Source organism: Leopardus geoffroyi, chromosome C3, assembly GCF_018350155.1.
Source record: "Leopardus geoffroyi isolate Oge1 chromosome C3, O.geoffroyi_Oge1_pat1.0, whole genome shotgun sequence".
NCBI lineage: Eukaryota > Metazoa > Chordata > Mammalia > Carnivora > Felidae > Leopardus > Leopardus geoffroyi.
The window spans coordinates 144,472,963-144,617,141 of record NC_059338.1 but is presented as its reverse complement, the minus strand read 5'-3'; positions in this window follow the sequence as shown (position 1 = coordinate 144,617,141).

Below are 144,179 nucleotides of genomic sequence, written 5' to 3'. Positions count from 1 at the left end.
CTACCACTTGAGCCTTTTGGATTCGTTATTTTGTAAAAGTTTTTGAAGTAGCTATTTCTCTAGACCCTTTGGAGTGTCTCTGGTTTTTGAGGGAGACTGAGAAGAGGATGTAGTGGGTGTGAGCTGTGGTTCCTGGTCCCCACTCTTGGACATTTCTGGTTGCATGGTCATCTGACACCCGGTGATGAAAAGCTCCATTGCTACCAGGGTCCGGGAGTGTGTCCACAGTTGCAATTTGAGAATTGTTCCATTCTTCAAGGCAGATGGCATGGCCTTGCTCCAGAACTCTAGGAAGTGACATTGTAATTCTTCTTTTGTGGCTCACCGTGAACCCCACAGGCATCTTTTTCTATCACATATACCTCTAACACCTGATGTCTGCTATGTCACATGGTCCAAGAAGCAGGACATCTGGCAGTGAAAACTAGGCATGTTACAGAGAGCTTTCCTGCACTGGAAAACTGATGGCCTTTCATAGAATTCAGTGCATGGTTCAGAGAAATGTCCCGGGTGTGGTGTACAAACCAAAGGAGCCTATTAGGAGGTGTCTGGCCCTGAGCCATATACCTAACATTTCTTTATTAAAGGGAAACTTTAAGCACAGCAGTCAGAATGGTGTTGACTCTCAGATAGACAGGAGAAGGTGTGGCAGGGGAGCATCTCACATGTGGTTTCAGACATACCGTGTTCTGTTCCTTCAGCCTATGACTGAAGGAGAATATGGCCGTTTGTTACATTCCTCTTTAAACCTTTCAGGAACTACGGAATATTTTTAAGAAACTTTTAAAGTATTAAAAATTAAGTTCAATTTTAAGAGGAAGGTAAGAAGTGAGAGAGAAAGGGGTAGCCAAAGGGAGATGTCTGGGTCGAGGGCAGGAAAATTCTTTATGATGGAAAGAACTTGACCGTGTTCTAGGGTACGTGGGAAAAAAAATCAAGGAAAGGCACAAAACCAGAAGTGCCGGAAGACAATGGATCAAAAGTTACCAGCAGTAGGAGGGTCACGTCTGGATCAGAGGAAGTAGAACACATGCAAATACGACTGGTTTTAGCCTTGCGGAGGATAAGAGGTTGAGAGATGAAGGTTCATGGCGGATGATTTCAAGTTTACCTGCAAGGTGGGTATAAGGTCATCATCTAAATAAGAGGGGTGAGGCAGGGGAATTGCAGAGGGCGTGGTGGTTGAGGGGAATGACTTATGGGGACCTAGGCCAGCTCATGCAAGGAATGCCAAGCTCAGCCAAAAGCCCACTTGACATCGTGAACGCACCTCCAGCGGCATTCAGGAGCTCACAGGTTAACTGTGGAGAGAGGCAATGGTTGGATAGATCCAAGATTGGCAGATTTCAGGGAAGACGTAGTGAAAAGAAGGGAGTAAAGACATTGAGAGTGCAAACACCTGGTTTTTGGAATAGAGGTTGGATAGAAGAGGAAGTGAAATCACACAGCTGGAATGTATTGAAATAATAAAAACAAAAAGAAGAAAAACAGGTAAAAAAAAAAAAAAAAGTGGCCAGGATGGAAGGGAAGGCATGAACAGTAATAAGAAGGCACAAAAAAATCAGCCATCGGGTGGCACTATTAGCCCGGTGTGGCCGGGAAGCGTCTTTCTGGTTGGCAGGTGCTGTGAAGGCAGGGTCCCGGCTGCTGTGTCCCCAAAGTCTAGCCTGGCATCCGCCTCGCCTAGTATCTGCCCCTATGCACAAAGAAAGCCAGTGGCTTCGAAGAGTATGGACTAATCTATTAGGTGCTTGGTGTATCGCGTTGTAAAATTACTGAGGTGAAGCAATGTGGAGGAATACGACGTCGGGAGTGACGATGCCACAGGATGAGTGAAGTGTAGGGCGAGAAAGCCAAGCTGGTGGGGGTGTAGCCATGAAGTGACTTTGGATAGGTCTTCTGGACAATGAACTGTTTCTCTGGGGAACATGGTGAAGCATCTCACTAGGAAGGGGACCACACAGAGCAGACAGGACTCCTCCAGACAGCCTTGGTATAGTCTAACTACCCAGAGTCAGTTGCTCGAAGTTTCCATAGGGGCAACTGCATTTTTATGCTATTCCAGAGTTTTGTCGAGAGTTTGTTACAGGTGAGTTTGCCTATACTTTTTTATTTATGAAGGTTCATCGTGATCTTTATGATATCATTTGTGGTGTTTCATTGTGTATAGAATCTCAGACTCGTCTTATTTACCATGTTGCTACCGTGCCCCATGTAGCCTTGTGATGGATATAAACAAGCCTGAGCAGTTAACAGGGCTTTTAATTAAAAAGAAATCAAAACCATGGCCAATATAATTTAGCTAACTATGCGTCTTACGGCCCTTTCTCCTGCTTCAGGTATCCTAAACGTCTTGGCAGTTGTTGTCTTTGCTGATCAGCTGATTTATCAAAAGTGACATATTACAGATTCTTCTTTTCGCCTCCACCCTTCCAAACAAACATCATGGAACACCTTCTAGATGCAAGGCCCTCTGCTGGCGGCCAAAGGGAGAAAATGAGCATCAACTGCAGGTGTCTGCCTTGAAGGGTTGAAAAAGTTTTTATCTTGAAGCTTAAGGCTTTCAAAGAAAAATGCCCCATGTACATAGATAGCTATATAAAAAGTCGGAGTGTAAGAGGGCTCTAAGAATACTATTAACCTAAATTCCTCCTCCAAACTTAAATGATGCTCTGCGGAGTTAATATAGTGCATCGATGGCATTAAAAACAGTGCGTACTTTCCAGAAGAGTTCACTGCGCACTATCAAGGGCAGTTAGAAGTGTTTTACTGTCCCATGCTGTTCTGTGGGTCAAGCCTGAAGGGGCCCAAGTCTTGCTGGGATGGGTCCTGGGAGGAACCAGGCAGGACGCAGAGCCAGAGGCCAGAGGGAAATTCCCCTCCAGGAGAGAGGTCAAAGTCCTCAACACCATGGAAAGAGGTCTGAGAAAGCAGGTGCAGTGAGATGTTAAGGGGGGCGGGGATCGAGGTGGCGGAGATACTGGCACTCACTGCATTATCTTTCGTGTTTGCTCTCTGGTTTTGCGAGTTTCAAAGATGTAGGGAGAAAAGTCATCCGAATAAGATTTGCCTCACGCCAATAATGGACTGGAGAATGGAGAAGATTCCCTGAGAGAGGCAGAGGGTCAGAGGGATGGAGGGTGACCCCGGCGGTCAGCAGGCCAGCTGACAGCCCAGCCTCCGTGGGCTTCTACAGGGTTCTGCGCTCGTGTGACGTGCTCGGGACACAATGGGAGAAACTTCCTATTTTTATAATTTTCTGCTCAGTCCTAAGGAACAAATAAAGATATTATATAAGAAGTCTTATTTTAAAGTTTCCGTCCCATTATTTGAACAAATGACAACCAGGTGGTGTTAAGACAGAAAAGCAAGGCACGGCATTGTATGTGTGCTATGTTTATAAGCACATAAAAGAGACATTTCTAAGAATGACCGAAAGGGCAGATACCGCAGTAACTGTGTTTTGATGATGGCCTTATGGGTGATGTTTCTATTCTTTAGAAATCTATTTATTTTCTAACTGCTCTGTGATATTATTGTCGCTAGTGCATTTCACAATGAACATCAAGAAATGGAGAAGGCATTTTCCCTGGAAGATACAAACAAAATTTTTTTTTGAAGCACAAGACAATGGATTATTTAATTAAAAAAAAAATTTTTTTTAACATTTCTTTTCAAGAGACAGAGTGCTAGCCGGGGAGGGGCATAAAGAGAGGGAGACACAGAATCTGAAGCAGGCTCCAGGCTCTGAGCCGTCAGCCCAGAGCCCGACACGGAGCTCGAACCCACAAACCGTGAGATCATGACCTGAGCTGAAGTCCGGACGCTCAACCCATGGAGCCCCCCAGGCGCCCCTGGATTATTTTCATTTAAGCTGGATAGGGGTGATGGGAAAATCCAAATAAACCGTGGGACTTTTCTAGCTATCCAAACGTGTCCAGAGATTGAATAAGCTCCTTTTGGGGTAGGTCTGCTTCTCCCTCATGAGTGTCCTGGCCTGATGAGCCTATCCCCCCACCGGTGGGAAGAACAATCTCTGGGCAGAAAGTGAGGCCAGCGACCAGCCTTGGGAGTTGGGAAAACTCCATGACAGGGGACATTTGTCTGCATCTTGAGGGAAGAGCAGAATGTCAGCGGTCATCAGAAATCCAAGGAGAAAAGCAGATTCTGTCCAGAGAACAGGTAACAACTTCCAAAAGGGCCGATGCAGAAAGGGGTCTGGTGTCCTTGGAGATCTACAACGAGGAGTAGACCGGGAAGGCTGGGAGGCAGGTGGGGCCAGATCAAAGAAAGTAGACCCATGAAGGGGAAGGGAGCCAGAGTGACTGGCGTTTGTCAATCACAATAAAAAGGGGAACCCTCGTAGTCCCAGGTGATGTCACTTGTCGAATTTTCTAAAAGTGCCACCCTCCCACCCCCAGCCCCTTTCAGGGGCTCCTATTCTGGTGACTGGACCTCCAGCTCCAGCCAGAGAAAAGACAGCCTTCTTGGTAGCTCACCTCCTTCGACATGACCTTTCATATCCCCCATTTCCGAGTGACTTTCAGAATTCCTGGAGTCAAGGACAAGAGCCACAGAATATTTACCTCCAGTGGGTATTTATACACAAGTGTTTTAGTCTCTTTAAAAAGCAGAGCAGATAAAAAATGAAGTATGAAAGAGATGTTAAAGGGAACAGCAGAGAGAAGTAAGGGATTTATTAACTCAAGACAGAACTGTATGTTTTAGGAATGAACAAATAAAGCAAGATGTTTTAAAATGTAAAATTATTCATGATCTCTTTGAAAAAAAAAAAATCATCTCGATTTAAAAAAAGAAATCCTTCAGAGCGTCCGGGTGGCTCGTTCGGTTACGCGTCTGGCTTTCGATTTCAGCTCACTCAGATCATAATTTCAGGGGTCCCTGAGGTCGAGCCCCGAGTTGGGCTCCGCACTGACATCACAGAACCTGCTTGGGATTCGTTGTCTCCCTGTCTCTCTTCTCCGCCCCTGCTCACGCTTGCCCACACGCACTCTCCCTCTCTCTCAAAATAAATCAATAAATAAACTTAAAAACCTATGGAAACTTAAAAAAAAAAACTTAAAAAGTGTGAATATGGTCAGATTAAGCTCATGTGATTAAGCACATTAAAAGGTTGCAGCTTAAAAAAAAAAAGTAGCGGGGGGGGAATGAAGTAAAAAAGGTACCTATTTACAGATGTGATTTTCTTTTTTTTTTTTTTTTTTTTTTTTTTTTTTTTTTTTTTTAATTTTTTTTTTTCAACGTTTATTTATTTCTGGGACAGAGAGAGACAGAGCATGAACGGGGGAGGGGCAGAGAGAGAGGGAGACACAGAATCGGAAACAGGCTCCAGGCTCTGAGCCATCAGCCCAGAGCCTGACGCGGGGCTCGAACTCACGGAACGCGAGATCGTGACCTGGCTGAAGTCGGACGCCTGACCGACTGCGCCACCCAGGCGCCCCATACAGATGTGATTTTCAAAAAGGAATAAGAGATTTAGGAATGGCCACACTTTTTAAAACATTTTTGTGAATTAAGCTATTTATTATTTATGTATTTATTTTTAAAGTTTTATTTTGAGCAAGAGAGAGAGAGAGTGGGGAAGGGGCAGAGGGAGAACCCCAAGCAGGTTCCGTGAAGTCAGTGTGAACCCGACGGAGGTGTGGGGGGAGCGGTGGGGCTTGATCTCGGGAACCCCTGAGACCATGATCTGAGCTGAAATCAAGAGTCCAACGCTCAGCCGACTGAGTCACCCAGGCATCCCTTATTTATTTTTAAAATGCCACCTGCAGATTTTCAAAGTCCTGTACATGATAGAATGTTGCTGTATTTTTAACATAATGGTAGCTGAATTAGAAAAGTGTCCTGACTTCAGAAGGTAATTTTATAGTTATCTTTGGAGGTCCTAGCTACTTAAAAAAAAAATTTTTTTTTTTACATTTATTCATTTTTGAGAGACAGAGAGAGACAGAGCACAAGTGGGGGAGGGGCAGAGAGAGAGGGAGACGCAGAATCCGAAGCAGGCTCCAGGCTCCGAGCTGTCAGCACAGAGCCCGACGCGGGGCTCAAACTCACAAACCGCGAGATCATGACCTGAGCCCAAGTCGGACGCTTCAGCGACTGAGCCACCCAGGCGCCCCAGGTCCTAGCTACTTTTAATGACAAATCTGCAACATCTATTGATTTTGGAACTTCTGCTTGTATCAACTTTCTCTTCCAGAACCAAATTCTTCCAGACAGGTGATCTTGTTTTCACCTTGTTGATGGGCCATAAGTCCCTCATCAACATTGCTAGGTTTCTGAAAGTGTTACATTTATTTCCATTTCCACGTCCTTTGTCTTGTTCACAATGAAGACCTTATATAATGGCAGCCAAGAGCCTTGGCCTTGGAAGCCAGTCATCACTGACTTGAGGTCCTCTTTTTACATTTTTCTCCCTCCTTTCTTTCCTGGCTTCTATCCTGGCCCTCAGCTCCATCGTCATCACCTTTATTGAACATGAATGTGTCAAGTACTTGGTCCCTACCCTTCGCGACCTGACCACCCCCCTTGGCAGAGATGAACTGATAAACACAATACTACAATCAAATGTCACTAAGTGCTACAATAACAAGGTGTTAACAATGAGTTATGTGAGCAACTAAATTCTGTAAGGAGTGAGGTGACTGTTCTGGAAAAAGCTTCAGAGAGATAACGCCTCAACTCAACGAAGACTGAGTAGGAACTGAACAGGTACATGGAGCTGGGAAATGTATCCTGGAACCCCCTTCTGGTTTCTTTGCAAACAACCCTAGTCCATTCCATCCACATGTCTTATGTGTTTGAGGTTATGCTTTTCTGGACCAAACATCTCTCACATTCTTTCCTCAATGTGTTTCATCTCTACTTTGGCAAAGAATAAAATTCAAGCTTAAAACTGCCCTTCGAGAATATCATTGGCAATTAACCACCAAGTTTGCCTAATAAATTTTCCCATAGTTATATTGACTGTGATATGCTAAACACACACACACACACACACACACACACACACACACACACATCAACAACAACAACCCTAGAAAGCAATTATTCTTTACAGTTGAAATGATGCCATTTTTATATTTTCCTCCAACCAAAATCCCTGGAGAAATTCCAGGTATGCCAAGATGTCTGGAGAAGTGCACCAAATGTGAGCCAATTTTAAACTATTGTCTTCAGAAAATTATGGACAATTTCTACCACTTAATGACCTAGCAAAATCCCAAAATACACTTGCCCATTTTGAAACTATCATTTTAGAACTATGTAATCTCCTCCAATGCTAACATGCCCAATAAGACTGTTTTCAGTAAAAGGGTAAAAGTTAGCTATAATAAAGGAACTTCTTGGAAACCACAGGAAAATTTTGCTTATAAGTTTTACAAACTCCTACCTTTGCTGATAATCTCTTCAAGCTATTTCCTGGCGGATTTCACCTTTCGAAACTACAAATGCTTTGGTGACTTAGGCCTTTGGCTCACCAAAGAGGAGAACTGATGAAATTACAAACTCACCTGCGCTTTGACATTAGCTGTTGTTATAACAAAATGAGTTGGTGCCTTAAGGAGTTTTGCAATGTTATAACTTTACTGCAGCTCATTGTTTGGCCGGGCTCAGTGCAAAGCAGTTTGTATGTTTTCTTTCACTTAATCCAAACAGCAATTTATGAGATGCCTAACATTATCTTACAGATAAGGAAACAGATTTAGAGAAATAACTTGCTCAGGGTCAAAATTAAGAATTGATGAAGTCCGAGACTCAAATTCGGATGGGTGTGTGACTTCAAAGCTTGCGAAAGAAATAACTAACGAACAAAGACAGAATTGGATCGTTAAGATGTAGCTCAGAGACACAGAAGACCCGGTCACTCTCGCTCCTGGGACGCATCCTCCTTCTGAACGCGCCGTCTTTCGTGTTTGTCGCGATTAACCTTGAATCGCGGCCTGCCCCGCTGTTTCCGAAAATAAACCGCTACCCAAGCTGAGAATGTTTGTGTCGGAATTATACATTCACATCCTCAAACACAGGCTGGAAAATGAAACTACACTTCATAACTCAAACTGTCATTCATGAGCATAGCAGCCCGTCGATCATATTTGGGGCGCGTGATGTCCGAAGTGTGGCATCGGCCACACAGTAACTTACTGAGTCACACTGACCATAGCCATGATATTAACAAGATTATTGTGACTATGAACACAGTGTTGTTGCTTCGCCTTAAATGTGGATCTTCTTTGGCTGTTATATGGAAACTCATTCTAAGAGGAATGAAGTGGGATGAAGGAAAGAAAGAAGGGAATGATCTGTTTCTGTTTTCTGGAGAGACTAAATTGCTCATGTGTTGATTTTATTTTATTTTATTTTATTTTATTTTATTTTATTTTATCTTATTTATGTTTAATGTTTATTTTTGAGACAGAGCAAGCAGGGGAAGAGCAGAGACTCCCAAGCAGGCCCCGCAGCGTCAGCGCAGAACCCAATGCCCAGCTCGAAGCTCACAACCCGTGAGATCATGACCTGAGCCAAAGTCAAGAGTTGGACGCTTAGCCAGGAGAACGAGCCCAGGCGCCCTGCTCACGTGTTTAAAAGACGAGCAGCTTTCAGTGAGATTTTAACCGAAGGTGAATTCAATCTCTTCTGGGACATGTTGTGGATCTCTCCGATTAAAGGCTACGGAGAACGTTTTCTTTCAACTACTGCGTTTAAGGCGGAGCCAAAGAAAGCAATTCACACAGTATTCAAAAACATTTCAAGCAAGAGTAAGACCTGAGAAACAAGAAAGGCATGGGTTAAATGGAAATGCCAACTTGCTAGCCCAGAGCAAACCGAGACAAATTGAAAATGTGCTGTCCACAAGCGTCAGCATCAACATGGACTGATTGCACAAGACCTGGTATTAAATTAACCGCTCCATTTCACTTCAAGCATGTGACTGAGCCCCTGTTGTAAGACCTTCCCTGATTCTTGGCCTCAGTTTCCTCTTTGTAAAATGGAGGAATCAGATGAGACGAGAATTAGTCCTTAGGGTCCATCTAGACCTAATATTTAATTCTTAATCCAGAATAGCTTCCCCTGAGTACCCAGAATGGCCTATTAGAAAGCTAATGTATATTTATTATGTATTCAGATACAAATCATTTTTCATATTAACCCAAGCCAAGCACACTACCTTAGGAAAGCAAATATAATAATTGCTAAATTATTTTTAATGCATATGAACAGGTTTTGGGTAATGGACATTACAACTTCCCTTTTCTTGTGTGGATAATAAAAATTTAGCTCTGGCACAGTACTCCAGACTACACTTACGCTTAATATAATGTTATTTCCTATTCAGGAAAAAAGGTTTTTCTCTCTTGACCACCAGGACTGCTTGTAAATGGAAAGGGATAAAATATGAAGATTCCAACACCTCTTGCTTTACTGAGGACTTGGAAAGACTTGAGTAATCATCGACAAAGTAGATACATAGAAACATGTTCTTTAGTGCAATTTCTTTCACTTCCTACATGCAGGGCAAAAATTATTTGGTAGGCACAATTAGGTAGCAGTGTATCCAAAGTCCTGAATTCTCCCCCACCCCCCAGTTGTAAGATATGTTTGTCACCAGACTAGCTGTGCATTAGAATTACTCAAGGAGCTTGTTAAAACTCAGGCTCAAGGATCCCTCCTAAAGCCTATTATATTCAAATTCTTAAGAATCTGCGTTTTCAAGAACAACCTAAGGGATTTTTACAAAATCAGCCACTTGAATGAAGAAATCTCTGAAAAGAACACCAAGAGTTTTCAAACAAGCTGCCCAACTCAAACCCAAAAGTTAATGACTATTGCAACTTATTTATTTACTAAACCAATATTCACCGAGTGCCCGTTACAGACCAAATACTCTTCTAAATGCGGATGTTATTTGAATTAACAAGGCAAATATCATCTCGGCCTCTTTGCGAGGGAAATAGACATAAGACATAAATAAGAATTAAAATAACTGTGCGTTATTATGAAAGACGTATGATGAAGGAAACGAAATGCTTTGGGTAAGGTTATCAGGAAAGACTTAGCTTGAGGGGGACTATTCAACTAAACGTCATGAAAAGAGTCAACATCCCGGTGTTTGGGCAGTGCAAACAGCATGTGCAAAATTCCTGCGGGTGGACCAAGGTTTGAGTGTTTGCAGAAATGAGTGTTTGAAGAAATGACACACACACACACACACACGCACAGACAACCTGACGTGTACTGGTAACAATTGCTATGTTTTAATAAAAAGATGTTTTTTCTTAAATTACGTATAAAATATTGTCTCTTAATATTTTTTAACCGTATATTTTTAGAAATCATTTCTTTTTGATCGGAGTAAACTGAGTGAGGTGCTTATTTCAAAGTGATTTGAAAAAACCAAATACATCAGGACAAAGTGAAAGAGAGACACTAAACGCTGGGCCATTCAGGGGCGCCTGTATGGCTCAGCCGGTTCCATGTCTGACTCTTTATTTCAGTCAGGTCAGCAGGACACCCAGCTGGTGTCCCCGAGAATTGTTTGGCGGGGGGGGGGGGAGGACCTCCACACATTTGGTGGCTGGAGCGAAGTGTTCTGTGTGAGTGTGGCTGCAGTGTGAGAGGAGAGAAGATGTGGGACATATGTCGGGGAGGGACTACCCAGGAGGGAAAAAAATACCTTTCTTTAATGTATCACCAGCTTTCCCATTTTCTTCCTGGTAGATTCAGCCTCTTTTCCTCCCAGGCTCTGGTGTTCAAAGTCCTTTGCTTCGGCACTTCTTTGTTTGAGAGACAAGGCAAGTTCGGATCCCCCTACTTCTCCGCCATGTTGGCCCCTCCTCTTTAATGTCTCACCAAACAACACTTTGTCTATTTATTTAAAACAAAATTTTTTTTTAACGTTTATTTATTATTGCGAGACAGAGCACGAGCATGGGAGGGGCAGAGAGAGGAGGAGACACAGAATCCAAAGCAGGCTCCAGGCTCTGAGCTGTCAGCACAGAGCCCGACGCGGGGCGCGAACTCACAAGCTGAGAGATCATGACCTGAGTCGAAGTCGGATGCTTAACTGACTGAGTCACCCAGGCGCCCCTCACCAAACAACACTTTAAGTAACTGGGACTTTACATTTTAACGTTAAGTCCCCACATGATGGCCTGATGGCTTCCATATAAAATGTCATACATTTTTTTGAGAAATCATGAAATTTTCGTAAAAAGAATTTCAAGAACAGAGTGATGTGTGTATTTTCTGTAACTTTTCAAGGCAGTAACTGAGCACATTGCTTTTTTTATTTTTTAATTGAATATAGTTAAAAAACCATAAAAGAGGATGTAAATATCACCATATTCCCATAGTCCAGAGATCACCACTGATAACATAGGGCTGTATATTATTGTCAAGACATTTTTCTAAACATATTTGTGTTTTTAATCCTATGGACAACTGAGTGAGTGGAACTCTGGGAGAAAAGCCCAGGGTGGCACTCAGCATGCTCCCAGGGGTGGGGGTGGAGGGCAGGATGGGCTTAGTATGGAAATGGAGAAGAATCCAGGAGATGTGGCCCTAGATCCAGGGTGGGAGGAGAAGCCGGAGGGGGCGGATAGGAGAGGAACGGAAAGGTCAGCAAAGGACCGCAAAAAAGGAAAGGGCAGAGAATGACGGCCAAGGAACCAAACACAGGCATGCCCTCTTCTTGGTGCCGTGTGCATGGTTCCCTGGCAGAAGCCTGATGTCTGGCTCTCCACATCAGAGTGCGGTTCCCCGTCCCAGCATGTACTCCCCAGGCCAGCAAATGGTCCCCACTTCAGCTTCGAATGTGGCCTTGTGCACTGGCATTTTCTTTAAAAAAAAAAAAAAATTAATGTGTATTTATTTTTGACAGAGAGAGAGAGAGAGAGAGAGAGAGAGAGAGACAGTGCATGAGTGGGGGAAAGACAGAGAAAGAGGGAGATACAGAATCCGAAGCAGGCTCCAGGCTCTGGGCTGTCAACACAGAGCCCGACGCAGGGCTCGAACTCACGAACTGTGAGAACTTGACTTGAGCTGAAGTCGGACGCTCAGCCGACTGAGCCACCCAAGCGCCCTGCACTGGCGTTTTTCTGACCTAAGCGTGCATGGCAATATATTCCACAGTCCCCTTCCAAGGGGATTTGCAGCCTCCCGCAGTGGGAGCTACTAACGTGACAAAGAGGTAGACAGGAAGCTAAGGGACAATTGTGATTTGATAGCCCTCACAGAGTCCCAAGATGGAAGAGGAAAGAGAGGTAGCAGTGCTCCTGAGGGTGTTGTTGGAAAATGCCAAGAACCTGAGAGAAGGTAATTGGAAGTGGCTGAGATAAGAACTTCCTGAGTCAGCAAGAAAGGGCTCACAAGGCGCTGTTTGCACGTCAGCTCTTTCCCTGTATCAGCAACAGTGAAAAGCTGAGCTCAGCTCTCTTCTTCACTACAGGGGCTGGGATTCACTCCGGGGTTGCTCTATTGCCCAGCAGGGCACTTCTGTCTCTGAAGTTCTCCAGTCCTCACTCACCAGGATAGCACGGTTTTGTGAGAAATGGCCCTAGATTAGGAAACCAAGGTTTTACCAGAAAATGACCTCCTCAGGGAAGGCTCTAGGCTGCCTGGCTTCCCATTTATTTCTCTATAAAATGAGAAGGAGAGAGTTTAGTTCCAAGGGACTGGCCTTCCAAGATATCCACAAAGTCAACTGAGCTGTGCAGCCATGGGGGATTCGGAAATGTAACACCTTGTGATTGGTATGGATTGGAATGGGTCTTTGAGCATTACTCTTGCTCTTGCAATACAGTCTTTCTTCACACAGATTTGTTCTATTCCTTCTTGGATTAAGAACCGGCACCAATAACTGATGGTTCAAGAGTTCCGTGTATTCTAATTTAAAGAGGTGTGGCAGTTATCACAGCTAGCCACAGAGTATCCCCCCCTGCTTTGTCATCTGATGGCTCACTTTGTCAATTGGATACAAGAGAAGAGCATACAATGTATGTCCCCTCAATATGTCGCTCGGTATTTCTCTCTTCTAGAGCCAACTTTTTGGACAAATGACTACATTTCCATCAGTAGGAACCAAATGGTTTCCTCGGGGCTATCATCAGAAATGTGAGGTTTGGCTTCTAAGGGCAAAGGGAAACAGCGACGTGGATCCACTCACCAGCGCCATCTCTGAGGTGTATGTCCAACCACCACCTCTCTGAACCGGAAATGCAAACCTTCTTTCCCCTTTGGTGATGTCAAGAAGTGTGTCAACCAAGGGCATTCTGCCGCACCTCAAGCATAGGTTTGCTATTTTGTAAATGGTGAGCCCTGAAAGGGCAAGACTGGAAGATTCTGCTCTGGGCTACATACGCAGCATGGATCCAGTGGGAGACATGCTTACAGAAATGAAGTTTCTACTGTTCGAGCCAAGTCTTTAGTGGAGGATATTAAGGTAGAGAACCGCTTAAGCTCTGCAGGGGGAGAGCCATGGGTTCCTCTCCTCTCAATTGCGGCCTGCCTTGGAAGGGAGCTGTGACATGGGCAACGGCTCAGGTTAGAAATATGAAAAAAAATTTAAAGTGAACCGATGATAATTGTGTACCTTGACATGTAATTTGACATATTAAGAGTGTTTGCAAGCTAAAAATAGTAAATGGGTTCATTACCTTTTTTTTTCTTGAAAGTTTATTTATTTTGAGAGAAAGACACAGAGAGTGAGCAGGGGAGGGACAGAGAGAGAGGAAGAGAGAGAATCCCAAGCAGGCTCCATGCTTTTGGCACAGAGCTGGACGCAGGGCTCGAACCCACAAACCGTGAGATCATGACATGAGCTGATGCCAAGAGTCAGACGCTTAACTGACTGAGCCACCCGGGTGCCCCAAGTGTTCTTAATGTTCCTGTTTTCTGACTGCTTCTGCCATATTTGTATGGACCTCTCAAAAGATGGGGTTAATAAATGGGCTACTTGTCCATTTATGTGCCTAATAGGTTTAAGAAGCCACAGAAGGAAGATTCCAATGTCACCATGCAACTCACTACAGAGCTATTTTTGAAATAGTCCTATCAGATCATTCTTTTAAAAGCATGCTGTGTGTCTCCACCATATTTAAAAGTTGATTTAAGTTGGTTTAGTAACCCAAGATGAAGGAAGTATTAGCCTTCCAAGCCCCTTAAGACATGAGCACAAATTTAATAACAGGGGCGTTTGATATTCCAAAATGAATAACTGTTAAAATTAATTTCCTTGGAGAGCATAAAAATCACTCCATTCAAGCAAGCCAGATCTGATTCAATTCAACCAACTGTTGAGTATCTACTGTGAGCTCTGCCTGGATTTGGGAGCTGGCAGTGCATGTAGAGAACAGCAGTCTCCTATATTGAGCTTCTTAAAAAACAAACAAACAAACAAACAAACAAAAACTCCATGGAACCCTTTCAAAATTATTATCTATGTTTTATATATGGGAGGTTTGGCATTTAGAAAAGTCAAGGCACCAACCCGATTTCACACAGCTAGTAGAGAGAAGAACTAGGACTAGATCTAGAAGTTTCCTTCATTCAACTCATTTATCTATTTACCTAATTTTGTTGAGCACCCCCTACGGCAAAGTACCATGCCACATGCTGGGTCCATGATTCTATTCAAAGAAGAGAAGGGACAAAAGTCTCACCCTCATGGCCCTTGTGGTTTTGAAAGGCAGACATTCATGAGACAAAGAAACCTGAGCAAATTTACAATAATAAATTATTCTATGGAAGTCCATTCTGAGGAAGCGATATTTTGAAGTTGAGACTTGAAGGAGTCAATTAGGTGAAGAAAGTGGTATGTGTGTGGGGAGGCAGGTGGGGACAGATGGTCAACCAGCATTTCTTGACGCCCCCTGAGGTAACTGGCGCTGAGGCTCTGTGAAAGCGGATGGAGAAGGCCAGTGGGGATGGATAAGGCCAGTGGGTGAACATAGTGCTGCTAAAGAGCACGGCTTCCTGGTCACCCAGCCACTCAGGACAGAGTATCGTGTCTACCACAAATTACCGAGGCTGAAGTTTCTTGAGGTGTGATCCTAGACCAGAGTCAGCCTTCCTTGGGAACTTGTTAACAATGCAAATTCTTTAGTCCTATCCCAGATCTACTAAATTAAAACTCAGAGTAGGGCCCTGCGATCTAAATTCTAGCAAGCCCTTCAAGAGTATCTCATGCACGGTAAAGTTTGAGAACTTGATCTACGTTACTTTGAGCAACTTTATTTCCCTGAGTCTCCATTTCTTCAGCTGTACAATAGGGCTACTCCTCAGAGGGTCAAATGAGATACATTGGCTAAATCCCTGTCTTCAATGAATGATATTGCTATAATTAGATACCGAATCAGTAACCCCTCTTGAGGTCTCAAAGTGTGGTTGAAACAAAAGACTGGGAACAATTGCAACGTTCTGAGATACGTGTTATGGGGCACACAGCCAAAGCTATGGGTGCTTAAGTCAAGGGAGTGTGTTTTGATCCATTTACACCGTGCTCTGACATTTGTGAGGTTTAATCAGTGCATCGACCTTCATCCATCCCAACGAACGAAGAAAATGCAGCGCTCCATTTATTCTGCCTGGAGGCAAGTGAAGGTCTGCCCACTGGCCCTGTTTTAACCTCAACCACAAGTGTCTTAATTGTACAACCCCAAAGGTGACTATATCCAGAGAATTCTGGACACTCTCTATTTAGGAGGGAACTTTGAAATTCCATCCCCAGTTGCTATAAAATTAGAACTCTGCTATTTGGAGCTGACAGATAGCCACAGCCAACTGTTAATTCATAGAATGTGATTTATTAAAAATACCAGTTCTGTCTTCCTGCATTTATGGATGCCTCCTATGCCACTGCCAAGTTCCTTTTCTTAATGTGAAAAAGGTGTGTGAGTTTCTGAGCTTGCCTTGCCTTACGAGCGTCACAAAAGGCGACCCCAAATGTGTACCTGTCTTTCGTTCTATTACCACCCTTAAACTGCTGCAGCTAAATATGGGGACTTAAAAGGGGAAGCCTGACATTTCATGGGCTGAGCTAGTGTAAGCAGCCCCAGAGGACAGTTTCGTGCCAACTCTGCTTTATAGGAACCAAGGGGTTAGGTTTTCTTCCGTTAGAGCGGACACTGGAGGTAAGCAAGACAGATTGAACGGGATGGGTGTTGGTCTTCTCTCTTTAGCCACAAACCACATGCTGATGGTATAAGCAACTCTGTTGCATGCGTTTTCACGGAAATTGTGTGATTTACCGAGAAACACAAAGATATCACCTATTTCTATTACTCCACTTTTCTTAGAGGTAAGCACTAAAGTTATGCCTGCATTTTATTTTTTAAAGTTTATTTATTTATTTTGAGAGAGAGAGAGAGAGAGAGAGAGAGGGGAAGGGGCAGAGAGAGGAGACAGAGAATCCCAAGCAAGATCCATGCTGTCAGCACAGAGCCTGATGCAGGGGTCAAACTCATGAACCATGAGATCATGACCTGAGCTGAAATCAAGAGACGGATGCTTAACCGACTGAGCCACCCAGGCACCCTATACCAGCATTAAAAAAAAAAAAAAAAAAGGAATTGTGGGGTACCTGAGTGTCTTAATTGTGAAATCCAGGAGGGGCTAATGAGGGAGTCCCACATGCTGGCAGTGCTATGAAAACCTGATTGGATCTCATTAAATTATCTCCACCCATATTGTCATTTCTCCCACCATATTATTTCTGGACAGTGAGTGTGATGTTGGATAAAACACTGCAGTTCTTATGACTGTCCTACATTGGCCATGATATGCTTTCCCTTCCTCACCATTCATAAACTACAGGCCTGTTAGACTCCCTGAATTTTGGGACAACTTTCTCTCTGCTGGAATCCGGCATGTATTTTGTGTTATTTGCTTGGACTGGTTGTGGCTCCATCTTGATGGCTGAAGTGCAGAAATGACAGAAGACAAAGCCACCTTTTTCTAGGGGAGGGGTGGGCTGATTTTGGCTCTGCCATTACCAGAGACCAAGTTGGCCATTCGCACATCCGTCCCATACGCCCTTGTTTATTGGTTGACAGCCGCTTTGACTGTGGCTTGCGGTTAGGTGAACTGCTAGTTCAAGTTGTCGTTTATGAATTCACACGGAAAGTGACCATTCAATTTAGGGGTTCTATGAACATCTTACAAAGCATGTCTGTTTGTCAGAGTTCATTTACTCTGGACGATTGAAATGAAATCTCCTTTCTCGTAAGCCAAGGGCGAAATGGCTGGTGTTAGCTCTTTAATATGTGAATTAATAGCTTTCTTGACAGGCCAGAAAGCCTCTCATTTCCTCCTATGGCTCCTCCTCAGAAGAAAATTCTTAAAATTATAATAATGAGCAAACATACAGATTTACACGACAAACTCAAAAGAATAAACCAATGCAGATTTTTATTGGAATAAAGTTTTTACTAGCATAACTTCTGCAACACTAAAATAGCACAGAAACTTACAGACATGCCACGTATTTTCCCCTTAGTAATAAATTAACATACATAAAAAACACGAACAATTGCCTCCGAGGATTCGAAACGCTTTTTGACTTTTCCCATTATTTCTGATTTATGTAATACAACTTTTAAAATTTTTTAGTAAACTTTATATTTTAGAAAGATTTTAAGTTTACAGTAAACTTGCGTGGAAAGTTTAGAGACTTCCCATAAACTCCCGCCAACACGCACACAACGTCCCCTATTATTCCCAGAAAACCAAAGTCTTTTCCAGGAACTCAGTCTTTATCAACACCGGGAATCACCGATCTTTCTCTCTCCTCCCTTTGCTTTTTCAATTTGACTATGGATCATTCTACGTCCCACCTATACTGTTTTCACTGGTGCACTAAATACCTAAGCTTATCGTTTCTTTACAACCCGCATCTTAGTTGATAACTCACAGCATTTGCCCTGCTGAGCAACTTTCCCCGTGAGACTTCCTTCTCTCCTGGTTTTATCTGTCTTCCAGGGATCTTTCTCAGCTTCTGTTGAATTCACTCCACTTCCTCTGCCTGCTTTCCTCAATAGTGATGATCTCCGAAATCCATCACCAGCTACCTCCTCATTCTCCCAGGCTCAAGTAGATGCTGAAGCTGAAAGGATTCAACCCAGCATGATAAACTGGCATCCAGGCAACTGGACAAGAGCCAGGATCGTAAAGAAAAATAAGGCACCGTTAAGATCTCTTGGAGTTTTTGGACAAGTAGTAGATAAGAGAACTAGCCTCCTTCCACTTTTAAGCAATCGTTTCTCCAATCCTGCTAGGGTGATCATGGCTACTCCAAGCTCTGCTAAGCTTCTGATGTCCTCTTGACTGGGATGTCATGCACTATGATGGCTTTTCTCTGGGGTTTTCTAAGGTGTGAAAATCTTCACCTTTTCCCCATTTTTCTCTGGATGTCTGCATTTCTCTGATCTGCTATATTTCAATGACAAAATACTAACATCCTTATCTCTAGATTCATTCCCCCATCACTTCACTATATGGAACCCCCATTGCCATTACAGTCCCCTTCAAAATAGCCTCCAGGTTGTGACTCGTGGAATCTTAATTGGTGTTTAATTTCCTATTCTAGAAGAAATCCACAAAATCACAAACAAACAGATTTCCCAAAGGAATGATTAGTTCTGCCTACAATCAAGACCATGTTGAGTTTGAACACAGCATTTTGTTCCGACTTTGCATTTTGAAAACTTTATGAAAACCCTATTTGGGAATTACAGGCCATATCCCTTTCCCACTTGCCAGTAACACACGTGCAAACTGAGACTCATGCATTTGTTACTTTTTGAAATCGTACACGTTAAAGCAAAGACGCAGCCTGTTTAGCAATCATGAGCATAGGGATAGGTAATGTCACGTTGAGGCGGGGGGCAGCATGGCTCCAATAAGCAGCCTCTCATCTTGCTTTCTTCCTTATCCTTCCACTGGCTCGACACCCCTCACCCCGAGAAAACCACTTTCCCATTCTGCTTCCCAGGTCAAGCACTGAGGGTACAGGTCTTGACAGTTAGCTGACTGACACCCCTTGTCTCAGCTTCAGGAGCACCATTCAGAATTGTCACAGTGACATTCTGCGGCATCCCGCTGGCTATCAACCCCTGCATCCTCGTCTGTGTCCCCTTACCCTATCAAATACGCTTCTCTTAATCCTTCCATCTGAGTATGAGGTGGACGCACACAGACGAACTAACAAAAATAAATGGCACCCAGGGAGGACTGTATAAGAGTATATCACTTATTTGTGCAAAGTACCTGTACCATGCTGATGGCCTTGTCCTTTGTGGCTTATGTACAATTCTCTTATATTCTCCTATTGTAGGGTCACCAGGCCTGCAGAAGTCGGCTGCAAGTTTCCCCCATATTTATCGCCCGCCCTGCAATCCCTTAGCCTGAAATCATTCTGCCCTGTTTTGACTGACGACATTTCTTCACAACCATTTCCAAGTTAGGTACGAGGTCGTGTACGAGACCCAAGTTTCTTACAGAGGTTTGGCTCTGGCACAAGGATTTTAGTTTTTTGTTGTTTGCCAAGTGTTTTCGGTACAAATCTTTTCTTTCTTGTCTCTACCTGTCTGTTCCCTGAGTTCAAGCCGCTGAAAATGTATTGAAAGCTGCCCAGCTTAAAGAGATACACTATAGAGAAGTGAAAACGTATCTGCATAATTTCAGCCACGAAAGCATCAACTCTAAGGGAAGTTAGCAGCTGAATACTTGCTGGGTATTTGAGTCTCAGCTTAGGCTGGGGGACAGTGCAAGAGCTATTTATAGAAAATGGTACGGGGGCGCCTGGGTGGCGCAGTCGGTTAAGCGTCCGACTTCAGCCAGGTCACGATCTCGCGGTCCGGGAGTTCGAGCCCCGCGTCAGGCTCTGGGCTGATGGCTCAGAGCCTGGACCCTGTTTCCGATTCTGTGTCTCCCTCTCTCTCTGCCCCTCCCCCGTTCATGCTCTGTCTCTCTCTGTCCCAAAAATAAATAAACGTTGAAAAAAAAAATTAAAAAAAAAAAAAAAGAAAATGGTACATGTAAGGACATGTGTCAAAAACAAGAAAAAAAAACCCACTTTTAAATTTAAGATAGCTGTCATTTTATTAGATTAAAAAACTGAATCTGGGGGTGCCTGGTTGGCTCAGTCGGTTAAGCGTCCGACTTCGGCTCAGATCATGATCTCACAGTTGGTGAGTTCGAACCCCGCGTTGGGCTCCATGTTGACAGCTCAGAGCCTGGAGTCTGTTTCAGATTCTGTGTCTCCCTCTCTCTGCCCCTCCCCTGCTCACACTCTGTCTCTGTCTCTTCTCTCTCTCTCAAAAATAAATAAACATTAAAAAAAAATTTTTAAAAACCTCAGTCTGGACAAAAAAGGTATTTAGCATTGAGCTGTCTGCATTGAAAGTTACCATGAGCAGACAAACGATGCCTTTGAAATGCTGGTTGTCAAGAAACGTCATTATCTCACCAAATCTGTGTGTGCATATTGGAGCATTACTGTATTAGCATTCATTTAATTGCGAGCAATCTCATCATTATTCATTGATACATACTCTTAAATGAGGGCAATTATTTTCCCAGCAAGGGGTCATTATGGGGGATGTATAAATTATATTATCTTTCCTTTAGGTACAGGCGGCTCGCCTAGGGTGGAAACTGAGGTGACGTGCTTCTCCGCGAACGGTGCAGCATTAGAGGGACCAGGAATCTTAAAAGTGAGTCGTTCTCTGGCTGGTTTCCAGAGAAGACGAACCATGCCACGCGTTTGAAGAATTATCGAACGCTTGCTCTACTGGAACCTGATGGCATTTGCCATTATCTGGGTGGGTTGGTTGTTTGTTTTTGCTATTCGTTTTATTGAGGTATATTTGATACACAATAGTATATTAGTTTCAGGGGTACATCATAGTGGTAATCGCCACCATCTGTCACCATACGAAGTTACAGAAACTTTCTGCTTGTTGTAAGAACTTCTTAAGATTTACTCTTTACGTAACTTTCAAATATGTAATACAGTGTTGTTCACAGCAGCCGCCGTGCTGTGCCTACATTCCTAGGACTTATTTATTGTATAACTCGCAGTGTGTACCTCTTGACCACTATGACCCATTTTACCCATTCCCCCAAATTCCTCTCTCCTGGCAACTACCGATCTGTCCTCCGCATCTACGAGTTTTGTTTTGTTCATTCATTTGTTTTGCTTTTTAGAGCCCACAAAGAAGTGAAAGTGTATGGTATTTGTCTTTCTCTGTGTCACTTACTTCACTTAGCATGCTACCCTCTAGGTCCATCTGTGTGGCGGCTAATGGCGAGATTTTATCATTTGTCATGGCTGAGTCGTACGCGTTGTATCTTTATACATTCATCTTCCTATTCGTTCATCCACCGATGGACACTTAGGTGGTTTCCATGTCTTGCCTATCGTAAATAATGCTGCGGTAAACGTGGGGGTGCGGATAGCTTTTTGAATGAGCGTTTTTGTTTTCTGAAGATAGATACCTGGAAGTGGAATTGCTGACTTGGGTGGTAGTTCCGTTTTCAATTTTTCTTGAGGAAACTCTATACTGTTTTCCACAGTGTAATCCCGCCAATAATAGCTCCCTTTTCTCCATATCCTAACAAAACCATGTTCCTTCTTGCCTTTTTAAGCCATTCTCACAGATATAAAGTGGCATCTCAGTGATTTTAATTTACATTTCCCTGATGGTTAGTGATGTTGAGCATCTTTTCGTGTGCCTCATGGCCATCAGCATGTGGTCTTCGAATCGATGTCTATTGAAATCCTCTGCCCATTTTTAAATTGGATTGTTTGGTTTTTGTGGTGGTGGTTGTTCTTGAAGTTGGATGAGTTCTTCATGGACCTTATATATCAAACCCATATCAGATATATGATTTGCAAACATTCAGCAGGTTGGCTTTTCACTTTGTTGATGGTTCCCTTTGCTGTGCAGAAGCTTTTTAGTTTGATACAGTCCCACTGGTTTATTTTTTCCTTTTGTTGCCCTCATGATCTGGTTTGCGTAAGCTTTGTAGAGTAACATTAAGGCTTTGATACTTTTTAGGCCTAAATATTAGAATTCTTTGTATATGCGTTCCACCGCCTTGGAGTGGCTTCTGGAAAGAGAATAAATACAATTTCTGTCAAGGACTCTGAAGCACCACTCGAAACTCATTTAGTTCTTACTGGCTTGGTACACAGCTCTCAATGAAGCTATTTAAAAGAAAGAAAACACTTCAGGAGCAAAAACTTTCTTTTTTTTTTTTGATTTGAGAGAAAATTAAGAATGTTTGGAAATTACATTTGCCAGAGGAAATATCTTCTGAACCCTGACTTTACATCCCGCTGAAAAACTATGGATAGAGCTTAATAAGCCCAGGCTGTCAGTCACCATCTGTACCCCAGTGGAGAGAGAGCTCCCACTAAATGAAATAAAAAACTAATTTATTTAAATTTCCTGTTGTGTTCTGAAATTGCTTTCTATTGCTTCTGCAGAGTTTCATAGTCCACTAAGAAAGGATATAAATTTTTGGTTAAGAATTCAGTTTAGCAATATGCACAGGAATGTTCCAGCATTTCTTCCCATTCTTTCTTAAAACATCCTCTTCATATATTGCGTAAGTAATGACCTTGAAAAACCATTTTTGTCCTATGAAAAGAGGATATATGAACATCTCCAGGCCGTCACGAAGTAAAAATAAATCAAAAGCGCACGTTTTTTTTTTTTTTTTCACAGTATACCATGGTAATTGAAAATAAACACCACTATACACGTTTCCTTCTCCATTTCCTTAAATATACCGGCCTTGACCTCTAGTAGCTTAGAATTGGAAATAATATAAAGATTAGAGAATTTTCTCTAAAAAACAATGCATGAGAGAAGAATGTATCATACTTTCAGAGAAGCTCTCCAATCTTAACTGTAATCCTTTCCACACTCTGCTTTCTCTATGACATGTTTTGGTTACTGATGTTTTCTCTCTACCATTGAAGTCTCCATTTACTAACAAACACACTGATAAGAGAGACAAAAAGTCATGTTTATGAGTATCTGACATGGCCTGTGAGTAGCCTAGCTAGTTTTTCTGAACTCCCTTAGAAGAGTTCTGAGAACTTTTTCTGCTAATTGAAACAATATTTATCACTGACTTTTGAGTAATTTTGGAGGAACCCAGCTCACAGCAATAATTCCTTAATCTCACTGAAAGAAATCTTCCTCCCTCCAGTATTTTTTTCTTGGAAGCCTGAGAACCCATTGGGAGAGACCAATGTTATTGCAATTTTAAAGTGGAAAAATTTTCAAAATATCCATTACTATACAGACGAACAGCAAGCAGTTAAAACAATAGGAAAAAAAAGCGGTCAAACAAAATAGGCTGCAATCCTATCCTAGAGATGACCAGGCTTTGTTCAAAGCACAAACCTTTCTAAATGTCCCCGGCAGGGAGACAGGGAGACTGTCAGCCAGGATGTGCAGTGGCCTTCTTGCCTTTTGCTGAACTTGGACCTCTGCCCTGTCTGGGTCTGCATCAGGAAACTGCCCAGGACTTGTGGTAGGGATGGGAGAGACTAAAGCCAGAATGAGAAGTAAAGATGCGAAAACAAACAAACAAACAAAAAAGCCCAATAAATAAATAAACAATGAAGTGGTGGGCGAAAATGTACTTGCACAGTTAAGGAAACCAGGGTTTGAAGGGGAGTGGTGACTTATCCATGGTATGACACAACAAGTTGCTTGGATATTTAGCGAGCAGAATTTCTGACAACTATTACTGAGCGTAGCAGCTTTAATTTCTTTGCGGAATCTGAGACAAGATTTTAACCACTGGGTAATTTCTCTTTACCTGTCATAAAACCTTTTATCCATTGATTCGGTCAAGATTTATGAACGTTTATTATGTGTCAGCCTCTGATGTAGGCTCTAGAAATGAAGTCCGGGACAGACAATAAAGACTGCATTCTTTTTGGTCTTATTTTCTATTATGGAGAGACGGAAATAAGGAAATAAATGGCACAATGTGAAAGCATCACCATGGAGGGTTGTCCCAGATGAATACTGCAGAGATGTGAATTGCAAAGAAAAGGACATCCATGATTCTTTGGATTAGGGAACCGCGTTTCCTTGGGGAGGTGACATTTGAGCTGAGACGGCATGATTAAAAGGAACCGTCCACGCAAAGATGTAGTTATGGAACATGCCACGTAGAGGGAATCTAGGAGAGTCATAGGCAGGAGAAACCTTGACATCGTTAAGCAGCAGCAGGATGCTGGCACTCACGGGTAACACTGGCCCCAGCTGGAGTCTTCATCTCCTTGCACACGTCCATATAGTTGCTACCAACTACCTTTTGATAAATAAATAATGAACCGAACTTTGCAACAGAAAATGAGATTGTATTTATTCATGGTAAGCCCTTAGACTTCTTTCCCATGGCTGTGGCCCTGGTCCCTGTCTCCTGGTCTCCACCCAAGCTCACTGCGATGGTTTCCTCTTCCTCAGTATAGTCATCTTGGAGTTCCAGATTAAATTCTCAGCCTTTTAACTACTCAAAAGCGCAGCATACTTTACAGTGATCTAATCCAAAAACTTGATTCTACCATTGGAGTTCTTTCTCAAATAGACTTCCAGTATCAATCTCATTCTTTTTTTTTTCCGAAGTGTATTTATTTATTCTGAGAGAGAGAGAAAGAGAGAGAGAGAGAGAGAGAGAGCAGGGGTGGGCCAGAGAGAGAGAATCCCAAGCAGGCTCCACACGGTCAGGGCAGAGCCTGATGTGGGGTCAAACCCACGAACTGTGAGATCATGAGCTGAGCTGAAACCAAGAGCTGGACGCTTAACCATCTGAGCCACCCAGGCTCCCCTGCAACATCAACCCCCTTCCTGACTGGAACCCCTTTGGCATCTACCAGGAGGTGATTTGCTCCCGCTGTACCCACCTCCTTATCCATTTCTGTCACCGTGATCATGCCATTCCTTCCTACTCGGAATACCCTTGTCTCTCATTTCTATAACAAAACACTTCCCAGTGTTTAGACTTTAACTCACATTCCACCTCCTTCATAAATGGCCCTCCAGGGGCACCTGGGTGGTTCAGTCAGTTAAGCGGCTGACTCTGGCTCAGGTCATGATCTCACGGTTCATGAGTTTGAGCCCCGTATCGGGCTCTGGGCTGATCGCTCAGAGCCTGGAGCCTGCTTTGGATTTTCTGTCTCCCTCTCTCTCTTCCCCTCCCCTGCTCTCTCTCTCTTTCAAAAATAAACATTAAAAATTTTTTTTTAATTAAAGAAAATATCAACAACTCTCCAATCACTTCAGTGACTTGGAAATCTGGCTATGCCATTGAAGAATGTCTTCTCCTTATTTTTTTTTATTTTTAAAATTCCGCTACAATTGAACCTTGGAATCTGTTTTTAAAAATCTTTACAATTCTGCCAAAATGGAACCCTGGAATCTGTTTAAAAAAATCTTCGAGTATGTGCCAATGCCTGTTGATATGAAGTGAATAGTCTTTCTGTCAGTTTATTTATTATGAGCTTATGGCCCTGAAATAAACATCTTTTTTTGTGACTGCCATGGTGCTTCTCTACGGATTTTATATTCGACAGTACATCGGACTAGACAGGCTTATGTTGCTGATTTAAACCTGCTGTATCTGCTGGTGATGGAGGCCATTCAAAAGCTACTGGCTGCTGAAAGAACAGAGATTATCATCATCTCCTTTCAGGGCTAAATGTTTTCCCAAAATAATTGAAGGTTATTTTCTTAAAGTCAGTTATGAGATTGGAAACTGGTATGAATTATATTGTTCTCAAATCACCGTGGGTTAGATTTCTTGCACAAAGATGGGAAAGAGGAAGCATTATTGCATATGGAGAAAACAACTAACTTTTGACATTTAATTTCTTTCTTCCTGAAAAATGGTAACTTCTTCTGTTTCTAAATTACACTAGACAAAATGATAAGCAACTGCCTGGAACAAATACATCCTGAATTTCCCGTCATCACAGTCCACAAAAACCTAATAAAAATAAAAAAGAGCACAGAAGCAAACTATAAAGAGGTGTATGTGTGGCCCAACATCTCGGTTTCTTGTTATGTTCATCCTGAGTACTTTGTGGTTTAGTGCCAGTTGTCATAGAGGCTCTGATGTGGTCAGTTAGCCCAGCCAGCCCAGTACTTGATGAATCAAGACCAAGAAAGGGATTCTGAGTCTCTGAGAGTTAGGATTCTGAGTCTCTGTGAGTTAGTGGACATTGCCCCATTCTATAGTCACCAGCATCATAGCAGGACCAGGATTCTGAGTCTCTGTGAGTTAGTGGACATTGCCCCATTCTATAGTCACCAGCATCATAGCAGGACCGGGACCTCATTTTTAGTGTTTTACTTTGGCCTTGGCATCATTCCAAGCTCTAAGGTGTTTTCTTTTGTTTTTTTTTTTAATGTCCCCTCCTTCACTCAAAACGTGCCATTTATTCATTTAAGTGGAGCAAAGACTTCAGGATGCTAACCCAAAGAGTTATGATGTTACCAATGCTAACCCAAAGAACCAACTAGAGGTGAGGTGAAGAGCTTATGTTGCTTTTCAGACCACTCTGAACAGAGAAGGTGAAGATCTAAAGAGTAGAATAGGAATTTTAGGGCCAGGGACTACGAGTTACATTTTACAAAGATTTTAGAATTTTGTTGTTGTTCTTGTTAGATCGGACCTCCTTGAAATTATACCACGTAGGCAGGTATCTGTTCTGCTAAACCATAAAGTCCATTATGAATGGCACAATTCCATCATTTTAGGCAAAATGTATTCGATATGATTTTTGACACGTTGCAGGGTTAAGCTCGATTCAATGGTCTGAATCTGACCAGGTTAGTTGTAAGATCTGAAAATAGTTTGAAAAGACAAATTGCACAAAACAGAAAGACTAGAACAAGGTTAGCAATGACTAGGAAGAGGATGGGGTGTGAGAGCTTTATTTGACCAAAAGAAGTTTAAGAAAGTTTCACTGTACACATGGAATTTTTACCTTAGTTATCCTAAGCTAGATATGTTAATAAATATTACACAGAACTTTTTTCCGTTGTTCCAAATTGAAGTTATCTTACCTTTGGAATTATGAACTACTGGGGGTCATGAATAAACATGAAGATATAAAAACATGGAGAGACTTACTCAAAAGCGTCTTGAACTTATAAAAGGCAAGATTCTCTTGAATCACTTGCCCTTGGGGGAAGCCGGCTGCTATGGCACAAGGACATTCAAACTGTCATTGGAGAGGACCAGGAGGGGAGCAACAGAGACCTCCCCCACACAGCCACCACCAACCTGCCAGACATGTGGATGCGCCATCTTGGAATTGAATCTTCTGACTCCAGTCAAGCCATCGGAGGACTGCAGTGGTGTGACAGCTCAACAGCAAACTTAGGAGTGAGCCTGAGCTAGAACTACCCAACCAAGCTACTCCTGAATTCCCGGTCCAGGGACATGGTAAGAAAAGTCATGCTCCTTGTTGTTTTAGACAAGTAAGCTTTGAGGTAATTTGTATGGAAGAGAAGAAAGTTTCAGAAGCACGGCTGTGGAAAGGAAAGAAGAGATGGGGAGGAGGCTGGCTAAAGGAAGGTTTACTTTTCAGGAAAGGTATTTGTACCGAGCTGTCAGACATATGACCGCCGATACGTGGTTACCAGGATATCGCTCGGGACTTCTCACCATTTCAGGTAAATTGTGAGGACAAAACCCAAACTGCACGGCTGGAGAAATAAATAGATGATGACAAAGAGGAAGCAGATGTCTTTCTTTTATTTTTTTTAAATACTAGTTACCTGTTTTTAAAGTGCTACTTACCTTACTACATTTATCATCAGCGGGATCCCATGGAGGAAAGGGTAGCAATTGGAGACACCTTACTGTGGGGGGAAATTACAGGTTACCGATCCTTCCAAGATGCCACAAGGAACACACTTCCTCGTGGGGCAGGGTGCATTCCACTCCCGGAATAATCTGAATGGAGATTGTCTATCTCTCAGGGATTTTAGGAGGGATCTTGTCTTTGGTGGCAGATTATTATCCCCAAAGTCCTTCTGATTTCTAAAACATGTGTCACAGATAAAAAAAAAAAAAAAAAGTCTCAGGATAAGCACACAGTAGATAGTTGTCAAATGAATCAAGCTATCAAAATACCCTGCCCTTGAAATAGATAGTGTTTTTTGCATTCTATCCAAAGCTTTTGTGCTTGGTTTTAATGCAATGTCACACTAGTGAGCAGAATTATTTTTTGATGTATAGCTTTCGGCAAGTATTTTTAGTGTTAATTTAGTGAAGTAAGCAGTTTGGCATCCGTTGGTATAAATGTGTCAATTGGAAAAAATGAATTTTTAAAGCCTTCTGTATCATATGGAAGACAGAAAAGGCTAGTATGCCAGGCAAATGTGACTTTAGTCTTATAAATCTCTGCAAGGCATATTTTAGATTCCAAGCTCATATGATGGACAAGAGAAGTTAGAGGACTGAAGACGGTTTAACAGCTCAACTTTTTGTTGGTTTGTCTGTCTCTCATCACCTTGTGCTGACTAGGATTTCCAGGGCACCTCCAGCTGCATTGTCAAAGAGAAATCGGATAAATGAATTTGCACACAGGGTCTACAATCAGCTTCAAAAGTTCTTAAATACTACTCATGGCCTCCTCTGATAAATTGCGTTTGGAAATTTATTCACCTTATACCCTAGGGCAACAATCCTCAAACTGAGGTACCTTTATCCTTGGGGGTACACAAATACTTTTCAAGGTTTTGTGGGCAAAGAAGGAACTTCTGCACCCTTATCTTTCATAGATATTCTTCCTAAAATGCATTCGCCTAAAATGTCAAGTTAGGAAGCCATTCCTTCTTCCACTATCTCTTGTCCGGTTCTCTCTTGCTCATTTCCAAAAGAAAGATAGACTGTCAATCTGGATTCAAGATGGCTCATTGTCCCCGGAGTGCAAAATCCTCTGGGGTACAAAGGATAGCCCTAAACACACCGTTAACCTTTAATTAAGCACCATAATTCTAATGATATCTTTTCCTTAACGTACATATTTCTGGTGAAAGGGGAGCTTGACTTTAAAAGCGAGCTATTTGAATCCTTCTTGGAATGTTCCATTTTCAGCTAGTGTACGTGACAGAATGAGGGGTGAGAGTGGTACCAATGTTGTTTAACATCATCTTTTCCCTAGAGACTGCGTTGCTACCAGGGAGAGGCCATGAGGACCAACCAAAGAGAATGTCAGGAAGCAGTGCTGAAGGCAGTATTGAAATGTAGTCCTGAGGGTCAGTCCTGAGCAGTAGTACTGAGGGGCAGTACTGAGGACCAAGGCTTCAGCTACCTTTCTGTCCACTTATCATCTGTTTAACTTAGAACGCAAATTTGGAAGTGATTTGGCTGTCGTAAGAATGCATTTTAACACATCCATTCAAATCGAAATGAGTCAGGCTTTCAGAAACAAAGTACGTAAGTATGATTCCTCGGACTTGTCTGACAAATCAGATTTTTGGTTGGATTGGGTGGGGGGGGGTTCTTTCTAACTGAACAAATTTGGAGCCCCAAGGTTTCCGTGAAAATGTCTTCAAAGCAAATAAACATATTTTGCATATTAAAAACTGTGAATCAGGATTAGTATATTTTCTAACTATTTCTGAAAATAAAAAAAAAAGCCAGTTTAAACTGGTGCCTTGAAGTCAAAGAGAGGTAGGTATGATTAAAGGCCATTTGACAGTATTTGGTAGAGCCTTTTTGGTATAGGTCCTGGAGGCTGAGGAAGTGAATTTCCGGTGACTGGCAACGCATCGTCTTGGCGTGAAGTATTTTTCATACGCTTGTTTTCAATAAATAAGAGGTAAAACTAGCTGAGTCACTAGGGCTTAATTGCCTCACCAACTGATAGAGGTGTTAAAATAGTTGTTGATCACCATAGGGCTTTTGGGGCGATATAATCCAGAAGGAGTTGAAAAATTGGGTAAGATTCCTAAAATAAGATTCCATGTATTTCTCCAATTATTTATATACATGACCCAGATATTTTGGTATCAATGAATAATTCTTTTTGAGGTACTAGGATTGATGCCGAAGCCTGCCTGGCTGTACCAAGAAATAATTTTCACCCGCAAACGTGTGAACTAATTTTTAAAAAAAATTTTTTTTTAACGTTTTATTTTTATTTTTGAGACAGAGAGAGACAGAGCATGAACGGGGGAGGGGCAGAGAGAGGGGGAGACACAGAATGGAAGCAGGCTCCAGGCTCTGAGCCATCAGCCCAGAGCCCGACACGGGGCTCGAACTCACTGACAGTGAGATCGCGACCTGAGCCGAAGTCAGACGCTCAACCGACTGAGCCACCCAGGCGCCCCACGTGTGAACTAATTTTTAAAAGCAACAACTACCACCGGTATTTGCTATTGCTGCCATGGCCACTAATACTAACAACAATAATAGTAGTAATAACAACAGGGGCACCTAGGTGCCTCAGTTGGTCAAGCCTCCAACTCTTGAGCTCAGCGCAGGTCTTGATCTCAGGGTGGTGGGTTCAAGCCCCACGTTGAGCTGCATGGTGGGCATGAAGCCTACTTTGAACAAATGATAATAATTATAAAATAATGGTAATAATAAGTCAATATAGAATAAATCTAATTTGTCATGGCTATGGTCACAGAAAATAAGAAAATTAATTTATGTAAGTGTATTTTTATTTTTTATGAGTATAATTTTTAATGCTTTTATTATTTATTTAATTATTATTTTTTTAATATGAAATTTATTGTCAAATTGGTTTCCATACAACACCCAGTGCTCATCCCAACAGGTGCCCTCCTCAATACCCATCACGCACCCCCCATAAACCCTCAGTTTGTTCTCAGTTTTTAGGAGTCTCTTATGTTTTGGCTCCCTCCCTCTCTAACCATTTTTTTTCCTTCCCCTCCCCCATGGTCTTCTATTTATTATTTATTTTTGAGAGAGACAGAGAGAGTGCAAGCAGGGGAGGGACAGAATCTAAGCAGGCTCCAGGCTCTGAGCTGTCAGCACAGAGCCCGATGCAGGGCTTGAACCCACAAACCGTGAGATCATGACCTGAGCTGAAGTTGGACGCTTAACCAACTGAGCCACCCAGGCGCCCCTATGTAAATATATTTTTAACAGAGAAGAATGACATGGGCACCAATAGAAGGATTTCCTGAAGAGAAATATATTACATGAGGATACATGAAATATGGAGAATGAGAATATAACTTCAAAGAGAAAAAGTAACAATGTAAAATTTTCATCTGTTGAAAAACTTTTTCAGTAATGTTTTAAATGGGTGATGGTTGGAATCAAATTAGTATGGTAATTAAATTCAATGAATGCATTTAAGTGGTGATGTGAAAATTTCATTTAAAGTCATCAATATTTATAATATTGAAGAAATTGTCCCTCATAATTACTTAATTTATGATGAATTTTAAATGTTCCCTAAAAATATGCAATGGTGTATCATTTTCCACATTTCTTTTAGAAAGCTCATAATAAACCATTCTGAAGATCACTGACTTAGAATATAGGCCATGATTCCTTTTCTTGGGGTCAAATGCTTCAAAGAAAATTTGGGCAGTAGCTGGACGTATTCATGCAGCTGTTGGGAGAGTGGATGCATCCGGGCACCACAAAGAGTACTCTGACATCAGAACCCCAGATTCACGTTCTAGTTTCCAGTTTAATTTACAAACTGTGTGATGATGGACAAGTTAGCGAACCTCTTATCCTGTTTCCCACCAGTCTGATGATTCCAGCAGGGATGAGAGAAGATTGCATTAAATAACATAGGTCAAGTCCAGATTATGTCCAGATACAAGTGTTGCTCATACAGAGTGGGTAATAAAAAGATCTATTAAATGGATTGGCTCAGAGAGTCTTTATGAAAAGGGCATTATTTTTGAGTTCTAAGCATCAGTTGGTTTTAATAGTGTTCATCTTTGCTTTTCTTGGAATACAAGATAAAGTTTTTCATTCTGATTCCCATTTTGTTTTTTGTTTTTTTTTTTTTTTGGTGGGGGGGGGGGGGGAGGCGGGCAGCATCATCTCCAAAACAAAAATGCTAAGAAGGGATAATACATGGAAATTCTGTTTGTTTTTAATGTAGAGACAGTCAACAAATATAAGAGAAGGAAAGTGGGAAAGGTGATATAAGATGCTTCTTTACAGCCTGAAATATGGACGTTAAAAAAAAAAATGTCCTCACCTTGGCATTGCTAGTAACAAATATGCAGCTTATTACAATGGATACCCATCAAACTGTGAAAGAATGGTAGGAAGTAAAGCAACATAGACAACTGAGACCCTTAAGAACAAGAACAAGGAGTAAGCCCTCTGCTTTAGGCAGCCAAAGAGCAGTTCTCACTCTCAGATGACAAGTGTATCCGGGTCAGTAAAGTTAAGGTGGAAGACGCTTACGCCCACAAGAAGGAGAACTCACCCTAGGGCCATCTTCTCCAGGGACTATGAATCAAACCAATAATCTATTCAGGACAGGGCAGGCCTAGAACATACAGACTACAATTCTCAAATTAACGCAGAAGGCTGTGTAACTAATGTGTCTCCCAACTTCCTTGGGTTGGAGTAGAAAGAACAATGGATGGAAAAGATCCTACTAGTTTGGATGCATTCTTGAGGATGCTATTGAGATTCCCTATTCATTAACCAAGTGTGAATGTCACTTAGTTATTGCCTTGGTTCATGCCAGAGCCAAGTTCAAGCTGGATGACAAAGAGCAGAGATCCTTGGAATCAAACAGCCTTGGAATAAGTCATAGCCCTGACACATCATCACCATGTGATCTTAGGCTAATTACTTAACTTCTGCCTTGAGTTTTCTCAACTGTAAATTAGAGATAATAATAACTATCGTGAAGGAGTTTTATAAGGATTTGAGATACGGAATAGCGCGTAGCCACTTAATGAACAGGACTCCCGTATTAAATGTTTTCATTGTTTTTGTGGTCATGCTAAGATGGGCGCACTGTCTCAGGAAAACGTTCTTGGCCAGATAACTCTAGTCATGAAAGCACTTAGCAAATGTAAATCATGTTGATTTCCATGCATCGAATGAGTCTATGAGATCATCAAAAAGTTTGAGCTGCGTGCTCACTTCATTAAAAATGATTCAGAAGATGAGTTCATTCGTGTACAACCTGATAAAACTTGCTGACAAAAGAAATCAATCTGATACCTTCTAATGGCATCATTTTATGATCTATTACCAAGTGTCCATTTATGCCAGAACACCACTAGGGCTAGGTTGGGATTCATATCTCAGTGTAACAAATTTAAATTGTCTCTAAAGGCAGAGTATGATGGTTGAAGGTTGGGGAAAGAACATAACTTTTTGATTTAAAAGAAAAATAAAAAAATAGAGATAAATGGTGAAGAATGTCATAAATACTTGACCTATTCCTGGCTCAGCTTGAGAAGGTTGAGGGGAATTACCATTTTCCTAGCCAAGACACAAGTGGACAATTCTTCTGTCCAGAAAGTCAGTCTTTAAAATGCCCTAAAATTGCTCCTGATGGCACTTTATTTTAAGTGCTATATCAAATATTTGAATTTTCAAGTGAAAGGAAATGGCTCTTTATTAAGTTTGGCTCTTACCCTTGGTCAAATAAGAGTGAACAACAACAAAAATCCAAAATCTTTTACTTCATGTTTATTTCACATTTAAAGAAATGTCACTTTTATCCATGCAGTTCAAAACTCAAATTACTTCTAATTTTGTAGATAAAACAACAAATTCTATGGCTGTTGAAACTAGTTGCTGACCGGACCATTTTCTTCCCTGGTGGCTCTTCTGAAGGTGAACCACACCATTGTTTTGTCAATAAGCACACAAACAAAAGAGCAACAGATAAATAAAATCATTGCTTCATTCAAAGTTGTCACAAACAGTAAGCAGTTATTTGGCTTTTTGGGTCAACAGAAAGAGCTTAAAATCTGATGTCAAGATAGTGTTGGAAGCACAGAGAATAAAGTAAGTTGCTGACCAACCCAACTGGCTTAAAGATTAACCCTTCTATCAACACCTGGGTACTCAGAATCCTAGAAACCTCTCAGAGCTTCATTCTACTTACCACCCGATGGAAATACCTTTCTGTTGTATTTCATCACATTTTCTAACATTATGTATTTTTTTCATATTAAAAATGATTTTAGCTAAATAACAGTGGATGGTTAAAAATGAAGCATTTTTTTTTTTAAATGTTCATGCGGGGCACCTGGGTGGCTCAGTCAGTTAAGCGTCTGACCTCAGCTCAGGTCATGAGTTAGAGCCCTGTATCAGGCTCTGTGCTGATGGCTCAGAGCCTGGAGCCTGCTTCAGATTCTGTGTCTCCCTCTCTCTCTACCCCTCCCCAGCTTGCACTGTGTCTCTCTCTTCTTCAAAAATAAGTAAATATTTTTTAAAAATTAAAAAAAAATTAAAAATGATAATGCAGTTGGAGAATACATGCAAAAGATAAGGTGACTCTAATTCATAGTGGCTTGGTAAGATGATTCCCGAAGCTTATATGATAGCATTATCCAGAAATATTGAGAAGCCACCACACCCTTCCATTCATCCAGCAAGAATGTATAGAAATAGTTTTCTTTAGGGGTCAGAGAGCCACTGTTCCTGGAATGCTTCATTCCTGATTCAGAAAGAAAGCTCCTCCACGATGATTCTATAAGTGGAGGCAGTGTCAGTCCCACAGTTACATCTTACTGATCCTTTGATTCAGAAAAAAAAAAAAAATTAACAGTGCCACTAGAAGGTTTCCAGAAATATGGTGAGCTTGATTATTGAAAAATTCATCTGCTCCTTCAGGGCTTAGAAATGCTGCTGGATAAAACAGCCTTTAAAATCCTAGCTCATCACCAAGAAAAGTGAGGAGATTCCTCATAATCCAGAAGGAAAAAGAAAGTTAAAAAAACATAGTGAAAAAGGGAACCGACTCCTTGAGATTTTCCAGCCCTGGTGACTGGAAAGGGGTTTAGTTTTATTGGTGACACAAGGACTAAGTGCCAGACGTTGGCCCCAAAGAGGTGGGTGTTAGAATTGACCCTCTACCTGCTCCTCATAAGAGATACATGATCTGTGAAAGAGAAGAATAGGACCTAGATCTAGCCTGAGGTGCAGGACGAAGAAAAGAATTATTCACCGTCTCTGCCCAGGTTTAGGGTAAACACAGAGAAATCTTGGAAGAGAATTTATATCTATGGGCTTGTCTTCATTTCAACTGGGGTTCTACTTTATCTCTGTGGCCCAAGAATGCCCAAACTGTGACCACGAAGTCTTCCAGATTGGTAATATTCCAGGGATACCTAGCAGAAACAAACACAAAATGTTCTTAGAGGAACACAACGTCAACCGGTCCTATATAAGATCTCCACACAGAAAAACTAATAAAATCTACTTTCATTTATTGATGAGTAATTTGACTTCATGGATGCCCATGGTTGTCAATTTCTGTTACGTTCCCAACACACCTGTGTTAATCAGTAGGCTTCCTTCTGAAATTCTACTAAGGCAGTAAATTCCAATGAAGGTTAAGGGGGTCCACACTTTTGGGTAGATGGTGGAATGAAGAGGGTTTCAGAGTTTGAAACACACACACACACACACACACACACACACACACACACACACACTTCCAATTCTGATATGTCCCCTCCTAATGAATAGTCAATTAAATCTTTAATATGCAACAGGATGTCTTGAAAATTAAATCGGGGAAATTCTGGGCTCACTGATACCATCTTTCTATGTTCTTCCTATCTTTCTTTCTCTCCTCTCTTCTTTCCTCCTGTCTTCTCTCCTTCCTTCCTTCTTTTTCCAACATACACAAGCAGCTTTGAAACTTCGTGAATTTGTTTCTTATTTTCTTCCAATAAAAATCTATGGCAACAGCTACAGTGATGGAAAACTTCTGCTATTTCTTCACAGTTTAAACCTTTGATGGGAAGTGTGTTTATTTGGAAAGAGGATGACGTAAAAATCTAGAGTCACTGGTTGAATCCATGGAAAAAGTAGCTAGCCTTACCCTGGCTCACTGTGTTGAGAGCCATAGTTTATTTTCTCTCTCCCTCCTTCCTTTCTTCACTTTTCTGTCTTAACTCCATCAGAAACAATTCTAAGGCAGTTGAATAATAAGTTTATGAGTCAATTGTAAATATAAAAATAGAGATAGAAAAACAAAAAAGAAGCCGAGTGTGAGGCTGGTACACAGAATGTGTATATTGAAATTTAGTTGTTCTATAGGTAGATCATCATGAACCCTCCCAGTTTCACAGGGAATCAAACTAAAGACCGTGGACAAAGACAACTTCAAGGTACAACACCAGGTGTAGGTCTGAAGCACCTCTATACTCTGAAAAACATAACTCAAGTATGACTAGACCCCTAAGGACATTCTCTCCTATGCCGCCATTAAAGAACTTAGCTCTTCCTCACTCCCCACCTCACACTTCACCAAAATAAACTGACAGCTAACTACTAAATACTTCACATTTTATTGAAGATTTTGTGGGGAGACTAAGAAAAGGTAAGTTGTAACTATAAACACAACTTAAGGAAAGTTCTCTTTAGAACATATATTTACCCCTACAAAGATGTTCTTACAATATCAGGCACTGAATTTCCAAATCATTTTTGGGGTGGGCTTAAATTTTTTCTTTTTAATGTTTATTTATTTTTGAGACAGAGAGAGACAAAGCACGAGTAGGGGACGGGCAGAGAGAGAGGGAGACACAGAATCTGAAGCAGGCTCCAGGCTCTGAGCTGTCAGCCCAGAGCCCAACGCGGGGTTCGAACTCGTCAACCACGAGATCATGACCTGAGCTGAAGTCGGACGCTCAACCAACTGAGCTACCCAGGCTCTCCTCTGGGTGGGCTTAAGCTCTGAAAAGAGTAATACCTAAAAAAAAATGGTAGCAGCCACCAAGTGTGCAGGGTGGAGTAGCATGAATCTTAATCTTGAGTGCTTCCTGGGAATTAGACTTGGCATTGTATGTGCCCATGGATAGCAATGCATGGCACTGTTCTATTTGCAGTCTGTGCCCAGTCGGTCGAAATCGTCAGGCATTTCTTCCAAACCTTCAAAGACATGGCCCTGTGATAGTGCTGTGGCCGATTCCAAGAGGGGTTTGGGCCATGAAGGAACTTGCAGTGCGGTCAGGGAGATGACAGTGTACAAAAGAAACAACTGGAAAACAGCACCACAAACATGGCTAATGGAGTGCCAGGCAGAAGGGTCACACGGTGAAGGCCCCTCCCTAAGCGCAATGCCCTGCAGACATGTGAAGTCATAGGTGCTTCTAAAGCCTAGGGATGCAGGTGCCTGTCATGTGGCGATTTGTTTCCAGATACACTAGATGCTATTTTCTCCTATTCTAGTGAATTTAAATTTAAATCTCAATGGCTCTGGCATTGATTCTACAATAGAAGCATGCACTAGCCACCTTTCAAAAGATTTCTTAGGTCCTCATCAATGAACAGCTACTAAGGGCCCACAGGTAACACAGCTTTATCCCCTCAGCCTGAAGTCTTTTCTCTTTTGTTCCAATGCATTTAACTCTTTCTTTCTTTCTTTCTTTCTTTCTTTCTTTCTTTCTTTCTTTCTTTCTTTCTTTCCTTTCTTTCTTTCTTTCTTTCTTTCTTTCTTTCTTTCTTTCTTCTTTCATTTATTTTTTTAATATACATCCAAGTTAGTCAGCATACAGTGCAACAATGACTTCAGGAGTAGATTCCTTAATGCCCCTTGCCCATTTAGCCCCTCCCTCCTCCCCCAACCCCTCCAATAACTCTTTAAAGTCTGTCTCAAATGCTTCCTGAATCCCACTTGTTCTCTATATAACCACCTCTTCTCCGGAGCTTTCTAGGATCACTTTACCTCTTTTATGCCACTTAGTATAATCTGCTTTGCAGCGTAATCATTGACCTCTGTCTCGACCCTCCGCAAGTTTTGGGTTACCCAAGGGCAGGAACAAGACTTAATCATTTTGGAATTAACCCGAGTCCCCAGCATGATGCACAGAACACAGTGATTAAAATCATTTCGAATTGAATTGCAACTTTTTTTTTTTGATGATCTCTTATGAGTCTGTACTTCTCAATATAAAACTCTCTTCCTCAGCAGCCAGCACCTTCAGGAATCAGCTCGACCGCTGAGCACTTCCTTACCCAGGTCACACCCATTCCAGGGCAGCTGGCCCCCAGTTGGCCAGGGGACATAAAGGTGTGGCACTCTCGACCCCTTTAGAGACAGCTCTGTTGAGTCATCTGACTTCAGAGTGTGCCTGGGGTTGCCCAGGTGACTGCATCACAGCTGGTCTCTTTCCTCTCCTTGATCCTACTTCCTTTCCTTCCATGTGTATTTATGCCAAGATCACTCCCCATAAACCTCCTACCCACTAATCTTCTTCTCTGTGAGTCCCCTGCCCAGGGAACATAGTCCGAAAAACGCAAAAGTACTTCATGGCTTTTATTTTCTCATGCACCTCTCCCCAGACTAATGAGGAGAGTGGATGGGGCAAGGGTCTGATATTCTCATAGTGATGTTCTCCTTGGTGGCCCACGACATTAAAAACAATTATTTTTTAACGTTTATTGTATTTTTGAGAGAGAGAGAGAGACAGAGCACGAGCTGGGGAGGGGCAAAGAGACGGGGAGACACAGAATCCAAAGCAGGCTCCAGGCTCCAAGCTGTCAGCACAGAGCCTGATGCGGGGGTCGAACCCATGAGCCTTGAGATCATGACTTGAGTCGAAGTTGGACGCTTAACCGACTGAGCCACTCAAGCACCCCGGCATTTTGTTTAACAGCCCGTTCCCTGCCTCTCCTTATTTTTTTTTCTGGAAATAAATACAACAGATGGTTGGTGGAAGAAGCAAAACTATACTTCTGGTTCTCCTGGGCCTTGTTTAACTGAGCTTTTCAAAACAAATGGTCGTACTACGTTTACCTGTCCAAAGAGAGATGCCTGATTTCATATCCCTTTTCCTATTTGCAGAAGTTACAAATGTCAGAAAGGTTGAGAGAGTTTTCTAGGTGCTTTGAAAAGCCTGCTATAAAGAAAATCCCCACACTGTAAATCATGTATGAAAAGACACAGATATAAAACGCTTCTGAGGAAACAAACTAAGTTAATGAAAGGAAACTCATTTTAAATCTTTTCTGAGATAAAAGGCATGACCCCATTTGGGGAGAAAGCAGTTGAAAATCTACGTGTGAAGCCATAGCATCAGAAATAATGTTCCTGACAAATATTCATTTCAACTGGTATTAGAAAGCTCATCCAGAAAATTTAGTCTTTCTGAACATTGGATTTGTGAGATGTCAAACTCATGTTAGGTATTGTGATATTTGGGGAATCCATTAAAGTTCTTTAGGGGAAAAAAATGTGGTCCACAGAAATCACATTTTAAACTTAATCGGAGCTTTGATTTTGGTCTGTTTTTAATATTAAGAGCGACATCCAGCGCTTTTATGGGACAACGTGTTATGACCAGTTTTAAACGGATTTTATTTTTAAATGTGAATTCTGAGAAAATGACTCCTTTTAGGAATTTATTAAGAGCTTTAAAATTTCATTCCTGTGGACATGTGTGATGTGCCAGACGTTTCCAGCGCGTGACTGCACTAAATTTTCACACCTATCTTTTTGAGGATTCACTGCCCCATTAAAAAAAAAAAAAAACACACACACAAAAATGAAAACTGAGCCTCACAGGGATTATGTAAATTGCCTAAGGGAGGATTTCAAGGAAGAGCTAGAAACTCCAAGATCATTGCTAGCTTAATTACAACATAAAATCAGCATCAAAATGGATCTTCTTTCCAGGTTTCAGGACTGGTTCAGTTCTTTTTATTTAGTTAGTTTTATTTTTTATTAAGTATATTTGATTGTCCAATTGGTTTCCATACAACACCCAGTGCTCATCCCAAGTGTCAGGTCTTGACTGGGCACTGTATTATTCTTGCACATGGTTGTCCCAGTTTTTGGTGTGGAGCAGGAAAGATTCTGAATTTTTTTTAAGTGTATTTATTTATTCATTTTGAGAGATAGACCAGGAGTGGAGGAGAGAGAGAGAGAGAGAGAGAGAGAGAGAGAGAGAATCCCAAGCAGGCTCCACACTCTCAGCTCAGAGCCCAACTCAGGCAAACTCAGGAACCATGAGATCATGACCTGAACCAAAATCAGGAGTCAGACGCTTGACTGATGGAGCCACTCAGGTGCCCCAGTGACTTGGTCTTTTTCTTTCTCTTTCAAGCATAATCAGCGTGTTTTAGGATACATCTCAGACCCTACTGTTTTAGATCTAGTTTCCTCTATCCACAGAGGACCCTTTTAACAGGTCTTTATTCCCAGGTTTTGTTTTGTTTTGTTTTTTTTTTTTCATTACAATTTTAAATATCAGTTTAGTTCACCGCATGGCTTTTCTTCTTCAGGGACCCTATGTGACACCCTTTTCCGTCTATACCTGCATCTTTTGTTTTGCCTTCAATATTCTTTACTTGGTTCTTTATTCCTTTTGTTTCTCATGTTTCTATTTTCACGCCTCTTCCCCAGGCTCCTTATTATGTTTGCAGTTGATTCTGTTCTCCACCGGATGTGTGTAATTGGTGTTCGTTTCTAGTATGATATTGTATTCGTCCTCAAGTTTTCCTTGAAATTAGCCAAGCCTTACTTCCCATCTTCCTTTTGTTGCTGTTGCTGTTAATTTTTGGGCTGGGTGTTGGAGTGTTGGTTCAGGGTGCTGTTTCATATCTAATATTGCTTTGGATGATCTGTAACGCATGCTGGCGCGCTGGGCTACAGCTTTCCTCCACTTTGGATGTGACTCTTGGTTCTTCGTAAACGTTTTAGGTTTTTGCCAAACCATTAATAACAGTTCTTTCCCTTCAGGGGGAGGGAATTTGAATGGCTTATGAGGGTTCTTAAGTTGAAAAGTGCCTTCCTGGGGCGCCTGGGTGGCTCAGTCGGTTGGGGGTCCGACTTCAGCTCAGGTCACGATCTCACAGTTCGTGAGTTCGAGCCCTGTGTGGGGCTCTGGGCTGATGGCTCGGAGCCTGGAGCCTACTTCGGATTCTGTGTCTCCCTCTCTCTCTGCCCCTCCCCGTTCATGCTCTGTCTTTCTCTGTCTCAGAAATAAATAACCATTAAAAAGTGCCTCCTTGCCAACCAAAAAAAAAAAAAAAAAAAAAAAACCACCCCAGACTCCTAAATACATAGGACACGCTGGTAGTGGCCAGAAGGGAGGTGGAGGAGGGATGAGTGAAACAGGGGATCAAGGGGGATCAAGAGTACCTTACGGTGATGAGCCCTGAGTAATGTACAGAATTATTGAATCTCTATACCATACCTTTGAGACTAATGTAACACTACATGTTAATTATACTTCACTTAAAAAAATAAAATGCCAATTTAAAAACGCCCTCTTCCATTGCAACACAAGCATCGAGTTTGTTTGCAGCATGGCCTTTCGGACACATAGGTGTTGTCGTTGCTGTTGCTCCTTATTTCCACGCTATGCTTTACCTCGGATTCTTCCTTTCCGTGGGTGGCTCCCTTCTTTCCCTGCCTGGATGAGCCTGCAAGGCAGTTCCCCCTTGTGAGGCTCCTTCTCAGCACGGCCCCTTGCACACTTGCACACTTGCGAGGCTCTTCCTTTCTCTGGCCCCGTGGCGAGCCCTCCCTCCGGAGTGCACTTGTATTTCAGGTGGGGCCTACCTTTTGGGTGGGCGATTTCTGTCTGGTTCCTCACCGCTTCTTCCCATGGCCCTGCCCGCTGCTCTGTACACGCTCCACACCACTCCCCTTCCTTCCAGGGCCTTCGGAGCTGGCTCTCCTGGTCTGGGAATCCTTTTCCCGCCTACGCGGACACTGGCATTCGTGACGTCTCTGTGTCCTTGTTACACAGTGGGTAACGGGGTTTATATCCCGACGTTCTTTGGCACTTTGTGGAGGCTCAGAGTTCAAAGCTGTAGAGTAGACCCGTTTATTCTAACTTTCTATCTTCTTGTGTATTTCTATAGAATATAGAAATCTGTCAAATTCTGAAAACATACACTGAAGATATTCCCTTACCGCGTGCTTTTTATCTGCTCCCCTCATATTTCCAAAGATTTTCCTCGGTGAGTACTGTTGCCCTGTTTGCTACTACAGACAAGGAAAATATTTTTCCCTGACCCTCTTGGGGCCCCTGGCTGGGCCTGAAAATTAAACTGACAGGTTAACAGGAGAAAAGCGTCCATAGTTTATTAACTATTTACATCTACAGGGGAGCCCTCACAACAGCCTCAACTCACAAACTATTTCGTAATAATATAATCTCATGTTCCCTCTTAGATAATTTATGGAGTGTGATAGGGAAGTGTCTTAGGTTAAAAGGTTTAATTGAAAAAAACTGTTTTTTAACATTTATTTATTATTGAGAGACAGAGAGACACACAGCATGAGAAGGGGAGGGGCAGAGAGAGGGGGGAGACACGGAATCCGAAGCAGGCTCCAGGCTCCGAGCTGTCAGCCCAGAGCCCTATGCGGGGCTTGAACTCACAAACTGGGAGATCATGACCTGAGCCGAAGTCGGCTGCTTAACCAACTAAGTCACCCAGGCGACCCTAAAAGATTTAATTTTAGATCAGTGTGATATTACAGATTTTATTACAAAGTTCATTTAATAAAATCTTTAATGTTTACATTATATCAAGACAAATATTGACACTTCCCATTTAACGAACTATCAACTTTAAAAAATTTATTGCCAGGTTATGAAGGAAAAAAAGCATGATTAATCATTATTATAAAAACATATTGTGCTTGGTTTGGGAACAAGATATATGTTATAGTGTGGAGTCTTAAATTCATACAAATCTTCATGCTTGGAAATCTTTATTTTGTTCTAAAAATAATCTCTGTGATTTTGTTACTGAATGACAAGCTTAAGAGACTTTCACAGGTTACCCTGCCAGCCGTTCTCTTCCAAAATGACACGGAAGGTGTGAATAATCCTCTTTCTAAATAGATGAAATACGGAGTTTGTACAGTTTTACATTCTTGACTTTTTGAAAATTTGTTAAAATACCTTGATTGCTATAGAAAAAAGTTTGAGACGATATAGACTTAAAAATCTGTTCAAATCTTGAATTCAGTTTGTAAGACCACCTTGCATCTCCCTGTCCCTCACTAACCTGTGACACATCAAAGGGATATTTGGAGCCCAAATCCTCAAATTTCTGAAGTCTCTGATTTCCTAAATTCAACAATATCTGATTGCTTCACCTTTAGATACAAAAATAATGGGAACCTTCATTAATGAGTGTGGACTATTGTATATGAAAGTGATAACATATAAAAACTGGTACCTGGGCACCTGGGTGGCTCAGTTAGTTAAGTGTCCGACTTTGGCTCAAGTCATGATCTCCTGGTTCATGGGTTTGAGCCCCGCACCAGGCTCTATGCTGACAGCTCAGATTCTGTGTCTCCCTTTCTTTCTCTGCCCCTCTCCCACTTGCACTCTCTCTCTCTCTCTCTCAAAAATAAGTAAATATTAAAAAAAAAATTAAACCCCTGGCATGTTATTAGTCCAAACACATATGTATACTGTTCTAAACAGAATAATGGCTCCCTAAGAGTGTCCTTTCCCGAGTCTCTGGAACCTGTAATACCACAAAGGGACTTTGCAGATATGACTAAGTTAAAGACCGTGGATTGAGGAGACAATCCTGGATTACTTAAGTGAACCCGATATGATCATAGGAATCCTTATAAGAGGAGGGCAGAAGGGTCAAGGTCAGAAAAGGATTGTGGTGAGGGGAGGTTGGAGTGATGTGAGGAAAAGTTTGTGAGCTGCGAGGGTGGCCTCTAGCAGCTGGAACAGGTAAGAAAACAGACCGTGCCCTGGGAACTCCAGAAGGAAGACAGCCCGACCACCAACCTGGATGCTAACTAACATTTTTGACTTCTGGAACTGTCTGGTTCTATTTGTGTTGTTGCTTTAAGCCACTAAGTTTGTGATAATTTGTTACTGAAGCTGTAGGAAATGAGTACATATACATAGTATACATTTACTTTGTAAACTGGGAATATGGTCAAGACATTTAGCTAAAATGTGGAACACCTTTCACTATGGGAGGCCTAGCCTACAGAAATGATGGGAGAAATTCACAGAGGAATGAATGGCCCTCCATCTTAGACAGATTTGTTGCCTGCATAAAATTAAAAGGATACATACCTCCAACCTGCCATCATTTCTTTACAGAAGGTTTCCATCTTGGAATTCTATGAGACACCCTCCCCCCCATGATTATTTGCCATTGAGTTCTTCCATATGCTGCGTCATCTGAGAGAAGTCTCTATGCTTCTTGTGTCAGATGAATTAAAAGAAAATCTTATGGATTCTTTCTCTTTCCTACCTCTTTCTCCCAGTGCTCACTAATCCTTGGGGGAAGTAGAGGTGTGTTTATTATGTACTGGAGGGTCAGATGGGTAGTCAAGAAAAATATCTCCTGCTAGCGCTTTGTTCTTAGTGTAAAAGTAGTTTTGCAGCAAAACTGTGTTATAAAGTCCTATCCAAAATTTTAATTAAAGGTATCGAAATTCAAACTCAGTGTATTTTTTTTTTTCAATGTAACCAGCCATCTATTATGGGCCATGATCAGGTAACTTACATTAGACTGAACATCCCACCATAAGCAGCCACAAGACTTTGCAAAATATTTGAAGCAGTTTCCTGACCTAAATACAGCATGTGGGATACAATGGTCCCACTGAGCTGGGGATACAGAAATCAGGGTCTACAACTGTTAACATAGCTTCAACCAGCACAGGAAGGCACCAAAGAATAGGGAGATATTTAGGTAGGAGGAGTTCCCAAAATCCAAGTGGAGATCCTCATGAGGCCCTGTCCAAGGGCTATGTTTGACATGTGTGTGTTAAATTTTCCCAGGATTTAATAGCTACAGACTTGAGAGTCAGGCACATCTACCATTGATCAATCAGTGTGGGGGTCATTGGAATTCCAGATTGGATAGACACGTTAACACTTTATAAACACAGGCCATCCAACTGTCAAAATAAAGTTCCTGGCTCAAGATAGAGCCACATTTACCCAAGATGCAACGTCAGAAAACCCAAACTTAGAAAACTACATGTCCCTATAAGTGTTTCTCTTGATCAAAAGCACGGTGTATCTAGTCAGCCCAGTTCCCAAATGCCAAACCAACTCTGGGGCTTCTCACCCAAAACAAAGTTGACTATGTGGCCCAGCCAATTATATATTTGCTATTTGTCTCTTCATTATTCTTTATCTTATAACAGCTTATTGCCTTCAGCCCCATTTTGCAGTTCTCAGAAAGGAGACTCTCCACTTTATTAGACACTAAATAAAATTTATATTACCTAAGTTGTCTTCTTTGATCATTTTTTAACACAGTGGAGACACCAAAAAAGGAGGTACTATAGGAGTGAAAACCATGACTAGAATAAGTTCTACTCTAGATTTACTCTAAAAAGATTTACTCTAAAAACCAAACACCAATAGGATCCACAGAATACTGTTGGAAAGTCAAGTTCTACTAAACAAAAATGGTACAGGGCTTTTCACACCAAACCCAAAATATATAAATCTAAGGCTATCGAAGTTGAAGTAGGTCAGTCAGTAATTGAATTGCCTATCAACTGTCCTCAGAAGAAAATTATAGAAACTAGAATCTCTAAAATATGTCAACACCGTGTTCGTGAAACAACAACAAAAATTGCTAGCCATGCAAAGAAACAGGAAAATTTGATCCACACCCAAGAAAAAAAAGGGATCAATAGAAAGTTAACCTAAGATTTCCTCAATGTTATATTTAGCAGAATAAAGGTTTTAAATAGTTATCATGAAAATATTTAAACAATGTAAGAGAAATATGTTTAAAAATTATAGCTATAATGAGTGAGCTAGTAAGGAATGTCAGCAAAGAAATGGAAACTCTAAGGAAGAAAACAAGCCTATGTTAGAGGACCAATAGCAGAAATAAAACAAAATTTCCCTCAATGATCATCAAAGCAGATTGGTATTAGCACAAACAAGAGGCAGTAAATTGTAGAAGGCTCAATACAATTCATCAAGTCTAAACCAAGAGAAGAACAGATTTAAAAAAGAGAATAGATCCTCATGGACATAAATAACGATATAAATGATCCAACAGATCTAGAATACCAGAAGAGTGAGAATAAGGCAGAATATATACTTGATATTTAATGACCAAACTTCTCTGAAGTTCGATGAAGACTATCAACATATAAATCCAAAACACAACCAAGAATTACACTGCTAGGCACATAATAATCAAACAGTTGAAAAAAAGAATAAAAGATATCTTGAAAACAGCTAGGACAGAGGGGAGTGGAGGCACATTACATACAGGAAAACAAAGATAAAATCATGGTTAATTTCTTATGATGAACAATGGAAACAAGAAAACAATATAACATCATCAATAAAGTGTTAAAAGGAAAAAAAGAGGTAACCCAGAATTCTGTATTCAATACAAAAAGCCTACAAAAATGTGGATGAATAATAACAATAATAATAATGAAAAGTTAAGTAAACAAAAGCTGAAAGAATTTGGCATCCATGATCTGTACTACATGAGATGTAAAAATGTTTGTCAGACTCTAAAATTTTTTTTAATGTCTCTTTTTGAGAGAGAGAGAGAGACAGAGCATGAGTGGGGGAGGGGCAGAGAGAGAGAGGGAGACACAGAATCCGAAGCAGGCTCCAGGCTCTGAGCTGTCAGTACAGAGCACAACGTGGGGCTTGAACCCACGAACCCATGAGATCATGACCTGAGCCGAAGTCAGACACTTAACAGACTGAGCCACCCAGGTGCCCCAAAATATTTGTCAGACTTAAGGGAAATTAGATTAGATGAAAACTTGGGGATACGTGAATTCACAAACAGCACTGGAATTGGAAAATAAGTGGATACATAAGGATGGCTAATTTTTCCTCTTGTAATTTGTTTCTATAAAACAAATGTCTATTTAAAACAAAAAGAATACCAAAACAAAAAGAAATATAGAAAGGGTTTATACTACAAATAAAAGTTCTTAAAATTTACAACAATAGTAAAAAGGATGGAGAAATATTTAAAAATTTTTGACCATTATGTGGTCATTTTTTTGATATGAAAGTGAAAAGTATGATGCGGAGAAATAAAAAGTATATTTATCAGGTATGGAGTATGAAGTGACACTATATTAATTTTAAATATGATGAAAGTTAAGGATGACTATTTTTATTCCTACAGAAACTATCAAAAACAAACAAACAAGATTTAACTAAGAAGCCAATGGAAGAAATAAAATGGAGTGCTAAAAATATTGGATTAACCCCCATATGCAGTAAAACAATAACATTACAATAATAAAACCAGAGGACAAATGTGAGTCAAACAGAATATGATGTATTTAAACACTACCACATCAATAATAGTTTTAAATATCAATTAAGTCCCCCAATAAAGTGGTCCAAATTGTTAAAATTGATAAAAACAGAAAGAACCAACCCTATGTTTTCTTCAAGGAACACAGTAAATATAGACTCAAACAAGTTAAAAGTTAAGGAGTATGAAAAGATAGTACACCCTGAATTTAAGAAAGCAGACATTGTTACATTGAAATAGTGGATTTTGAGAAAAGAAATATTATCAGGGATAAAGAGAGATATTTTGCAATAATGAAATGATCATCAAGAAGATATAATCATAAAAGTATGCAACTAGTAACAAAGACTCAAAATTCATAAGGCACAACTGACCGAAGTAAAGGGAGAAATAGTCAAATTTATAATCAGAGTTAAATATTTTTAAAGACTTCTCTTGGTAATTTATAGAAGATGTAGACAAAAATAAAGGTACAGAGATACCTTTATACCACACTCTCAAATAGACCTTACTGACGTTTATAAAACACAACATTTGATAACTTCATAAGACCCTTTTCACAAGACTCAAGTGTGCTAGAGTAATGAAATTATACAAGCTATTCAAAGCAATTACAGATATATGCAACAACATGGGAGAATCTCAAAATCATTATGCTGAACAAAAGAAGCCAGAAGGAGTACACACTGAATGATTCTTTCACATGAGATTTTAGAATACGAATCTATAGTGATAGAAGCCAGATCACTGATTACCTAAAGTAGAGAGTGGGGCTCACAGACTTCACGGGGGCATGAAAACAGGCTTCAAGGCGATAGAAGCATTCTATATCTTGTGAGCATGTCACATCTATTTGTCGGAATTCACTGAACCATCCATTTAAAATGGATGGATTTTATTGCATATAAGTTATCCTTCAATATTTATGAAAAATATAGCCAACAATTAATAAAAATAGCTTAAGATTATATAATAGTCAAAACCTATCCTGAGATGAGTGGCTAAAAACAAAACAAAACGAACAAACAAACAAAAAACCAGTGACCTATCAGCGCATTATGCACCTTCTATGAATCCCTGCACAAGCTCACAAGATCCTCTCAGATACTATCAAACTGCATTCTTTTTTTTTTTTTTCTAATTTTTAATGTTTATTTATTCCTGAGAGAGACAGAGTGTGAGCAGGGGAGGGGCAGAGAGAGAGGGAGACAGAATCCAAAGCAGACTCCAGGCTCTGAGCTGTCAGCACAGAGCCCGATGTGGGGCTCGAACTCAGGGACCGTGAGATCATGACCTGAGCTGAAGTTGGACGCTTAACCGACTGAGCGCCCCAGGCGCCCCATCAAACTGCGTTCATTTTAAAGGGAAAAAATAGTTTATGCGTTCATTGCTTTCTAAAAAAACAGAAGTCAGGGCGCCTGGGTGGCGCAGTCGGTTGGGCGTCCGACTTCGGCCAGGTCACGATCTCGTGGTCCGTGAGTTCGGGCCCTGCGTCGGGCTCTGGGCTGATGGCTCGGAGCCTGGAACCTGCTTCCGATTCTGTGTGTGTGTCTCTCTCTCTGCCCCTCCCCCGTTCATGCTCTGTCTCTCTCTGTCCCAAAAACAAATAAACGTTGAAAAAAAAAATTTAAAAAAACAGAAGTCATGATAGCTTATAGCCCCATGAACCTCTAGGAAATTATGAACTACCACTGGGGTATCCTGCTTTGCACATGTTCCGCTTACTACATAGATAATGCTGTATCATAATGATCTTAAAATGTACTGCTGGAAGAATATAAACATAGTAATATTAGCTCCTGTATCTCATTAATCTCATGATTTTAGGACCTAAAATGGTGTCTGACACAAAAACAAGTCCTCAAAAATATATTTGTTGAATAAATCCATCAGAAAGAACAAAATCTGTTAACTAATTCTGATCAAATTCATATCTTGGATGTTGGGGGCTTTATTTGTTTATTTTAATATTTTTGGACATGCTATATTAATTCTTAGTTTAAATAAAGAGCAAAATTTTTTTAAACAAAAACATGGGCAGAAAATTCTGAAATAGTTTTCCACAGAATGGAACAATAATAAGGTAGAGTAGTTTGAAAATGAAGTCTTCTTTGTGAGAAATGCCTGGCAGTTTTTAGCAACAACCCTCAGCATTTTGGTTGGTGGCCACCTATGGAAAGATAGTTTTAAAAGGAAATTTCTGGGTAGTTGGGTGAGGGTGGGGGTAGAGGGAGCAGGGAAGAAGAGAGAGAAACAAACCACAAGACACTTTTAATGATAGAGAACAAACTATGGGTTGATGGAGGGAGGTGGGTGGGAGATGGGCTACATGAATGATGGATATTAAGGGAGACACTTATGATGAGCACTGGGTGTTGTAGGTAAGTGATGAATCACTGAAGTCTACTCTTGAAGCCAATATTGCACTGTGTTAATTAACTAAAATTTAAATTTAAAAAAGGCAACGGCTTCCAACATTTTGTGTAATTACCGATTTTATCCTATTTTGTTTTCCTTCACAAACAGATGTTTGCAAAGCTTGAATTAGAAAAAAAAATAAGGGTTATATGGGAGACTGGGGTAAATCTTTGAAAGTTTCCAACAATTGTTATTTTTTTTTTAACCGACAAAGAGTTTTGTCTTTGACCAAACTCTGGTCAGGCTCCTATGAACTTTCTTCTCAACTAGGTCCTGAGTTTTGAGTTTCCATGTTCATCTCCGCATTGTCCCTTTTCAGCAAGAGTCCCTCTACATCAGTTTACCTAAAATCCCCTTTCCTTCCTATCTGATCACTCGTGTTACTGATTTGGGTTCTTCATCATCTATTTTCCCTTATCTTCTCATTCACATCCCCCTCCCGCCATCTGCCTGCCTTCAGGAAGAATCCTGTTAGGTTGGGTTAGCCAGAAACACTCTTCATCTCTGATGTTTTCTCTTTGAATTTTCCATCCACTGATTCCCTACACTGCTCCTTGGCTATAAATTCTCACTTTTCCTTGGGGCACCTGGGTGGCTCAGTCGGTTGAGCGTCCGACTTCAGCTCAGGTCATGATCTCACACTCTGTGAGTTCGAGCCCTGCGTTGGTCTCTGTGCTGACAGCTCAGAGCTTGGAGCCTGCTTCAGATTCTGTGTCTCCCTCTCTCTCTGCTCCTCCCCTGCTCATGCTCTGTCTCTCTCTGTCTCAAAAATAAATAAAAAACATTTGAAAAATTAAAAAAAATAAAAATAAATAAATTCTCACTTTTCCTTGTTGTTTTTCGAGTGGAACCTAATCTTTCTCCCAAACTGCAAGACCCCATTGCAGTGGTCCCCACGCTTACCACCGTGGTACTCCTTAAATAAAGTCTGCCTTACCATTATTTTACAAATGTCATGAATAATTTTTCCTTAACAAACAGTTGACTTCCTATTTTCTATGTCATATGTTGATTCCAAATATACTAATACTAATTAGTATCATCTCCCTTTTATGTTGTTTATTTTTTTTCTTGAAAAAAAAGATTGTTTTTGCTCCCTTCCACATTTATGAACATGACACATGTTAAATAAAATGATCTTTGTCAGATATGTATAAATATCATGGCCGCAGAAGCCATGGCAATTAGGCTACAAGATGGGGTATTAAAAGTACATTCTTCTCCTCCCCAAAGTTTACATAGATTGGATTTTGATGGATTTGGCCTGAGAAATCAAGTAAAATATTTGGGAATAACTACTTTCATTCTATCTAAAATTTATGTGTATGATATAATTTATTTCTCTAATGCAAAACTTTCTTTTTTAAAAATTTTAGTTAGTTTTGAGAGAAAGAGAGAGGGAGAGTAGATTGGGCGGGTACAGAGAGGGGGACAGAGGATTCGAGGCAACAGCAGTGATCCAATGTGGGACTCGAACTCAGGAATTGTGAGATCATGACCTGAGCCAAAGTCAACCACTCAATGGACTGAGCCACCCAGGTGCCCTCCCCCAACCGAAAACTTTCAGATCTACAGTTTAAAACAAGTGCATAGATTATAAATGATATTTTTTTTAGAATCTATTTCAAAGAGACTGTGAAAAACTCTCTTCCATTTACAGATGTGATCAACATGAAAATGAGACTTGCTTCTTTTTCAACACCAGTTTGAGATTCCCTGAGCCAACAGAAAGGAAGCATTGTGTGTGTGTTCACTTCCAGTTTCTTCCCAACTGCATTTCCCAAAACATAAGCCAGATCCAGGAACAAATGCCATTTGGCCAGTCATAGAGATGGCCATTTTGATTTCCAGAGGTGAGGGGTACATTTCACCTTGAAAACAACATAGTTTTACCTCACTGGCAAAGCATGAACAAACCAGACATTCCCTTGGAAGAATAACTATGGTTATTCACCAGCTAGCTCTTATCTAAATTATTTCTTTAAGTATGGCATTAGAGTTACTCATTGTTTTCCCAAACCCCCCTCCCCACCCCTGTCCTCATCTAGGCTGCATAATCATGATTTCTGTCTTTGAAATCCTTCTTATTCTTCAATGCCCAGCTCAGGGCAAATTTACTGAAAATAATCTTTAGCAAAATTTAAAAGTTCATATAGTTTTGATCAAAGAAATGCTTGCATTGCACATAGAGATATGAACATTTTATTTTTTTTTATTTTTTTTTTATTTTTTATTTTTTTTTTAACGTTTATTTATTTTTGGGACAGAGAGAGACAGAGCATGAACGGGGGAGGGGCAGAGAGAGAGGGAGACACAGAATCGGAAACAGGCTCCAGGCTCTGAGCCATCAGCCCAGAGCCCGACGCGGGGCTCGAACTCATGGACCGCGAGATCGTGACCTGGCTGAAGTCGGACTCTTAACCGACTGCACCACCCAGGCGCCCCGAGATATGAACATTTTAAAAGAGAAAATATGGAGACTATTATGTTGAAGCTGGCTTTCAATTTTCTGAAGTCCGCAGGCTATCCACATTCATATTCGTTACCTACAGAAAAGGTGCTTGCTAATTGTAGCTGGAGACTTCTCTGTTATCTAGCAACACGAAAATGATAAAAGCAAACCAGCGAAATCATTGCCAGACACACTCAGCGCGAATTAATCTCATGTTCTCCTGTGATTTAACGGTGTCTTAGCTTTCAACTAGCTTAGAGCACTTAAAAAATTCAACTGCACGAACATTGATTAAGGACCTGTTAGGTGAAAAATAACATGCTACGGATGAGGCTATACACATGAACAGGATATGAGTCAAAAGGAGCATAGAGAAAGAAAGAAAGAATACCCCAAAGGGGGTGCTGTAAGTGAAAGTAAGGGAAAGGGAGGGGGAAATCTAATAATCGTGGTCTGCGGAGTAGGAAAGCATTCTAGGCAAAAGTAAGTGTGGCCATGGAGAGCAGAGAGCTCTTTTGAGCAGTTTATAATCCCGTGTGATTATAATGTTTGTGTACCTAAAATGGCCTGGGCAGCTTATTAAAAATGTAGATTCCCAGGGCCGCTTGTCTGGAGATTCTGACCAACAGGTCTGGCTTGGGGTCCAAGGACTAGTGTTCCAGGTGATTCCGATGTCGGTGGCCCAGATACAATTGTGAAAAGTGCCGGCCTGAGTGTAGATGATAGAGGACACGAAATGGAGTCCAGACTAGAGATTTGTTCGGCAATAGACTGTGAAGGGCTTAGAATGTCTGTCTCACAAAGTAAAATTCGGTTAAGAGCTAGTGGAGATCTTAGGGAAAACTGAGGGTCGAAGTTTTGGAATCTAACTTTGGGAACAGTAGAGATGATGAACTGGCAAAGAGCTTGAGAGGAGACCAGTGCAAACACATCTGTGACCTTTGAAGTAAGCAACATCAGTAGGGATGCAGAAGTGAGACAGATTATGCCCGCAAGACTTGGGCATCTATGGACTGGAAATTAGGTGAGCCGGAGAAGCCAAGATGATTTATGATTTCTAGGCTAAGGGATACTTACAACCAAATCAAAGAACAGGGAAGGAAGAAATCATTAAGTTTAGTTTACAACTGACGCCTTCGAGGTAAACATTTCCTACGAGGTGGTGTTTACTAGGCTCTTACAGATGTGTGTCTGGAATACAAAAGACGGGTCATGGCTCCATTCATTCATTTCTTCATGCAATCCTTCCTTTAATAAATATTGACCAGCTGTGTTTTGGGTTCTAGATGTGGATGGAGTAGGTATTGATGAGCAGGAAAAAGAAAAGGCTTTTTTTTTTTTGTCTTCATCATTCTTACATTTTAGAGTTGGGAAACAAAGAAATACCCAATATCGTGTCAGGTGGTGAAAAGCCTGTAGAGAAAACCTAAACGCAGAGAAGAAAATAGAGCACTTTGGAGGGTCCTCCTTTTGCTGGGAAAGTCGGGGAGAGATTTCTCGGCGACGTTTGAAAGGAAACCTGAAGGAAGTTAAGAAACAAGCAAGCGAAACCGATACCTGAAAGGGAGATGATTCCAGATGCCAGGGTCCATCTGAGTAATTTTATATCTTCCGAATGTGACGCTGATCTATGTGCATACGTGTCCTCATCAACTGAACAGTTATTGACTGAAGGCTACTCTGTGCCAGGCAGCTGTTCTTGGCACCTGACTTCCATGTTTGGAATGCTAATGTCACGGAGTTTATATTGCATTAGAGGAAATAGATAAACAAACAAATAAAATAGATGAGCGAGGCACCAGTGACGCATCAGAGGCATCAGAGGCATAATGCAAGCTGTGGGCAAAGTACAAGCTAGCACCCCCCCCCCCAGGGTGGAATATGTGTGAGAGTCCTCAAACACTCCTAGCTACCCGGACAAAGAAAGGTGTTTAAGTGCTTGCCAGGGGGACGTGGGAATCGAAGGCAAATGAAAAATTCAATTCCCTTACGGCCTACAGCCCATTGGCAAGTCCTTGAGACGGGCAGAGGGACCTCCCTCTAGAAGCTCAGCTGCCTCGATGAGGACACTTTGTTAAGGAAAAAAGGGAATTTTGGCTTCATGTGATCCTGACCTCCCAGGATCCTGTAAGTCTACTTTAACATATAAACATTCCTTTGGAAACTTCCTTTCTGTCAACTGCCCCAAGATAGAGGCTGGCAGTCATCCTCCAAGCTTACAGCCCCCTGATATACATCTGAAGGGTCTCATGGGTGAGGTTTTTACTAAAAGGTAATACGTGGTGTTTTCCTGACCACAGCGAGCCCCTCGAAGTCCTGGAAACCCGGCTTCCAAAATATCTTAGGGACTTACTCTATCCCTAACCCCCTCCCAACCTGAAGGTATGTAATCAGTTACCGGCCACAACCCCACGTGGCTCTTTCTGCCCATGGGTCCTTTCTCCGTGTTTTAATTAAAATCCTCTGTTTCCACCAAAGATGTCTTCAAGAACTCATTCTTGGCCCCCAGCTCCAAACCCCACCATCAGCCCAAAACCCCATCAACAGGAGAAAAAGTAAAGCCGAGAACAGCCAAGTAGAATATGAAGTATCATAGGGGGCGTAGTGTAAATGTCAGATCGCATCGGTGGGCGTGGAAGGCCTCCCAGGAAGGTGACTCCTAAGTAAAGGTCTGGCGGAAATGAAGAAGCTCGCCATGGGGCTATCTGAAAAACAAAACAAAACAATACACACACACACACACACACACACACACACACCACCGCCACCACCAAAAACAACAACAACAAAACCTTTCCAGGTATAAAGGACAGCCAATATAAAGATATGGAGGCAAAGATATCCCTGGGGTACTCAGGTCAGCTGGCTGGAGAAATCAGTAGGAGATGAGGCGAGTGAGATAAGGCAGGGCCCTGAAGATCATTCCCAAGCCTTTGCCAGTTTGCTTTGAAATAGACTAGGAGCCACTCGCGGTTTTTAAATAATGGAGTCACGTGGTCGCATTTATACATCTTAATTTTTTTCATTAAAATTTGTTTTCTTTAATTTTACCAGCAGAGTTAACGTGGAATGTCCTATTAGTTTCAGGTGCACAGTATAGGGATTCAATAATTCTATTCATTACTCAGTGCTCATCGTGATAAGCGTACCCCTTAATCTTCCTCACCGATTTCCCCCAGCCCCCCATGTACCTCCCCTCTGGCAACCACCAGTTTGTTCTCTATAGTTAAAGAGGCTGTTTTTTGCTTTGTTTACCTTTCAGTGTAGAAGGGCACAGAAAGAACTTGTACAGCTACGGTGCTTTAGATTCTTATTTAATTTATTAAAAAGTTATTAATCCCATGCATATTTGTCCTTAATTCTTTAAGTTCATCATACAAATATTATGTATTTATAACCTTAGCAAAATAAGTACTGTTACCCTTTCTCTGATTGATATTTGATTCACTCAATTTCTTTAACCCTGTTTTCATGTAACTAAGATTCATTAAAATTCCAAATTCGTGTGTCGATGTAATCGATTCGATTTCCTTTACACGCATTTCGTTTAATGCAAGTTTATGGCCCTAACAACAACAAAAAAATCTTTCCAGGTCCTTAAACCAATCCTGTAAACAAAAGAATGAATCAAATACATACAGTGACTATCAAGTTCCTTTTTCAAAATGTTTATGAATAGAGTCAAATTTCTTATGCCATAGCTTTCAAATTAAACCAAATCCCCTAAAGTCCTAAATTATCAAAAACATTACAAACGTACTTATTGTATTAAACCCGATGCAAAGTATTCATACTCGGCATAACTGGCGCGGCTGCCCACATCCCCCTTAGTTCAAGCTGTGCTTTTACTTACTTGCTCACTTTTCATCTGCTTTCTTTCAACGGGTTTTGACAATCCCTATAGGAGTTCTTTCATCACCTGAAAACGTGTTCAACGAAACTATTTACTGCCTGATTTAATTCTGCATTTTTCTCTACCTGTAATTCTTATTTTTCTCTACCTGTAATTCTAAAAACACGTGATTGTCATTTCATTCAAGCTCAAGTTCTTTAACGTTTATTTATTTTTGAGACAGAGAGAGACAGAGCATGAACGGGGGAGGGGCGGAGAGAGAGGAAGACACAGAATCCGAAACAGGCTCCAGGCTCGGAGCCTTCAGCCCAGAGCCCGATGCGGGGCTCGAACTCATGGATCGCGAGATCGTGACCTGAGCCGAAGTCGGACGCTCAACCGACCGAGCCACCCAGGTGCCCCCAAGCTCAAGTTCTTTAATGGCTGCCTGCCTCTACAGCTGTACCTCCAAGTGACAATAAGCCGTTTTTAAAAATTGATATATTTTCTGCCCAACATTCCTGAGGAACAGACAGAGAACAGAGATGCTTTAACTCTCTCCTATTGATAAGACTATTGAGACACAAGAAGAAGCAACTTAACTAGCATTAGATAACGTTGGGGTAGTTTAATCACAAGAACCTGTCTCAGTTATCCCGGCATTTCATGCTCAAGTTTTCACATTTAGATCATTTGACTCCTTTAATGGAAGATTAGTGAATATTTGTGTCTGAATATCAAAAACTTAAATGACAGTGTGAATTGATTACAGAATATCAAATGTTAGAAATGAGCAAGGAGCGCCAGGAAATCTCTGGAAATTTACCAGGCCTGTGGATCAAAGTAAAAAGAAGGTACTTCACTCTCAGTTTAGCTCAGAATGAACTACCTTTCGTACCTGTAAACTGTGGAGATAGACAAGCCTGCCATTTAGAAAATAAAACAAATGGCCAACTCTCAATTCATTTTCCACCTTTTAAATGCTTCAGGAAAACGATTCAACATTATTCCGCTCTGTCACATCAGTAGCATTCGAGTAGAAGGAAATTTATATTTATAAGATGATTTCATGCTTAGTGTATTTCCAAGTACAATACCAAGTAATAAATTAAGTAGAAATTGTACTTAATTTAGACAAAAGTAATCTTGTTTCTGCTAGAAATAGCAATGAGTGAGAACATTTTCTTCCCTGAAGGATCTTGCATTTTATAGAGCTCTCGTTATCGGTTCTTAATCCGTTAAACTTATACTCGTGTAAGAAGCTGGCACTCCTAATACTTAGAAACTTTTGTCCATTCAAGGAGTTTTATGTGGACCAGGCATTTTTTTTTCAATTCACATGACACATCGGATAAATGCAACATTTATTATGCTATCCAATAAAATTATTTCTTTCTATATGTAAGTACATATTTCTCTACCTTTATAGGTTTATGACATATCTTTAATATTTGTTTCAGTGGAATGAGGCCATTATTGATGCAGAACTTATTTAACTCAGTATTGCCTAAGAATGACAATACTGGATAAACTACCAAGACGCCAACCTGCGTGTGTGTGTGTGTGTGTGTGTGTGTGTGTTTGTGTGTGTGTGTGGTGAACTTTGAAACAACAAAGCATGGTAGAGAGAATAGGCACACTCTTGAGAGTTTCATGAATAAACTAAGGGCAGTTGAATCATGGAAGGATGTTCATACATTGGCAAAATTGTATTATCATTAAGAATGCAGAATAGTTCTTGAGATGTCCTGTAGGGATTCCAAGGCCCAGAAAGAGGTTAACAATTATACCTAAGAGCCCAGGCAAGCTCCTGAACAGTAAACTGAGACTGGCACTTGGGGCTTCTGATGGGTGTGCTCCTTCCAAAGATCCTGCTGCCCACAAATGCTCTTTGACCATTTTGACTTACCTGTGGACCCAAACAAATTCTTGGCTTCCAGGAGAAATATTTTATAGTACGAAAATCTCCTGATCCGTTGCCTACAAATGGAGGCAGAGATGGGCCAAGAGTCTGGGATAAAGCAAAATACGGAAGCTTGGAAACCTTCAATGATGAGGAATTAAGCAGTTTCTCTAGGCAGAACTGCAGAATTACTCACATGATATTTTTTGGCTAAACAGATTTGCTGTAGACCCAAAGCATTGGCAGAGTGACTGCCTATCAATGACTCAGAAAAATAACCTATTCTGGGGCGCCTGGGTGGCTCAGTCAGTTGAGCACCCAACTCTTGACTTCAGTTCAGGTCATGATATCATGGTTTGTGGGTTTGAGCCCCAGGCTGGGCTCTGCACTAACAGTATGGGGTCTGCTTGAGAGTCTCTCTCTGATCCTCCCTCACTTGTGTGTCCTTGTCCTACCCCCCCCCCATCTCAAGATAAATAAACTTTAAAAAAAAGTAAAAATAGCATATTCCAATCACTTTTTCATTTTTACCCACCATAGTTTATTGAATCACCTGTAGTGGCTATTGATAAAGATGTAATTACCTTCAATTCTTTATCTTTCATAGGACTTCTTGCTTTCAGGACGCTTACAGGATTTTCCAGCTGCAGCCATGATGGAAAAGATTCTGAGTTTAGTTTTTTCTAGAGGCTTTAAGCTACAGTTGGCTTAAGTAACTTGTTCTGGATGGGAAAGTTCCAACTCGTGAAACACCCTCGAGTGGACAAAAATTGAAAAACTTTTCAACGAACACGTCTGGCCAAGGGAATTTCATTGGTGCTGTCAGAAAGAGTCAGCCTTGCCCCAAGTCTGACGCCAGGGGGGCTCTTTGCACTTACTATCTATCACCTACCCGGTGCCATTTGCATTTGGCGTTCAGTGACTGAGTGTGAATTAGCTGAGATCCTTCAGCTGTCTGATAACTTTCAAGTGTCATATCTCATTGTTTTCGTCTGGTCCGGTGTTAGAGACCAGTTCAGCTGTGTTATACGTTTGACTGTTGTCATCTCCTTTCTCATTTTTTTATGTGACATTACCGAGAATAGAGGGACTTGTATGACTATGACCTCACAGGCACAGTAAATTTTGATCACACTTTGTTCTTGTGGCTCATCTCTGGATATAGATCTGTAATTGTTAACAGTGAGTTGAAGAACACAGTGCTATGCTTTATTAATACGTGACGGAGACATAATTTTTCCAAACTGAAAAATACCATCTGACCAGTAGGTCAGAGGATGGCAATTACTGTAAAAGTACAGGTTATGACAATGATAGAAAATCATTAACGATGACATTTTGGTTTAAAACTGTGTGCTTTCTGAAATGTTTCCCTCAATTGACTAATTTCCCTCAGGCAGAAATAAAGAAGGAGACCAACTCAGTTTAATAGCTTTTAAATTTTTCCCCTCTGTGTCTGAGGTTGAGACTATTTTCTTCGGGCATGTTGGGAAATTGTTCCCAGACCTCTAAGGGTAAGGTTGAGGGAGTACAATTCCCAGATAATTAAGCAAGGTTTTGTGTCTTGGTTTATTTTTTTTAATGTCCTCATCTAATATCTTTGAAGGAAGCTGGTCATACGTAGTGCAAAGTATGTGATAGAATTTTTTTTTTTTTCTTTCTTCTAACTGAGACCAACACCACTGGTCAGACCATAAGATGCTTGTCTTAAACCGAATTTTAAGAGCAGAGAAGAATCACTCAAGAGACATTATTTGGGGCCCTAAAAACGGTCTTAAAACTAAAAGTTAGTAGGATTTCAGCTCCAGGCAACAGAAATCCCTGACTCACCATACTTTTAAATGTAACAGCTCAACACCACTTCTGGAGATCAATTATCTCTGGTGCCGGGTGATACAGGATATCAACGACCTTAGTCTTCCCATGCTGATATCATCGTGTTAAATCGTTTTACAATGGAAGCCAATTTGGCAATAAATTTCATATTAAAAAAAAATAAATCATTGTACAGATAGTATGACTGTAGGGCAACATTCTGAGGCAAAACATGAACATGTATTCTCGAAAGTTTCATTGACAACAGCAACCTTTCCTATAAGCCCCTCAGCAGATTTACGCTCACATCTTATCGGCCAAAATTGGCTCACACAGAAACCAATCAGCACAAGGGGAAGGCCCACCGTGGTTGGCTTCAGCCCATCACGATTCACAATCTGCGGCCGTCCTACTCCTCCTCTCCACTGGTTCCTTCTCCCACTTTTGAGAGACCCGCATAGCTAGCTAGTGCTATGGCTTAAATACCATGCTCGGCACCCTTGTAGGTCTGAATTTTGATGATCAGAACACTGGCTTTTTAGACCCATAAGCATTTTTCTCAAACTATGTTCTCAGTTGTGGGTTGCAAAAGTCTAATTTAAAAGTCAACAGCTCAGGGAAATTAGTACAGAGACTCTATTACTTGACTGTGAATAAGGCTGGGATATCAGGAAACACTGAAGGAGGAACCCGAGGCAAAGAGAAAAAATTATCATCCTGCAACAATAAAGAAATGGCCTCAAGTAATCAGTAGCTAGTTAAGGAAAAAGCCACTGGCTTGAATGCAAATTTTCCCTTTCAAATCCCTTGTTCCCGTCTCTCTGACATCATGCCCTAGCTATTTAGAATATTTTCAAAACCCCGAAGCATTATTAATATTTGCATCTTTCTCAGGGCCTCAAAGTGACCACTTGAGAATTGTGTTTGGGCCAGTCACCCCTGGGGGCCAAGCCCCCCAGGCACTCCACCCATCCTCAACTTCCTGGACCAAATCCACAAGGCTGCCTTGCCCGGCATTATTCTGACCCTGAACATTTTCCACTCTGTGGCTCATTCCCTCAGGACTGAGCGTGTCTCCTCAAAAGCAGTTTAATCTGAGAAATTAATCTCTGTGAATCTGTTACCTATGCCACAGAAATTCTGTGTACCTTTACCTAGGCGCTTTGGGAACAAGAGTTTAATTCAGTGGATGACGTGATTTTTCTGCTAGTTACAATCTCATGAACCAGCTAGACCAGAAGAGGGAAGAAAGAGGTAATTTGAAGGATTATAACATCACTTGCTTTGACAATGGACACTGGAGAATAATGAAAGAATACTCACATTCCCTCAAATCTGTCCCAGGGGACCGTCACCTCCTTGCTGGAGACAGTCCACTTCATACTTGGAAAAACAGAAGTTTTCCCCACAAATAGAGGGCACAGTTCAGTCTTAAATCCCAAAAGAACATCTACACAATCTATTAGTATTTACAGCTCTGACATTTGGTGAGGAATTTTGACTATGCCCAGGTGAGAAGCAGTAAAACTCCCTTGTGTGACAAATTGCTTTGGTATTGAGGGTCACTGCCTGAGTATGAGCAAAGTCAGTCAAGAGGAAAACTAACGACTTCAGAGTGTAGTCCTCATGGTTATGCTTTAGTGGGAAGTTAACTCATTACCTAAAAATTAAGCTACCATTTCTAATCTCAGTATCAAGGTTGAAGGTAGACACTCTAAATTGTAATCCCTTAATACACCTTGGCATTATTAATGTCTTGATTTAGTATGTTCTTAATGGCAAGGGCACTAAAAAAAAACTTTTCCCTTTTTCAAATATATATATATATATATATATATATAGAGAGAGAGAGAGAGAGAGAGAGAGAGGGAACAAGTGGGGGACAGGCACAGAGAGAGGGGCGTTATTTTACCTCTAAGGGCTCCAGTTTAGAGGAGATGGGTAATCAAATAGATGAAGAAAATTTTAGGGTAAGTATCCAACAATGGGTAGAGGGGTGGAGTCGTAGGTGATTTAGGAAAAGAGAGATGCTCTTTTGTCTGGAGTGATAAAGAAGGATTTCATTGAAAAGAGACATTTGAAGGATGGTGGGAATTTGAAGGATGTGTCTTGAAGAATAGTAGGATTTTGAAAGAAAAATTAAAGGGGAGAAGGTGGTCCCTGAACTTATGACCTATGAAACCCAGGAACTACTGTTTCAAAGCCCAGCTGAAGATGCCTTCCATGGTTTCTTCTAACACCGTCCAGTTTTTTCAGAGTTCTACGCATTGGATCACTAAGCCAATATGGCCCAATTGTTTCCTAGGAAGCTTAAAGGTAAAGTTCAAAGACAGCTGAAGATTTCTATGTCATACCTAAAAAGACTACAGGATTAGAAGATGCCATTCCAATCTGAACCAAAACGTACCAATTCTAGGATGTAAAAAGCATATGGAAGTTCATAAGCTGCCTCTCACCACTGAGCTGACCTACCTTGGATGTAGAGCCCAAGTCGTGAGTACTCGTGGGAGCCACAAATGATGGGCCCTGGATGATACTGCCAGGACAAAGGCAGGAATGCCTCTGCTGACTCTCCAGCATCTGCCACAACACATGGTACCCAAAGGGGACCCCAAGATATTAATTAAGAAAAGAAAACCAAAACCAAATCGGTCTAATGCAATTACTCTTCACATCCGCTTCAGCTAAATCTCAACTATTAGACCAATGGGATCAGCCAAAATTTATATTAAACAAGCACTTGGGGTTGAGATGACAGTGGAGGATAGAAGGTCATGCATAGGATCAGAAAATGGCCATTAGGAATGATGTTAATGCACTCAAGTCATTCTGTGACTCCCTTCGTGCCTTTCAGGTTGTGTGATGCATCTGTAATAGTTTATATGCTTTCTGTCCACCCCACAGGCTTAATGAGTCATCATGTAATTATCCAACTGGACTCTATTCTGATTTTCTCTCTAAATATTCGAGAATACAACTCTCCCAATGACCAGCATTACCCTGTCTTTATCATCTGCCAAAATAATTATTCAAATGAGTTATTACTTTACTCACTGTTCATTTCTGGGGTGTCATTAGTAATAATAAATATCATTTTACCTCACCAGTCTTCAATTAGGCCCAAGTCAATCGCTATTTACACTACCCTAGGAATTTATCTCGAAGAGTCACAAAAAGCCATTTTCTGTCTTTCCTTTTTACACAAACATAAAAAAAGGAAGAGACTACATTATGCTGGCTTCCAGAAGAAACCCTCAAATATTTGCATTTCGTTCGCAGAGGTAAGTAAGGCATTGAAAGCATGGTACTAATTTTCTCAAACTGTTTTCCAGGATGACATTTACTTCTGGCAGCTTCCATGCTGTCATCTAGGTCATTTAACTGGCCTGCACAGTATATGTGTGTGTCTCTGTCTTCGGTGGCACATGGGACTCCTGAGCCCATTTAGAGAAAAACAGTGGAGTGGTCAAATTTCCTCACTGCAAATTCATAATTTAACCCAAAGATTGAATATCCTTCTCATGGTCCATTGTCCGTGAGGTGACATTCTTTTGCAAAGGGAGGCCTCTATTTTTGCACGCTCTGCTTTATACCAGATCTTTATTGCCCTTCTGGTAGACAAAGTCTGGGCAGTTAGTCAGTGTGTCCCGAGGTAGAGTTCAGGTCAATAAAACAACTGCTTAAGTCTTCAGGTGTGAATATCGAAAGTAAGTTTTATCTAATCTCATAAACTTAAAATATATTCTATCCATTGGACTTATTAACAGAGGAAAAAAAATCAACACACTCAAAGAATGTAATAAAGACCGATTTTGGTAACTCTGAGTAAAGAAATTATCATTAGAAATTGGTTTTCTGGAAGAAAAATTTAATTTATTATTAAAAAAATCCATCTACGTTCCACACAGAGGTTCGAACTTTGTTCTCTATGCAATATAGGAAAAAATATCTTGAATACAAAGGTGTTCTTTCTTAATATTGTTATGAAATAGACATTATAAAACATTGGAAAATAAACATTATAAACATAAACTTTAGTCATACAAATAAGAAATTGTATAAAAGGAATTTACATATATAATGTATGTATAACATGTATGTACGTAAATGTGTGTGTGTGTGTGAATAGTATATGCAACTCATCCTGATTCCCAGGATGTGGGCTGGCTGTCAGATCCATTCATTTCCCTAAATTATGTGTTCATGAAATTTTCCTCATTTGCTGCTTGAATGTGCCATCTGTTTCCTGTCAGACCCTGAGTGACCAGCACCCATGCCCCTCCCCATAATCCGGACACCATCATCCTTACCAACACCAGTTCGATCTCACTCCCAGGACCAAGCCTAACCTACATTAACGAGTACTAAACAATTCTGCTCTTCACCTTTTAAGTCTGAGAATCTCCCTCGTAGGTGTTGGAGCCCTGAAACACGCTGATGGAGTTACCTTGTCGTGTTTATTTCATGGGACTTCCAAGGCAAGGTCCATGCTGTTACATCCCCTACAGAAGGAACCGAACTTGGGCTTTGAACCCCAGCCCAAGCCTCTATTCTGTTCCCCGCTTCTAGTAAGTCAATCCCTTCTTGATTCCCGCATTGAGTCTATCACTTCATAACCTATCTAACCCCTCAGACCCTATCAGACTAGACCAAATCTGCCCCATTCTTGCCAGTTGTGTCTGTCCCTTCTAGCCCCCTCTCCTTCTAATGGGATCTAGGGATTAAGTCCCAGATCTGTTCATGGGTTTTTCTTTGCCAACTGACTGTAGGTCTCTAATCACTGCCTCCCATGAGGCCATCCTGCTCACATGCTCCATTTTCTTTTTGGGAACCCCTTCCTTTACTCCCATACCTACGTCTAGAAATTGGATGAAAACTCCCTGACTCTGAGTCTTTACTCGAGATTACCACCTCTGGCTGTTGGCAACTCCCTCTGGATACCACGTTTTGCCAGCCTGGTTTCAGCCCCGGAAATTCATCCAGTGCCCACCTTCACGTAGCTGCCCATTCCAAATGAGCTCACCCTCTACTGTCTCACGAGTTAACATTTTTTTCGAGGCATTGGCCTTGAACGTGCTGTAGCAGAATGAAATTGAAATCCTGCCTCTCCTCTCCGTCAGGCATGCTTGAAGAACAATAAAAAGCTTTCCCTCACCAACCTATAGCTTTTCTCCTACCTCCCTCTCCCCTGGGGTAGAATATGGAAGCTGAGCCATAAGAGTAGAGAAACTATTTTAAACACTTCAAAAGAGGACATCTAGAGTGAATTTATTTTGAATAAAATGTTACACGTAAGTTAGCACTTTTTCCTCACTGCCTCTTCCATTGCCTCACAAAATCAAAACCAAAAAATCTCAGGACTTTTCCTCAAGTGTCCTTTTCTCAATAGCTCACTGAGGAAGGGAATCTATCTGTGGCATGTTTCACGCTGTGTGCCCTGAGGTGGTGTGGGGTAAAAGTGAATGCTTTCTGAGTCCCCACTCTATAGGCTACTGTTTTTTGCCACCCCAAATCAAGGAAGGGAGTAAACACCTATTTATACAACTTGTCTTTCATTCTCTGTCTAGCTCCATGGGGAAGATGATTGTCTAGACTGAGAATTACTAATTAAATTCCTTATTTCCAAAACTCGGATTTGTACCCAAAACAATAAAGCAATCAAGTAAAAAGCGAAAGCTCTGATAAATTAACTGGCTGATAAATTTTGCCAGCTGCTTTTGTTTATGTGCTTGGTGAAACAATGTTTTTCAGCTCAAGAGGACTCCACTGAATTGTCGCATGTACCTTTGTTACACCCAAGGGAGTAGATGAGCAAAGTTTGCTGCAAACCCGCTCAGAAGTCCTCATTCCTTCCTGGTTACGCTCTATCCTCTGTCGCTGGAAGTATTCTCACATATTACACGATTTTTTAGCAAGATGGTTGGAACAAGATTTAAGTGGCGATGTGATTTGGAAAGAAAACATTTGGCATTTCAAGTTTTCGTCCCCCCGCCCTTTTTTTTTTTTTTTTTTTTGAGTATATGCGAGTGTTAAAGAAATGAGAAATTCGATTTTATCGGAAACTTGGAAAATACAGGACAGCACACCTTCTAAAACTGAACTTTTTTTTTTTTAATTTTTTTTTTTCAACGTTTATTTATTTTTGGGACAGAGAGAGACAGAGCATGAACGGGGGAGGGGCAGAGAGAGAGGGAGACACAGAATCGGAAACAGGCTCCAGGCTCTGAGCCATCAGCCCAGAGCCCGACGCGGGGCTCGAACTCACGGACCGCGAGATCGTGACCTGGCTGAAGTCGGACGCTTAACCGACTGCGCCACCCAGGCGCCCCTAAAACTGAACTTTTGATTCATTTCATGAGCATCAGAGATGCAGAAAAATAAAGAAAACATCTAGCTTTTAACTTCCCAATTGATATTAGAATAAAATTCGAAGCTCTTACCAGGGCCCTACGTGATCATGCTCCTGGTTTCTCTCTGACCTCATCTCTGTCCATGATCCACTTTGATCTTGGGACTCCAGCTACAATACCGTCCTTGATACACCACAGCCATGCAAAGCACAAACCTGCCTCAGGGCCTTTGCAGTTGTTCTTCCCTTTAGGAGATATGTTTGCAGATGACTATCTCCCTCACTTCAAGTAGGTCTTAACTCAAATGGTAACTCATTGGAAGGACTTCTTTTCATTTTATCAGGACTTTCCCTTCCAGAACTTTCTCTGTCTTACCCTGCTTTGTCTTTATAACAGTGACCATTACGTGAGCTAGTATTAAATATCAATTTGTTTCTTGCTTATTTTTCCACTAACGGGCAAGAACTTTGTTTCGTTTTGTTCTGTTTTCAAACAGGTGAATTTTATTATAAATGTAACATCTTTGCAAAAGCTCAGTAGTACAGTAGTAAATATTAATGTCTATTTTAAAGTCTTTCAGAGCTTTGGGCAGACAGCATCCTAAGGAATCAAGTTTTATTCCCAGCTCCAACAACAAAAAAATTGTCTTGCACACGTACGTGCTTAATATTGAAATAATAAAAGAGCGACTGAGTCTAATCTCCATTTGTCAATAAATCTTCCATTCGAAACGAATTTGTTTTCTAGGCTCTGCTAAGAAGGTGTTGTTCCCGAGAGGATTTATATTTACCACTGTGGTCTGTACACTTTGATCTCTTTAGAAAGTAAAAATGGCCTCCCTCTAGTTTTGAAAACAGAATAGAATTCCAATACATACTGGATGGCAGATAAATTTGTATATATACCCATGTGAGCCACTTTATCCTACAAATAAAGCTAAAATTTACACACTTTGCCAAGTCCAAAAAAGTGACAAGTATACTTTTCTGCAAAGAGATTCCTCTTTTCTTCTGGATAACATAAAATGCATGATAACCTATCAATCCACATTTTTAAACCTTAATCATAATAAATATGCTTCTATTTATTTATGTATTAATAAATAAATTTTAAGTATTTAATAAAAATTTATTTATGTATTTAATAAATAAATTTTACTTATATACTTAATAAATAAATTTTATTTATTTATTGAGAGAGAGAGAGAGAGTGCACGTGAGTAGGGGAGGAGCAGAGAGAGAGGAAGACAGAGAATCCCAATCAGGCTCTGCACTGTCAGCGTGGAGCCCAATGCAGGACTTGAACCCATGAACCATGAGATCATGACCTGAGCCAAAATCAAGAGTTGGTTGCTGAACCCACTGAGCCACCCAGACACCCCGTAAATATTCTTCCTTTTAAAAGACTTTTATAAGCCATGTTGAGATATCACCTCACGGCAGTCAGAGTGGCTAAAATGAACAAATCAGGAGACTACAGACGCTGGTGAGGATGTGGAGACACGGGAACCCTCTTGCACTGTTGGTGGGAATGCAAATTGGTGCAGCCACTCTGGAAAACAGTGTGGAGTCTCCTCAAAAAATTACAAATAGATCTACCCTATGACCCAGCAAGAGCACTGCTAGGAATGTACCCAAGGGATCCAGGAGTACTGATGCATAGGGGCACTTGTACCCCGATGTTTATAGCAGCACTTTCAACAATAACCAAATTACGGAAAGAGCCTAAATGTCCATCAACTGACGAATGGATAAAGATGTGGTTTATATCCACATTGGAATACTACTTGGCAATGAGAAAGAATGAAATCCTGCCATTTGCAGCAATGTGGATGGAACTGGAGGGTATTATGCTGAGTGAAATAAGTCAGTCAGAGAAGGACAGATACCATATGTTTTCACTCATATGTGGATCTTGAGAAACTTAACAGAAGACCTTGGGGGAGGGGAAGGGAAAAATAGTTACAAACAGAGAGGGAGGGAGGCAAACCACAAGAGACTCTTAAATACAGAGAACAAACTGAGGGTGGATGGGGGTTGGGGGAGAGGGATAAATGGGTGATGGGCATTGAGGAGGGCACCTGTTGGGATGTGCACTGGGCATTGTATGTAAGACAATTTGACAATAGATTATATTCATAAAAAAATAAAAAAAATAAAAGACTTATTGAGACACAATTCACATACCATAAAACGTACCCTTTGTAAAATGCAAAACTCAGCCATTTTGGTATAATCAAATCATTGCACAATGATGACAATGACCTAGTTTTAGAACATTTTCCCTCACCCCAAAAGGAAACCCTATACCCATTAGCGGCCCCTTCTCATTCTCCTCTGGCAACCACTCATCTACTTTCTGTTTCTATGGTTTTACCCGTTCTAGACATTGTGTGGAAATACTGGCTCTTTCACTAAGTACAAATTTTCAAGCTTCATCTATTTTTCATTAATAAATAATATTCTGTTATATGGATATACCACTACCCATTCATCAGTCGATGGACATTGGGATATATGAAGGTTCCAACCTCTCCACCTTTTTGTAAACACTTGTTATTGTCTGTCTTTTGGATTCTAGCCCCTCTAGTAGGTATGAAGTGGCATCTTGTGCTTTTTATTTGCATTGTTTCATGATCAATGACACTGAACATCTTTTTATATGCTTGGAGGTCACTTTTATATATTCTTTAGAGAAGTGTCTATTCACATCTTTGGCACAATCTTCGATTGGACTATTTGTCTTTTTATTGTTGATTTAAATGTGTTCTTTATATATTCCAAATACAAGTCCCTTATGAAATATATGGGTTTCAAATACTTTCATGCATTCTGTGGGCTGTCTTTTGTGTTCCCTTTGGACGCACAAAACTATGACCTTTTGGTGAAGTTTAATATATCCAATTTTGTCACTTTTGTTTTTGAAGTCATATCTAATAAAGCATTGCTAATCCAAGACCACAAAGATTTACTTCTATATTTTTTTCTAAGAGTTGATAGTTTTGGCATTTATATTTAAGTCATTGATTCATTTTGAGATAATTTTTATATATGTGAGGAAGAGATCCAAATTCGTTTCTTTTCACGTGGATATGCCATTGTTGCAAATCTGTTGAGGAAACTATTCTTTTCCTATTGGGTGGTCTTGGCCCCTCTGCTGAAAATCAATTGACCATAGATGTGTAGGTTTACTTCTGAGCTCTCCAATCTATCCTATAGATCAGAATGTCTATCCTTATGCTGGTTCTACAGTGTTTTGACTATTGTTACTTTGTAGGAAAAAACAGCAGCGATTATCTTGAGGTAGAGATTTTGAGGGGGCTCAATATATCCCCACACTTTCAAGGGGCTGCTAGACTGCTAATTTTCATAGCCACCATGGTTGTGAGGCCATCGGCTTCAAGACCACCAGAGAGCTGGGAGAGGAAGAGGGAATAGGGAAAGTTAAAATACCACAAACTTCTTGTTCTAATCATGGTTCAGCCATTTTTCATTAAAAATTCTCCTTAGTGGGGGCATCTGGGTGGCTCAGTCAATTAAACATCCAACTCTTGATTTTGACTCAGGTCACGATCTCACGGTTCATGAGTTGGAGCCCCACATCAGGCTCTGTGCTAACAGTGCAGAGCCTGCTTGGGATTCTCTCTCCCTTTCTCTCTCTTTTCCTCCCCTGCTTGCACTCTTCTTCTCTCAAAATAAATAAGCCTTAAAAAAATTCTCCTTAGGTTTTTGTAAGCATTTCATCAATTTCCAGAGTTTTGAATATGTGTTTGTTGTGGTTGTTCATTTGTTTGTTTTTGTCAGTGTAATGGTTTTTATGAAGGAGCAGATTTTCAAAGACCCTTACTCCACCATTTTGGAAGTGCTTCTACTCCATCCATTTTTTTTTTCTTTCTTTTTCCCCCACTCCACCCATTTTTTAATATACAGTTATCCATGTAACTGGCTAGGCCTGGAACTCAAACCTCTATAATGTGGCTTGGTGCTCACTTCGGGCTACATTCATTGCCTCATTTTCTAAAACAAGTTGTAATGAAAGGCCTTGAGGCTAAGAGTCCCTGCTATCCAGGAAACGTTGCTAAGTGCTGCTCTACTGAGGAAGGTGGTCTTATACTTGCCATACCCTCTGTTAAAAACCAAGAAAGTGGTCTTTCCTTTGAGAGGAGCAGAGAGAAGGAAAGAAAGATGGTAGAAGAATTTTGAATCGCTGGCTAGAGATTAGGTAGCTAAAAAGAGAAGTAAAGCAAATGCTTCCTCAAGTTGTTGGGAAACCTTGGCCATAGAGACTAGAGGAGGAGGAATGTGAGGTGAGATAGGAACTTTCCAGTAGTAAATGAGGAGACTGCTATTCCCACAGCATTGAGAGAGAAGGGGGAAATGGAAAAGACATAGAGGGAGGGGACTTCTTGCAAAGGTGCTGTTTAATCATTGATATTTGCCCAGAACTAGCTGTTTCCACCTAGGGGACACGGTTGAGCTGGTAGTGCCTATAAAACTCTCCCACTAAATCAACTTCAAAACAAAACAAAACAAAACTTCAAAAAAAGGGGGGGGGGGTCACCTGGGTGACTCAGTTGGTTAAGCAACAGACTCTTGACGTTAGCTCGGGTCGTGATCTCGTGGTTCACGGGATCAAGCCCCCAAGTCAGGCTCTGTGCTGATAGTGCAGAGCTCACTTGGGATTCTCTCTCTCCCTCTCTTTCTGCCCCTCCCCCCTATCAAAATAAATGCATGAACTTAAAAAAAATACTCTCCCACTAGTCAGTCATCTTATTTAATTATTTCTTTTTATATTCAGTGTTTATTAACATTATTTTCAATTGTTCAGTTGCCAGCGTAAATTGAGACAAAGGAATCTCTAGAAATATGAACAACACAAAAGATACCTCCTTAAACTACTTTATTACAACTCAAATAACAGATGGACAGAACAGAGAATATTTCTCCAGTGTCAGAATTGAATTCATTAAAGCACTTGGCAAACAGATTATAATCATTTTCTTCTTTTATTACACATTTCCTAGGGACTCCTGATATTGTTGGTGGTTGTTGTTGACTTTGACCTCGTGCAATTAATTTTCAAACAAGCTAAAGCTGACTCACATGTGACACAATATATGCCTTCATTCATAAGAACTACTGACTAATGATAATTGATCAATGTTTGAATTTGATTTTTGTTTCCAAGATTGGGTCAGCGAGAGATAATCAAAGACTTCTTACTGTCCAATATTTAATTTCACAGTACCCTGGAAATGAGTAGATTTTGAGGCTCTTGGTAAACATATTGATTGTACCTGTAAAACAGAATAAAGTTAATTATGTTAAAGTGAATGTGAAAGTGCAGGAAGAAGGGAGACAGATATATTTAAATATTGAGAGTCGTTTGGATTAATCCAGACACAGTGGCTAAAACATTTGTGACCGAAAACTCCTTCAGGATTAAATCCCTTTGGAAGATTCATCGTCTAAAGACAGTGCATCAAAGATTGAATTAATGCCAAAACTCATTCATCCTGGAGTAAATTTGTGTAAGAAATTCCACAGGAAACAGGAATACTAAGATATTCCTTGAGTTGGGGAATAGAAATTTTTTTCGAAGGAATAGATTTTGAACTTCTTTAAGAAAAATTCTTTGGGGAAGGGGAACGCGGATTTTTATACAAAGACAGGTTATGCTGCTAAAGGGTGGAAAGAAGCCTCTCATTTATAGAAACTTGATAGTCTTAGAGGATTCCCTGGAAGAGAAGCACTAACCACAAAATGGTAACCAAATGCAGAACATGAAGGTAACAGATCTTTGCAGACAGACCCGAGGCTAGACCTGGATACCTGGAGGGGAAATAGGGGTAATTAACAAGTCAAGGTGTGTAAAGGAGTGTGTTAGGGTTCTCCAGAGAAATTGAACCAAATGGAGGGAGGAGTTTTATTATGAGGAATTGACTCATGTGATTACGGAGGCTGAGAAGTCCCCCAGTCTGCCATCAGCAAGGTGGAGACCAAGCCAGTGGTGTAGTTCTGGTCAGAGTGTGAAGGCCTAAGGTCCAGAAGAACTGATGGTGTTAAGTCCCAGTCTTGAGGGCAGGGGATCAACATTAGTTTATGGTCAGGTGGAACACGAAAATTCTTCCTCAGCTTGGTTAAGGAAGACTTCTGTAAAGGGTTCTTGTCATGTTCTAAAGCTACTCCTAACACGTGAAACCACTTGATGTGAATTAATCGAGTCTATAGCAAAGGGTTTATCGAAATTCAAACAAAGACACAGATAGTTTAAATCACTTTATTGATCAGCATGGTAAGAAAAAAGTCTGCTAATAGGAAATCCATACAATTTACCTGTGGAGATCAACACGGGATAGATGGCCTATTAAGGGAAGTCTAGGAATTCTAAAAAGCCATATATCCTACAATTGCATTTACTTGGAAAGAGTATAAGGAGCTGGCTAGAATAATTGAGGCTGAATGTAAATAATTATAAAGAAGTAACTGCTGATTAAAAGACGAGTGAATTGTAAAGAGGAAAGCGAACTTTACAAAATTATAGTTTAAATAGCCTACAGGGTAACCAATAATCAGTATGATATCACTTATTTTTGCTGAAATTAAAGCTATGATCACACAAGGATTCCTAGCTCATTAATGAGGCTAATGAGGTTTTTTTTTTTTTTTGCAATTTAAAATTCTGTAAATATATTTATATGCTTTTTAGGAAAGGTAATAAAATAGGTCAAAATAGGTAAAAATTGACTTAATACCTTAAAAATTCCAAGTGTCCATGAAGATAAAGAGTGATAAGTGAGTGTCCCTTTTCCCTCATCCCCCACCCTCCAGAAAGTGCCTCAGTTCTCAATTTAGTGCCATTTTATGTATTTGTAAACACCTAAGTAAAAAGGTGACAGAATCATGAATCATATGCCAACTGTTGGAATCATGGTAGCTTAGAGGAAGCAAGAAATCGAGAAGGGATGGCTTGAATTAGAATGCTTGAAATTGAGTTTTTTATTATTACTTGATTCAACACCCACTATAAGACACGTGTTATACTAAGCCCTTTATTTGGATTATTTGTTCAATTCTCCTAACATTCCTAAAAATTATCCCTATTTTGGTGCCAAGAAAACAGAGCCTCAGAAAAGTTATGTAAATTTCTTCTGTTCATGCAACTAGACATATGTGAAAGAACAGGTTTAAGCAAAATTAAAGCCACTCCAAAACACTTAATGGTTATGAAATACTTCTTAAAAAAAAAAAAAAAAAAGAACTTTCCTTAGGGTAAGTATTTCTTAGCAGGAATGTGATCGGTTTAAAACATATCTGCCGATGTAATGAAACTCTTCCCCATTAAGGGATGGAGTATGTCTGTCCCCTCTCCTTGAACCTGAATGGGCTTTGCTGATTCTATAAAATATAATTTGGGGGAAATGACATTGCATCACTTGGAAGACTGGACTAGAAAAGGCCATGAAGCTTCCGGCAGTTTCTCTTGGAAGAGCCCCAACTACCTCATCTTTCAGCCATGGTACCAGACATGAGAGTAAGGAAGTTTTTGGTTAACTACTGTCTCAACCATCATCTAACTACAACTGTGTGAGATGCCTTGAGAGTAATTAATAATAATAATAATAATAACTATTCCTGCTCAATTCACTGTTAGGGGGTTTTGTTCTGAAGCAGCACATAACTGGAACGATGGACAACTATGGCAAGTTTAACACACGGGCGTACGAAGGACTCTTGAATCAAATGGCATTTAATGGTGCTTCTCCACCCAACATGGAGTCTTCTCCACCCACGTCCTTGCTAGAGCCACAGTAACAATAATTGAATATGATTTTTTAGAAACGAATCTGTTCGGATTTCTGTTAACCTGGTACTGAAACCTTTTGCTTTCTGACTATCTGCTCTACAGGTTTCTTCTATGGGGGAAGTTAATCCCCATAGCAATGATTGATTTAGTTCTGTGGCCTCTCAGTTTGAATTATCTGGTTGCTACTCTCTTGTCTATGATTGTCGCCAGAGGCTGAGACTAACATTGCCCAAGAAGATCACTGCAGGATCAAGAGCCATTTATTTCTTGTACAAGAGCTCAAACTGGTGAAGGCCTGTGACTGCACAAAATAGGAGGTACTGTTGTGGAAAGCACAGTCTGTTTCTATATACCTAGCATCCTGTTCTGTTTTGTTAAATCATTTGTACCACCCAGATCTAGGAAAAACAATTTACCAAAATATTTAAGTTAGGCACTGAATTCTGACTCTGACCTCTTGGACATTTGCCCTTCTCTTACATGCTCCCTGCTGATTTCCTTCTTTACTTATCTAGTCTTTCTTCATCCCAAAGCTGTGAACCCCTTGCCTTTAAATCACGTCTTAACTTTTTTATACCCTCACATCTAATCACCTAATTTTTTGTGGGCTTAATAGGTCACTACTGAGGTAATGGAATAGTTTGAAGCTGGATTTTGAATAATAGTAAGAGTTAAAGGTACAGTGAAACGGACAAAGAATAGATTTTACCATCTCTATATTTGTTCCTTATATTCCTGGGAAGCTTCCAGGCCTTCCGGTCTACAAAGCATGCTTTTAATTGAGCACTGGATCCCCATGATGTTAATTGGTGTTGCACTGGTTAAGATCATTTACCAAGAAACAAAAACCAGCTTGAGTTTGTATGGACTCAAAAAAAAAAAAAGATATGAGGGCTCCCAGGAGCCCAAGCATCTGAAAGTGATTTCAGGAAGGATCTGGAGCCAGGCTCTGGGATCCTCTCCCTGTTCCTTGAACACCTTCTTTCCCTCTTCTGTCTGTGGGCCAGCTCTCTCCTTTTGCTAGACATGTCTCAAAGAACTTGACAACCCCCAGCTCTGGAGTTTCTTTGACATCTTATTAAGAGTATCCTTTGAGTCTGCATGATCCTGGTTCACTTCTGTAGTGGCAGCTATGCCCTCAGTCTTTGCCAACAGCCCCTTGACTACTGAAGAGTACTGAAAGAACCTCAAAGCCAGTGGAGGTGGAAGGGAGGCTCTGCACTTTGGGAAAGCGCATGCTCACACTATTTTTGTATAGTAGCGTCTCCTGGAGGCAGGAGATAAGTGGGAAAACTGAGAATCTAGAATCTGGGAGAGCCCAGACCCAAAAGTTAGGCTTGCCTGTGTGTCCAGCTCCATCCTGCGGACAGAGAGGTCCTGGAGGGAATAGGTCTGGGAGCAAAGAGCGGTCGTAACTCGTCTTTCCATAGTTGGCAAATAGCTACCAGGAAGTTAATTTTGGCTTCCTTTCTCCCTATCTAGCTGATCAGTAGGGGATGCTGGAAGGGCACAGGGAGTGGAGGATGGGGAAGTGGCTTGTGAGTGTGGGCTTTAAGCACATACTTCTGAACCTCAGCATTGTCTCCTTGTCTGTCCTGCCAATCCCAACACTGCATAACATGTATAACATGTATAAACATGGCTGTTGGAAGCCCACTCTTGGGCTTAAGGGCATGCTTGGTGATACCAAGAGAAGTAGGCTCAATAGATAAGCCAGGAAGACTCAATTGCAGATGCTATTAAAAATGCTTCTGATAAACATAAACAAGGAATTCCTGCTTAAGCACATTTCTTTGCTCCATCACCTTTCTGAGGTTCGAATACAATTATGCTCAACGTACAAGTCAATGAATGGCAAAGGAGGGATGTGAATACGTCGTGCTTCCCAAATCGATTGAATTAATAAACCTTTTATTTCAGGAGTCACTTACAGGTTCCACCAGACACCATTCAGGAAGTATTTTGGTGTTTTGTGCTTGCAAACTCCATGCAAGTTTACAGAGAGAATATTCAGCAAGTGCAATAACCTTAGAAGCACTCTTCATGGTTACATTACCTCAAGTGTGGTGGCTCTGGCCCGAATGTTCTGGCAGCAGGCTAATCTGGTATAGTGGATGCCACACCTCACACCACCCGTCAGCACTGAATCACTGCTTCTAGAAGCTGGCAGTCACTCAGAAGCAAGAAGACAGCTTTCCTAAACAATGCGTCCCTCTAAAAGCCATCTACTACCCAAGTCAAGACACAATGCACGTACCCATTTGATTTTGTTCTACTTAGCACCCAATCTATTACCTAGAAACCTGAGAACACTGGCTATCCCGTGCTTCCCGCAGACCCGGGGGTGAGTTTATGTTATGAAGGAGCAAGGCCAATGCCTCAGGCCCCACGTTCGGCCTGGGCTGGAGCACCCCAGGGAAAGGAGAGAGAGGCCTCATACCCCAGAGTTTTCTGCTTTGCCATTGGCCACTGGTGCAATAGAACATTCCTCATGCCATGCAGCCTTCTTGATACTCCGATGACAAGCAAATACTGGGTTCTATGAAGCTGATTCCCTGCTCAAACTCTGAGTACCTCCCACTCTTACAGAAATGATTCCATCCAGCCTCCTCATTACGAGTCTTATTTATATGTGCTCTGACAATATTGCTGATTCCTTTTTTAATGAGTTTCAATAGATATCTCGAGATGAAGTATTTGCCTTAGCGATACATATGCCTATAAGCCTCCTACACACCTTATAATTCATGCAGTTTTCCGTGTGTGGGTATCTGAAATAAAGCATTCTGCCTGTTCTTTTCTTGAAATCTCCATCACCTCAAAATGTCTATGGCTTCTGCACTCAACAAATATTCATCAAAGCACTATGATCGTAGTCTAGAATCTACAGTCACTTATGTCTGCTTGTTGAGATGTTTCTAGGGCTACCTTCCCCGACTGCCTTCTCCACGTCCACTTGTACCCATGTCAGTTTCCCTCCACACCAACCAACCCCCCTGCCCTGTGGGAACCAACACCTCTCACCTCCACACACCCTCCTCATTTGCCTGGAACCTCTTTCCTGATCCCTTCCCTGAACAATTTTGTTTAAGTAAGGCAGTTGATCAAAGTCATTTTGATTACCCTACACCACTTGGAAAACAAGCGTGCGTTCCGGGTTCGGAACCGGTCCAATCCAGCCCCGGGGATCTGTGCCGACTTTAACAACATCCCCTGCAGGGGAGGGTGAGGATGCGTGGAGCTGGCAAAAGCTTTGTGATCTTTAGGACGGATGGGTCTCACAGGGAGCTTTCACTCCCATCAGTGGTATGATTATACTGATGTCAATGCAGGCTTTAAATGATAAAAGTTCATCTAAACTCTGCCCGGATTAAAGTCGCTGAATGATATGCTCTTCAGAAATTTAGAAATGAGCCTTATTTTTCACTAATTTAGTTGTGCAGAATTCAAGCAGTTGCTCAACAAAGCACTTCTCAGACGGAAATGGCTGAGAGCCGTAGCTGGTTGACAGACTCTTGTGAATGAGTGCAAATCCAAAGGCAACAAAAACAATTGCTATGCTGATGGTTTCATCTCTCACTTGGATAAAGCCTTTACTGCTGTTTTGCTTTTTTTAATTCCTCGAGTAATGGTCAGTAGCGCACGCCTGTCACTGAAAACCATGCGTGGCACATTCCTCAAGCACGCTAGTTCTCTGCGAAGTGTGGCAACCGACCATATATTGTTGGTTACTGGTGACGGAGGCCATCACCGGTGAAAGAGCACCGAACACATTCTCTGGCTCCTCAGTGTGGTGAGAACTCGGACCCTAGCGGGGGGCAGGGGCCAAACCCATAAAGGGCACTACACATTCAGCGAACAAAATCGCGTGTCCTGTAGTCAGTCCCATTTCAGACAAGTGGGAGGCTAAGACGAATTCGAGCAAAGGTGCAATGGAGAAGGAAGTCAGTTACGTGGAAGCAAGGAACATGGCGATGGTCAGGGATTTATGAGAAGACAGAATGCATGAAGAGATCAGTAGCTACTGAACAGAAGTGGAAGTCCGTTTTTCACAGATACTGGGTGAGGTCACATGAATCTGTAAGCAAGTATGAACTGCCTGATGGGATGCATCAGGCAGGAGCATCCCCACTCTGGGCATGACCGTGTGGCATCTCAGTCAGAGGCCAATCCCTGCTGGCCCAGCTCTGCTTCATTCCACAACCACTCTTGACAAAACTCAGTTGCTTCAAATTCTAATTATGAACATATTTGGACCATCGATAGTGGTGTAACATTGATTAAATATAGAAAAATAATAATTCCTGCCTTCAGCTAATTATATCCCATCTGGGATTGCCTTTGAAAAACTTTAAGATTGGCGACCCAAATCTCATAATTTTACCCTGGAGAAGGCCGACTTCATTACGGCTCATTTAAACTGGTAGGACTTCACACATTTGCATTTCTTATTCCACTAATCTTCAGGGAAATTGGAAAGAAACTCAGCTGTGGCATCCAAGAAATGTGAATGCATGCAAATTCAGTAGTTGTTATGGATTAAAAAAAAAAAAAAGTGGTGGAGCTTTGCCCACACAAGTAATGAGATGTGTACTTAGGTCATTGAAGCCAGTAGCCAGTGGAGAATATGCTGAGGCAGCTGCATTTGATTCTTATATATGTCTAACTTCGGCACTGAAACTCCAACGATTTTGAAGTAATCAAGTTGATAAATTAAAACTGAGGCAGGATCCTGGACTTATTATCCATAGATCCAGCCCACTAGTTGTAATTTAAAAATCCTTAATTAACAAAAAAAAGAAAGGAAGAAAGAAAGAAAGAAAGAAAGAAAGAAAGAAAGAAAGAAAGAAAGAGGGGAAGGGAAGGGAAAGGAAGGCAAAGCAAGGCAAGGCAAGGCAAAAGAGAAAAGAAAAGAAAAGAAAAGAAAAGAAAAGAAAAGAAAAGAAAAGAAAAGGAGAGGAAAGGAAAGAAAAGGAAAGAGAAAAGAAAAGAAAAGAAAAGAGGAAAGAAAAGAAAAGAAAAGAAGAGAAAAGAAAAGAAAAGAAAGAAGAAAAATCTCTGGTCTTCTAATAATTATTGTCACTGGGGACAAAAAGGTGCTAGCATTTGAAATTGCCGAGTAAAATTAGATACAAATGAAAACAATGAGAACCATAGAATTCAGGAATATGCAGAGGCCCAGTTAGGTTAGGAAGCTGGTCTGACAGAGACGGAAGCTGGAGCCAGGTCCCCTATGTCCCCTGTCCTGTGCTATGTCCACTATCACCTTACAATTGCAAAGAGGAGGGTCCTCTTTTTAACATGCCATCAGAAAAGGTGAAGCCACTTGAAGCTTATTTATGTTGTGTTCAGGAGCTATCCCCTAAAAAAGAGTGATTTCCTTTGTGTCAAAGAGAAGGATACTCAAATTTTACCACTAATAGGAGCACCTGGGTAGCTCAGTCCGTTGGGTGTCCGACTTCGGCTCAGGTCATGATCTCACGGTTCATGGGTTCGAGCCCCACACTGGACACTGTGCTGACAGCTCGGAGCCTGGAGCCTGCTTTGGATTTTGTGTCTCCCTCTCTCTCTTCCCCTTCTCTGCTCAAGCTCTGTCTCTCTCTCTCTCAAAAATAAATAGACATTAATTTTTTTTTTTTTTTACTTTTACTGCTAAGTAACTTGGTGATATACTTACAATTTTTACCCTTAATTTCCTCATTCCTTCCTCCAGGACAGCTGTGAAGACTAAATCTCCTGAGCTTTATGACTCATCTACCACAGTGCCTGGCTCATAGCCCACCCTCGGTATGTGTGTTTCCTCCCTAAAATTAATTTGCTTAAGGGAAAAATACTTCCAATCAGCTATAACATTTTTAAAGATATAAAATATCCCCAATAATAGGCCAACTGATAAATATATAAACCCAGACCTTAAACCATAAGGATTTTTTTTAAGTGTATGGATAAAGATATTAGATCATCTTGGAAAACAGCCTGAACTGTGTTATACGTCCTCCTTAATTAAGATATTGCCATTGTTGGATCTTTAGTTTGCTTTACTTCCAGGAATAAGACAGTTTGGCATAAACTTTGTTTTTATAATGTGAGAGATCCTGCCTGGCACACAGACACAGGCTTTGAATTTTTTAAAACCATTCCAGCAAATGTTTCATCTATCAAAGCAAACCTTAAATTCCCTAGCCTATTATTATCTTAAGTCTAGAACACATGAATTAACGGATTTGAGTTGAATGCAAATTGGATTTCTCATACCATGTTACATGTATCCAACTGTCATTTCTCCTGTTGACTTTATTAGCCGGAATGCCACTGGTACCAAAGCCACTGTAGCTTTTAATTTGCATGCTAGGAGAGGATCTGACACAGAAACATGCAAATGAACTTCAAGCGTCTTGTAAAATACAGTCTATGACTGTAGATTGTGCCTTGATATTTCTACCGTGTCACAATAGCTACCGTTTTTGTTTTTTTTTGTTTTTGTTTTTTGTTTTTTGTTTTTTTAACAGTGCCAACACCCAGTTTGGGGATAGATCTAAGGCTGTGTCTCTATGTCAACCTGACATCATTGGAATCGGCACAGAGACAAAAAGACTTGCGTGACGGGACAGGGTTTGTAATGCCCGTCTTCGTGCTAGCGATTCCTTAGTATATTGCCCAGTCGGTGATCTTGCATCGGATTCTCTAGTCACTACTCATGGGAAATAAAATTAGGGATTCAGGGATGGCAGGAAGCACGGTGGGTCCCAGAGATTCATTCTTCAATGGACAGCTGAGGAAACTGAGGTTGAGCGAATGTTTTGGCTGAGGTCACACAGTGTTTTCAAGACAGGCTGAACTGTACCCCGACGCTCCCCCAACTACTGTGTGTACGTAAGTTACATGCTTGCGCGGTTGGGGTCTTACGGGTCTCCTGGGTGGGTTCTTCTTCCTTCATGGGCCCTCTTCAGAGTTAAGATATGAGCTCATTTAACACTCCACATTCTCTCCTTTGGTAATCTCCTCCACGACCCTGCTTCAGACATCCTCTCAATGAAAACATTCCCCTAACTACTCATTTCTAGACTGAACTTGACCAATCATCTTTCAAGCTGGATAAACCACTAAAGCTCTACACACTCCAGCTATCACCTGCTCCGCATAGTGTCCTAGACAACCCTTGCTCTGTTCCAGCGTCCACAGTTTGGTGACCTCACTCTTTTTAACAGGCTTTGATCTACTTCTTGTTTACAAAAGTCTTACATGAACCCCTGTTTAGGTGAAGTCTTGCCTTTTCCAGAAAGACTTCTCAGACATTCCTGCTTCCACCTCCTCACCCCCCAGTCTTGTGTATCACCCCCTCCCCCCGCCTTGCCCCTACTGTGATTATAGCAGCTTCCTTCTGTGTTAAATCCGTGATGCAAGGCACTTGAATGGAGATGAGTCAGACTTCTGCGCAAGCCTGGCATTAGATGCCAACTTAAGCAACTGATTGACTGAGGTACTTACTATGGATTCTATGGAATCACGGAAAAAATGATTTCTCAAAGTGATATGAAAGTTCACAAGGAAGGAAATGAGATTATTAACCAAAAGTCCATTCATGCATGAGATACTCTGTGAGGACTGCTGTTTCTGACAATTGATTATTTACTTGAAAACAAACTAAAGACATTTCATTGCTTCTAGAATGCAATCTAACTCGACCACTGATATTGACCCAATTCTCTTCTCTTTCTTAGTCAAATTGCTGCACATCCACTGGTAATATGAACCTTAGTAAGTCAGTCAACACAGAGTCTCTGTTTCTATTGATTTGTCAGAAAACTATTCTGGGCTATTGTCAGTCATTATAAGTGAAATAACTTTTAAAGAACAATTATTTCTTAATGTATGTTTAAAGTTATTTTATATGATGATAAAAGTATTTTAAGCCACTTTATGATCAAGTCAATCAAAATTACTTACTTTAGGAAGAAATGTCAGAAGTCAATACATCCAAGATCAGTGTTTGACAGTAAATAAATCTTCTCACTTCAAATTATGTGATTAAATGTCCTAATAGAGACACTTGTAACTTAGATAACTTTGAGTCATGAGAGGGTCCAGTCAATAACTGTGAAGGGTCTGAAATTGTACCCTACTTTCCAGCTTACAGGGTAGACTTCCAGTTTCGTGGGTGCCGGCAGATGACACGAGACTCCTGCCTCAGAGACAAAAGCAGTTACGCCCCGTACTAGCAGGAGACAAAATATTGGCATTTTCGTGATTTCCCTGCTATACAGAAGGCTTCCCGTCTTCATCCTGCACACGCTCTGTGGGGTCCCTCATGGGAGAATCTTTCATAATGGGCAATAAGCCTGTCTGTACTTTACTCTGGAGGGCTACAATATCTTTCTTACAGTGGATAGTAAAGACACCTGCCCTTTGCCTGGAGGGAGACACGATCTCTATATTCTACGGCTGCTCACTGCAACAGTAGAGTCAATCTCTTTTCTCGCCAGGCATGCAGAAACTCAAAAGACCCATGGAGAATGACCTCCCAACAGGTGTATATGAAGATATTTAAAATTTCAAAGTAACTGTCCTAATTAGAGCCACTCACTTCAAGTTAACAAAGATAATTGTATTGGTGCAGATAAATATTTCAGTGAAGGGAGAGACTTTCCTTTTTTTTTTTTTTTTTTTGAGAGTATTTTTTCTAAAGACAGACCTACCACTTTTATGCTTTAATCGATGAAGGGGAGAACCCAACACGAGCTCCTGTGTACCACATCTCAAAAGGAGACCACTCACAGCCCTGAATTCCAGAGCCAAAGGAACAAAATGAACCAGAACAGGTCTCCCTGTTTTGCAGCCTAGAGTATTGCTGCCCTGGAAGAATGGAATTGTTTTGGAGCATTCTAGAATGGAACATTTCACCTTGCCTTCCCCACCAACATTTTATATTCTCCATTTTGTACTCACTGGCCAAGTCTTCTTTACAAACGCGTATACCCTCATATGCATGCTACCATAAGTCCAATTGTTTTCATCATGCCCTTATCTTATGTGTGTGACATATCCAGACATATCTAATCAACAATATATCCGGATATCCTGTCAATAAATATTAGTCAACCACAGCCCTCTTTACAACTATACAGTGTTCTGTTATATAAATGCATTTAAATGTTATATAAATGCAATGAATATCCTTGAGCATAGTTTTTTTTTTTACCATATTCTTACCATAAAACTTAACACTGACATTTCAATTCAACTGTAAGCATACATTATCGTTTTTAGTAATACTTAAATATGCGCAAACAATTAGTCAAAGCAATTGAGTTTCAAAAGAGTTCAGTATTATTTTCTGGTGACACACATGAAATGATTTGTTTTGCCTCTCTAAGGTTCTGGTTAGCTTTACCCTGAGATGATTTCTTCTAAATAGAATTTTTTTCTTCCTTAAGAGGGAATATGGGAGGAAAATAACGTGGAGCCGAATTTGTTACTTCCCTCCTCTCATCTGGAAAATGATGAGTCAGATAGTAACCACAGCGAATCACTGTTTTTGCCCTGGATTAAAAATAAACACAACGAATTAGGGGTGAAAGCAGATATATACATGATAACACCTTTTTCTCTACACAAATTGTTAGCTTGGAACTTCCTTCGCCCATACTTGCTAATAATTCTTATTAGCCTCTGATAGATCTTGATGTAAAATGATGTTTCATTAACCGAACGAACCTCGAAGAAAAGGGACAATTGACCAATACCATTTGGTGCCAGTAGTTTAGGGAAAAACTGAAGAATTAATTAACACCTACGTAGAATCTTGCAACTTTTGCAGATGTGTTAAAAACAACATCAACAACAAGAAGGAAGCCTTGACGACTGGTTGACTGAGGAGTCAGGCACTCCACTCCCTTATAATGGCTGCCAAGAAGGTACAGAATTGGACTCTTCTGTATACCTATTCTGAAAAAGAGGATCCTATTACATTACTATTCATCAAGTACAGCATAAGTAGCTTATAGGTTTCCAAACTAGAAGCTTGATTCCAATTAGAATTGTCCAGGGTAAACAGATCCTGGAAAGGTCACCAGAAATGCATCCACTTTTAAACCAGAGGAAGAAGTCAGTCTTTTAGGGGTATAGGCAGGTGGCAGATAGCTGTAGGAGCCAAGCTCCGGAAAGACTTCTCATCCTGGCTACTAAAACAAGGATAAAAATTGTCGGGCTGATTTTCTTACTCTGCATGAGAGTTCTGGCCACTAAGTCAACTTCCTGATGTGCAGTGGGGTTAGAGGGGTCAAGGGTAGAGGTGACCAAGGCTGCTGCTGCCTGCGGGTCCTTCTGGGGAAGGATGTGGGGTTCAGCCCAGAGGGACGTCCTGCAGAACGTTACACAGCTGGATTTGCACCATAAAAATTCCATATATTGATTCAACTACCATATAGTGATTCAGTTGTGTTACTTGATGTGATCTTATTGGCCGTGTTAAATTCTATCTATGCAAACAGGACCGTGTGTTCTTAAACACTGTTTGTGAATCAGAGCGTCAATGAGAAGTTGAAGGTCTCTGACATAAACGAAGACTGAAAACGTGTCTAGACAAAGAGGCAATACTTGGGGAAAAAAATCCCCAGTTTCTTTGTGATGCCAATGAGTCTGTTGTTCCCATTTTGTGTTAACAGGATCATGCCCCCTGGAGGTGGTAGCCCAGCAGCCGCTACAACCTTCCCTGTGCTGGGTTTCCTTCCTCCCTCCCACGCTGGGCCCCCCTGTCCCTCCCAGCCAACAGAAGGCATGTGAGCACGCCTTGGTCATTACCAGCGTCATGGGCATGAGAAAAATCTTTCTAAAATTAGGCATTATGCATATTCTTATTCACCACCCATGTTAACAAAACTTTTAAATATGTTGTGTGTGTGTAAGTGAACGACTAAAAGACAAAGAGTTTTAAAAATAAACTGAGCCTGGAATCTCCTTCCCACCTGGAAGAATTATCTCTGGGCACTCGGAAGACGGGAATGCGTTCTCTTACCTTGCCTGGAACTTTCAGGCTCTCCCTTTTCTATTCCCCGTCCCCCACCCACCCCCTTTTTTTTAATGTTTAGTAAAATTTATTTCTGAGAGGATATTTAAACACTTTTATAATGGAATACACACCTATGATTTAAAAGTCACACTATAGGTTTGCCCTGTTTAACGCTATTGCTGCTCTTGCCAATGTATATTTTTGTTCCCTACTTTTGTGTCTTTGAGATGAGCTTTGTAGCTTCAGATAGTATACTCAGGCTTTTACTGATTGGCTCAGCAACTGTAATGACGTCTTTAAACAGCACACCGTGCAAATAGGGATAATACCTAGATCATCTTTATTTGTACCTCTTCCTTCCCTTTTCTACTTCTTTCACTAGTACATTTGCTGTTCTGTTAGCTTTGCTGAGATATAATTGACGAATAAATCGTAACATATTTAAAGTGTGCTGTGTGGTGATTTGATACACGCATACAATGTGAAGGGACTCCTGTCACTGAGTTAATTAACACTCTCATCACTTCACATGTTCACCTTTTACTTTTTGATGAGAACACTTGAGTTCTACCCTCTTAGCAAACTGTTTTGTTTTTTTTTTTTTAATGTTTATTGATTTTTGAGAGAGAAAGGGAGAGAGCGTGAGGGAGGGAGGGGCAAAGAGAGAGGGGGCAGTGGATCCAAAGAGGGCTCTGAGCTGACAGCAGGGAGCCCGAGGCGGGGATCAAACTCACGAACCGTGAGATCATGACCTGAACCGAAGCTGGAAGCTTAACCGGCTGAGTCACCCAGGCGCCCCATAAATTCTAACTATATATTATATGTTCTACATTAGATCCTCAGACCTTATTTCTCTTGTACATATAACAGCTAATTTGCTCCCTTTTACTAGCCTTTCTCCATTTTTCCCATCCAGCACTGAATAACTAATATTCTACTGTTTCTTTTTATTTTTAATGCTTATTTATTTTTGAGAGAGACAGAGACAGAATGCGAGTGGGTTAGGGGCAGAGAGAGAAGGAGACGCAGAATCAGAAGCAGGCTCCAGGCTCCGAGCTGTCAGCATAGAGCCTGATGCAGGGCTCGAACTCACAAACTGCGAGATCATGACCTGAGCCGAAGTCGGACGCTCAACCGACTCAGCCACCCAGGCGCCCCTATTCTACTGTTTCTGTGAATTCAACTCTTTTTTAGATCCCACGTATACAAATGATATGATGTAATATTTGTCTTTCTCTTTCTGGCTTATTTTACCTAGTCTAGTGCCTTCTAGTTTCATCCCTGTGGTCAGAAATGGCAGTATTAACTTCATTTGTTTTTATTTTATTTTATTTTTATATTTTATTTTATTTTGTTTTGCTTTGCTTCATTTCATTTCATTTCATTTCATTTCATTTCATTTCATTTCATTTCATTATTTTGTTTTAATTCCAGTATAGTTCACATACTGCGTTATATTAATTTCAGGTGTATAATACAGCGATTCAACAATTCCATACATCACCCAGTGCTCATCACAACAAGTGCCCTCCTTAATCCCCAACACCTGTTTCACTCATCACCCCTCACTCCACCTCCCCTCTGGTAACCATCAGTTTGTTCTTTATAGTTAAGAGTCTGTTTCTTGGTTTGTCTCTCCTCTCTCCCTCTCTCTTTTTCTTTTTTCCTTTGCTCGTTTGTTTTATTTCTTAAATTACATGCATGAGTGAAATCACATGGCATTTGTCTTTCTCTGACTTATTTCCTTAGCACTATACTCTCTATCTCTATTCGTATTATTGCACATGGCAAGATTTCATTCTTTTTTTATATATGAACAATATCCCATTGTATATATATAAATACCACATCTTCTTTATCCGATCCACTGTTGGACCCTTGGGCTGTTTCCAAGAGTTGGCAATTGTAAACATTGCCAAATATTGCCTTATAGAGTTGCTATATAGGGGTGCGTGTATCCCTTTGAATTAGCGTTTCTGCACTTTTTGGGTAGATAACTAGTAGTGCGGTAGTTCTCTTTTTAATTTTTTGACAAACTTGCATACTGTTTTCCACAGAGGCTACCCCAGTTTGCATTTCTACCAACAGTGCAAGAGTGTTCCTTTTTCTACACATCTCCAGCAACCCTTGTGATGCTCAATTTATTTCAAGTTAATTTTTGTGGGTGGTGTAAGATAGGGGTCCAGTTTCATTCTTTGGCATGTAAATATCTAGCTTTCCCAACAATATTTTTTGAAATTTATTTATTTATTTATTTATTTATTTATTTATAGAAAGCATGAGCAAGGGAAGGGCAGAGACAGAGAGAGAGGGAGACAAAGAGAGAGAGAATGGGAGAGAATCCCAGGCAGGCTCTGCACTGTCAGCTCAGAGCCCCGAACCCATCACACGGTTGGAATTCATGACCAGAACCAAAATCAAGAGTTGGATGCTGAGCTGACTGAGCCTCCCACGCACCCCCCCACCCCCCAAAAAAAAACATTTATTGAAGAGACTATCCTTTCTTCACCGTACATTCTTGGTACTATTGTTGAAAATTAATTGGCCATATGTGCATGGATTTATGACTGGACTCTCTATTCTGTTCTATTGATCTATGTGTCTATTTTTATGTTAATACCATATTGTATTAATTATCATATAGTTTGAAATCCGAAAGTATGATGCTTCCAGCTTTGTTCTTTTTCTCTCAAGATTGTGTTAGCTATTTGGAGTCTTTTGTGATTCCATATGAATTTTTGGATTTTTCTCTCTGTGAAAAATGCTATTAGAACTTTGGTAAATTGCATCAAATCTGTAGATCATTTTGGGTGGTCTGAACATGTCAACAACACTAATTCTTCTAATCCATGAAGATGGAATATCTTTTCATTTACTTATGTCGTCTTCATATTCTATATTTTTCAGAGTACAGATCTTTCATCACCTTGGTGAATCTTATTCCCAAGTATTTTATTATTTTTGATGCTATTGAAAATGAGATTTTTTTTCCTTACCTCTTTTTGACAGTTTGTCGTTAGTGTATAAAATGCAACTGTTTGTTGTATATTGATATTGTATCCCACAACTTTACTGAATTTTGTTTATTAATTCTAATAGCTTTGGGGGGAGAGTCTTTAGAGTTTTCTCTGTATAATAACATGTTACCTGCAAACAGAGACAATTTTACTTTCTCCTTCTTGATCTGGATGCCTTTGATTTCTTTTCCCCTGCCTAATTGCTCTGGTTAGAATTTCCAGTACTATGTTGAATAAAAGGGGTGAGAGTAGATATCTTTGTCTTGTTCCTAAGCTTAGAGAAATGCTTTCAGCATTTTACCATGAATATGTTAGCAATAGGCTTGTCATATACGATATTTTTATGTTAAAGCACATTTCTAATATGCTCAGTGTTTTGAGAGTTTTTATCATGAAAGGATGTTGAATAAAGTCAAACGCTTTCTCTGCATCTGTTGTAATAGTAATATGATATCTATCTTTCATTTTGTTAATGTGGTGTCTCACATTGGTTGATTTGCAGATGGTGAACCGTCCTTGCATCCCTGGAATAAACCCACTTGATCATGATATATGATTCTTTTTTGTACTTTTGAATTCGGTTAGCCAATATTTATTAGGGTTTTTGCATTATGTTTATCAAGGAGATTAGCCTGTAACTTTCTCTTCTGGAGTATTCTTTTCTAGCTTTGATATCAGGGTAATGTCGGCATTGCAAAATGAGTTTGGAAGTGTCTCTCTTCTTCAATTTTTTGGAAAAGTTTGAAAAGAATTGGTATTAATTCTTCTTCAAATGTTTGGTAGAACCCACTAGTGAAGCCATCTGGTCCTGGGATTTTGTCTGTTGGGAGGTTTTGATTATGAATTCAATCTCTTTTAAGTAATTGAACTACTCAGATTTTCTCTTCATGATTCATCTTAGTAGGTTGTATGGTTCTAGGAATTTATCCATTTCTTCTAGGTTATCTAATTGGTTGATATAGACTTTTTCATAGTAATTTCTTATCATTCTTAGTTTTCTGTGGCATCAACTATAATGTTTCTTCTTTCATTTCTAATTTTATTTATTTGAGTCTCTTTTCTTTTATTCTCAGTCTAGCTAAAGGTTTGTCTATTTTTTTTATATTCTCAAAAAAAAAAAAAAAAACAACCCAGCTGTTAGTTTTATTTATCTTTTCTGTTGTCTTTTTAATCTTTATATTATTTATTTCCACTCAGATCTTTGTTATTTCCTTCCTTCTATTGGCTTTGGGCTTCATTTGCTCTTCTGTTTTTTAGTTCTTGTAGGTGTAAAGTTTCGTTCTTTGAGAGCTTCCATTTTTCTTTCTTTTTTTTTTTAACATTTATTTATTTTTGAGACAGAGAGAGACAGAGCATGAGCAGGGGAGGGTCAGAGACAGAGGGAGACACAGAATCCAAAACAGGCTCCAGGCTCCGAGCTGTCAGCCCAGAGCCCGATGCGGGGCTTGAACTCATGGACCGCGAGATCATGACCTGAGCCGAAGTCGGACGCCCAACCGACTGAGCCATTTTTCTTAATGTAGACATTTATTGTTATGAAATTCCCTATTAGAACTGCTCTTGTTAGGCAGTTCTTTGCCTTACAGGCAAACCTGTAAGGTTTGGTATATTGTGTTTCCATTTTCATTTGTTTCATAATTTTTTAATTTCCCTTTGATTTCTTATATGACCAATTGGTGGTTTGGGAGCATGTTGTTTAATCTCCATATATTTGTAATTTTTCCTGTTTCCTTCTTGTAATTGATTTCATGTATGATACCACTGTGGCTGGAAAGGATGCTTGATATAATTTCCATCTTCTTAAATTTGTTAAGACTACTTTGTGACCTAAACGTATAATCTATCCTGGAAAATGTACCATGTGTGCTAGAGAAAAATGTCTATTCTGCCACTGTTGGATGGAATATTCTATATATCTCTGTTGGGTTTATCTGGTTCAATGCGTAGCTTAAGTCCATGGCTTCCTTATTAAATTTCTCTCTGGATGATCTATTCATTAGTGAAAGTGAGGTATTGAGGACCCTACTATTATTACATTGTTGTTTATTTCTCCTTCAGGTCTGTAATATTTGTGTTATATATTTAGTCCTCCAATGTTGGGCACTTAAATATTTACAATGGTTATATTCTCTTGATGCATTGACCCCTTTATGATTAGATATTGACCAATTTGTCTCTGTTACAGTTTTTGTCTTCAATTCCATTTTCTCCGATACAAGTATAGCTACTCATACTTTTTGTTGGTTTCCATTTCCATGGAATACCTTTTTCTATCATTTAACTTTCTATGTGTGTTCTTAAAGCTGGAGTAAGACTTTTATAGATAACATGTAGTTGAGTTCTGTTTTTTAATTCAGTTACTGTATGTCTTTTGATGGAAGAATTTAGTCTATTTGCATTTCAAGTAATTATTGACAAGTATGGACTTACTATTGCCATTTTGCTAATTGTTTACTCATGCTCTTGCACTTTCTTTTATCCTTTTTTTTCAATGTTTTATTTATTTTTGAGACAGAGAGAGACAGAGTGTGACCAGGGGAGGGGCAGAGAGAGAGAGTAAGACACAGAATCCAAAGCAGGCTCCAGGCTCTGAGCTGTCAGTACAGAGCCTGACACAGGGCTCAAACACACAAACCTTGAGATCATGACCTGAGCTGAAGTTGGACGCTTAACCGACTGAGCCACCCAGGCGCCCTGACTTTCTTTTATCCTTTATTCCTTTTTACTTTCTTTTTTGGCAATCTGATGATTTTCTGTAGTGGTATACTTTCTTCTTATCTTTTGTGACTCCACTATAGAAACGATAAGGGGGCACCTGGGTGGCTCAGTCAGTTGAGTGTCCAACTCTTTATTTTGGCTCAGGTCTTGATCTCATGGATTTGTGGGATCAAGCCCCACATCAGGCTCCACATTTACCACATAGAGCCTGCTTGGGATTCTTTCTCCCCCTCTCTCTTTCTTTGCTCTTCCCCCCCTTCTCAAAATAAATAAACTTAAAAAAAGGAAACAATAAGTTTATGTTTAGTACTTATCATGAAATTTATGTAAATATCTTATAGTTATAACGGTCTATTTTAAGCTGATAACTTAACTTGAAATCAATACAAAAGTTCTACATTATTACACTCCCTCCCACATTTCATAGTAATAGCTTTCTGTACTGTGTATCCATTGACAAATTAGTTTGGTTATAGTTATTTTTTAAACATTTATTTTTTTAACCTTTATACCAGAATTATAAAGTATTTACCTATCATCATTACAATATCAGAGTATTCTAAATTTAACTATATATTTACCTTCACCAGAGAGTTTTATACTTGCACATGTTGTCTCGTTACTAATTAGCACCCTTTGGTTTAGGCTTGAAGAACTCCCTTTGAAATTTCTTGTAAGGCCAGTCCAGTGCTAATGAACTCCTTCAGCTTCTGTTTGTCTTTTAGAAAATTCTTTTCTCTCCTTCAATTCTGAAGCACAACTTTGCTGGGTAGAAAAATCTTGATGGGAGAGTTTTCCCCCCACCACTTTGAATATGTCATGCCAGTTCCCTCTAGCCTGCAAAATTTTTACTGAAAAATCTGCTGATAATCGTAGGGAAATTCCTTTGTACATAATATGCTGCTTTTGTCTTACTGCTTTTAAGATTCTTTCTTTGTTTTTAACTTTTGGCAGTTAATATATCTCTATGTAGCTTTCTTTAGAAGTCATTTTATTTCATACTTTCTGTGCTCTTTAGCTCTGGATATTTGTTTCTTTCCCCAGGTTCAGTCATTATTTTTTTTGAATGAGCTTTCCCCCCTTTCTCTTTCTGGGACTCCTAGAATACATATATGGATCTATTTCATGATATCCATAAGTCTCTTACACTATCTTTACTGCTGTTTCTTTTTTTTCCTTTGTGGTTCCCTTGATTGGATGAATTCCACTGCCCAGATTTTTAATTTGCTGAGGCTCTCTTCACTTGATGTAGTCTGCTCTTGACTCCCTCAATTGAATTTTTCAGTTTAGTTATTGTTTTCTTTAGCTCTATGATTTTGTGTTTTTGATATCTTATTTTTGTTGAAATTTTCACTTTGTTATGCATTGTTCTCCTGATCTTGGTGAGCATTTTTAGAACTGTTATTTTGAACTCTCTCTTTCGGTAAATCCCTTATCTCCATTTCTAGAGATTTATCTTGCTCTTTCTATCGGAATGTATTCTCTTTCTTCATTTTTCTTGACTCTCTGTGTTAATTTCTGCATGTTGGGTGAAACAGCAACCTCTTCCGGTGTTTACATACTGGTGGTCTTCTGTAGAAAACGAATCTCATCGATCAGCATGGCCCAAGCTCCTGGTTGTTTCTCAAACATTTGTAGTTGTCTGTGCCACCATATTTGTTCTTAGTGACTCCCAGTAGTTGAGACTGGTCCAAGGCCAATCTATGTCCCAACGAGAAGATTGCAGTCGGCTGCTAGATGCAGACTGATTAGAAACCAGGTCTTTGGGCAGCAAATGGGAAAGTATGTAGTTAAGGCCTTTCTAAGGAGAAACTAGAAGATGTGTGTTTTTACCTATTTCCTCTGCACTGAGTCCCGCAGGATAGCAATGGGGAGGTGTTCCTGTACCCACTTAAAAACTGCTTTCTTTGTTGTTATTTTATCATGAATGAATGCAAGCCTCATTGGCTATCAGACCTGGCTGATTTGGGAAGGGGGCTGTCCTCTGAATGGCAGCTATAAAAATTGGAGTACCGAATGCGCCCATAAACTCCTTCCAAGGAGATGTTGGCAGCTGGCTTTTATTGTTGGAACAAGCCAGAGGGAGAAGGCGGGGGGAAGTGCCTACTGGCTCGTGTGGGTCTGGGGAAGGTCACAGTCAAAATTTATGTGTGTTAATTAGAAGCTGGACCCTCAGGCGGCAGCTTGTAAAGTATATAGTCAAACCCCTTCCAGGGAAAGACAGAGGTGGACATTTGTGCCTCAACACTGAGCCCTCGGGGGATAGCCATGGTGAGGGCCCAGGGTGGATGCGTCCATTTAAAATTGCCTTTTTGTTTGCTACACTTTTGTGGGACTTGTGAATGGGGGACTTGCACAGTCAGGCAACCTGGTACCCATCATTCCAGTGGAACCACAAAAGCTGGGGTGCCAGATGCATGTACATTCTCCTCTGGAGAGGCACTAGCAGCTTGGTTTTATCATTGGAGTGAGATGGAGGGAGAAGGGAAAGTGTCCACCAGCTCTCCCAAGCTCTGGAAAAGATCGTGGCCAGCCCCTAGACACATGCTAATTAGAAGCTGAACCCTGGGGCAGTAGCATATAAAGTATGCCCTCAAAGTCCTTCCAGAGAAAGACTGGGACTGGGCGCTTTGGCCTGCTCCCTCTGTGCTAAGCCCTGAGGAAGCCCTGAGGAGATGTCATGGTGAGTGGTGCCCATTAAGAACTGTTTCTTTCTTTTTTTGTGAGAGTTCAGTAGCCTCATGGGTGCAAGTTCCTGTTTACTGTCTGAGCTAAGTGTTTTGGGGGGCCATCCCTTGGGCGGAAGCCATAAAAGCTGGGGCACTGGCTGTGCAGTCCTTTACTTCTTAGGGGGAAGCTGGGAACTGGGGTTTCTTTCACATTTTGCATGACAGCGTGAAAGGGGAGGCTCAGCCCTTCTTACCCATTTCCATGTGGATACTTCCTAATTTGCTCCAGGTAGAGTCACTCAGCTAGCTTCTGGATTTCTCTCAGAGGAAATTATTCTGTCCGTAGCAGCACATTTGGCATATCCATGTGAGGAAGAATTCAGGGGTCTCCTCTGTTGCCATTTTGGTCCTTCTCCTCTTTTTTCTCCTTGCGTTCCTAACCCTACGGTAGCTTCTGAAGTCTGCCCCCCAAAAAATTCTCTTCCAAACTTTCTCCCTCCTTGTTCTGTAACAGGCTGTTTCCAAAACCCATGTCACCCCCATTATACAAACACATTTGCCTCGCTCCTGGTTCATACGGAAAAAGCTGAACTTGTGGCCGATTTCGGAGTCCAAATCATTTTTACTTTATTGCTTTGTCAAAGTGCCATTGAGGTAGTGAGCATTAAATCCACTTGTTACGATCTCTGGGGACATATGCAAGGGAACCACCTGTGTAATGTTTTCTCCCCAATTAAATTCAGTCTCTTTATCCAGCATGAAATATTTCCATTATAAGTAGTCAGAGAATTATACCCTACCAAGACACCCAGGAGGCCTATAAAATCGGAAAGAAAAAAATCGTCTACTTTGAAAGACATTGGTCTGGGAAGCTTTATGACCCTATTTTACACTTTACCAGCCAGAAGTTTTGGCAGATTTCCCATTAACTTATGGAGCCCGAGGCAAGCGTAGTCTGGAGGTGCCTTGATCTAATTACCGCAGGATTTCGATGTGTGCCCAGTTTCAACGAGCAGCGTCAAAGGGTGGCCCTTGCTTGCAGCAAAGCTGTAAGGGGAGCAGCATTTGCCAGAAGTGCACCACACTCCCCGGGGAAGGGCGTGGCTAGCCACGTGTGAATGTGACTCTGTTTCTGGGTGGAATTACACATAGTTCTTGTGTTTTTATTGTGATGATGGAGTTGCATAATGGAGGCAGTCCTTCTGGAAAGCGTAGGTTATAAAACAGAGCTTTAATTTCAATTTGCCAGGTAACTGAGGCAAAAGTAGACCCGGTCTGTCTAGTTAAGATGGAGGGGATAAGTGAAATGATCCCAGGAAAGCAAATCAGCATCCGGTTTTGAAGAGATTCCCAGGGAAGGCAATCCCTCCATTTTTCTATCTGCTGGCACGGCCTTATATAAACAACCAACCTGACTTTTGTCCGTTCACTAAATTTCTAGCCACGCGCCCAAAGGAGTGACGCATTTGTGAGGTCAAATACGGCCGGCGAAGGATATTTTACCCCCGCATTGAAGATGTTCAACACATGGTAACAAAACAAATAAAATGCTAAATGCATTACTGTTGGACAGAAGTAGCCTTCACTCAGAGATAAATGCAACCCAACTTATCTCATTCATGCTGCCTTGACCTAACCATTCTTTACATGATGATGTATAAGACTACTATATTAAAAGTTTATTATTTTCTTATGAGCCACTGGAATCCTATGTCTGTGTTCTACCTTCTGCAGTAAAAGTCACTGTACTTTTACAAAGTAAGCTTTCATTTCTGAAAGTTTGTTTCTTAAGTCACTCTTTTTCTTCTATCATAAGATACAAACCAAAGGGGGAAAAAATAAAAACAAAAATGACCCTTAAGAGAAACCGTTATTCCCTGGTTTAACATCATTTCTTTCCACTAACTCAAAATGTGGCCTCATGATACAGCTCTAACTAAAACACTATTATTTTTTGTAGTGTTGCATTTCTGGCATTGGAATTTGCATAAAATTTGATATCACATACTTCTAGATGAGTGCTAGATAACTGATCCAGAGGAAGAAATTACTGACATGAAGATTTGAGAAAACAATATTCAACAGACTTCAGATTTAATTTTGAATCTATTTCTTTCAAATGGTATTTTCATCAATATTCAGCCAAGTTTTTTATTTAGTTCATGAACATATTTTCTCATCTGTCATGTAAATATATATACTTTTTCTTCAAACTGTTCTTTGTCCCAGATGATTTTGTTGCTGATGCTATTTTAGGTTACGATTTACTAGAGGATCCTTTGTTTCCCTGGTAGTGATAAGACCAGCAAGGTATTCTACAGAAATTTAATAAATGATGTCTTCTACTGATGATTAAGTAATGATGAGGACTGTGATGGTTGATTTTATGTGTTAACTTGACTAGACCATGGCGTGCTCATCTAATAGATAAATACTTTTCTGATTGTTTCTGTGAGGGTGTTTTTGGATGAGATAGCATTTAAAGCAGTAGACGGATTAAAGCAGACTGCTCTTCCTGAGGTGGGTGGGCCTCATCCAATCAGTTGAAGGCTTGAATAGACCAAAATTTTGACCATCCTCCAAGTAGAAGAGAATTCCACCTGTCTGCCTTCAAATTAGGACACTGGTGTTCTTCTGCCTTTGGACTGAAACTGAAACGTTAGCTCTATCTGGATTTCGGACCTGTTGGTTTTCGGACAGGGACTACCTCATTAGTTCTCCCGGTTCTCAGGCCTTTGGACTCTGCAGCGTGTGTTAGCAAGCGGGAGACCCAAGAACCTTGATGGTGTAATTCTAGTCTGAGTCTAAAGACCTGGGAACCAGAAGAACCGAGACCCAGGAAGAGGTGTGGTGTTTCAGTTTCAGTCCAAAGGCAGGATCTTTGGTTCATCAGGTTCTGGTTTTCTGATGATGATGATGATGCAAAAGTAGGGGCACTGGGGTGGCTCAGTCGGTTGAGCATCCGACTTCGGCTCAGGTCATGATCTCACAGTCTGTGAGTTCGAGCCCCACGTCGGGCTCTGTGCTGACAGCTCAGATTATGCCTCATGAGAAAAAAGAAATGAAGATGTTTACTTTGAGTTTTTGAACCTTCTGTCATTCATTCAGCTGTACTCGTTACTAATCTACTCTGTAAAAGACATTTTTGCAAAATCTTTCCATATGAGAACCCTTGCCTACAGGTATTTTCCTTCAGAAAAAGCTAATAATACCTAATATAAGAAAGCAATATAACATAAGTAGCAGCTGAATACAGGATGAATAAAGAAAAAGGAGCAAGGGATCTTACACGGAGAATTAGAAAAGTTTTAATAGTGTGGACCTTGTTTGGGAAGTGATGTAGGGAAAAAAATGAGTGGATATCATGGGTTCAGTGAAGTATGAGCATGTCTGGAGGGTGTGCATAAGATATGATAGATTTCTCAGAGACTATAGCTCTTTTAAGATGAGACTATAAAACTCATATTGAAGTCTTCACAAGTTTATGGCTTCTAAAATTGGGTGTTATAAATTGAAAGGCAAGGCAGTTTGATGTTACCTTAGAACATAAGGAGATTGTTGACCCAATTGTGACACATTTCATGGTCACAGGTGTGCTTTTTTTCAGCTGTCAAAAAATTTTATCATCTGTATCAAAGATTTCAGGGAGATGCTTTGGGTGTAGCCTTAACCTCGAGCTCACATGGCCATTTGCTTGGTCAATACAATGAAAAATGCAACGTATTTTATTTAATAACTTTATCTCTTGCCAGAATTTTCAGGAGCTTTCCCAGTGACCAAATAACTTTTTTTAGGCATCGCTCCTTTGGCCGTACTTATTTTTGTTGTTGTTGTTAGTTTTTTTTTTCTTAATGTTTTTATTTATTTTTGAGACAGAGAGAGACAGAGCATGAGCAGGGAAGGGGCAGAGAGAGAAGGAGACACAGAATCCGAAGCAGGCTCCAGGTTCTGAGCCATCAGCACAGAGCCCGATACGGAGCTCAAACTCATAGACTGTGAGATCATGACCTGAGCCGAAGTCGGACGCTCAACCGACTGAGCCACCCAGGCGCCCCCCTGGCGCCCCCCTTTGGCCGTACTTATAATGCACTACCAGCTTAATTGTGTTTGAGGTAGAGTTTCTGGATTATCCAAAAGCTTTACAAGAAGCTTTCTTTTACTCTGTGTTTCTTCCACTAAAAAACAAAACAAAAAAACAAACAACAACAACAACAACAAAACACTCATAAAATGGTTTTGAGGAACTCATCTATCTTCTGAAAATTCTCTGTAATTTGGAAAATTAATCATAAACTTTGTAATACATGTACGACTGCAAGGAGTTGATAGAATCAACTTGACGTAGAGTGTACCTTTATGGTAATTCCTAACGTTTGCCCTAATTTAACCCTAGTATTTATTACATACAAACATTTTTAAATCTCTAGATTTCAAGGGATATTCTTTTTTAAAACGGCCTAGAGTGTTCAGAAAAGAAAAGGAAGTGTTTACCTTCAAAGAACAAAATGGCAGAGGTAAACCAAGAAATTGTTAAAGTATGTAATGTGACCGATACTGAAGTAGACACGAGCACAGACAGACCTGTGCTTTGAGAGACCAAAGTAAGAGCAGAGAAGATAATCACTTACTACCTGTTGGGGAGAGACAGGGAAGGTTTCTATACAAGGTTAACGCTTCAGAAAAGACGCAGGAGACAGACGAGAAATGAAACAAGTAACAACAGCGTTCTGGGAAGAGACAAGAGAGGTTAAATATATGAGCTAAGTTAGTACATCCAACATCACCGGCCTTCCTTCATTACACCCTGGTGTCATCTTGATCTTTTCATTTATCTCTTCACAAGTTCTTACGTGGCTATCATTTATTTACAAGCTGTACAAGAAGCATGTGGCAGAAGTCAAGCAATGGTGTTTCGAACCATACGAACAATACGTACACATCAAGTAAGTCGAATTTCTCCATCATTTAGGCACAGTGGACGCTATCAACTGAGAAGCCAAAACAACTGAAAAAAACAGGCGAGGCCTGCATGGCGTCATTTCCCTGTGTCAAGATGACTCCTCTTTTACAGAAAGCCTCCTTCTGATACTTTCTGAAATACTACCGTCTTGGCTTTGTTTTTGCTTGTAACTTTTATTCACTGTGCAATTAACATACTTGTGAGATGGATTCTAAATTTAAGCTGTTGTCAGTCCTTCACATCTTAGTCTAAGTGATTTTTAGATTCTTTTTTCATAGCAGCTTTTGATGGGGAAGAGGGACGATAGTATGAGGACAAGGATTGTTTAAAGAAGGGAGAGTGTGCAGCTGTGGAAGGTGAATATAAGTCTGAGACCTGGGAATACCTCATTCCTGAACACAGAAGCCTCGCAATAACACTTTTTCAATGAATGAAGAAAACCTATGAGTAAAATCTCAATGATTTATAATTTTGTATGGAGCTGTTTCTAATGATCAGAAGCTATTCATTTTAGTCTTCCCTTTGACAAAGGTTAATCCTCAATGACAGAGAAACAATAGGAAAATATTTTTGTGGAAGAAGAAACCTTCCAAATTCCATCTGAATTTCTTTTTATTACGTGGCAGTGCTTAAAAAAAAATCAAACAGAAAAAGGTACTTAAAAATAAAAAGAAAACAGGGTGGATTATAAAACTTTAATAGGGACAAGGAGAATTCTAGACAAAAGCAATTCAGGGAAGGAATTGCCTAGTGAAAAAAAACTACACTAGGCAATGATAATGTTCAATGATTTAAGGGACATAGGCCTAAGAATGCAGCGCTTAACAAGGCTATCGTAAGAAATCGAACACAAAATCCACAGGCCCAGGATAAGGCTGTGAAGAGGATATTCAGCAAAAAAAAAAAAAAAAAAAAAAAAACAAAAAAAAAACGACTCTCCCTCTTTCTTCAGATGCAGTGTCTTTCTAAAACATACCCAGAATCCTCTGTCAACACCTAACTTGCTTTACTCCTGCCACGTCCCCGGCTCCTCCTTTCCCCACAATGGCTGCTGAAGGAAGAGCTGTGTCACCGCCTCCGTGTGTTCACGTGCTAGTCAGTCCCTGAATCCCCGAATCCCTGATGTCTGATTCCTGCCCCCTGCCATGTATCTGAAGCATCCTCTTGTGGTTGCTAACCAGAATCAGTTTTCCTGGCTTTCATTTTCACCTGCAACCTTTTGTGTTAATGGCCACCATTATACTAACCCCCTCTAAACATACACCATCTGTACCATGACGGTTCCCTCTTCTGGTCACTTGACTCTTCTGCCAGGGTTCCTTGTCCAGCCCTCTTCTGTTCCAAGTATACTTGTCCCTCCCCAGGTGCTCTCACTCACTCTCAGAGTCAGTTCCGACAGCGAATCCAGCATGCCGCTAGTCACTTATTTCCAAAGCCTGGGCACGTAGTTTTAACTTTCCCCTAAATATCTCTGCCTGGATATGCCACTAAGGTTTTAAATTCAAAAATGTTTACGTTACTGAGGGCTTTCCATGTGCCACTTGGTATTCTCAGTGTCTAACCTAGTAGTTTTTCTTTCAGACCTAAAAACAACCATCAAAGGGACGTACTACCATTTCCCTCATTTTACCGATGAGAAAACTGAGGCACAGAACAAATAAGTGAGTTTCCCAAGTTCGCAAAGATAACCTGAAGGGTTGGGTTATGAACACAGGCATTTGGAAATTCGCCCCTAAATTAGTCGTTGTTCTCCTTATCTGTTATTAAAATCCTATTACCGTGGTTTAGGACTTAACACATAGGCTTAAACTTTGGTTATTCCCAATACCCTACTCTCCAGATCAGATTAATTGGAAGCAACTTTGTTCTGTTTAAATGCATTTACCATAGCTTTCTGTCACTTCTTAATAGTACCAGTGCAATAAATGTCTTTAATTTCTCTCTTTAGCACTACCACAGTTGCCTTATTACTGGTGCCCTCATGTCCAACGTCTCTCTCTAACCTTTTCTACATACCTCCATCCTATATAAAACCTCTAAAGCATAACTCAGATCCCATCTCGATGAAAAAAGCCATGTCCATCAAATAAAGCCTTGACCTCTTATCCTGGGATTCAAGGCCATCGATCAGCTAGACCACTAACTATCTGCTAGAGTCACCATCAGATTGTAACTCAATTTGCCTTATGTCATATAGTCTTCTCTATCTCCACTCACTCACTATCCCCCCGATTTATTTATTTATTTTTTTATTTGTTCATTTTTTCAAATTATGAAACATCATGTTTATTCGTTTGTTTATTCGTTCATTTTTTAAAATTATAAAACATCATGTTCATGGGGTATCATAGCGAGATTTAGAAGACATTATCAAAATTCCATCCATGAAAGTATTTATTCTTTTAGGTCTACTGCAAATTGTCACTGATTCGGTTGCCCGAGTCAAGATCTTTAGAGGAAGGAGTGAGTAGGAAGACAACTTAGGCAAATAACAAAGCAGGACAATGGAGCTTTCCTAACTCTAATTTTTTTAAAGATGAAAAGTGGATGATATTTTTGTTATGAGTAGATCAGGGAAGATGATTATGGTGTAGCAAGGTTGAGCTATCAGTGAAAGGGAGAGTCTTAGAAGATTAGAATAACTTTACAAGTGGGAACCTAGAGATAGAAATCGCAATGAGATAATGTCTTAAAAACCGATATGGGGAGTCAATCCTGGGGAGGGGGACCTTAAAAATAAAGACAGTTACACGTCAAGGTTATACAGGATCTGGACAGAATGTAAAAGACTGGCTGTAAAGATAAGCAGAGAATATTTCAGCCACTCTGCAGTGAATTTCAAGATGCGATTTTTATTCACTTACTTTTTCACAAAATATTTACTGAGCACTTACTGTGGACATGTTATAGGCACTGATTACAAAGCAGTGAATGAGGCAGATGTGTTGCCTGCTCCTAGAGTCTGAGCAAAGCTTACTCTTCAGGAAATGGAATTTGGACTTTAAGGAAAGACTCAGGACAAATGGTGCCTATGTCAGAAGGAAACATCCAGGAAGAAGAGCAGATTAAAGTCCGGTCTTGGATGAATTATTGGACTGGAAATGGAATCATATTTGGAAGCACTATGCCTCCTAGCAATTGCAAGGTGGGCAGGATTTGCTTCACAAAGAATTACTTTTGGCCCAAACTCATCTATGTCCTAAGTCTCGCTATACGGGTTCCCACCATGAAGAATCTGCTCTTGCAGCTGTATTAGGATACTAATCACTGACCCCAAAGGAAGGGGAAATGGAGAGAAAGTGGGAAAGCAGGAAGGCAGGAAGGCAGGCACGAAAGGAGGAAGGAAGATTGGTTGGTTCTGGCCTTACACATACAAGAGTAAGTTTAGAACTAACTTGGAAGTAGGTAAATTTTTACAAATTTAGCTCAGCTTCCCTGAAAGAAGCTGGAGGACAATCGGAGTCATATCCTATGTTGCAAGAAAAAAATAGTGGTGAAATGGAATTATCTTGCTACCATTTTTGTAACATAAGTTAGTCCAGGCTTGGACAATTAAAAAGCAGACTAAGGCAATGTTTCAAAAAGCATCTTGGAGAGAACAGATTGTATTTTTCTGGACCCTCTGGCAGCACAAGTTTTGGAAGCAGCAAAATAAGGTTTGGTTCAGGGAACTGCTGTGCATAATTCTTCAGGAATCAGGGCAAAACTACCTTCGAGACACGTCTATGGAACTCCAAGACAGAAAGAGTGGCTAATGGTTCGTAATATCTTATGAGTTTTCTGGGGATGAAGTAGAGAGAAGATCATGAGACACTGGGGCTGTGGAGAAGGCGGGTACTAGGTTTGCATGGAAAGTTCTCTGGCATGAATGTTCATCAGAGGCAGTAAGAGCTGTGTGTCTAGAAGGAGACCATGGTTAGTCCCCTTCATAATGCCAAAGTAAAACAACACCGTTGATCTACTGGAGATCCCCTGGGATCCCACCATGGCAAATTCCTACATTTTGCCAGATGAGAGTGTTGAAATCACCCCTGCTTGAGAAGGGAGTCAATGTGTAAGATGAATGTTTTTCTGAGAATTTAGGATGCATAGGGCATGCAAGAAAATTTTCTCACAGCGATACAGTTCCAAGTTCAGAAATGAGCTGGCCTCCTGTAAAGCTAAAATCAGGGAGACTGCCTCTTTTGTGTCTTCTGTAAGGTTTCACTGATATGACTCTTGGCTAATCACACTCCACAGCAGCGTGAATCTGCACCGAAATATCCATTTACTTCCAAAACCATACCTCTGTTTGATATGCCTGCTGGGGTAGACCTGTTGAGAATGGCGTGTTAGTTTCCAAACGTTGTGGATGTGGGGCTAGACCCCAGGTATTCAATCTGTCCCATTGACCTGTTGCTTTATGGAAAACTGAGGTCCACGAAGGGCTCACGTTAATAGTCATTCAACTCTGTAGATGCTGAAGGGGCTCCCCATCCGCCACCTCCTGGAAGAAAGTTGAGGATGTGGCTGCTGCAGGGGGACAACTAACTCACATGGAGCATCTTTGTGACATCCTTCTGATGGGGACAAGGTACGGGGAGACGTCAAAGAGAATGGGATTCTGGATGCTAGTTTCTCTTCATGTAATTTGAGAGAGTCTATTTCATTTCTCAGACTTGAATTTCTCTCTGGAAATTTAATAACTGAAGGTACCTATGGTACCATAGGTAGTGAAAACCAAATTGGGAGTGTTTTGTGAAGCCCTTTATTGCCTAATTTCCACAATTTCATGAGAAGTGGCCCAAGCTCCCCCGCCATTGGATAGGAGCAGATGGCATGTGAAGTTTTAAGGCTGAGCAATTTTGTTTTCTCTCTGCCTTGGCGCTCCGTTTTTTAGGAGGGTTGAGAAGTAACTAAGGAGATCAGTGATGTCCTGACATACGTCGTTCCACCTTTCTTTGCTATTTTTTTTTTTTGTTTGTGTTTCGTTTGTTTGAGATACTGAGGCCATACACAGTACCCACCCTTCGTCTGCTAATGGAGGAGCTGTCCTTAATCCTTTACCTGCTATACCTGAAAATGTTGGGCAAGCCATAGGCACCTTGGAGGCATTTAATCTGGAGTGGGAGACAGGGAAAGCCCTGTGGAGGAGGTCTTTAATCTGGTTGCCATGAGAACATCTCTCTTTGGGGATTATTAGGAAAAGAATTTCAACCCAGATTGCCGGTGAAAATAAGAGCCCTGAACTGAATCATGCAGCCTGGTGTTCCTTCTGGATTCTGCTACCACTCATTTCATTTTCCTAGACCTGCCACACCCCCTTCATGATGCTTTTGTACTCAAGCTTGTATCAGACTATTTTGGTTTCCTTTAATGTTTCAACCAAGAAGGATTTCCGTGAGAGCCCATCATATGCCAAGCTCTCCAGGGGACACTATGGAAATTTCTGTCACTATTGGTGATTGGATACAATATCCATCCCCTCTTGGTTAGAAGGGTCTAGTGGCAGGGTCAGCCGTTAGCAAATCGTAACAACAACAACAACAACAAAGTCCACCATAATTATAATTTTGAGAATGCCTTTGCATTGTAAAGCTGGTTTAATTTATTTTTAGCTTGTGTGTACTTTATTCTTGCGAGGAAACGCAGTTTTGAAAGTAAGCATCTGCAAATTGAGTAACACAAGCCTAAGTTGCTCCTGACCTACTCCTTGGTGCAGGAAGTTTAAGCTCTTGGAAAGAGCAAAAAGTCGAAAAGTACTGCAGACGACGTGTAGCTCTGCTCCTGCTGCCTGTGGGCTTTCCCTCGTGAAACCTCATTTTTTGGTCGGCATGGCTACAAGGATGCCCGTCAATTTCGTCTTTCAAAAATCAACCTTTGGCATCTGTATTCTTGCAGTGTTCGTGTCCTATTTAGCAAATGTACAGAAAATAGATGTGACTAATTTTCTCCAAGCCTGCAGTTCAAAGTTGTTATTTTTGTCCTAAAACCGAAGCATTTGGGGAGGAAAATGTTTCCTCTTCAGTATCCGTGGCAGCTTTATCCTCCTCACTCGTCTCAAATTCCAAAACACTGGAAAAGTTTTTTTCCTTAAGGGTTCCCTTTCATTTTTCGCTTCTTTGTAGCTGGATTTTAAGAAAATTGCTTACAGGGGTGCCTGGGTGGCTCAGTCGGTTAAGCGTCTGACTTCAACTCAGGTCACCATCTCACGGTGTATGAGTTTGGGCCCCGCGTCGGGCTCTGTGCTGACAGCTCGGAGCCTGGAGCCTGCTTGGGATTCTGTGTCTCCCTCTTTCTCCCGCTCATGCTCTGTCTCTCTCGCAACTAAATAAACATTAAAAAAATTTTTTTTAAAAGAAAATTGCTTATAGACAACGTATGAAATCTTCTTATTAAAAGTTACGTTCAGGGGCGCCTGGGTGGCGCAGTCGGTTAAGCGTCCGACTTCAGCCAGGTCATGATCTCGCAGTCCATGAGTTCGAGCCCCGCGTCGGGCTCTGGGCTGATGGCTCAGAGCCTGGAGCCTGTTTCCGATTCTGTGTCTCCCTCTCTCTCTGCCCCTCTCCCATTCATGCTCTGTCTCTAACTGTCCCAAAAATAAATAAACGTTGAAAAAAAAATTGAAAAAAAAAAAAAAGTTACGTTCAGTTAGCAAAGCTTCTTTCTTGTTTAAGATTTATAATAGGAAAAAAGCAACTAACAAAAGGATAAGATAATTGTGGATATAACGGTAATGTAGCCAAATTCTTCCAGGCACTTTTTGATACCCCTGAAACTCCTGCTGACGAAGGATACCAAGGGTGCCCAGGTAAATCCCAGCATGTTGCTGTACATTACGTTGAACGCGATGCACCAAGCACTCATGTGTTTTCTTCCAGGAGCTCAATTAGCGGAGGATATAACGTCAACAGAGGTATATGTCTAACTTACTTAAGTTTCATATACCCCAATTATTGGACTCCACAATACTGTGCTGTTGTGTCAAAAGAAGTGTAACCCTCATAGACGTAGAATGCCCAAATGACCCAGTCTTTGCAGAAAGAAGGATTTCTAAAGGCATGCAATTTAATAGTCATAGGTGATTTTAAAAGAATCCCATCTTGTGAGACTTTTGTCTCACAAAGACACCAGAGCACTCTTGTTCATAATCCTCAGTAACATCTATCAAAAGCCCTGGTGCTCAGCATCCGTGCCTGTCAGTCACCCTGAACTCTCGAGAGTGCTAAGACCTTCTCTCCCGACCCAGCTTCTCACCCCTTCCTTCCCTGTCTCCACTTTGAGTGTGTGGATCCTCATAACCTCTCCCAAACAGAAGAATATTCTTCCTCTTTAGCTAAAAAGACAATACGGAAACCAACACACCATGGGGAATGATCTTCACGGGCAAGGACGGCGGGAGGAAGGCTGTGAACGTCACACTGAGTCACATTGGCTCTTACAGAGTATTGTCTAACAGTCCTTCTTTGGCCCAACATTCCATTCCCCCAGCCGCTGAATGGCTATCCATCCGTTTGCCACAGCCCAGAGAATATTATACACCTTGGGCTAAAATTATGAGCACTGGGCTCATATAACGGTTGAGCATTGGGCTCATGCCCAGTTGGTTATATGGAAGCCAATTTGACGATGAATTTCATATTAAAAAATAAATTAAAAAATAAATAAAGTTATGAGCAAGAGAGACCACCTTTCTTTCCCATATTATTGTTCCTATTGCTGCTGTAACAAATCGCCTATACTCAGCAGCCCAAAAGAACACGTTTATCATCTTCCAGTGCTGTAGGTTAGAAGTCCACAAGGGGCCTCAGTGGACTAAAATCAAGGTGTCTGCAAGGGTACGTTCTTTTTTTTTATTATTAAAAAAAATTTTTTTTAACATTTATTTATTATTGAGAGACAGAGACAGAGAGAGCGTGGGCATGGGAGGGGCAGAGAGAGGGGAGACCCAGAATCCGAAGCGGGCTCCAGGCTCTGAGCTGTCAGCTCAGAGCCCGACCCGGGGCTCGAAGCTTCTAGAAGCCACCCACACTCCTTGGCTCATGGCTCCCTTGTTGCATCTTCAAAGCCAGCAACGGTGCGTTTTTCTGGTCGTTCTTCCGGGCACATCTCTCTCTTTCTTCTTCTGCCTCCCCTTCTACTTTTAAGGACTCTTGTGATTGCATTGGCCTTATCTAGAATAATCCAGAATGATCTCCCTACCTTAAAAGTCACTGATTCTCAGCCTTAATTCCATCTGCCACCCTAGGAGGAATCACACACTCATGGTTTGCCAGCGGAGGATGTGGGCATCCCTGGGGGTGAGTGCACTGCACACTGGTGTAACAGGCTTTTCAGGTTAGTAGGGAATCTAAACAAGTAAGTGGGCAGTCACCATACAGTGGGCTTAGTGCTGGTGGGAAAAGTCTAGGGGTGCCTAGAAGGGTCACCTCGCCGGAATTTCCAGTTTAGAGAAGCCTTTCCAGGGAAAGTGAGATTGGGGGGATATGTAGGCATAGTCATTGGATGCTGTGGTTGTGGGGATGAGAAGAATACTCCCCAGAGGAGAAATACCAAGCACAGAGCCACAGAAGGCAGAGAGGGAAGACAGAGCTTCCCCGCGAGTCAGGGACTAAAAGAAGTTCCTTATGGCTGGGGTAAGAACGCAGTATGGGGTAGGGACATGTGAGTCCAGAAAAGCAAGAGAGGGCCAGATCAGGAAGAGATGTGCTGTCCTTGCTAAGAGGAATATGGGGTCAGGCCCTGCCCTGCTGGGGATGAATACCCACTGCAGGGTTTCAGCCAGAGGTTGGTTGGGATCGCGCTGGTGTTTGAGAAAAACCATTCTGGCAACTGTGTGGAAAATCGATTAGAGGAAGGTCAGGCAGAACATCTTCTTAGTGACCCAAATGGGTAGAAGTAAAAAAAATCACCCATTAATTAGCATGACAGACTAGCAACCACATGTCAAAGGAACGCCACAGAAAAGCAATGTTAAGGAAGAGACCCAAATGCTTATCAGATGTATTCAGATCTGAGTGATGCTGATTATCGAGAGAAGCACCATATGGGATAAAGTGAGGAGAATGACTATGTATTTAAAATTTTTTTAATGTTTATTTATTTTTGAGAAATTGAGAGAGAGAGAGAGAGTGAGACAGAGTGTGAGCGGGGGAGGGGCCAAGAGAGAGGGGGACACAGAATCCGAAGCAGACTCCAGGCTCTGAGCCGTCAGCACAGAGCCCGATGCGGGGCTCGAACCCACAAGCCATGAGATCATGACCTGAGCTAAAGTCGGAGGCTTAACCCACTGAGCCACCCAGCACCCCGAGAATGACTATTTAGATAATGAAATCTATGAGAAAAACATTAAAAAAAAAAAACCTATCGGCCATATTAGAAACTTATCTCAAGCGGCACCAAATTATTACAAACATATGCAAGTTGTCTATAAGTCAGCAATTAGTGCTAATGAACTAAGGCCATGACCGCATCATCCTGTGGTCCCACTGTCCTGTGGCGGGGGGCTGGGGTGAGGGTGCGTGGAGGCTGGGGGACCGCTCTGCAATCTGACATGACACCATGCTGCAAATATGAAATGCATAGTGGAATTAATTCTCCTAATTAGTCACTTCCCCTTTAAATGCTCTTAGTGACTTACTTTTCTCTCTCTTGAAATTTAATTTCTCCCAGATACCTGGCACTTCCTTCTCATTAGTAAGGGCTGACCAATGCATCTTTTCAAATTTAATAGCCACGTGTCACGTTCCCCCCCACCCCGGGATTCTAGTCCTCATTTCTTTGACAACTCATTCTGTATTTAAGACAAAACAAGGGAAAAGGTTATAATTTAAACCTTTAAGGATTTATGAGAGGCGTCCTGTCTGCTTGGAGAAGTTGAAACCCAAAGAGCTGGAAAATCAGATGAATCGAGGAAAGTTTTTCCTACCTTTTATTTGTACTTTCCAAACCACCTGAGGCTGCCAGCTTGGGTAGAACAGCACGTAACAAGCTTTCTGGTGAGAGTTTTGATGCTTCCTCTTCCGGTTCCTGTTGGAAATACCGCAGAACAAGACTTCTGTGCACCATTGCGGTAATTATCACGCCAACGCAGGGATTACGGAAAGAGAAACTTCCCCCCAAACTTCAGAACGTCAAAAGGCCGCAGTTTTGAAATTAGCGGGCAAACTCTAACGGCCCTCCAACACCCCCAATTTGAAGATAAGTGTATCCGGAAAGAAAGCTTTCAGTCGAAAGTAACAGAGAACTGGATGAACACAGGCTTAAACGGGAGACAGGTGCTGTTTACTTAAAGTCAACATCAGGAGGTAAAGCTTCCAGAACTGGGCCAGGCACTCGACAACGCTGATGTTATCACTTGGTCCTCTCGGCTTCAGCAACTGAAGACTTTTCCCGCGCTGACCATGAATTCATGACCCTGCTGAGCATGAAAGGGGGCATTCTCAAGAATTACACGGGGGCAGTGGGATTGACCTGGGACTGTCTCAGGTAAAGCAGTAGGTAGAGTTACATCATTTTTTTTTCTCATGCTCTTGTTTCACTGTCCAAATATGGCTGCCACTGTTCCGAACACTGTTCCTGTCACCACAGTCAAGCGCCAGCCAGGTGGAGAGAACATGATCGCAAGCTTGTTTCCCAGCCCTGCCTCTCTGTCAGAAAGAAAGGGTTTTCTGAGAAGCCCTCATTGGATATCTACCGACAGCTCATGGCCGCCATTAGCTGCAAGAGAGGCTGAGCATCTGTGTCAGCCAAGTAGAAGCAGAATTGTCACGATAAGCTTGGAACACTGATCGTTTCTTACCTCAGGACCGGGCCCAACAAACGACATGGGGCTCTGTTAACAGGGAATGAGGGAGACGATTTGGTCCCCACCTAACTGTGGAGGCCCCAGCCAACGCCACCCTTTTAAAACAGGGAAATCATTAGGACTTCGATCTGGGAACACAATTCCACGTCAGGGTCTGCGCGGTACCCCAATACGCAGGTCCCCCTTTCCTTGCAGGGTGTCCGTCTGGTTTATTGTCTCTACCCTCCTTTGCATTTGGATGTGGCCATGTGGCTGAAGTTGTGACAGAATCTGTGCCATTTCTGGGAAAGGTCCTTCTAATTACCTCTAAGGGCAATTCCCTGCCCCCCCCTCCCCCATCCACTAACAGAAGGGAGAGGATTCTGAGAGCAGGGAGGAAGGTGAGGCCTTGGGGCAGAAAGAGCTTGGGTTTTCCTAACAATGACGCGGTGCAGGGCTCTTTCCACTGAAGGTGCAGTGATACCGTAAGTCACCAAAAACACTGAGGCGGATTGTTAACATCGTTCTCGGTACCGGAGACTACAGTCCATTTTAGCAAAATGTCTTATTAACTGGATTAATTCACTTGCCTGCCTCGGGTGGGGAAAACCACTCCATTCATGCGGCCTTAGTACCTCTAAAATGCAAACCTAAAATGCAGGGGACAGTCTTCCCATCAGATTCTGTGTCCCCAGGTAAAGGAAGCACTAAGTCATTTTTGACTTTTGTTTCCCCAAATTATAATATAATTTCCCCAAATAATAATAATAATGGGGGCAGCGAACAAGGTTTCAGGGTTTTGGAGGGACGAGACGATGAGAAGAAAGCTTGGCTGAGGATGCCCCTTGCTACTGGCCAGGGGAGCCTCTCCAGATGGTCAGCGCGGTCCGAGCCCGGGTGGCCGGATGTCATCTGTCATTTCCCCTCCGGGAGGAAAGGGGCCGAGAGGATGCCCTTCCTGAGCCAGGGGCGAGCACCAGGGTGCACGGCCGGGTCATGGCCGGGGTGGGGGATTCGGGGTTCCGGGCTCAGTGCTAACCCTGTGCTCTTAGCAAAGGGACTCACACTCCCCAACTTTCTCCCGGGTGTGTGTTAGACTCTTTGCGGTCACGTGCACTCGCGAAGCAGCTGCTTCATTGCACCGCGTGGCGGGTAGAGGGCCGGCCTCTCTCTACCAGGGTGCTGTGATGCTGAGCCCCGGGCAAAGGGTGCAGAGGCAGCCGGCCACCCGCGGGCTTTCTCCTTTTCGTAGGAGAGCTCCTTTTCTTCACAAGCCCCGAAAAACGAAGGGCAATACCAAAAAGGAGGAGTTCGAGCCACCAAGCAGGAGTCCAAGTCACGCCTCGTGTGCGATCTTTCCAGGGCTGTAAAAGCCGAAGCCGAGACCGGCAGGCAGAAACGGAGCACTTCGGGGCTGCGGGAGCTGGGCCTGCACTCCTCAGCCCTGCGGTGCTCCTGGGTGCGTGGTACTCCCAGGGCTTGGGCGCAGTGGTGCTCCCTAGGACTTGGGCATCATGGTGCTCCACAGGGCTTGGGCACCATGATGCTCCCTAGGGCTTGGGCGTCATGGTGCTCCCGGGGTTTGGGCACCATGGCACTCCTGGGGCTTGGGCGCCATGGCGCTCCCTAAGGCTTGGGCGCCATGATGCTCCCGGGGCTTGGGTGCTATGGTGCTCCACAGGGCTTGGGCGCCATGGCGCTCCCCAAGGCTTGGGCGCCCTGATGCTCCCTAGGGCTTGGGCGCTATGGTGCTCCACAGGGCTCCACAGGGAGCACCATAGCGCCCAAGTCCCGGGAGCACCATGGCGCCCAAGCCCTGTGGAGCACCATAGCACCCAAGCCCCGGGAGCACCATGGCGCCCAAACAAGCAAGCATGGGGCTTGGGCGCCATGGTGCTCCCAGACTTGGGGGCGATGGTGCAGTGGAAACTAGACCAGCGGTGCCTCACCAGGCATCTTTCCCTAGCACCCTGCAAGTGATTGCGGATGCCCTTGAGTCTGGGCATCTACCTGTCTCCTAGCATGGCTGATCACAGCACAGCAGCTGCCTGAGAGTTACCTCCACCCGAGTGACAAGGATCTTTTGAAACATGAGGAAAAGACAGCCCCCCAAGGCCGCTCACTGGCAGCGGGTCTGGCCAAATGGGTGTCTCAAAGACAGCGTGTGCCTCTCTCCGGATCTCAACAGCCGTGGCGGAGGGCTTCCTGGAAGCATGCAGTGCCTGCTGACTTGTGCTGGGTGAATCACAGCGCACAGCCCCCCATTCAGTCCCAGTTCGCCACTTTCCTAAATCCGTAGCAGAGGGACTTGGGTTGTCCCGCGGCACAATCGGGGCAGAAAACGCCAGAGGTTGCGTTGACATAAGCTTGGCCCCACAAGAAAGCTAATACTTAATTTACATAAATGATCAATTAATTAATTAAATAGGTTTAAATTTAATTAACATTAAAAGCCTGTTGGATTTTCTCGTCTAATTATTGCATTCTACATTACAATTAGCAAATTCAAGGTGAGACATCTTTTTAACTTGTGATAGGTAGCTTGCTCTGTAATCCAAAACCTCACCTATGGGTTGTTTTAACACCTAACGTGTGCCGGGCTTGTTTGTTTCTCCCGAAGCAAAATATACTAGGCGCTTTTTGTTTTGTTTTGTTTTGCTTTGCTTTTTTATGAGTAGGGACCCTCTGTGCTTTGCATGTTATCTTATTTTACTTTTGTAACACTCCCCATATTTTAGGGTTTACTAGCTTCCGGGACCTATACAAGGGTCTCTACATGCGTTATTAACTCATTTAATTCTCATAATAGCCCAGGAAGACTGTTGATTAGCACCATCTTTTAAAGGAGGTATCAGAGGCCCAGAGAAGTTAAGTAACTTGCCTAAGGTCACACAGGAAGCTCAGAGGTGCAATTTTCCTGCAGGGATCTGGCTCCATGGTGTGTAGGCTCCAACCACAGCTGCCCACCCCCCCATCCCCCACCGGGTAGACCCCTCAGGCATTCTCAGCACAGCCTCTGAGAAAGGTGATGCCCTTAAGGGTGTACCCCCTTTCCTGGCCCTCTCATTCCCTCCCACAGTGTCCAAGGGCCAGAGAATGCTTTTAATAAATGTTGGCTGAGTAGATAAAGGTAGAAGGATTCGTATTTTAAGTTCCCAAGAAAAAATTGAAGCTCTGAGAAGCTAAGGAAGTCATTGCAGAGCCACACCCAAGATTCAAAGTCAAGTCTATCTGCTTTTTTTTTTTTTTTTTTTGCTTTTTTTTGAGACAGAGCATGAGCTGGGGAGGGACAGAGAGAGGGAGAGAGAGAAGCTCGAGCAGGCTCTACTCTTAGTGCAGAGCCCCACGCCGGGGCTCCATTCCGTGATCCTGAGATCACGACCTGAGCCGAAATCTAGAGTTGCGTGACGAACCGACAGAGGCTCCCAGGCGCCCCAGGTCTGTCTGCCGTTATGAAAGCCCATTTGCCATTTTCACACGGCGTGAAGTTGTTTCATGCCTTCGCCGTGGAAGCCTTACAGTGTGCATTATCACTTATGTGCATTATCGTTTCTAAACATATATCATTTATGTATGACATTCTCAATTCCTCTAGGAACTTTTTGGAGGGGGAGGGGCAGATGGGGTTGATGGGGGAGTCCTTGGGTTCTTGGCATCCCGGGTACCCCACGATCGGCTACGAAGAGCCCCAGCAGAGGTTTGTTGGAGATGTGATATAAATCAGAAAAGAAAGGATGGCTTAAACAGCAGTGCCTTTATTTGCTTCTTTAAAACCTTGTCTTTGTTTTTTGTTTTTTTTTTGCTTTTGTTTTTGTTTTTTAATATATCTGGAAGGCTACAGTCCGCGATGAGGTCATTTTTATTCTATCGCTGTAACTTTTGCTTGAGAAAAACATTAACAAGTATCTCCTTCCAGAAACCGTGCAGTTTGTTTAGTCATGGAGGCCTTGCGGCCATCTGCTTCTCGGCCTGCCGGAGTTGTTTATTCATACTTTTGCCCATTCATCTGGTTCGTGTTTCCTTTTGTCCATTTCTCACTCAAGATAAACAAGAACCTGTCAGTGTGTGACGAAAGCCAAGCCCCTGCCTCTGCCCGTAATGAAAATAAGGGTATTTGTCAGGGGAGGGAGGAGCAGAGGGTGAGGGAAGAAAACCCACTTCTCCTTCTTCAAAGGCAGAAGGTCATTTTCAGTGTCTGATCGTGTAGTCCTCTTGGGTCTGGCCTCCGAAATGCCCGTTGGGGTACAAAAACATGGAGAGTGTGACAGACAGCCATTCCAGTTGTGCAAACGTTGCCAACCCAACTTTTCTTCCTCTTCTTTTTTTTAATATAATTTATTGTCAAGTTGGCTACCCTACAGCGTCTGCAGCGTGCTCTTGGTTTTGGGGGTAGATTCCCTCAATTCTTCGCTTACGTGCAACACCCAGTGCTCATCCCAACAAGTGCCTTCCTCGATGCCCCTCACCCATAGTTTCCTCTCCCCCGCACCCCCTTTCTTATTATTACTTAAGGAGTTTCTGTGTATTTCACCTCGGCAAAAAGCTTGCATCTCTATTTCACGGACCACATTCATAGGAACGTGTAGGTTTTGCAAGATAAGAGATATTCCCGTCTCCTATAAACTCGGAGACACGAGGGAAGATATTATCAGTCACCTCACCGTCCACTTCTCATGAGAACATTGAATCGATCCCTTCCCGTGAAATGTCGTGACAGAATACCCCAAGCGGATTGGCCTAACCAGAATGAAGTTCATTATGCCTCACATCTGAAAATTCCAGAGGGAGGGCTGAATTCATGCAAGGCTTGAGCGGGACGTCAGTGAAATTGTTAGGGCCTGGTGTCTTCTGTCTTTCATGCCCGTCCCTTTGTACGGGGTCTCACTCTCTTGCACTTCGTGTAGTGGCCAGTGACACTGTGAGCAGTGACACGTTTCCAGGTACACTGCAGAGGAAAAGGATTTGCCCCTTCAGTTCTCAAAGCCGCAGCAAATATCTCATCATCATTCACCTGGACTTTGATCGTGACGCACCCATTTTCCAGTCCACCACTGAGGCCAGGGGAAGCCAAGGCACTTATTAGCCACAATTCAATCCCTTACAACTCTGAACCTTGGCTGGAGGAGGGAGAGGGGAGTTTTCTCTACTGGAAGCCCTCATAGATCCCCAGAGATAACTTGCAGCTATTAACCCCAGAAGGGCAAACGGAAAACGAACAGAAAAGATAGAAATGGTTAATGGTGGCTGCTTACCGTGGAAACTTGTTCAGGTGGCGATTTTTTTTTTAATAGGCTAACGTTAGAATCAAACAATATAAATCACAGGACCTAATTGTGGCCCATCAATATATTTCAACATGAATGTATCTTAAACAGAACTATCTTAACATTAATATCTTAATGTGAAATAACCAGAAGAGGTATGGCAGGGAGTGTTCCCTTCTGGCGTCCACTCTCCCCTCTGCTCTTTTTCTTTAGAAAGCAAAACAAAACAAAACAACACAAAACAAAATAAAAATGGAAACAAGCCGATAGAACACTGTATTGATTTTCAAGGCACACTGCCATCCAGCGAAATGCACATTTCTCCGTGTCCCCTGTTGTTAAGTAGAGCCATTGGCCAAGTTCTGGCCAATGGGGTGTAAGCACCGATGTTGAAAGGTGGTAAGAGGGCTGCTTAATATGGAAGTCATGGGCTCTTCCTCTCGCCTTTCTTCACCCTGTTGGCTGGAATGAGGAGGATATGGTTGCATTAGAGATGACCGGAACGGAAGGGTCCCAAGCCCCTGAAAATTGTGGAGCCGTCGATGGTTGCCTTTCCAGTCCTCAGTGAATACCTCCGGATTCATTTTATGTGAAGGCGAAACACCCACTCTATTTCTTTTAAGAGAGAGTAATTTTTATTTTTTTATTTTTTAAATTAAAAAAAATTTTTTAATGTTTATTTACTTAGAGAGGGAGAGACAGAGTGTGAGCTGGGGAGGGACAGAGAGAGGGAGACACAGAATCCGCAACAGGCTCCAGCCTCTGAGCTGTTAGCACAGAGCCCGATGCGTGGCTCGAACCCACGAACCATGAGATCATGACCTGAGCTGAAGTCAGATGCTTCACCAACTGAGCCACCCAGGCGCCCTTAAAACAGTGTAATTTTTAAAGTTTGTGAGAGCTAGAGGTATTTATGACAGTGCCCCACCGAACCCAACCCAGCTTTAAATGACACAGAAGAACCCATACTGAAGTTTTACAACAGCTTCCCTAAGGAGTGAGAATGGGAAGATGTATTAGGAGCCACGACTAATAGTGTAAGTAAAAGCAAAAATGAAAATAGTGTCATCTTTTCCCATTCTGAGGATCTACTTAACGAAATATTGTTATGTGCTTGACCTAACTTGGAAATGGTGAAATTCAAAGAGCTGTCTTTTGATATAAAAATATGATGCCGGTTATTGAATCTCACATCTGGGGAATAATTTGTGTCTTACTTATTAAATGATAATAGGACATAGTAATGAAGGGCAAGGTCCCTGACCGCCAGAGTCTCATGTGTCGGATGAAGACAGACGAGAAAGCAAGCACTTATAATAAAAAGGGTGAAAATGCTATTTTCTGTGGGTGGACGTATGACACTTCACTTATGACATTTCACAGGAAGGGATCGATTCAAAGTTCTCATGAGCACTTCTAACCTTGGTGGGCCCAGAGGCTTCCCAGAAGATAGGGTGTTCTTGCGGTGGGGGGGATCCCTAGAGGGATGAGAAAAGCATAACAATAGAGACATGGGAAAAATACAAGAACTGTGTTGTTAGACTAAAGCACATCAAGCAGACATGGAAAAATTTCATTTCCCTAAACGTCCAGTCTCCACTGGAGGAGGCCTAAGATTTGGCCCAAGAATAGCGAGTCCGTACTCTAGGTGATAAAAGTAAAATTTGAACCTAGCATAGAGATATTGTTTCCTGAGGTATGTGCCTAAACATGCATCTCCTTCCAGATTGAGAAACGAATTGCAGCATGGAACACGACTTTTGAGACTTTTGTCAGGACCACGACTTTGGAACATCCACAAACGTAATCAGACTCAATGAAAAAGCCCGTTGTCGAGAAAGGCTGTGAGCACTCCAAGTGCAACACAGAGAACGAGGCACTATTTCTAGGAGATGCACTTGAATAAAAGGTTGGGACCATAATACATGTAACCTTATTACGGATAAGGTACACAGCAAAAAGTCACACTGAGAAAGTGGAATAACAGAATAGACATGACAAGTACTTCCCTCCTGAATTGCCGGTGGGCCACGGGTGGTAAAAGTCAGATGCCTACAGGGTCTGGGCTGGCCTCACACATGCTTGAGAACTTGGAACGAGAGAAACATCAGCTGTGGGGACTGTAACAAAGCAGCCAAAGGAGAAGCCATTTACTCAGCTCTAACAGGTACGACTTCTAAGGAATATAGCACAGTTTCTAGATTTTTTTTTTCAACTGAGAGAGAAAAAGAGAGAGAGTGAGAGAGCACAAGTGGGGGAAGGGCAAAGAAGAGGGAGAGGAAGAGAACGAGTCCCGAGCAGGCTCCATGCTTAGGACCCTGGAACTTGATTCGGGGCTCGGTTTCACGACCCCAAGATCACAACCTAAGCCAAAATCAAGAGTCAGACACTTCACCGTTGAGCCACCCAGGCGGCCCTAGATCAGGTCTTTCAAGATAAACTAAGAATGAGGGTTTTATGTGGATTGTCCTACTTTTAAAACTAATGACTACAGACTCACTCAGGCCATAGAGAAAGCCATTCTTCTGCAAGGACTTATAGCTCCTTTGGCCGTAAGAGAAATAGGTCGGATATGTAAAAGAACAAGAGGAAACACCTGCCTCTATACCAATATCTACCTTAAAATGAGAATGTTGATTTTCTTAGGCCTATTCTACACAAACGACAAAGAAAAGATATGCTAATAATACCATCTTAAGGTCATTATCCTCTATTAAACCTTCCTTCCCACTCCCTTTAGACAGATCGTCTAGGAAAGATACTTACAACTTTATCTAAAGTTAGTCCAGTGGAGAGCCAACCTTTATAATTGCTTCCCAGTCAGTTTCTTCTCAGGTGCCATCCAGGATGAAATTGAAAGAGTGAACAAATTGTACTTAGGCCATTGGGATGATTTTCAAACGTCTTCGTGGGGACCCTCTAGGGCATATTGATTTCTTGAGGGGGACAGGGACGAAGAGGCAGTTCAATCGTAGCCTCCTCAGCTAAACTCTCAAGAGCTATGCTAATTCCTAGTTCAGTACGTACGGCTGGAGTAGTAACTGCTATATTTTCCAGAGTTCCAGGTTTTATGAAAAGAACAGCTCAGAGATTCTGACAAGAGTGGAAAGGCCACCTATCTGTTGGTCTATCAAGTGGGCCATCCCAGTCTGGAGTAACTTCCTTTATCCAATCATTTAAAATCACGAAGACATTACTTACTTTATTACATTCCATAGTTTCACTGACATTCCAGGTCTAGACTGAGATGTACTTGAGGGGCTAGTGAGCGTAGGTGGTGCGTTAGAGCAACTTGTCCATCTGATACGGAGCGTCTCATATGCCATAGACGGCAGGGCGCAGGTGGACAGAGATCCATTTTGTGTTATGTGCCTGCACAGCTCTGGGCCTTCAAGCATGAGACAAAGTATGGTTCTTATCCTCGGGAAACCCAAAGAATGGGGGCACCCCAGAAAGCCAACACAGGGGCCCTCAGACACCTACTTCTCAGCAAACATCAGCTGGGCCGGTTCCAGCTGGGCCTGAATCCTTCCGGCAGAACAGCCTTGTCCCGCCACCCACACCCAGAAGATGCAACCAGACCATTGTAGCTTCAGTAGGCTTCCTGATACTTTGTGAATTCCGACAGAGTGCTGGATAGAGTCCCCATTTCCACATGTATCTGAGGAGGACAGATGCGTAGAGCATTCCATTCTTTAGAATTCGACACCTACGAAGATTCTCCTGCTTTGTCATCAGGGAGCTAAGCTGTGGGGTAAATAAACTCAGATATGTTGGCTTTCGGGAAACAAGAAGCTTGTGACCAAAACCCTTTGCGCTTGTTTGTTTGGTCGCTTTTTTTCACTGGTCCATTTATCTAACAAATATCTGCGAGGCAGCCACGCGTGCCTCTGGAAAACCACCCCACTGGCTTACGGGACGTTCTCTTGTTCTGCTTCTCTTGCCCTTCTCTGTCCCTTTTATTTCCCTTTGATCCTTCCTTGTCTGTCCCTTAAATGCTGGTGTGGCCTCTGTTGTAGCTACATCACTCACAGTTCAACAACGTCTTCTGCCGGTTCTGCTTTTCCCACCCTCCTCTCCCTTTAGGGGCGTCGTCCCAGTAAATGTCAAACAAAACACACAGGTCCCCATTTCGGGGTCTATTTCCAGGGCAGTCCTGCCTGTAACAAAGCGTCTCCACGAATTGACCAAAGCTGTTCTTTCTTCCCAAAATGCACATACAACTTCGCTCATTCAAAATGAGCCCCACCTCACCCGCCACTCTCTCCATGAGGCCCTCCCAGCTTGGACATAATCCACCTTCCTGTGCACCACTGATTTGCGTCACTACCCCTTTTTCTAAAATCTATCATTTCTACCTGATTCCGGGTCTGTGTCTCGTTTATTTCAGGGCAGCGAATGCTCTTGGAGGTCAGAGGTCAGCGCCTGCCTCCTTAATTCTTCTACTTCCAAAGCCTCTGGCACAGTGCTTACTGTTGTCAAAAGTGGGAGAAAGGTTAAATCCAAAGCTGTCTGTTTGTATAATGGTCACCTTTAATCCTTTGTCTTGCCACTGTCATTAACTTACATTTATGGAAAACATAACATTTCAGTCCCAGGATGGACAAAAACCAGAGCTGGATTACATTCATATTACAGTCATCGTTAGATGACTATAGCCAAGTACGGCAGGCCACATTCCATAATGCCAAACCCCTTGGCCAAGTTGCCAGGGAGACCAGGGCACTCAGATGGAAATCACGATCATGGTGACTCTTACAATGACTGTACATCAAGGGCCAACTACTATCACTTAGGAAGTGGTCACTACTTGCTACCTAATATACTGAATTACATGTTTTTTTTTTTTAAGTTTTTTTAATGTTTTTTTAAAATTTATTTTTGAAGGAGAGAGAGAGACAGAGCATGAGCGGGGGAGGAACAGAGACACAGGGAGACACAGAAGCCGAAGCAGGCTCCAGGCTCCGAGCCATCAGCACAGAGCCCGATGCGGGACTCGAACTCACGGACCGTGAGATCGTGACCTGAGCGGAAGTCGGCCGCTTACACGTATTATCTAATTTGATCCTCACAATGACTTCATGCCGTAAATACCATTAACATCATCTAAAAAAAAAAAAAAAGAAAAAAGAAAAAAGGAAACTCAAGGAAAGTAAACAACTTACCCAGGGTCATGTAACTCACCAATGTGTGCAACTGCATCCAACCCTATACACAATACGCTTGTCCTTTTCCCCCTGTGACAGCACCACTCAGTGTTAAATCAGCTTGAACACGCAAGCCTTCTGACAAGGTCTGCATATGAAACATTCTTGGTTTTATCAGGAGCATCCAGATGCACAGCATCAGGACCCAGCCTCTGCTGACCTCACGGCACCAGACGCTCTAGTACGAGATCACATCTGGGGCTGGGACTCCAGCCAGGAAATCTAGGGAGCTCATCTCAGTCAAGGATGCGATGTTGCCATCAAAGCATGCTATATTTTAAGTCTTAATTGCGACGCCAGGGCCTTGCATTCACCATGAGACCTTGTTCCTAACAGGTGCCCTTTCGTTAAATTAAGAAACTATCTTCTGAGTATTGAAGTTCCTAAAATCGTCTCAGGGTTATTCTTGGCATTTGAGTATATGATGGTGAACAAAACAAATGCAATTTATTGTTCACTACTTTTACCCCGGCGCCTAGACTACGGCCTAGGAAATGGTGGCTGCTCAATAAATACTTGTTGAAGGAGGAATGAATGCATGGATAAACAGATTTCTGCCTTAGCGTCTTCACTCTGCTTCTTCGCCTTCTTTCTCATGTCACTCCTGTCTTCAGGTCCCAAATGTTGGTAAATAAGTGTTCGTTCTGGGCTGGCATCTCCTCATTTCCACCCCTTTCTGTGAACAACCCCATGGTTGGGTTAATTTCTATTTTGAAGTTCCTGCTAGGAGGTCCCAACCAGCGTTAAGTGATTATTCCAGTCAGTTTAGGCTAAGTTAGGTAACTGTGGTAACAACTGGCCCCCCTCTCTCAGTGTTTAGGAACACTGAGATAAGTTTATTTATCAAATATAAAATACGTCTACAAATATTTATAAAAATACAAAATTTATGGGCACTCGGGTGACACAGTTGGTTAAGCGTCTGACTTTGGCTCAGGTCATGATCTCACAGTTTGTGCGTTCGAGCCCCGCATCGGGGTCTTGGGCTGACAGCTCAGAGCCTGGAGCCTGTTTCCGATTCTGTCTCCCTCTGTCTCTCTCTCTGCCCCTCCCTGGCTCTCTCTCTCTCTCACTCTCTCTCTCTCTTCTCTCTATCTCTCTCTCAAAAATAAACATTTGTAAAAAAATTTAAAAAATAAAAATACAAACTTTACATTCATTTATAGGAAGCAATGGTAAGTTTATTTTTCATTCACATGAATGACTGCTCATCAGATACAGTTTTACTCCAGAAGCAGCATCTCTGAGATATGCTAATATCAGTTCAACAGCAAAGGAAGATGATAGAGTCAGCAAATATGTCTTAGAGCTTCTGCTGGGAAGGGATTATCCATCACTTCCGCACCTATTTCATCAGTCAAAACAAGTCATGTGACCAAACCTCAATTCAAGGTTTATGCCAATATAATCTTGCCACAGAAAGGGGTACCATGAGTCATCTGGCCAAGCCTGATGTCGGGGAGACAAGGACATGGAAACTTTCCAGGTGAGGGGCAGTGAAGCAAGCCATGTCAAGCTGGCCCTTGCCGACCTGGAGACCTGCGTGGATGTTTTACCCCCAAATTCACAGAAAGCCCGATCAGATTAGAAACTGAAGAGGCCTTTGAAAGCTTCTTTGATGAAGAAGAGACATAGTAGGGTCTGAGCCCTGAAGACTATACTGATCCCACGGGGAAATTCCAAAGCATTGTCTTGTCATCTAAACTTGAAACTGACGACCTTCAAACTTCCTTTCAAGTCCACACTCGATGTAAAAGAAAAAGCCTTGAAAGAGTCTTTGGCGAACACTCAGCAGTAGAGGTCACTTCTACTTTGTGGTCACAATTTGAACATCTCTAAAAGCATGAATATGAAACACGGGAAAAGGATACATTGAGGACATTGATGATTATTCTGAAGCCGGAAGAGGCAAAGCATCCACATTTATGGCTTGTTCCTATCTTCTTATCGGAAGACTTCCTGGCAGTGGTTGCTCTTTGTGACTGTGTCATTGTCGGCGGCAAAGCAACACATGAGAGCAGCAGTCTCCATCTCCTTGTTTGTTAATTAAAATTGGCCTCCGATCTGCTGGTTTAAACACCTTGACATTTTCAAGGTTGTCCTTCCCTTATGCTTTGCCTCACTGCTACTAAAAAAAAAAAAATGACTATCCAAAAAAGATCCCTCTGAAATCTAAAATATGGCTTTAATAAGGAGTTTTGGTGGCTTTCCATTTCTGAGGTGTGGAAAATTGGAATTTAGGCCGTCCCACACCAATGGACAGGAGGTATATAAAGACAAAAGAAGGTCAGTGGTAAGGTTCACAGAACTAGCTAAAAGTTGAAGCAAGTCAATGAAGAGAGCTGTTGTGTTTGTCCTGGCATCATTTTTATGAAGAATTCCAGCAATCTCTATCCTTCACTGAGTAAAATATCTAAATCCAGCTTGTGTCCCTTTACTGGCTTCATGGATCACTGACAGCCAAGCTTGGCGTCTTCAGACAAAGGTGCGACATTGCATCGGGGAGCTTGGCATGGCCTGACAGGGTAAGGTCTCACGTCTGCCAACCCATCAGCCTTGAACAGAGCTTATCACACCGTGACTGAAGCAGCCTGACCACCATGTGGGAGGGAAGCAACAACCACTGTGCATCAGTCAAATGTGAACTTGGTAAGTCAACCTCGTACCATAGGCCAATCAGAAAAAAACAAAGAGTATGTTTATTGAGTTGAACGGTACAGTTACAGAAACAGGTAGAGCTATTTGTCAGAAGTTTTTCAGAACACCTCCTCAGACCCCATCCCCTTCAGCTACAAATCAAATCCCTGCTTTAGGTTTGCTCATTTTCCAGAAAAGACTCGGTCTAATGTCCTATTTACATCCTGTGCAGGGTGATTACTAATTAAAAAGTGGCTCTGAAACTCTAACGTAGTAAACCTTAAACCCCCAAATGGGTTTCATCCCTTTCAAAGCGGCCAACATCATTCCACTTACTCCGAGTGTTGCCCTCCAGCACACTTGACAGAGGGGCCCATTTACTGGGTCACAACCAGAAAATGGAGAGTAATTAAAAACTCTTCAAGCTTTGTATGGCTAACAAAGCATAAAGTAGGGTTTCTCCATTTTCTTACATCCATGTTCCATTTTGGTGCGTATTAAAGTGTCACTCAAGAATGATCTCAGCCCAGGGGGGCCTGAGTGGCTATCAGTCGAGCATCCCACTTCGGCTCGGGTCATGATCTCACAGTTCGTGGGTTTGAGCCCCGTATCAGGCTCTGTGCTGACAGCTCAGAGTCTAGAGCCTGCTTCAGATTTTATGCCTCCCTCTCTCTCTGGTCCTCACCTGCTCACACTCTGTCTCTCTCTCTCTCTCTCTCTCTCTCTCTCAAAAATGAATAGCATTAAAAAAAGTGATCTCAGACCAATGAGAGACTGGAGACAAAAGCCCGGAGCTTCTGGGGTTGATGGAACTATTACAGCGAACACTTCCATTTTATTTGCCAACTGTCTAACATCTCTTTTTGAGGAGGAAATTTTCAGGTTACCCTTCATATTGAGTTATCTCAATGATGTCCAAACTTCTATAAAAATAAGTGATCTTTGTATGAGAAAAACAGTTGGAAAAGTTTATGGCCACACCTTATTTTTTACCCTAAATTCTCTTACTCAGGTGAAATACTTCGTTCATTCATTTGCTCCTTCCTTAAGTAAATACTTATTGAGGCCATGTGTCATGCCAAGAAATGTGCTATGGTTGGAAATCAACAGTTAACTCATGCTTCCTTTCTTATAGAACTTAGCTCCAGGGGAGGACAAACAAGAAAATTGATCATAGAACTTGATGATGGAGTCAGACTGTTAGTCTGACTGTTGGTCAGTCTGATAGAGGCAATGAAGGCAGGCACCTGGGATGGGTCATCCTTATAAAATCTACTTGATGACAGTTAAGAATCTGACTCTTGATTTCAGTTCAGGTCATGATCTCACGGTTCAAGGGATCGAGCCCAGAGTCAGGTTGTGCCCTGACAGCGTGTAACCTACTTGGGATTCTCTCTCTCCTTGTCTCTCTGCCCCTCCCCCATGCTCTCTCTTTGTCAAAAATAAATAGATACACTTAAAAAAATCTACAAAACAAATCTCCTTGATGATCTATTTCCCTGTGGAAACTCCTACACTGACACTTAATAGCCTTTGCGACAATATCCAAATATCTAAGTATGGCGAAAGAACATCACGATTTGCTTCTCGGACTCAGTTTCCCAAAGGCTAGTCTGTATGATAGCAGTTCCTAAGGGAGTTAGTAAGGAATTTTCAAGAAGGAAAAAAAAAATAAGGTAAAACAAATTTGGGAAACACGGGGGGAAAGTTACAGATTTCCTTAGTGCAGTCTTTAACAGAAAAATATGTTTCTGAATCTCCAAGAAAGGGATATGTTATTCTGTATTTCTCTACTTTGGTAACTTTGGCTTGTGTAATCCTGACTTGTCTATAGTTCCTGTGCATGCATACACACACACACACACACACACACACACACACACACGTTGAGATTATCTCTTGGTGCTGATGTGCCGCACTCTGGTAGGCAGAATGATGTCCCCCAAAGATGTCCATGGTCTTATCCCCAAGGCAAAAGGGACTTTGCAGATGTGATTCAGTTAAGGACCTTGAGAACGGGAGATTATTTTGGATTACATGAGCGGGCCCAATCGAACTCCGGGAGCACTTCAAGTAGAGAGCTGTTTCAGCCTAGAAACAGAAGAGGAACGCAAGGGGGGACGTCCGTGAGATTCCAAGCATGGGAAGGGATTTGATGCTCCACCCTTGTTCTGAGATGTAAGGAATCACGTGAAAGAACTAGACAGGGGCTTTTAGGAGCTAACGGTGATAACCCCTGGCTAACCACCAGCAAGGAAATGGGGACCTCGGTCCCACACCGAAGAAACCAGATTCTGCCAACAAACTGACTAAGCTTGGAAGCGGACTGTTCCCCAGAGCCTTCAGCAAGGAACTCAGCCCTGCCAATTTTTAATATCACCCCCGAGAGAGACTCTTAAGCAGAGAACACAGCCGAGGCGCACTGTGCCGGGCTTCTGACCGACAGAACTGGGAGATAGGAAATTCGAGTTGTTGGAAAATGCCGTCTGTGCTCATTGGTTGTGGCAGCAATGAAATCCCAATGTTCTGAGTTGCTCTCCTCACTGCCTGCTGATACTCTCTACACCACTCATATTGCCTTGCCTGTGACCCCCCAGGAACAGGTGTTCTCTCAAGTGTCTCGGGTTTGACCGCGATGCATGGAGTACCTTTCCATTGTGTCTCTTCTCTCCAAGACGTAGCCACTAATCCTCACTTCTGACCCTGCCCACCCACCAAAGCCTGACTGCTAACTCCATGAAGGCTCAGTCCAAACTTTATGTGCTCCAGTATCCCTGGCCTTTGCGCGTGATCCTATCATTTCCTGTTCACTTGTCTGTCTCTTCGAGAAGGCCTTGGAACACGGCATTAAATTAATGAAATAAGGAGGCCATGGTACTGAGGGGGCCCTAATGCCTTACCACCCCACGTAAGCAAACCAAAATCTAATCCTGTACGTGCCTCAAGGTCACAAAATCAAAACTTAAAGACAATCAATCACTAGCAGCTAAGTAGGCTTTAAACTATAGCCAATCAATAATTTCCCTGCTTTGGTGCCTGTCTTTTCTCCATTAAGTGTCTCTTCAGCTCCTGTAGGTGGAAAGCGCCTAACCACTTCCAGATTGTTGCTGCCTGAGATGAACTGATTTTTGCGCAGATGAACTCTGAACCATTTTTAATATGAATATGCTTCCGTTTGTCTTTTGACGAAGGACAGTATCTTATTCATGTTTTCCTCTTTAGTATGAGTCCAGCATAGAAAAGGTCAGTAGCAATTGTGTAGAATGGATGAACTGAGGCTTACCTTATGGGATTGAGCCTCAAAAAGATATGTGGTCTGGAAATGAAGGTCTGGGGTCCCTCGATACAGAGGTGCCCCTCGATGAAGATGGATAGCACAGCTCACCCAAACACAGAGGACGATGATAATATATTTGAAAATTCTTTCCCAAAGTAGTTCTGAGTCCCTGCAAGGTTGGTCAGGAGACCGAAAACAAAATGTCCTTGGGTGGTTCTGAGTTGCTTATTAGACTTTTTTTTCCTCATCCACAGAGAGACAAGAGAATTGAAATCAGGGCTCCGTAGAGGGGGAAAGGGATTTTCTAAATTCCAAAAGCTTTCCGTATCAAGAGCGGTGCTTTAAGTCTGAGCATATAGTTTTAACATAAGTCACAGCATAGCCGGTATGGAGACATTTTGGAGACTTGTCTTATGTCTGAATAAAAGAAGGGAGTTCAATCGAGGTGTGGTGAGCCCCAAACCCATGCTTTCTCCCACTATCTCACACTGTCTGGAAAGACTTTACTGCTTCTGGGAGTAATGATTTCCCTGTCACTGGCCACATGCAAACAGCCTTAAAGGCCTCTTGGCTGTAGTGATGGAGGGGAGATTTGCATGTGAACAAGCAACTCTCCAGGTGACCCTTCAAGTGAAGTCTAAGCCTTAAAATCTATAGTGCTACGACATTGTTGGTTTTCTTATTTATAAATGAGTTCCAAATGTTGAAACTACCTCACATTTAAGTTAAGCTGAATTCTGATACACTATGGATAATTCAATCATCCTTGCAACTAATAGGGAAAAGAGATTAGACACAAGAATTGTTTGAGGGGCACCTGGGTGGCTCAGTCGGTTAAGTGGTCGACTCTTGATTTCGGCTCAGGTCATGATCTCACGGTTGGTGAGTTCAAGTCCCCCATCAGGATCCTCTCTGACAGTGTGGAGCCTGTTTGGGGTTCCCTCTCTCCCTCTTTCTCTCTCTCTGCCCTTACCCGCTCTCTCGTTCTCTCTGTCTCAGAATAAATAATTAAACTTAAAGAAAGAAGGAATTGCTTGTAATGAGCAGCAATTTAATTCAAAACAACAAATGGCTTTTGTGATTACTCCTTCCTCAATAAAGAGAATGATGGGGCACCTGGGTGGCTCAGTCGGTTAAGCGGCCGACTTCAGCTCAGGTCATGATCTCACGGTCCGTGAGTTCAAGCCCCGCGTCGGGCTCTGTGTTGACAGCTCGGAGCCTGGAGCCTGCTTTGGATTCTGTGTCTCCCTCTCTCTGACCCTCCCCCGTTCATGCTCTGTCTCTCTCTGTCTCAAAACTAAACAAACGTTAAAATTTTTTTTTAAATAAAATAAAAAAAAATAAAGAGAATGAAATTTGGGCGTGAACATATCATATGCATTGGAATTCTATATAGCTATTTAAATAATAAATTGTATATGTGATTTTATATATGTATAAAAGATATATTCTATTTTATGTAACATAATATATATTACTATAAATATATATACAATATTTTATGTGTGTATGATCAATATACTTACACAATGAAATATCCATGCTCGACATGAAACAAGCAAGTTGAAAAGTAGTATGTGAGGCATAATTCTGGTTTTTGGTTTTGGTTTTTTGTTTTCTTTTGTCTTGTTTTTTGAGACAGAGAGAAAGAGAGAGAGAGGAAGAGGAGAGGGACGGGGGGGGAGAGAGAGAGAGAGAGAGAGAATCTTAAGCAGCCTCCATGCTTACTGCAGAGCCCAATGCAAGGTTCAATGCCACGAACGCGAGATCATGACCTGAGCCGAAATCAAAAGTCAGACGCTGAACTGACTGAGCCACCAAGGCGCCTCCGTAACTCATTTTTAAATTTAAAGTTATCTCTCATTATATAGAACATCAATAGAAAACCTGGAAGGAACAAATAGTCAGCTAAAGTGTGGTTATTTCGGAAAAGTGGGAGCAGAGTAGGAAATAGGAATTGTTTTCATTTACACTTTTTCTATTTATATTATTTACATATGTAAAACCAAATTGCATTTTGAGCCATGAGCTATCGATGTTCTAATTTTATTTTATTTTTTCTTAATAAAAATGCGTGTCCTCAGCTTGCACAGCTGCTTGACTTCCAGGAGAAGCAAAAGTCATGATGAAAGTCTCCCACACACCAGGTCTGCAGACTCCTTAGGGTGGCTCTGTGATCGCTCCCTGGGGCCACTCCCCAGGCTTCAGGTCCACAAACCCTTTGTCACAGATCCCCAAGTTTCACAGGACGAGGATGCTCATGATTCATGGGTCTGTCGGGTCTCAGCTCCACATCTTACGCAAGAGCTGTGCAGACACAGAACAGGCAATTTCCACGAAAACAAAAACATGAAGGATGGCAGACAGGCCCAGGAGACACCCAGCAGTGGTCCGGGGACCCCAGGACAGCCCGGGGCATGCAAACTGTGAGGGCAGGCTTGCTTCTGTATGCCGGGCCCTGGACAGGAGAGTCTATTTGAATTAAAGAGGACAGAGGCTGAAGGTAACATGCTTGGAGACAAGGGGACAAACGAAGCCGGCCACTGGTGGAGAGCATAATTCAGTCTAGCAGGTGTTGTTTCCCCCCCGCCCCCAACTCAGGCAAGACAGTCTGGAAGGTGTTCAAACTCCGTAAGGAGACACCGTGAACGAAACAAACAGAAAACCGGCAAGCGTTGAAGGACGAGGGTGCTTTCTCATCGAGGTCTACCCTAGGAAAATACTTGTCAGTACCCAAAAGGGCAAGGGGAAAACCCTTAATGGTGCTTTCCTTTGTGCTGCCTGACGTTGCCTTCAGACTGTGATTTATCTCTGGGACAAAGGGGTTTGTTCATGGGGACGTGGGGAAGCACTCGCTGTGCCTATCTGTTGGGGCTTGCCTGCAGGGGGACAGGACACAATGAACTGTGGCTTGGCAGGGCACCTGGGCTTTACATCGGGCCCAGCTACATACCACAGAGGGGGCCCCCCTGGTTATGACATGCTTTGTTCTGGGAACTCTGACGAGGGGTGGAGTTTGCGAATTATTTTCAAAGGTTACGAAGGAAGCGACCAATGTATTCCAGGACTGTCAGAGAAGAGCTCTCTCTTTCTTTACCCAAACAATCCTCTTTTCTCTTACGAGCCTCAAAATCAAAGGTCTGGGGCGGGGGGGGGGGGAGATGCCTTACTTCAAACATGTTTTGAAAGTTAGATTCTTTGCTGTTGTTGTTGTTGAGAGAAAAATAGCGATGGCTCCCTGAACGATCTCTACCACTAATTAACCCACAGTGTTTCTAGACTACGGCATACTAAAGAAATCTGGAGTAGCAGGAAGGGAATGGGGCAAATGAGAGAGACGTTCCAGCAGGAAGCTAAAGAGGGAAGATGGTTTGCGCCATTGAAGGCATGAGGACTAATAATATCCACAAACCGGAAACGGTTAACTTTGCCGGAAGGAATCCCCCTACTTCCCTCTCTACCTCCCCACCTCCTGCAGCCCAACACCTGCCTCTCCAGGCCCCCATGCTCTTGGCCTGTGAACTTCTAGCCGGCTGTGCTGGCCCCAGACTACAAGGGCGTTGTATGTCCACTGCCACATGTTCAGTTACTTGTCCCAGAGGTACTCTCGGTTAAGTCTGACCTTCTGGAGAACATTCCTGGGGCCATATGAGCTCTGCTGTGTGATGCTCTCCTTCACAACCCCCTTCATCCCATCTTACAGACAAGAAGCCTACCTTTCCCCTGTTCCTGTGATTTGCACAAGGAGCCTGGCCCTGGAGTACACCCTAGGGTGGCAAGTCTCCCTGGTGGAGTCTGGGTTGAGAAAGTAAATGACCTTTTGCAAGGCTGGCGGCCTCCACATCCCTCCTTTCAACGAAGTAGAAGGAGACTTTGTAGTTCTAGCTGACCAATCATCAAAAAATAAGCAATGTATCTCATGATAGAGCACAGACGTTTTGGGCATATTATTAAAGACTGTGACATTGCTGTTAAAACAACTTTTGTGACCTTTTACTTCCTAATTTGAACAAGTTTACTCAGCTCTTAAATCTCCAAAAACCAGATAATGGAGCAAGAATTGGTGTGGAACTCTAAGTCTACATCAGTAATAAGTAATATTCATGAATAGAGACAAGAAGACATGGGAAACAGGTTTCCATTTATACAATTAAAATGCATGCTTGATAACATCATGATGTTTGTCAAGACAGGCTCTATTTTTAAGCAACCGTGTTTTGAAAGAAAAGAATAATCAACCCAGAGGAATTTTAATACTTATATCTTTATGCTGGTGGTTACAGCTTGAATTGGCCAAACAACACTCCCGATGAAGTGAGGGAGAGACAGACTATGAACAAATAAACAAGAAAATATTTGGATACTATGCAGAGAATTAAAACAGGCTAGCACGATCAACCCAAATGGGGTGTCTCTTTTAGACGGGTCCGGGAAGGTTTCTTGGAAGAAGATGTTAAGCAAAGATCTGAACCACAAGAAGGAGACCACTGGCCGATGATGAGGGGAAAGAATGTTCCAGGTAGAGGTAACAGCTAACTCAGCTGTAGGCAGATAGCAAGGTTGGTGGGTTGGAGATAAGGGCATTAAAGATGGCCAGGGTAGGAAGAGTGGTAGGTTAGGTGGAGGTCGGGGAAGATCATAGTGGGCATGATGAGTCAGGGCAAGGGGTTGGATATTATTCTGATTGGGGTGGGTGGCCTTGGGCAGCAACTTAAGCATATAAGTAAATTAATTTAATCTAGGATTATTTTTTATTTGTTATTATTTTTAATTAAAAAACTTTAATGTTCATTTATTTTTCAGAGAGAGACATGGCATGAGTGGGGGAGGGGCAGAGAGAAAGAGAGAGAGAGACAGAGAGAGACAGAGTCGAAGCAGGCTCCAGGCTCTGAGCTGTCGGCATAGAGCCAGATGCGGGGCTCAAACCCACCAACTGTGAGATCATGACCCGAGCCGAAATCAGATGCTTAGCCAACTGAGCCACCCAGGCGCTCCTAGAATTATTTTTTAAAAGACTGCTCTGGCTTCTGGTTTCCAGAATCAATTATGAGGACATGGTCATTAAAAAAATAGTCATTAGGGAGCAGGCTGGAGTCTCTGTCCACAGTGACAAGCACAAGGCAAGAGCCCGTGTACAGATGTGGTATTTTCGAGAATTGGGTGGAAGGAAGAGACAGAAATCTGAATTGCTTTATTTTTCAAGGAAAGAAGTATCTGATCTTTTTTACATGAATTTTTAATATAAAACAGGAGGCGCCACATGGACTTTTCACTTAAGAAGGACATTTGGAATTCTCTGTTCAACAGAGAATATAAACACCACGAGGGACACTGACCGTGAGAAAGAGGCTCTAAGTTACCTTGTACCTATTTTGTTTGTTCCTTGGTTTTGATTATGATGGATTAGACATATTGATTTCACATCAACAGAGTAAAATGTAGGTAGAGTTTTAAAATTCCACAGTAGAAAATAGTCACAAATTCAGGGTTTTAAAGCAATACTGAGATACTTTAACGAAATCTTCCAGTGGCTTCTCCCGGATTACCTCCTTCTGAATTGCCTCCGTGTACCTTTATGGAATACATTTCAAGCCTAAAATCGACTTTCAATCAAGAGCTGCTCTGTGTCTAGTATTTTTCAAACCAACTGTTCTGAAAGAATCCCTCCCTGTTCCCAGAACATATAGGAGCCCACATCTCAGTAAAGCAGCGATGAAAAATTGTCTCCGGTGACCCGCGGAGTAATTATAACACACAGATTAGCAGAGGAAGTGTCCCCAGGCGGGAAACATTGGTGGGGAGCAGACCCAAGTCCTCAATACTCGGATGCTTATGAAACACAGAGTTTTATCAAGGAAGTGGGGAATCAAACTTAATTTTTCTTGTAAATAAAGTTTCATAATGAAATATCCCAAGAGCGGTCCCTCTGGCAGCTGTTAGCTTTAGTGTGCTGAATTGCAATTAGCCCAGTGCAAAATCTTAATAGTTGCCTTCAGATTAATTAACTCCATGGTGATACCTGGGTGCTTGGCCATATATAACGCACACACCCCTATTTTACAAAGGTGAAGTCTTTCACTCCCTGTGGCGAGCCCCCAAATTGCAAGAGTTCTTAGCTCTCACAGGGGTGTTTAAGGGTTCATGTATGTGGGACACGCAGAAAAACGGAGCATTAATCGAGCCCCGGGAAGTAAGGATTCTTTACAAATTTCATTTATTTGTACCTTCTGGGAAAACAGGTGAGAAGATTTTGTTACCCCATTTTACTGGCGGAAAACGTTCAGGCTTAAAAAGATTCTCATTTATAACACATTCCTTCTCATCTTAGAATCTCTGTAACGAGTGACTCACATATAAATAAATGCTTCGAGTGCTCTGTGCCCTCAATCCTGCAATCCTTACCGCCACACTTATCCTTCCAGGAAACAACAAAAACAAAAAACACAATAAAACTGATGTTACTCAGGAGGGATCCTCTCAGCAATTTGGAGCTTCTGGAGAGACAGAGGAAAGGAAACAAGGCTTTTCGAGAAGCAGCACCAGCTCTGGAGTGGCCCAGCCAGAAAGTTCTCCAACCGCCAGCCTATCAAAACGAAAAATCTTCCCGCCTTTGGCCCTGAGATTTTTATTTCCTTTTATTTTGTTGTTCAGCGTCCGGGTCATGTAAATTTCACAGTTTCCTCCATAACAAAGCCATGTTTCTTTATAGAATCGTATATTCACGTATATCCTCCTCCAAAGGGCAAACAAGCGAGCAAACCTCCTCTTTCTCTTCAACCCGCTGAGGCACAACACATCACCCTAGAACATTCTCTGGGACTGCCTTACCCCCTTGCCTTCCCGCCCCTTTTCCCAAACTCTTATTTCCCCAGACTGAAAAGCAGAGATCTGGGTAGAAGATCTTTCAGCTTAGAAGATTTTAAAGAGCAATGCTCATATTTGTCAGAAATCGTCATTTAAGAACGAGTCGTTGCGGTACTGTGGAATGTTACCCTCAAAATTATCTTCCCCCAGTGTTTTCTAGACTCACGTTTTTATAAACATTTGATTAGTTGGATAGCTCCATAAAAAATAATGCATTATATTTGCCCAGTGCTCGAGTATTTAAGGATTCTGGTCATATTTTCTACTGAAATTAATCTACATAACTTGATCATCTAGACAGAATTATCTTTTAAAAGTGTAGCAAAGCAAAGTCAAACCCATTTGCAAAACATAGAAGTAAAACCAGATGAACTTTCCCAAAGCATTATTAATTATTGTTGGGGATGGGTGGGAAGTTTAAAGCAATTTGAAAACTTCTAATAGTTAGACTAGATTGTAGAATGATTTTTAACTAACTAGTATTTTAAAAAGCGTGAAAGTTGTCTTTATAAAGTGAAATGCACACACTACTGTGTTAGAAAAAATTAGCAGGCTGGGGTCACCTGGCTGGCTCAGTCTGTAGAGCATGTAACTTGATCTCTGGGTTGTGAGTTCGAGCCCAACATTGGGCATAAAGCTCACTCAAATATATATATAATATATATTTTATATATATTATATATAAATTATATATTTTATATAATATATTATATATAAATTATATATTTTATATAATATATAATATATCATATAAAATATATAATATTTTATATTTATATATTTTATACATTTATATACTATATATTTATATAGTATATACTAATATAATAATATTATATAATATTATAAATAATATATAATGTATATTATATATAATATTATATAATATATAATATACATAATATGTATTATATAATAATAATATATAATAATATAATATATAATATAATTACATATTTTATATTATATATATTATATTATTATATTATTATATATTTATATATTATATATATTTATAATATTTATATATATATTTATATAATATATATATATATAATCAGGCTCACTTATGAAAAGAATCACTGTATATACATACAGATGCATACATACCTCTCTCTCTCTTTTTTTTTTTATGTTGATTTATTTTTGAGAGAGAGACAGAGTGTGAGGCAGACTCCAGGCACAGAGCCCGGCGTGGGACTTGAGATCCCATGAGATCCCATGAGATCATGACCTGAGCTGAAGTCAGACGCTCAACCGACTGAGCCACTCAGCCACCCCACACATACCTCTCTCTTTAGAAAAGCATCACATTGAACACAAATGCAGACTTGTGAGACATTAAGAAAACTCTATTTAAGACATTATTTGCCATGATGGCAATAAGAAATATGTGATTGCTGTGATCAAAATGTATAAAACGTATGGAATTGAATTTATTCTCTTTGTAATATACAATATTTGGAATCAGAGCAATGGTCAGATGACAGAACACGCTACATTTAAGAAAGTATAGGTAGAGGGACACCTGATGGCTCAGTCTGTCGAGCATCCGACTTCAGCGGAGGTAGTGATCTTGATGTTCGTGGGTTTGAGCCCCGCGTCAGGCTCTGTGTTGACAGCTGAGAGCCTGGACCCTGCTTCAGATTCTGTGTCTTCCTCTCTCTTTCGGCCCCTCCCTCACTTGTGCTCTCTGTCTCTCTCTCTCAAAAATAAATAAACTTAAAAAAAAAGAAACTATAGGTAGAGAGACCAGGGGGAGAATGGAAAAACAGAGGAGGGATAAGAGGTAAAGCGTTAACAGAGTTTCTCAAACTTCGGCAAGCAGCCGAATTAACAAACAGCTTACTAAAATATGAATTGCTGGGTCCCACCGCCCCAAAGATTTCACTTTGGTAATTTTTTTTCTTGGGACTCGAGAATTTGTACTTATAAGTTCCTGGGTGATATTGATGCCGTTGGCCTAGGGACGACACTCTGAGGACCTCTGGTACAGAACGGCTAGGAACATTTCTGCAAAGTTGACACCCGGCTACCATGAGGTGTGGAGAAATAGATTCCTCTGCTTCTGTGACTATAAAACTGCTTACTTAGGTTTCTTTCAAATGAAAATATGTAGTTCCCCAATATGCTAGAATCATCTTGACACTGTTTCTTTTTTTTTTTTTTTTTTTTTTTACGTTTATTTATTTTTGAGACAGAGAGAGAGAGAGCATGAGCAGGGGAGGGGCAGAGAGAGAGGGAGGCACAGAATCTAAAGCAGCTCCAGGCTCTGAGCTGGTCCCCACAGAGCCCGACGCGGGGCTCGAACTCATGGACAGCGAGATCGTGACCTGAGCCGAAGTCGGACACTTCACTGACTGAGCCACCCAGCGCCCCTTGACACTGTTTCTTTTTGTTTATTCTCAGGCTCTCAAACAAGTGTCTGCGAAGACTTATGTCACTGAAGATAGATCCTCAGCTCATCATCAACCACCCTAGGTGTCATAAGGGCTGACATTCAGAGACACGGGAATGCTTATTTCACGACAAATGCCTTTGGTTCTGATTTTCAGGTAACTGTGTTTACTTGTACGATGAACCCCACCTCAGGTGTTTGGTCGGGCTGGATCGTATGAACATTCTAAAACTAATTCCAGTTCTGGATCATGCCATTGCAATGACGTCCATTGATCTGCTCAGGGTTGCTTTCTCATGAGTCACTCACTAGGGCAGAAGGGATGGCATTCTTGTTCTCTTCCAACTAGGTAACTGCTACACGGGAAGGGAGACTTAAAAGGATCGTGGGGGACCAAGTTCTGTCAGGTTCTCTGGATGCATATGAGAAAGGATTTATATGTAGGTGGCTTATGAAAGCCGCCAGGAGAATCTGGTGCAGAAATGGAGGAAGCAGGAGAGAAAATGGAAAGAAGCAGCCCAGGGAAGGGAAAAATAGGATTTCAGGCAAAGTTTCCATGATAACCGTGTCAGCAGGATCCTGCAGAAGAGCTCTGTGGTGTAAATAATGCGTTATGGTTATGGAGACTTGAGGCCAGAGGGCTGGACTTTCCTGCCTCTCTGGCATCCTTCCCCCCAGGCTTGGGCCATCCTGGGGGTTGGAGGTGGGGCTCTGGACTCCAGAAGCTTGAGTGTGGTCCCTGAGAAACAATAATGGGATTCAAGGAGATGTGGGTGGGGCACTAGTGAGTGTCCACAATGGGGTGACAACCACAGAGTCTGCCATCAAAGTCAACCAATTTTTTTTTTATCTTTACAACATTTCTAAACATGTACAAAGACAGAAAAATGGGGTGGTGGTGGGAGAAGATGCTTCCTGCTTTTGAAAAGCGCTGGAATAAATAAAATTAAATAGAAGACTTTTCTACGAGTCTTTTATGAGCCTGTACTACATATATGGGCAGTTTTGTGACCCACACCACAAAATTATTTTCATAGAAATATCTCTTGGGCGACATTCTGTGAGATACAGTTTGAGAAAGGCTACTGTGGCCAAGAGGCTGTTACGGGCTTTTAAGGTCACATATTCCAACCCGGCTTTAAGGTGTGAATTGAAAAGAGGTGGACGAGTAAAGGAGCAATCAGAGACACTGAGATCACCTCGTCTCCGGCAATGGTACAAGAAAAATACAGTGAAATCGTGAACTAGGCAAGCAGTATGGGAAACACAGGAGGAAATAAGTTTGAGTAATTTTTTTTCCAGTTGTCTTGAGATATAATTTGCATGCCTCACCGTACAAGCTTAAGGTGTGCAGCATAATGATTTGACTTACATGTATTGGGAGATGATCACCACGATAAATTTGGTTAAGATCCATCACCTCATACAGATACAAAAAAAAAAGAGAAAGAAATGAAAAAAGAGAAAAGAGAAAGAAATGTTTTTCCCTTGTGATGAGAACTCTTAAGCTGTAACCACCTGTCAATATACCATACAGTAACATCAGCTGGAATCATGATGTTGTACATTACAGCCCTAGTGTTTGTTTATCTTACAATTGGAAGTTTGTAGCTTTTTCACCACCTTCCTCCAGTTCCCCTTCCCCCACTGCCTGTCCTCCAGTAGCCACAAGTCTGATTTGCTTTTCTCTTTCTTTAAAAAAAAATTATAATTTTCTTAATTGAGATATAATTGACACACAACATCGTATACGTGTGAGGCACACAACATAATTGGTTTGTTTCGTTTGTATATTGCAATATGATTACAACAGTTGCATTAGCTAACGTCTTGATCATGCCACACGTTTTTTTTCTTCCTTGTGTTGAGAACAGTTAGGATTGAGTCTCCTAGCAAAGTTGAAGCTTATGATACAGTATTGTTGATGGCAGTCACTATGTTGTCAATCAGCTCTCTAGAACTCATTTCGCAGCTAGTTGAAAGTTTGTACCCTTAAACAGTGCCTCCCCGGTGCCCCCATAACCACCTCTCATAACCATCATCCTACTCTCTGTTTTTACAGGTGTTTTAGATTCCATCTGTGGGTGATACCATATAGTATTTGTCTTCCTCTGACTTGTCTCACTTAGCATGTCTTCAAAATCCATCCATGTTATTGAAAACAGTAGGCTCTCCCTCTTTCTCATGGCTGAATAATATTCCCTTGTATATGTATACCACATCCGTATCCATTCATCTGTTGACAGACTTTGATCGTTTCCATTGGCTTAGTTATTCTGCATCATGTTTCAGTGAATATGGGTTTGCAGATATATCTTCCAGGTACTAATTTTAAAGTTTATTTTTTTTATATTTATTTTGAGAGAGACAGAGAGTGGGAGAGAGGCAGAGAGAGAGAGAGAGGAGAGGAAAGAGAATCCCAAACAGGCTCCATGCTGTCGTCACAGAGTCCTTTGTGGGGTTTGATCTCACAAACTGAACCATGAGATCATGACCCGAGTGGAAACCAAGAGTTGGACCCTGAGTGACTGAGCCACCCAGACACCCCTTCGAGATACTGATTTTAATTCCTTGGGATCCATACCCAGTAATAAGATTGCTGGATCATACAAAATTTGAATATCTTATTGGTAGAGGCGTCATGACTGAAAAGTCTGTGAGACACTAAGGAAATGGAAAGGAAATGGAAGATTCTGGGATCTGTGGCTCAAATGACTCCATAATTAAAGAGGTTCTGTCATTATAGGACAGAACATGTATGAGGAGGAAGGTTAAAGTCTGAAAACTGGGGAGACGTGTGGGAGTCAACTGAAGCTAGATTGTGGCTTCAGGATTCATGGGCTTTGGGGTATGTATTAGTCTGCTGGGGTTGTCATAACTAAGCACCACAAGCTCGGTGGCTTAAAACTACAGGAATTAATTTTCTTGCGGGCTCGGAGTCTGGAATTCCAAGATCAAGGTGTTGGCAGAATTGGTTTCCTGTGAGGCCTCTCTCCTTTTCTTGCAAACGGCCGCCTTCTCTCTGTGTGCTCACATGGTCCCTCTTGTGTGTCCCTTCCTCTTCTTATAAGAACACCAGTCCTAGATGATTAGTCCCAGATAACCTCATTTAACCTTAATTACCTCACTTAAGACCCTACCACCAAATATAGTCACATTGGGGGTTAAGGCTTCAGCATATGAATTTTGAGAGAACACAATTCAGTCCTTAACAGGGTGCTCCCAAGAGCCTTAAGAACTGCAAAGCGGCCCAGACTGAGTACTGACTGAATGTGGAACCCCGGGAACCCCCAGCCTTTGAAAGAAGAGGGGGCTAAAGGACAGGTAGTCCTCTCACTTGTCAGAACTAGCAGATTTGAGCAGACATGAGAACTCTGTACCTCTGTTGCCTCACCTGTAAAAAGGAACTGATTATTGCCCTTGTTTGTGTAGAATTATGAAAGCAGCATGTTGCATTAGGGTACAAGCAGGGGACAGACACCACCCCACGTGTGCAAACACAAAGGTGAATATAAAGAATGAGTAACAGAGAATTGGAATCGTGGGAGTTGGCTGTTGAGTGTTAAAGAAAATGCTAGCAAGCAGACAAGAGGACAATCACAGCTCCAAGGGCTGAGACAGGGCACTCAAGGAATACCTCCCCCCGCCCCGACCACCACCCAGGTTGGGACCCAGACCTGGTGGGAAGAGCACAGAGGTGAATCAACTTGGTGGTAGAGACGGTACTCGGTTGTCTCACTGTGGGAACTTGCTGGAAATCTGCACCCTGGGTGCTGCGGAGACTCTCCACAGGGAGATATCGAGTCTGAGAATTCACCAGGTACTGCTGTAGGTATGCTGTAGGGGTCTAGCATGTTCTCTGGGTGATTCAGTCCAGGAAGGCTGCGGGCCAGCTGCCTGGGGTGAAAGTCAGACACTAGCATATAGTAAGTACTCAGTAAATGTTAGCTCTTGACTCCTGTACTCTACTGGGACCCCCGCTGTCACTACCTTGCACGGTAATTAAGAGTTAGAGCTTCAGAGACTGGCGAGGGTGAGGTCACATCCCTTGTGTGGCCCTCGTTAGCTGGGGGCCATTGTGCATGTCGCTTAATCATTCCAAGACTCGGTTTTATCATCTGCGAAATAGAAGCAATAATAGCATTCACCTCCTATATTTGCTGTGAGCAATAAACAGAAAAATGAAAGCACATTGCCTTACACACTACGTGGCACGTAATACTGGTTTTTATAAATGTATTTTTAAAAATTTTACTTGTTTTCACAAATATTAGGTCACTGTCCTCCTAATGAACGTTCTTCGGCGGTAAGTGTACAATTGAAGGAACGCGTGTAGGGAGACAGTAAATAAAGAAGTTGAAAAAATGAAAGCTAAGAGCATTTTAATGTGATTAATCCCTCTTTTTTTTTTTTTTTTTAATTTTTTTTTTTTCAACGTTTATTTATTTTTGGGACAGAGAGAGACAGAGCATGAACGGGGGAGAGGCAGAGAGAGAGGGAGACACAGAATCGGAAACAGGCTCCAGGCTCTGAGCCATCAGCCCAGAGCCTGACGCGGGGCTCGAACTCACGGACCGCGAGATCGTGACCTGGCTGAAGTCGGACGCTTAACCGACTGCGCCACCCAGGCGCCCCATTAATGTGATTAATCCCTCTTATCTGTTTCTTGAATCTGAAACTGTCGGGTGTAGGTACAAACTTGTATACTGGCATCTTCTGCATCATCCAGGGAAGATCCTAACAGAAAACATTACTTCTCCTTTTTAGCCTTAGGGATTATATTTTCAATTACCACCTATTTGCAGGCACATCATGAAATTTCCGGATTCGCAGACCTGGTACATTCATCCTGGCTGCTGTGTCAAAGGGATTCAATTCCAGCTCACATAATGGTCTATTTCTTGGTTGATCCATTATGGATATCGACTACAACTGATAAACGTTCTAATCTAAGCTCTGCTCAGCAGAGTGGAGACAAGCCCAAAAGCAGAGACGTGTCATTGTCAAAACCAATGAGTTTGGGTGAACCCTGTAACTGGTCATGGAGGCCATTTCCTTCCAGAGGAAGCCAAGGACTCTGATAGCAATGTGGAATCAGTCAACCTCAATTACCATTCTCTAGTTTCATGACAGAATCTATTTCGGAGTCACAATCTATGACTACCCTGAGACAGCACTTCCTTAAGTCCTTCATTCTCTGCACTTTAATTTCATTTTCTGTAGTTAGTGCTCATACATGACTGATTTCCGTAGCGGTGAGATTTCATCTGACCTATCCAAATACCCGTAAAATTTCTTCAAGGGAAAATAAGTCCCTAATATTCTGTTTTTTAATTGCTACAGTCTACTTTTTTCATATTTGCAGCTGGCGAATTGAAAACAAACCACGATCTCCAGTTTACAAAATATTCATCCAGACAAGGTTTAGAGTCATTGGTAGAACCTTCATGGCAAAACAATTACTAAAATAAAAGTCCAAACAGAAATAAGCTAATTTGTTATAAAGGGTCTACAAAGCATGTGTAACTACTGCTTCCCTTCCATTTCACACTGTATCTCAATATCCTACAAATGTGTGCACGTGGCTTTTAAAACATGCAACTTTACTGTATCAGGAGATAAACTAATAGGTTTTCCTGACATGTTAAAGATTGCTATACGTTCTTTGATCGTCCTTGCATTGAGAGGTGGGGAAGTTTCGCTTCGCCTTGAATCTGGGCTGCCTGGGACTGCTTTGTTGTCCTCGGGGCGGAGGCAGTGATGCTGTGTGGCAGTTCAGGACTTCCCCTTTAAAAAGACTGGCAGCTTCCACGTCAATTTCCTGGAACTTGAGCTGCCTTGTAAAAAGGCTGACTACCTCTGGAAGAAACTACCTGGGAAAGCCTGAGAATACTTGAAAAAAAGGAGAGGCTCAGCTGAGCCCCCCCTTCCAGCCGACTCCAGCAGGGTGGTAAGCATGGGAGTGAAGGCATCTTGGCGTCTTCTGGTAACCTGTGCCATCCGATATGGTAGCCACAGCCACATGAAGGCATTGAGCACTCAAACTGTCCAAATGGGGATGTGCTGTAAAAATAAAATACACATTGGATTTCAAAAAATATATGAAAAGACTCCATTACTTTTTTATATTGATTCCATGTTTAAATAGTATTTCAGCGGCGCCTGGGTGGCTCAGTCAGTTAAGCGTCCAACTTCAGCTCAGGTCATGATCTCGCAGTTTGCGAGTTCAAGCCCCACATCGGGCTTTGTGCTGTCAGCTCAGAGCCTGGAACCTTCTTCGGATTCTGTGTCTCCCTCTCTTTCTGCCCCTCCCCTGCTCATGCTCTGTCTCTCTCTGCCTCAAAAATAAATAAAAACATTAAAAAAGTTTAAAAAAATAAATAAATAAATAGTATTTCAGACACATTGGGTTCTATAAAATAGACTATTAAAATTAATTGTGCTTATTTAAGCTGTTTAAATGCAGCTATTAGAAAATTGTAAACTAGATGCATACATATAACTAGACAGCACAGCTCTAGACCATCCCAGCTAGCAGCTGAAAACTACCAAGCGATCCCAGTCAATGTCACATGAACCAGAAGAGCCGCTCAGCTGAGCCACTCCTGAATGCTTAACCCACAGCGTCTGTGAGATGTAATAAGGTAGTCCTTGCATTCAGCTACGAAGTTTTGGAGTAGTTTGTTACAAAAACAATAGCTGACTGAAGAAGTTGTACGTAAAGACATTAAGTAGCTCATAGTAATCGTGTTCAATCTTTCAGAATTTAGAAGGAAATTCAGAAGACAGAAATGTGATTGCCCCAAGTATCATTTTTTTTTAAATTATGGTCAATACGTTTTAATCTAATGCTTTATTTTTTTCTCTCAATTAAATATTTATAGCCTCCAATTTATCAAAGGTTTTTAAACTTTTCCCCATGAAGAAACAGGTCACGCCTCCTTTTGTTAACTACTGTGGAGCACACAAAAGTAAAGAAATAAAGTGCAGAAAATTAAGACCAATATTTTAATTACGCATCTTCAAATGAACAAAGCCAAAGATCTCACTGCTTCACTTTTAGTGTCATCATTTGCATTAATGTTTGTCAGAATCAACGGAAATGTCAACACTCATCATTGTGCAGGATTCTTTAAGTCAGAAGGACCCAGATTTAAGTATCAGTTCACTGTTTTCTAGCTAGACAGTACAAAGCAAGTCATGGAGTGTCTATGAACCTCAGTTTTCTCGACCATACAATAGGACCGATAACAGTTACCTACTGGGATTCTTGTCGGGATTAAATGGCCTCATGTACATAAACCACTTCTCTCAGGGCCTGGCACAGAGTGACGCTCTAAAAATGAGCACTGTAATAATCATATGCATAGAAATTATACATAAAATATCAAAATATTACGTATTTGCTATGGTGTAATTATGATGACTCGGTATTATGAAAATGTCATAAACTTGACTACCTCTCGTTCATCTCCTAAACGGGTAGAGGTCAGGCATGATTTTCACAGGGCTCAACCCATGTGTGGCAATGGAAGTCAGCAGACCTCTCAGATCATATCCCATCGGTCACATAAATATTGAGTTACTTAACCATAGACAATTCTTTCCCTCTCAGTCTCTTTCTGTCTCTCTCTCAATCTCAAGCCCCAGATGTTTGGCATCTCGCCAACATCATCCAAGACCTTCTGGACTGGGGAACAAAATGAATGTAGAGAAAGAGGAAGCAGTTGCAGTGAAAGCACCACAGGGAACAAACCAATAAAAAAGCAGGAAACTCAGCACAAACCTGATTTATGTCACTGCCTTTCCCTGGCTCTCTGCCGCATTCTCCCAAACCCCCATCACACATGCATCCCTACTCTACGAGCTTGCTTTTCTTCTCAAAGTCAAGCATTTCGTAAAATTCCCTTGCGATCTCACGCTCCCTCCCACCTCTCTGAAAGTGCTTCAGAAGGCCTTCCAAGGGCTCATGGATCTGGGACTGTGAGGCTCTCGCTTCATTATTTCCCTGATGCCTCGTCTCTTTTCTCAATGGTCAAGAAAACATCGATCTATCCTCTGCGTTGTCTGTTTCTAGAGGAAAGAAGGAAAAAAAGGAAGGAAAGAAGGAGGAAGGAGGCAACCTAGAAACAGAAACACAATGGGCTTCTCCTCGTCAATAGCTGGGGGAGTCATAACGGTGTCGTTGGTTGTGTTTCTGTCACAAGGCAGAGCCACGTAGAAGTGACGGTCCTCTTGGTGGGGATACAGGAGAAGCACGCTGAGAGTGGGGAATCTGGGGACTTGAAAGGACAGGCCGATCCGGCGGCCAAAAGTAGATCTTGATTAGAAGTAAAGGAATTTTTTCTAAGAAATTACTTCCTCATTGTATTTTCATGGCCATCCAAAAGTAAACCAAATGGTGTGCTGAAAACTGCCCTGGAAAAGAAAGAACAGATTGTTCGAATCAACTCTTTCCCTGAAGCAGATTGTTGAAGACCACGCAGCCGCCATGGGTGACGGCCACCCCCACTCCCCCACCCCCCGCCAGCCTTCTCCAGGGTCTGGGGACGAGAAGCATTGATTCAACAGACTCCTTAGGTGCTCCTCTCACACCAGATGTCCTCGTGCTACATGGTCACAACGGACGCCAGCTGTATCTGTGCTAAAAGTGCATCTACCTTAGCCGGCAGTGAACACACACACACACACACACACACTCACAAAAGCAGAGCCATCCGCGCGACTTAACCCAAGTTAACCAGGTCACCAGCCAGGCCACAAATTCACATATGCAAAGTGAGGAGGGAAAGAATCACAGGAATCAGCTCTCACTGTAGGTCATGTGGTCGAGAAGGATTTCGTGGAAGACACGAAACTTCTCTAAGCCAAGAAAAAAAAAATTACTAGAAAGGAATCTTGTATGCAGCGGCTCATTTCTGCAGATCCAAAATCTGTGCTTTTTAAAAGTATACTTTATGGGGGTAGCTGGGTAGTCGGTTAAGCGTCCGACTTCAGCTCAGGTCACGATCTCGCGGTCCGTGAGTTCCAGCCCCGCGTCGGGCTCTGGGCTGACGGCTCAGAGCCTGGAGCCCGCTTCGGATTCTGTGTCTCCCTCTCTCTCTGCCCCTCCCCTGCTCATGCTCTGTGTCTCTCTCTGTCAAAAATAAACATTAAATTTTTTTTTAAAGTATACTTTATGGAGTAGAAGACCAAATCTGAGGGCACAGCCCGTTAATTTTGCATTGCTGGTTTGGTGGCCTTTTAACACATCTCCTATGCTGCCATAAAAGAACAATAGTACATTATGACATTTATTTATTTATTTATTCATTCACGTTTTTAAGATAAGGTATTTCTGG